Source organism: Neodiprion pinetum, chromosome 5 (genome assembly GCF_021155775.2).
Source record: "Neodiprion pinetum isolate iyNeoPine1 chromosome 5, iyNeoPine1.2, whole genome shotgun sequence".
NCBI lineage: Eukaryota > Metazoa > Arthropoda > Insecta > Hymenoptera > Diprionidae > Neodiprion > Neodiprion pinetum.
In genome coordinates, this window is record NC_060236.1 from 7,904,135 (window position 1) to 8,015,357 (window position 111,223).

Here is a 111,223-nt window from a genome sequence, read left to right on the forward strand (position 1 = left end):
TTAAGGCCAACAGGGTTCGCAAGAGAGGGTGGATGGCGGTGAAAGTCTCGCTTGCAACGGGACGCCAATACAAGGGACGAACGAATCGCGAGCGGCGATGCCTTGGAAATGGGGGGGTGGGCGACGCGCGGCGCCTAGTCGTGGTAGTGGGGAGTGGTGGGGGGATTGACTCGGAGTAGAAGGCTGGGTGCGTTAAGTAGCCCGACTCAACTCAACTTCAGTCCAGTCGAAGCACTCGTTGGATGGTGTCGTCGCCTGGAAAACTTTTAACGCACTAATAGAGCTAATAATCTTTAAACTTTGAGTCTAATACTTCCAAATTTCTCGATTTTTACTTATAATTGTAAAATTTTCGCGTTTAAACATCGTTTACTTTCCTTTGCTATTCGTATATTTGCAGTTATTACGCACTTCGTATTAATATTGAAGAGTTTAAGTTGAGGCGCAACTTTTAAGCGTAATAACCGTTTTTGGGGGGGGGGGGAAAAAAAGAAGAAAGAAAAGACTTTTATATTTCAACGCGACAGAGTAAATATCTTTTTACCATTCGTCTTGAAAATTATCTCTGTATACGTATAATTACATTCAGTACGTACAACGAGCTGTTATTCGTTAGAAATCAAACGCTTAAACAGCAGTAGAATCGTGCCAAAGCTTTCTTCGGTTTTTTATTTTCTTGTAACTTTTTGTATTACATATTATTTGATCTGATTTCACGTCGTTATAAGTTTTCTTTGTTATTATTATTGGATTCATATTTACTCTTAACTTTTTGTATTGCATATTGTTTGATCTGATTTCACGTCAGTATAAGTTTTCTTTGTTATTATTATTGGGTTCATATTTACTCTTAACTTTTTGTATTGCATATTGTTTGATCTGATTTAACGTCGGTATAAGTTTTCTTTGTTATTATTATTGGGTTCATATTTACTCTTAACTTTTTGTATTGCATATTGTTTGATCTGATTTTACGTCGGTATAAGTTTTCTTTGTTATTATTATTGGGTTCATATTTACTCTTAACTTTTTGTATTGCATATTGTTTGATCTGATTTTACGTCGGTATAAGTTTTCTTTGTTATTATTATTGGGTTCATATTTACTCTTAACTTTTTGTATTGCATATTGTTTGATCTGATTTTACGTCGATATAAGTTTTCTTTGTTATTATTATTGGATTCATATTTACTCGTTTGCATTACATATTGTTTGATGTGATTTTGCGTCGGTATAAGTTTTCTTTGTTATTATTATTGCTTCATATACGTACAATTACACCTATATAATATTCAAAATCTTAACACTAAATATAATCGAGAGTGACAACGTGAATTAAAATCGAATACGACTGAGCAGCAACACTCATTCAAGAAATTCGTGTCAGGAGTGTTCTGAGATTTGGTAAGTATTAAAAAGCATTTGTTACACATACCTGTGCATGATATATTTCAATTTTTATACTTGTTGTTGTCGTTGTCGTTATGATTGTTTTTATAAACAATCTTTTTATAAACGACAATCTGTGTTCTCTTGAAAAAAATGTACCGACAACAACACGCGTCTATTTCTCGGCATGTTCTGTAATTGTTCATACCTTAAAAACACGTTGCGATATATGATATACTTACAACGTATATAAGTTATCGCTGTTCGAGGACCGTCGAAAATTCATTCGATACAAATACAACGACGGTTATTTCGCGTTATTTCTATCAACCCCTATCAAACACCGTCAAATATCGAAATACGCCACAGTTTTACCTCACGCGTTTCTTGGCTGACTTACGATTAGTATATGAGTAATAAACATAATATACGTCGCAGCGTAATAAATAAATACCCCGTAAAATTTTGCCAACAGTATCATTATATTTATCGATCTATTTTATTATGACGCGTACACAGAAAGAGAGAGAGAGAGAGAGAACTGCAGCGTTATATAGATTCGTGCAATTTCGAACACATGCGAAACGCTCACACACACAAAAACAGACTCCACAGTGTCAAAAATTGTACGTAGTACACTTCTGTTTGTAAACATCAATCACCGATTAATTTACTTCTCGAAGAAACGCGATTTTTAACACTCACCGTCAAAAGATCAAAAATATCCTACGACGCTGCTTTCGCTGCGCTCTACCCCCCCCCCCCCCCCCCCCCCCCCCCCTCAAAACTCCCATCAGGATCCCAGTGCGCAGAACGCGCGTGCTGCGTTGAGAACGTCTCCTCTCTTGTTTTGTTATGACGCCGATATACGCGACCTGCCCTACGCCTGAAGTGCGTAAAGGCACACACGCCGATGTGGTATATGATTTGAGGATATGATGGCGTACGAATTTTTCTGTTTTTTTTCACACAGTTATTTATCGAATCCCGCGGCTTATGTCGGCATTTACGCTCTTATGAGGTACATGAATACATATATACATGTAATATAGGCATATGTATACACAAAGTCTCGATTATTTACATCTCGATCTGTATATTATACATGTAGGTGTACGTCATATTTTTATTCCGTTCTACTCGTAGACCGTATTGAACTAGGTAACTCGATTATTTATTGATGTGAATGGGTGAAGAAATTTTGAAACTCATCTTATTATGCATTCGGATACTCCTCGATTACACTTGTGTATGTTATATAATAATAGAGAAAATGACTAATGTTTACAAGGTATCGCCGTTTAATCGCATCTCTATTCGTAATTAATGTTATTATGTTTCTCTTATCGCATCCGCGTATTATACCAAAAGTGTATAATTTAGATACCTAACAAATTCTGTTACAATAACTCATACGTATACAAACATATATATGACATAAAAATGATGATTCACCCGCATACTTCAGTAAATATATATAATGTTTGTTTGGTAGAGCCTAGCCTCCGTTTCTTCGATAGCGTCCGGCGTCGTAAAATCACGCGTTTCAAAGAATCAACGATTTTTTTCAACCGCGATATCAATTTCCGTAATCATATTGTAATACTTGTCGTCAATTTTCGATACACGGTATTAATGCATACACGCTTGGTATGCGCAATCTTACCTGTAATTAGTGCTGATTGCCGTTATGATATTATTACAACAAACTGCCATTCTTTATAAAATTTATCAAAGACGGTTTGTTGTACTTGGCCATTCGGTATAGCCATATAATTTATGTGTATTGCACATATCCACCCTCTTGTGCGGGATAAACTTATCGATTGGTGTTTCGGTTTCAGAAATTCGGGGGCGTCCCCTTATATATTCTCATCTCCCCTCGTCGTCTTTCCCTACCGTAGCAACAGCACTTATCGTGAGCTCTCGCTGCACCAGGGTGAATTGTATTCCGGTTACAAAAATAACTTCCGAAGCTTTCTTAGCCCGTACATTATATGCTATATACATATGTGCTTCGGGAACTCCGCGGATGGTCCGTATCATCTATTTTCGCTTCAGAAAAACCAAACCAGTTTCATATATTAATGCGTATACACTACAAGTAATTTATACATTATTGGCACTCATCTCATCTCCAAAATTTAGTTGATAGATGTACACACACCGTATATATATATATATATATATATGAACAATATAATGATTATTCCTCCCGTTCGAATGTTTCGCTTGAATTAAAAATAGTGCAGCTAAAAATCGGCACGGCCGCTGATCGCACGCTTGCGATTCATTTCGGCTGTATTATCATCTCCCAAACTCACCGGTCATTTAGCGGTTTTTCACTTAAAAAAAAAAAAATAAACTATTCAAAAGAAATTCAACATTCAATTTGAGAAACATACGTCAATCTGCTCGAAGATTCTCTGGTTGATAGATTCTCGTTTCTGAAGCAGTTCTTCAAAATACTAGAAAAAAGCGTTATAACTATATTATAAGAAATAACTACGTTCTTTCGCCATCCTCGACACACACACACACACACACACACACACACACACACACACACACACACACACACACACACACACACACACACATCCATTATTTTTCGACGAAAGTGTACGCACTTGGGTCAGTGATTTTGATGCTGATTTTTTTTTCTAAAGTAGGGTAGGAAAGGAGAAGAGCCTGAAAATTTCAGCGCGATACGATCAAATTTGGCCGCTGGAGAATTTTTTTTAAATTAAAAAAAAGTCGATTTTTTAGTCATATTGAAAAATTTGTATCTTAGTTTCTAATTAACTTAGAGACTCGTTCGAAACGGCATTCTTCTCTGTTTACTTTCTATTTTGAAGAAAAAAATGTATTTTCAGTTCAAACTGAAATTTGGGTGGGCGGAGAACTTCCAACTGAGTCACTGTTTTAGCGAAATTTTACCTAGTTTTTGAAAGGCTCTCAAATCTATAGTTTTCAATGTAGAGGGTTGACTAACTGTTGATATTTTTCATTGAGGTCTATTCTGTCTATATCTGCCCTACATTTCATTAATGATGACCAGATAAAAGGGGGAAAAATAACAAATGACATATTATTATTGTCGAAAGACTGAATACAATATCGCACGGTATCGTTTATCATTATTTCATGCTGTTTGCAAGTCTACTGTCTACAATTAATTACGCGTTATCACGTTTGTTGTTCTACGATGACTTTTACTTCTGAACTTTCGATTCATTGCAAAGTAAGCTTCACTGATACGAGTTCGATGGTAAATTCTACGCATTGCCGAACCTTCTATTAATTATTAGACAATTATTGTGATAGGTTGGCTGAGAGAAAAAAAGTAGTCATGTGACTTCTGACCGCGCACATTAATATTGCTTAACCCTTTGAGGGGCAGTGGGAAGTATACTTCCCACCTATGTTATTTTCGTTCTTTCTTTTTTTACCTCTTCGATGTTTCGTGGCTGTAACCTGTACTAAGGCATTTTCAGACTCTTAGGTTCCTAAATAATATAACCATTATGAAAAATTAGGCCAACTGAATTATTTTTTTTTTTTTACTTTTATAAACAATTTAAAAAAATCAATTTCTTCCGAAAAAAATCGGCTATTGCTGAACGAATAGAGCTAGAGCTCTGAAAATTTTGATGAATCTTTTCTATGATCCCTATCATATATATCTTGTGTAAATTTTTTGACACGCCGGTTTTTTCAAAAAAATAATTATGGAATTTTGAATAACCCCAAAACCCAATAACCCAATAATCAAAATTGAAATACCCATGTTTTACGGTGTGCTGATTACGTAAGTAATATAATTTTACATGAGGCAAATGGCGAATACGAACCTGCAATAAAAATTGAACACTTGAACACTTGAATACTTGTAACTAGAGCTATTGTCGCACAGTACTTTGTCTGTTCTTTGCGTTTTTTCGATTTGAGTGGAAAAATGAGAAAGCAAAAACAAATAAGTAACTAGTTTCTACCCACGTCCACGTCGTTAGTTTTGTGTCACGCCGAGAGGGAGAATAAGCGCCATATTTCATTTTTTATCTAGGATTTTGAAAATAATAATCGCTATCTTGCATCCACGATCTTAAACGTTGCAAATTTATCCTCAGATTCGTAATCAGCGACCCCAAAAAACTCTTGTATCACTTTGACTTTGATGATTGGTTTTTTTTTAAATGTGCCCCTCAAAGGGTTAACACGCGTCGCGTCGTATTGGGTAGATAAAGGGAATATTAACTCGTTGCGAAGCGATTTTTCTCGTACAGTATCGCTTAGAACGTTCTACCTTTTTCCGTATGGAAGAAAATGCATTTCTTACTTCAAAATACGGTTATTGATTTTTAAAAGATCTCTTTAGCTTCTCCGAACCCTGCGAGACCCAGGGTTTGGGCCTGTCCCATACCGTAAACCGAGTTTCAATTGTTTCCTTAGCCCTCCAACTTGTCACGAACCTGGGACCCTGGCCTATTCCAGACTGTAAAGCAGGGAGAACGAGTTTTTCGTTCCGGGACCCCGAATTTCTAATTTCACCTTGCATTAATTTACATTCGGAATTATCTTCGTACCCATAAATATACCATCCAGTTGCCATACCCGTAGTATACGCATTTTAGGGCTTTCAGTGTGCAACTAATAACACTATGTTGCCACTGTTTTCACACTCGCTACTATTTACCTCTATTTACATGTCTCTGATAACAAGAAAATGAAAATTTTGCTCTTCGCGTGAACGCGTCGCCCAAAATGTCTGGATGCCACTGTAGGACGAGGTTGATTTTAGTAATGTTATCACAACGAAACATTGGGAAAAAATAATTGATTTCTTAGTTTTACAATCATTTCGAAGAAACTAAGATTCCGAAATATGAGTGTGTTTTGTTTTGTTACGATTTACTAAATTTCAAACAGTCCGAAAATGGCGAAATAACGGTTTTACCCCAGCATGAATCCTTACGATAACGTGAATAACTTCAATATGATTGTGTGGATGACTGGTTTCATTTTAAATCGCCCATCAGGGTCAACACAATAATTTCAAGACTTGTAAAAAAAGAAAAAAGAAAACCTGATTCGTCGGTAAATTTGAAGAGACGCATATTCTGTCATTCTGCTACAAAAAAAAATTCGCAAGGGTGAAACAGAACACTAGACGATGTTGAAGCAATGAAAGGAATACGAAAGATTTACGTCCGAAAAAAAGGAAGTAGTAACGAACCGTACTTTCACTGCAAGAACAAATCAACGTTAGGTTATTCATATAGCTATAACAAGCTGGAACAGCCGCATTCGAAAATCGGTAAATCTCCCGCGGAATAGTTAAGGGCTAATCAAAGGCTAATTAAATGCTTTATTCGGAAATTAAATGCTCCACGTTTTTTTTTAAACCTGTGCTGGTGCCACCTCAGAAACCACGAGATCGACAAGAAATTTTGAAAAACTGTTCCTGCCAGAATTAAAGGCTCGTTAAAGGCTCCAGGAATCCATGTTTAAAAATTATTTTGTTGACCAATCTAGGTGAGAACACCCCCCGAACTCGAAAAATTTCTTTGACGGAACAAGTTACAGGGTTCCTAAAGGCGTCAAAATTACTCTAAAATTAAAGGCTCTTGATACACTGTCCTTGCGTATTAAATGGTCCACCCCAGCACCAGATCTACGATGTTGTCAATAGGGAGCAAGACCTAAGACTGCCGCCCTCTACCACTAACTTAATCTAATTGTCAACTCAGTTTTATTTCTTAAGAACTGGAAATACATTCAGGTATTTCAGAAAAGCAATGACAAAGAGAAGTCAAAGAATGAAACAAATGATTTATTGCGCAAATAAATCACATAATGTTATTGTTACAAAGGGTGAAATTATCCGTCTTACCCACCTTTATAATCATCTAGTAGTCATCATAGATAAAAGAAGTTTGTAAACGTCTTATGGCTTAAAATGAATAAGATTTCTGCGTCAACCAGCATTCTTGCATAAACAGTCTTGTTTCAGACTTTAAACGAATAACACCGCATTTAGCAATAAACATAGTTTTCACAACTATTTCATTTTTCGCTACTTATTTGCCACACAAGCTCAAGTACCCACATTTTATTTCATAATTCCAACGAGAGTTACAATATATTCGAGAAAACAAAAAGGTTGATGACTTGTCGTAGAACTGATATGAAATATTGGAACTTGATTAATTATTTTAAAATCTCATGTGGTATTTATTTTTATTATATAGTATATGCAACAAGATATCGTAGATAAAATATTCTGAGAAATATTCTTTATGCAGCTTGGATGCTACGGTAAATGCTCAGGTGGCAAAGGTTCGAATGAGAAAAACAAATGAAAAATGGCAAGAATATTTGTTGAAGAATGATTTGTAATATTCCGATTGAATAAAATCGAAGTACTCGCTGAAAGTCGATTTCTGTAATTCTTTATTAATGAATTATATCTTTGAGTGATTATCCTCCTGTTACCAGCATGTAAAGAAACTAATTTTTGGAAATTTATTTCTGAAACGCTACGAATGTAATATTATGAATTTGATGCATATGTTTTTAGGTACATCTTGAAGAGTGTCTGTAAAACTTTTCGTAAAAAAATATTGATATTTTCATATAGTGATTTTGACGCCTCTAGGAACGCTGTAACTTATTCCGTCAAAGATTTACAGTGATGTTTCGAGTTCGGGGAGTGTTGTCGCCTAGGGGTGGCTTTCAAAAAATGTTTTAAACATGAATTCCTGGAGCTTTTAATGAGCCTTTAATTCTGGCGTGAATAGTTTTTCGAAATTTCTCTTCGATCCCATAGTTTTCGGCGTAACGGTTCTAGGATTATTTCGAGGTGGCACCGCCACAGGTTTTTTTTAAAAACGTGGAGCAATTAATTCGAAGATAGGGCACCTAATGAGCCATTAATTAGTCCTTAATTATTCCACAGGAGGTTTATCGATTCTCGAATGTGGCGGTTCCAGCTTGATATACATAGCTTACTCATGTTTATTGTTGTAATATTCCAATATTTTGAAGCTGATACAGTCTTATTTTCCATTGGATTTTTCGTACTTGTCATATCCACTTATTTCTTCGTAATACAAGCATTATACAGAAGGAAACAACGTAGCTACATGAAAAAAATAATTTTTAGTAAAAAACATACATCTGAATATGTCGAAAATGCGTGATATTAAAAGACTCATAACTTCTCATAGAAGACCTTACCCGCTAAATAAACTTGTGTGAAAAGTTAGTATACTTTTAAAGGAATATGCGAGAAAAAAAATAAAATTCTAGAAAATCGTAAGTGAATTTTTTGACAATATGTATCACGTTAAATAACTCCGGCAGTTTTCAATCGACCTTCCTTACTTCGAGATCCTCTGAATGAAGCAAACAATACATTTTGGAAAAAAAAAAAAATTACTGGACTCCGTTTATTCATCCAAAAGTTGTGGCATTTTATAAATTTACGGAATGTGTAAAAATGGGTTTTTCACAAAAAATGGGAATAGCTGTACAGAGAGACGACGTTTTTTTAGACCAAATGACTAAATATGAGTCTCCTCTAATTTGTCATTATCATGGATATTTTTTATAAGTTGCTTGAATTTTTCGCCCCGACCTTGATCGGTGATTTTAGATAGAACAGGCCTACACTACTTTTTTGTGACCTCCATATTTATTAATCATAAAAAAATAGATTCTAAGGGTTTGAGATGCCACTATTTTAGTAAATATTTTTTCATGGCAGATGCCACTGACACAACTACTTTTTCAGACTTCGATCGCTGGCAGCCCTGGCATGTAAACTCAAGCAACGTTCCAGTTTTCACGTATCATTCAATTTGCAATCAAATATGAGATTGAAGCTCTTTATTTTAATGTGACGATGCATTTTCAAGAAAATCGTTATTTCCTATAACTTAGGAATTATTTGAAATTCACGATTAGTATACTATCGTACAGCAGAACATAAACATTATTTCCAAGTTTAATTCCTTCAACATAATTCTAAACTTGCAAAATAGGGATATTTTCTTCAGCAATGAATTTAACAGAAATTTTAGAAATAAGAACTTTGTTGTTGGATTTGTTAGAAAACATCTAGCAATTTTGTTGTTTTTCTTCCAGATTCAATTGGGAGTTGAAGTAGCTGATAAATTCGTTGAACAGGACGTGAGGCATAAAATGTCCTCACGAAATAGTTTGAGTCCCACGTGGACATTTCCTTCTCGTAATAGTCCTGGGTGGGTCACCAGGGAGGTCTGTGGCAACTGCAATCAATCGAGTTCCAGGAATGTTCCCCAAGTGGTGGCAAAGTGTCTAGATTGCAAGTACCTTCTTTGCGAACCATGTCTGATGGCTCATCAAAGGGTACAAACTGATTAACACTATCATCTCTATGCTTTTAACATATTTTAGTTGATGCTAAAACACACTGTCCGACTAAAGGGAGAATAAATGTATTAATGAAAACCTTTTTTCTGTCTAAAGGGTCGTCTGACAAGAAATCACAGAATTAAACTAGACACAAGAAGCAATACACCAAGTCCATCTTCAGCTGTTACCTCTTACTCACCCCCACCAACTTCCTTCCTTCCCCCAATTACCTTCTATTGCGATGTTCATCGGGAAATTATAAAATTTTACTGCGAGCCTTGTAAAGTGGTATTATGTGAAGTATGCGTAAACAAGGATCACAGGGGTCATTTTGTGTACCAATTGTGGGGGGCTACTAGAGGTGGTGAATTTACTCCGCTCCATATATTGAATGAAATTTGCAGTGCAATCTCAAACATTCTACGAGGGATTGAACTAGTCGAGGTAATGACTTTTCTTGTTCAATCCCAGCATATATATTAATAAAGTGGATCGGCCGAGTAATTTGATACCACAGTTCTGTATCATAAAAAAATACACAATTCTGATATGTCTTCTTTTTTTTTATTCAGCATACTCACGAAAATATGGAGAGATGGGTGATTCAGACAGACCCTTTTTTGAGGATAAGGATCTCTGAAGGGTTTCCTATACTTTGTGAAGAGCAAGAGAAATTGCTGACTGCAATTCAGAGAATAAAGCTAATGAGAGACGAAAGACTAGAGGTTAGAGCAGAAGCTCTTACGAAAATACTCCTTCGACTATGGGATATTTTTAACAGACTCAGGGAAGCAATCGATCAACACACGACAAATAATCCGAACGAACTTTTGTGTATCAAGGAAACGGGTGCCAAAGAGGTTAGTTCTTTTTTCTTTTTATTTAGCAATATGTACATCGTTATTATGAGAAAATGTAATATTTTAACCACTTGCCAATCACAGGCGATCAATTAAAGGCAGTGAAAATTTGTATATATAAAAGGTGTATATTGCTCTTTCCAATATCTTTGACCATTAGGTAAGATAATAAATGACTAAAATCTACTTATATCTGTGCTCAGGTGCTTCAGATTCGTCAATATCAGAATTCTGTAGTACCCAGGGACGACGACTGGATGTCATTCCTAGATTCAGATTTCAATTTGGTAAATTCATTCGCCTCCGTGGGACCAGTCACTTTTGGAAATCCAGGTCCCATAGGAGATCATCGATCTGTTAGAGGTCGGACAGCGGCAATAGAAACTCCCATGGGCAGTAGTAGGATAGTATCCAACTTCCCACGGCATGTCATACCTCGTGGGAGACCTGTGCTAGGATGCAATCTTATCGTATCTTTGAAAATCAATCGCAGTTTAAATTGTATGGGACTAAAAACAGTTGCTATTTGGGGTTCAGAAGGGAACAAAGATGGAGAGTTATGCAGACCCTGGGGTGTTTGCTGCGACAAGAATGGATATATCATCGTAGCAGACAGATCGAATAATCGTATTCAAATTTTTAAAGAAAATGGTACTTTTGTAAGAAAATTTGGTACCCAGGGCTCTGGTCCGGGTCAATTTGATCGACCCGCCGGTGTAGCTACAGACTCGCAAAGCCACATTGTGGTTGCTGACAAAGATAATCATAGAATTCAAATTCTTACCTTCGAAGGACTATTTCTACATACCTTTGGTGAAAAGGGCTCTAGGCCAGGCCAATTCAATTACCCTTGGGATGTGGCTGTTAATTCTGAAGGCCAAATAGTTGTCTCTGACACACGAAATCATCGTATTCAACTATTCACACACCAAGGTGTATATTTAGGAAAGTTTGGCTTCGAAAATACCACTGGTCCTTCAAAGCACTTTGATTCGCCTCGAGGTGTTGCTTTCTCTCCAGAGGGCAACATAATTGTAACCGACTTCAACAATCACCGGCTAGTCGTTATTCCGCCGAACTTGGGAACCGCAAGGTTCTTAGGTGGGGAAGGTACTGGTTCAAAGCAATTCTTGAGACCACAGGGTGTTGTGGTAGACGACGAAGGGCACATCATAGTTGCAGATTCTAGAAATCACAGGATACAGATATTTGAGCCGTCAGGAGAGTTAATGTGGAGGATAGGAAGTTTGGGTAAAGCACCTGGCGAACTCGATAGACCCGCGGGCATAACATTAACACCCAATGGAGCAATAGTTGTCGTTGACTTCGGTAACAACAGAATTCAAATATTCTAGATTTTAAGAAGCAAAAACCAATAACGTTGCAAAACTGTATAACTCAGAAACTGAGGTCAATCACTTGATACATTTTTAGCAAGAAGTATGTAGCGTGTTATGTGTTTATAGAATCTTTTTTTCGAGTCGAGCTTAGGCATATATACCGGGTGTCTCATTTTAATCTTACATCTAAATTATCTCGAAAAATATTGCTCTGATCAAATTTTGTTTGAAACAAAAGTTTTAGAGTTCAAAGGGGGACGTTAAAAAAAAAATTTTGTTGAAGGTCCCAAATTTACAATAGCGACGCTACGATGGCTGACATGGTTTTTTTTAAGGGAAACCTAACTTTTTTTTATGACAAAACAATGCATTGCATTGAAACTAACAACTTTTGTAAGAAACATTTTTCGATTCAGATTGTGGTTTTCATGTTGGAACTCCATTTTTGACTATTTAGCGCTGTCCGGAAGGTACCATACAAAACCCAAACAAACCTGCCCACAATCATGCAACCTCAGACACGCACACACAGATGCATGCACACTTTTGTTTAGGTTTGTTTGGGTTTTGTATGGTACCTTCCGGACAGCGCTAAATAGTCAAAAATGGAGTTCCAACATGAAAACCGCAATCTGAATCGAAAAATGTTTCTTACAAAAGTTGTTAGTTTCAATGCAATGCATTGTTTTGTCATAAAAAAAAGTTAGGTTTCCCTTTAAAAAAAACCATGTCAGCCATCGTAGCGTCGCTATTGTAAATTTGGGACCTTCAACAAAATTTTTTTTGAACGTCCCCCTTTGAACTCTAAAACTTTTGTTTCAAACAAAATTTGATCAGAGCAATATTTTTCGAGATAATTTAGATGTAAGATTAAAATGGGACACCCGGTATGTATACATGGGGTAAAGCTTAAGAACTGAATTTGCGATATCTAATATACGTAATGAAAGGTAAAAACATACTCAATCTAATTTTGCCATCATCTTATTTGAATTGGAGTAGCGCCTTACAATGGGCAAATGGTGGAAATAAACTTGGAGCTAGAATAAATTTGCGAGTGTTTTCAACAGTAGTCATGCTACAACTAAGAAGCTGCAGTTTAATGGCAGCTTTAAAATGAGTTCACTTTCATCTTATACTAAATAGAGTGAAATCAGGATTAGGTTATATAGTTGAATCCTGAACTCAATTTCAACAAGGTATATTGCAATACATTTGAAGTATTTTATTTGCAAATAATATTGAAAGTATATATTAATTGAGTGAATATAGTATTCAGATAACAGATAACAGATCTGATGGATGATTTTCAATGATTACTTTAGATATTGGGGGGTTATGCATGGTTTTTTTTTTTTTTTTACCAGCCTTTGAAAGCATGTGATGCAATTACAACTTGTTATAATATCATTTTAAATGATGTGCTGATCAAAAGCAGTATTGATAAAACTGCGTATGAAGATTTTTAAATCTTATGGTAGGCTTTACTGTTACTGTGTATTCCTTATAAATTTAACCTGACGAAAGAACTACAAGAACGAAGTCAAATAGAAATTAGACCGTGTCTACCTCAATATAAAAAAGTACCATATAATTCAGACATTTGATGATTTTTCCAAGTTATTTATATGTGTGATAACAATTGCCAGAAATTTTTATTGCTGTTTAACAAGACTTGATGATTACGCGTAATGTCTTATTTTCCAAAAATATAGAATTGGTAGGATACTTTATAATAATAACAGTAATAATAGCAATGGTAATTAATATCTAGCGATGCTTTACCGGAGACTTACTCCACTAGACCACCTAGCCGCCCTGACTCTGTTGTCATTAATTTCTCTCATAACCAGTGAGTTCAAATTTGTTTTCATGTGCCCGATTTGTATGAGTAAGAATTTCTTCTCTGCATGCACGATGTAAGGAGACTGTAGTGTGTAGATGTTTATGTTTACCCTTTTCAATCCTTTGCTTCCGATGAGAAGCCCGTAAGACGGCAATGCCGTCTAATAAATGAGATGCGGGTGTGCAAATCATTAATCTACGAGAGAATTTTGTTGACAACAACAACAACAACAAAATTCTCTCGTAGATTAATGATTGACAACAACAACAACAACAAAATTCTCTCGTAGATTAATGATTTGCACACCCGCATCTCATTTATTAGACGGCATTGCCGTTTTACGGGCTTCTCATCGGAAGCAAAGGATTGAAAAGGGTAAACATAAACATCTACACACTACAGTCTTCTTACATCGTGCATGCAGAGAAGAAATTCTTACTCATACAAATCGGGCACATGAAAACAAATTTGAACTCACTGGTTATGAGAGAAATTAATGACAACAGAGTCAGGGCGGCTAGGTGGTCTAGTGGAGTAAGTCTCCGGTAAAGCATCGCTAGATTCCAGGTTCGATTCCTGGCTCCGTCGTTAATTTTTCAAATTCACCAGTTGTTCAAATTTACATATTCTCGGTAATTAATATCTTTAAATTTAATCAAGTTACAGTCAGTTGAGTGACACAAGATTGACTTAATATTATGAGTGTGCTAATATCATATTTGTGAAACTGTTTTAGTTCAAATTACTTTTAACGTTAGCGTGTTAATGTCACGATTGCAAAATTAGAATCAAATAATCTATCCAACGTTGGCAAAATGCGTAAAAGTAAAAAAAAAAAGTGTATGCTTAATGAATGTGATTATATGTTCAAATTTGAAAAGTAATGACAAAAACAAGTAAAGTGAAGAAAAAAAAGTGTTTATAAATTAAAATGAGAACTGGCTGACTCTAAAGTCCCTGTAGTCGAGGAAATAAAGCAATGGACTGTCGATTTTTTGAGCAGTAAGACGGATTTTAATGCGGTTTTTTGCATTCGCTTCGTAAGAGCGCCTACAAACTTTGTGAACTAAATTGATTAATTAATTTTTTGAAAATGCATTATGGCATTAATAATATGCATTTTGCAAGTGCACTTCCAAGAGACACTAAATAAAAAATTTGCTACTCGGGGGTTTTTGGGGTCGCTGAACACGAATATCGCCACGGCAACCGTCTCCGAGGTACCTGGTGCCCAGGGTGGACAGTATCAACGTCTTCTCCTAGAGTTTTGGCGAAAATTGTGATCGAATTTGTCGAAACTCGTTGCTTGGGGGTTTTTGGGGTCACTGAATACGAATATCGATACGGCAACCGTCTCCGAGGTACCTGGTGCCCAGGGTGGACAGTATCAACGTCTTCTCCTAGAGTTTTGGGGAAAATTGTGATCGAATTTGTGATTGAATTAAGAACAATATACTTTAATTGAGGTAAAAATGATAATACTCAAGATAATTGCAGAAAAAGACGTTGAAACGTTCACCCTGGGCACCACGTACCTCGGAGACGGTTGCCGTATCGATATTCGTATTCAGTGACCCCAAAAACCCCCAAGCAACGAGTTTCGACAAATTCGATCACAATTTTCGCCAAAACTCTAGGAGAAGACGTTGATACTGTCCACCCTGGGCACCAGGTACCTCGGAGACGGTTGCCGTGGCGATATTCGTGTTCAGCGACCCCAAAAACCCCCGAGTAGCAAATTTTTTATTTAGTGTCTCTTGGAAGTGCACTTGCAAAATGCATGTTATTAATGCCTGTAACGCTAAATTCTGTTACCCTCGGATGAGGACTTACCGTTGACACTTTGGCGCAATTCTCTACTTATCCGCAATATCAAACTATAACAAAATAATTACGTTGGGCGCCAGACACGTTAGCGTCGATTTTCAAGCAATAATGCAAATCAATAAAATTAACACAAAACCGCACAAAAGAGATAAATAGAGAACCCGTTGTATGGCTGGCTAGGCACAGGTACGATCGCGTACATCCCGGTAGAGTGGCGGAATTCAAGGCAGCTAACAGTAATTCCAGAATTAAAGAAAATAACAAAATAAAGAATAAACTCCAGTCAAAAGGAAAAATGAACAGGTCAATCGGTCATATATTGTCGAGAAGGTTACATGAGTGAGACAGGCAAATAAGGTGGTATCGACAGCGGTAGTTAATAAAATAAATAATCGTTGTTCACAAAAAGTTCGGTAGAATAGCAGTAAACGGTAGCTTTAGAACGAGAGACGGTAGTTAACAGAGAAAAATGCACGTAGGTCGAGAGATGCGATATAATGCAAGAGTTGACTTAAAACTACACGTCAATGGGCGACGTGATCTTACCCAAGTTGCAAATGACGCTACGAAAATTATTATTCTGTCAATTAGAACGAGAGGACTTTACTGCGATCGGTAGAAAACAACGTAACGATAGTTCGGTAGATGATACGACAAATTTACCATAAATTATAACCAGTGTGAGAGATTGACATTCAGTACAATTTACCAAGTCGGCAAACGGTCGACTAGATAGCCTTCGGTAGCATTATTCATAAACGGTAGATTCGATAATTTATAATCATTACATACTTGAGGAATTAAATAGTGAATGCCTAAACATAACTTTTGAGAGAATACCAAAATACAAAATTATGAGAGAGTGAGAATTTCGGAGAGTTTACAAAATAGAGAAATATACTAAAATACACCGCAATACAAAAGAATGATTCACAGAACTTAATTTAACAAAATAAAGAGAAATAAATAACAGGCAAAAATAATATGAAATTGCCAATAGCAATAAAGAAAAAGTACGGTAATATCTAGGGTTGATTCTACGCTCGCTTGTACTCCAAGGAACTCGATATATGATGTAATAGGCACAAAAATAAATAAAAATATAATAAGCAATGACAGAAATAAAATATAAAGCACACTACTATTACAAAAAGAGTATGGAATAAAATATGAAGCCAATAGGGCTCAAAATACGGTAGAAAGTGCAGAATCAGGCTAATAGAGATTCACAAATAATCAGAAAAATCATAAATACAGAGAAATAATTATTTGGCAGTTACGAGGTCGCTCAGATACGAAAATAATAAATTACTGAAATCATGCAGTCACACGGCGGCTTACTGCAACTTTAAGTCGTGGACCATGATTCACACAAAACTGGCATCACACGATGCAACCAAGAAACAATAAATATAATATTAATGACCGAAATCATGCAGCCACACGGCGGCTTACTGCAACTTTAACCGTGGACCATGATTCACACAAAGTCGATAAATACCATAAGAAAGAATAGAAATTATGAGCAACTTCGTAACGGTACTATTCAAAGGCAGAAGCCTTACCTTGGCGGTTGACTTCAGGCACACAAAACTGACTCTAATTTAAATTATACGTTATATTAGCAAAACTGAGAAGGAAGGGAAAAGGAATGAAAAGAGTTCATAGGATAAATTAATCGGTAGAATGAACGATAGAACGGTAGCGGTAGAAGGAAAGGTATCGGGAGCTTAAATCGGGAGAATGATGCGGAAAGCAAGCTGTCTCTCAGCAGGTCAAGCGTAGAATAGCAGGTCGTAGTTCGTCTCGCCGATCTCGCGCTGTCGTGAGGTGATTCTTCTTCTTTGATTGGTGGGTTGACCCCCACCGCAAATAGACCATCCCCCTGCGGCGAATATTGGTTACTGCGTGGTCATACGTTTTCCAAAATTACCGCTAGATGTGGCGTAATGTGCTGCTCGCGATTTCGTCGTTGACACCAACTCGTACGATTTTGTAGCTGCTTCGGTTTACGGTCTAGGCTGCCTATCATCGGGGACTTCTTTGGCAGAGGCATACACAGGGTGCCTCTCGGCCAAAGTTACCGGGTGCCAAAGTTACTGCTCAAAAAATCGACAGTCGGGCCGTTTTTAGTGCTTTATTTCCTCGACTACTGTATGCACCTAAAAGTGCGTTCGGCAGAAAATTTTTATCTCGGCGCAGAGACTCAGCAAAGCACGAATATTGAAATTACAATAGCAAGAAATCTAGGATCTTAATGTTGATACATGATTAATACTAAACTTTGCAAAATTAACTGTTGTTTTTACTTCAATCATGGCAAGAATTAATGCATCGTCCTGCGAGGCCACGTATGAACGAAAAGAGGGGAACGAGATGGTGTAATTAAATTTGAGTCAAATGTTGATTGAAACAGTCCATATTTATTTAGCTAATGTTATAAACTTTTGTATTGCTTTAACTTACAGTTTATTTCCGAACGTACCTGCTAATGTTGAAACTAATTTTATTTTATAGAATATTTACAATACGTACAAACAGCCTTGCTTGGCTTAAGAAGAGCCCTGGACAGTAGCTTATTTATCCTTTTTTTCCCCTTATTACCTTGGACTATAAAAAAGGTCGAAAGAAAATAAATAAGGTTAAAATTTTTACGTAGCATACATTTTGTGCACCTAAACGGGTTGTTTTTTAATCTGTTTAATGACGGTGTAAATTTTATTGTTTTGTTTCTCCCTCTTCGAGTATGGTGCCACTATATATGTATACTTAAGAATTAATCGGACATGAACTTCAGAAATTTTTAATAATTTTCTTTTTGTTAGGTAGACTATTTATTTTCTCGCATACAGGGAAAGGGATATTATTAGTATTCGTGGAATAGAAAGTAATGGCTCGGGTGGAAATAACGGATTCTATCAGTAATTGGTCGTTTTGTAGTTTAGGTATTTGAAAAGAATGAACTAAGTTGTAATAAATATTGATTGCACACACCAGTAAGACTGATTGAAGACTGATGCAAAGAATTATGTTGATGTTGTCCAAAAAGAGAATCGAAAATATATAACGATATTGATAGTCTACTGCCCTAGAGAATTTCTCTAGGCTAATCTTTTTGATCTGCTTTAGGGGTAATTTCATTTGGTTGAATGTAACTAATCTAGTTTGACTCCAAAAACTATGTCTGTGTATATATTATAATACACGCACATAAATATGTGTACAGTCAAAGTATGACTGTAGAGTGAAAAGTGGTAATTAAAAATATATGTTAAAAGGGTTAAAAGTATGTTCTGAAATGAGTTTGTGCTATCTTTTTCTCAAACTTTGAATACTAACAATACCACCGATTGCTTAATAATTTTATAGCTGTAAACTTGTGTTAAAGATATTTACATTTTGAAACATTAACAATATTTCCAAGCTATGGGAAAAAAGTTTTAGAGAATTTAATGTAGTCTCAGAGGGTAGAGAATAGCATTTTAAATTATTTAAACGATTATACGTAACCTAAGTCAACTATGAGATGATTAAGTATGTTGAGTTTTAGGTGAAAGTTTGATAATATATAATACAGGATGTGCTGTATAAGCGAACTATAATGGTTCTTTCAAAATTTCGTAATTGCAGGATAAAGTTGGGACGAAAATTGTTGATTTGATTACGTTTCTTATAAATACAAGGAAACAACGGTTGCTTCCGAAATGCTGAAAAGGAAGTTAAATTGACTAACAGGAACTATAGAACTCGGTATCCTTGTAATTGGAATTCGGTTTTGGATTTTGGTGTAAAAATAGGATCATTCGGCACAAATCATACTCAATTAGGAAGTACCCAGAATTTAGTACAAAAAAGCAATACCTCAGTCTACTTTCAAAATAATACAAATTTATTCTCTAAACGAGTATTAATGAAGTAGTACTTAATGTTTATCAATCTGTATTTATCTATGCTAAAAGTATAAGATTTTGTTTGAATTTTTACCGTAAAATACGAATATATGCGTGTTTCAATTAATGACATGACTATTGAAATATGTAGTGAAATGAGTGTGTGTGCGTAGAAGTCATAAGTATATCTTAATTTACGTTCGATTCAGAGTTAAGAAAAATTTCATAACACGAGATAATAATATTTATTGGAATAAAAATTATAAATTCGAACTATTAATTTTTGTTCCATTACTTCCAACAATTTTATACAGCTATTGTAACCAATTCAAACTCGAGTCAAACATTGCTTTGGTATGGCAATCGTTATAGTTTTTCCTTCTTTAGAACAGACTTCTCAATGCTGACGTATGAAATTTTATTGACATTTATAATTACCATGTACAAATAATTTATAAAATTAAAAATGGTGTAGTAGATTTTTGCCAATTTTATCTTTCACTCTGTTCTATTTACTTTACTTGACAAAGCAACATGTGCAATAGACATTAAACTATACAGATATGCCATTAAAACTGAACTAATGTTTGTTGGGAATGAACGAAAAATGTAATTTAAGACCACGTGTATCGCAGTTTGAATAAGCTTAAGTTGTAAAAGTCAGTTATTTCTTGATTTGTATTTGTATAATAATAATTGGTATTTTTGCGTGATTGTTTTCCTTTTCGAAATATCAATTTAATATTTTTAATGGATCAATACATGGATGAAGGAATGTACGTTTTGTTGATGGGCACGAATGGAGATTATGAAAGGTTTTACACTTGCCACTTCATCATTCTACAACGATTCGCAAATGCTGTATGTCAAGATATTCCTACAGTATTAGATCAATATACCAACTGAACACAAGTGTACAACACTGAGAATAGGTAAAATCATTGTACAAGACTAATTTAAATGTGGTGTAGAAAAATAGGTTGTAATTGAAAATTTAGATATGATGAAATGGTATATAACGCTATAGTGTATTCTGCATATATTATATAAACAATATAAATGTTTCTTGATTTTTCGCTCCATCATAGTGAAGCTAATCTAGTCAGGGAAAAAAGCGTGAGATGAAACAATGCAAGTTAATTTATTTGCCAAGTACAAACTATATAATTATTGTTGATGAAGCAAGTCTTATAAAAATGAGACTTTTTATTTTATTAATGGTTCTGCTTTAGCGCACAGAAAAAGACACGATTGTAAATCAAGTGAAAGTTGTGATTATTGTAATAAATAATATATATCTTCAAGCAATAATTTCTTGCACGGACAAAACGAAAAGGAATATTTTTATGCTATTTGTCTCGAGTTTGGTATTTGATTTTTAACAATAACAATATATATTCATTCGAATTTTAAACAATTCAGATGAAGCTGTGAGTTACCGATTTATAATATTACTGAAACTTATAACAATAATTTATGCTAATATTAATATGAAACCTAAGATTCGTGGAGAATTTTGATGTCAAGTATATCATCCATATTACGATGTATAAAATATGAAAAATAAAGTTCCTAATTTCTTTGAAATATTGTTTACGACCTTCAAATTACCTATGCTGTATTCTATTTAATATGCTTTATTTAATGTCTGATGAATAAGAATTCTCGATCTCGTATGTAATATATTATAGAGTCTTGGTGATCGGTCAATTAAGAAAACGTATTTTTAGTTAACGTTTCGACCCGGATATGGGCCCTCCTCAGAACGATTTCTTTTTTTAAACTGTCAAAAATAACAAAAAGATTTTTGTAAAATAAATAATAGTACTAGAAGTAATCAGACTTAAATATTGTAGATGTAATACTTTTAAGAGCTATTATATATTGTTGATAGTAAGAACCTTATGATTAATTGAAATAAGGATGTTTTTGAGTGTTATTTACCTTTTGAATTAAGTAAGTGGACTAAGATGTAGTCGAATTCACAATTACAATTGGTGGAAACAGTGTTCTTTTGAGTGACGGTAGACAATGTCAATCTTCAAGTTATTTTATACGTGGGAGTTAATAGTTGGTAGTCATTAATTAAAAAGATTAAAGAACTATGTTTCTTCACAGTCAGTATGTCATTGTGTTAAAAGGTTATTAAAGAAGGTCTTTTTAGCAATGAAATTAATTCACAGGTGTCAATGAAGTGGAGGTAGGCTCTTTATAATTAAGTTCTACATGTCTAACGAAATATTGTTGGTTGAACCAATTGAGTCAACAGGTAAATAACGACTGATGGGAGAAAACAATGTAATCCAGAGTGAAGGTGAACCTATTATAAACAATTATACAGAAAAACAATAAATATTTTGTAAGAAAAGTTATGTAGAAAGGACTGTAAATGGGGACAAAAAAAAAAAAAAAATTTTCGTATGTAGTTAAGGTTAAACAATATTTGTTGTGTGGGCGGAGATTAGAGGTTTGTAAATATTACTTAAATGTTCAACATCTTGTCTAAGATTAACAGAATTGGTATGACCTACAATGTTGCACATTTCTAATAACAGTCTTCTATAATAATTGTGTTCTTCACAAAGGGTGTTTGTGTTGTCGTAATTAAAAGTGTCTTGTTTATCGATACTATGTTTCGTTAGAGCTGTGTGACGTTCTTCAATCTCATGTATGTTGCGTTGGTGTTCCCTAATTCTAGTGTTGAGATGTCGACCAGTTTGACCTATGTAGACTTGATTGCAGTCATTGCATGGTATTTTATACACGACATTAGATCGTTTGCCTATGGGGATCTTGTCTTTGCCTGTATCAAAAACTAGTTGTAAATCTTTTGAATTTTTTCCAACAAACTTGACATTATATTTGGCGAATAAGCGGTTAAGTGACTCAAAGAGGCCGGATACATATGGGATGGGGATATATGTAGTAGCGGGTCTATTGCTATCTTCAGCGGGAGCAGAGTCAATATTATTGTCAGGTATGTTGTTGATGTAGGTACGTCTCTTATTAATTTGTTGGTGTAATAGGCCATGAGGGTAATCATTCCATCTTAGTACATTGTATATGAGCGACAGGTTTTTTTCCTGGAACTCTGTACTAGCTAGTTTGATAGCTCTGTCAACTAGGTTAAAGATGGTGCCTATTTTGAAGGTCAAAGGATGGTGAGAGTTAAAATTCAGGTATCTTTGTGACCAAGGTTTTTTTGTGAAACCAATCTGTCTTGATATTATTATTGTTGTGTATCAACAATACGTCTAAGAAACTGATGGCGTTATTTTCTTCTGTTTCGATAGTAAATTGTAATCTAGGATGGTACCCGTTAAAAATATTAAGAGTGTGATGTATTTTTTCATCTGGAACGGCAGTAAGAATATCATCCACGTATCGAAAATAGAACGGTAAATCAAAACCAAGATCGTTAATGCAAGACGTTTCCAAGTCTTCCATGACGAGGTCTGACAGGATTGGGGAGAGAGGAGATCCCATAGGCAAACCAAACTGTTGTGCATAAGTATCGTTATTAAATTTAAAAATTGCGGAGTCAAAACATATTTTTAAGGCTTTTTCAAGTTCACTAAGGGGAATTGGGATCTTATTTTCCAAAGAAGCCCACCGGTTGTTTATTGCACGCAATGCGAGATCTGTAGGAACGTTGGTAAAGAGTGAAATTACATCCAAAGATATTAACGTGTAATTGTCCGGGATAATCAATGTTTTAATTTTATCAACTAAGAAAAAGCTATCCTTAACTCTCGAGATGGGAGGTGTGATATTGGTGGTGAGCCATGAATTGATAGTTTTGGCTAAGGTATAGGTCGGGCTATTGACAAATGAGACTGTTATTCTTAAAGGGACATCCTCTTTGTGAATTTTTGGAAGCCCATATGCGCGTGGAGGGACACTATTGTACGTAGAAATGCTTCTATGTAGATTTTTGGTTATAAGTTTAGAGGTAAACCAATTAAAAGTGAGCTTATTCACCCTAGTTTGTAGGGAGTTACACAAATCATATCTAGTAATTCTATAAGTACTGGTGTCAGAAAGCTGCTGTCTCATTTTTTTATTATACGTGTCTCTATACATAGCAACCGACGTATTACCTTTGTCAGCTTTTAAAAAAATAACCCTGAAATTATGATTTTAAAATCATCAGATCACTGATCAAAAAATCCGGGAGACCATGAACTTTAAAAAAAATAACCCTGAAATTATGATTTTAAAATCATCAGATCACTGATCAAAAAATCCGAGAGACCATGAATTTTAAAAAAAATAACCCTGAAATTATGATTTTAAAATCATCAGATCACTGATCAAAAAATCCGAGAGACCATGAACTTTAAAAAAAATAACCCTGAAATTATGATTTTAAAATCATCAGATCACTGATCAAAAAATCCGAGAGACCATGAATTTTAAAAAAAATAACCCTGAAATTATGATTTTAAAATCATCAGATCACTGATCAAAAAATCCGAGAGACCATGAATTTTAAAAAAAATAACCCTGAAATTATGATTTTAAAATCATCAGATCACTGATCAAAAAATCCGAGAGACCATGAATTTTAAAAAAAATAACCCTGAAATTATGATTTTAAAATCATCAGATCACTGATCAAAAAATCCGAGAGACCATGAATTTTAAAAAAAATAACCCTGAAATTATGATTTTAAAATCATCAGATCACTGATCAAAAAATCCGGGAGACCATGAACTTTAAAAAAAATAACCCTGAAATTATGATTTTAAAAGCTGACAAAGGTAATACGTCGGTTGCGATGTATAGAGACACGTATAATAAAAAAAATGAGACAGCAGCTTTCTGACACCAGACTTATAGAATTACTAGATATGATTTGTGTAACTCCCTACAAACTAGGGTGAATAAGCTCACTTTTAATTGGTTTACCTCTAAACTTATAACCAAAAATCTACATAGAAGCATTTCTACGTACAATAGTGTCCCTCCACGCGCATATGGGCTTCCAAAAATTCACAAAGAGGATGTCCCTTTAAGAATAACAGTCTCATTTGTCAATAGCCCGACCTATACCTTAGCCAAAACTATCAATTCATGGCTCACCACCAATATCACACCTCCCATCTCGAGAGTTAAGGATAGCTTTTTCTTAGTTGATAAAATTAAAACATTGATTATCCCGGACAATTACACGTTAATATCTTTGGATGTAATTTCACTCTTTACCAACGTTCCTACAGATCTCGCATTGCGTGCAATAAACAACCGGTGGGCTTCTTTGGAAAATAAGATCCCAATTCCCCTTAGTGAACTTGAAAAAGCCTTAAAAATATGTTTTGACTCCGCAATTTTTAAATTTAATAACGATACTTATGCACAACAGTTTGGTTTGCCTATGGGATCTCCTCTCTCCCCAATCCTGTCAGACCTCGTCATGGAAGACTTGGAAACGTCTTGCATTAACGATCTTGGTTTTGATTTACCGTTCTATTTTCGATACGTGGATGATATTCTTACTGCCGTTCCAGATGAAAAAATACATCACACTCTTAATATTTTTAACGGGTACCATCCTAGATTACAATTTACTATCGAAACAGAAGAAAATAACGCCATCAGTTTCTTAGACGTATTGTTGATACACAACAATAATAATATCAAGACAGATTGGTTTCACAAAAAAACCTTGGTCACAAAGATACCTGAATTTTAACTCTCACCATCCTTTGACCTTCAAAATAGGCACCATCTTTAACCTAGTTGACAGAGCTATCAAACTAGCTAGTACAGAGTTCCAGGAAAAAAACCTGTCGCTCATATACAATGTACTAAGATGGAATGATTACCCTCATGGCCTATTACACCAACAAATTAATAAGAGACGTACCTACATCAACAACATACCTGACAATAATATTGACTCTGCTCCCGCTGAAGATAGCAATAGACCCGCTACTACATATATCCCCATCCCATATGTATCCGGCCTCTTTGAGTCACTTAACCGCTTATTCGCCAAATATAATGTCAAGTTTGTTGGAAAAAATTCAAAAGATTTACAACTAGTTTTTGATACAGGCAAAGACAAGATCCCCATAGGCAAACGATCTAATGTCGTGTATAAAATACCATGCAATGACTGCAATCAAGTCTACATAGGTCAAACTGGTCGACATCTCAACACTAGAATTAGGGAACACCAACGCAACATACATGAGATTGAAGAACGTCACACAGCTCTAACGAAACATAGTATCGATAAACAAGACACTTTTAATTACGACAACACAAACACCCTTTGTGAAGAACACAATTATTATAGAAGACTGTTATTAGAAATGTGCAACATTGTAGGTCATACCAATTCTGTTAATCTTAGACAAGATGTTGAACATTTAAGTAATATTTACAAACCTCTAATCTCCGCCCACACAACAAATATTGTTTAACCTTAACTACATACGAAAATTTTTTTTTTTTTTTTGTCCCCATTTACAGTCCTTTCTACATAACTTTTCTTACAAAATATTTATTGTTTTTCTGTATAATTGTTTATAATAGGTTCACCTTCACTCTGGATTACATTGTTTTCTCCCATCAGTCGTTATTTACCTGTTGACTCAATTGGTTCAACCAACAATATTTCGTTAGACATGTAGAACTTAATTATAAAGAGCCTACCTCCACTTCATTGACACCTGTGAATTAATTTCATTGCTAAAAAGACCTTCTTTAATAACCTTTTAACACAATGACATACTGACTGTGAAGAAACATAGTTCTTTAATCTTTTTAATTAATGACTACCAACTATTAACTCCCACGTATAAAATAACTTGAAGATTGACATTGTCTACCGTCACTCAAAAGAACACTGTTTCCACCAATTGTAATTGTGAATTCGACTACATCTTAGTCCACTTACTTAATTCAAAAGGTAAATAACACTCAAAAACATCCTTATTTCAATTAATCATAAGGTTCTTACTATCAACAATATATAATAGCTCTTAAAAGTATTACATCTACAATATTTAAGTCTGATTACTTCTAGTACTATTATTTATTTTACAAAAATCTTTTTGTTATTTTTGACAGTTTAAAAAAAGAAATCGTTCTGAGGAGGGCCCATATCCGGGTCGAAACGTTAACTAAAAATACGTTTTCTTAATTGACCGATCACCAAGACTCTATAATATATTTTATTTAATGTCATTTAACACATGAAATATTCACAATTTAATGACATTAAAGTAGTGTCATGTAAGTATATAAAAGTCATCAAGGTGTTACACGTGAAATATGCAAATTAAAAAAATTCCGAATCCATCTAGTCGTTTCTCAGAAATTGAAAATGTATGCGTTTGATAAGACAATGAAATATTGATAGTGATAAATTGAGAACCCATCCAGCTCGGCATTTCATTTAAAATGTTTGCAAAATATTTTGTTAAAAATATTTTTAGTACAGTTTGAACAGAACATCTTAATTGTGAAAGATATTTCAAGCATTCCAGCTGAACTCGACCTACCTCATCTATTCAGATTCAGTTCACAATTTTTTTCGGAATTCTTTTAGCCCAAAAGAGTACTTCGTATTTTGATTTTTGACTTGAAATGGTCGTAATGAATGCATGACATGAAAAAAAATCGGGTTAAATCAATCAAGACGTTCTTGAAAAATTAATTCTTTTATTTTAGGAGAAAAAAAATCATCCGTTGGAAGGTTCTAGATTTTTACAGCATTTATTTGTCAAACTTCGAACCGAACTGAGTACTTCATTTTAATGAAATTTTATTGTCAGACCTCTCGTTTTTGCGCTACGTCTTCTTCAAAGATGTCATTGAGAAAAAAAAAACTGAATTTCAAAGAACAACCATAACTCTAAACCCTTTGATTTAAAAAACTGAAAAAAATGTAAAGTATTCTTGTGGGCCAACAGAATTCCGAAAAAAGTTGAGAATTGTATCTGAACAACCGAGTTCAAGCGTAGGTCGAGTTCAGTCGGAATGCCCCGCTTACATATTCCAGAATTATCACATTCGAATAAGAGTCTGAAGTATTGTAATTAAAACGTTGTTTGTTCTTCTCCGCGATTGTGTGCCTAAAATATAGAGAAAATAATGAAATATCAAATATTTCAGTTCGCCCATTCGGCTTATTGTTAGGCCAGCTTGGCGCTAACTTCACATCGCGAAATACGATGCTCCAACTATGTTCAACAAACCATTCTACGTTAATTCTATCATCAACTGTCTAAAAAGAGTCACTACGTAACCGAATGGATCTACTACAAATAGCGGTTAAATGGGGGAATCCAAGGGAGAGGAGGCAAAGGAGAGAAGAAGAATAGACGAACATTTTACTTGCACATAATTTGAAAGACCGGAAGTTAACGCCCGGACTGAGCGTGCATACAATCGAAGACTGTGACATCGAATGTCGTAAGTCGTTGTCAACACTCGAGATAGCAGCAGTCTTTCCGTCGTCCATATTGTAACCGTGATCTAACTGCGGAGCTGTATGGAAGCAGCTAACGAATTTATTTGTGAATTAATTGAGAAATTGATAATTTTCACCATTTAATCATGGCTCGTAATTTTCAAAGTTTATTGAGAACTACTTTAAATGTGTTCAACAAGAGTATTACACAAAATATTTGTGTCAGTGGTAAGCACTATTTTCACTACAACCTTAACTTACAATAACGCTGTTAATTTTCCGATAAAAACCGACGATTGAAAAAAAGGTTCATTAATAAATTTTATATTCGCTGAGGAATATAAAATATTTTTATATATGCACTCAAACCCCACATCAAGCTTAAATTTCGTTGTTGTTATCTATTTAACGATCTAGACCTAACTTCCGCCGGTCGAATGCCGGGTTTTCGTTGGGAAATTTTTCTTACTTGTATTTTTTCTGTATACTTACGTTTAAATTTGAAAACGCATTGGTAATTTTATGAATTTGGATTTAAGGTACAAGAACACTGTACGCAGCTACAGTGTTAGGATTGGACAGTTATCAAAAACAACGTGAGAATGTTGAGCAGCAATTTCTTAGCATGAGCGATAAATTCCGTGAGAAAATGTTATCCTTTGTTGATGGGGAGTCGAAGAACATGGTATTCACAGAAGATCTGAAGAATATGTTACATTTAGCAAACGATAATCCGACTGACTTGGAACTGCTTTCGAAAATGTTAATCAAATTTAACAAACAGAATAAGGAATTGAGATTTGGCTCATTTGTATTTGGACCCGTCGTTATGCGTACTTATTATTACTTAGACAAAACCGATGAAGCGTTGGCTGCCTTCAATAATCCTGAATTGGAAGGATTTTTCAATCAAGTAGTCAGCTGTCAGATCCTAATGGATTTGTTGTACAATCATGGAAGATATGCTGAAATCAGACAAGTATTTGATACTATTGAGTCCAAGAACATCCTGGGTACTAGTTTCCCAAAAGATGTTATCGTCTTAGTTTTTGCAGCGTGTTACAAAGAGGTAGGCAACTTTCATAGATGAGTCACTTGCTGTGTTCGATAGTATATTTTTGTCACAGAAGAACTTTGTCTTTTCAGAAAATTTATCCTTCACTAGTTCTACAATCACAGTATCGATGCTCTGCATGTATCATTAACAGGTGTACTTTAATTTTGTTTCAGAACTCTAGCGAGAGTTTCGAGTATGCTTTGAACTGTTATCAAAAATTAAAAATGAGGGGTAACTACTTAGTCCGTAGAGCTGCCACATTCTTTGCAGGACTTGCCTTGAAACAAGGAAGACCCGAAATCACAGCAGAGGTTATGTTTAATGAAAAACAATTCAATTATGTCTCGGTCAGACTCCTCAAGGTTGCAGCTCTGTCGGATCTTGACAGGCTCGACGATGTATTGCCAATACTGAGAAATTCCCTGAGTAATGACCGCATATCTCAGATCAAGCATCTTTACCCGATAGAAGTGGTACGTGATTATTGTATTTCTGATCTACTAGATACTTGACTCATCATTGTATTTATTTATTTAGTTGGATAAAGTGGAGAAAGCCATAGAGAGAGCACAGTTAGACAAGAATGATCCCATGGTGACTGTAGTCAGGCAATTAAAGTCAAACGATCACATCGAAACAAAAGTGAGTAGACTTTAACTCTAGATTAAACCTATCTGATTAATATTCATTATGTTTTTGATAAAAAAATTTCCAATTTGGACGACAAATTGTGTTTAATAATATGTTGTATGTAAATCGTGCTGTTCAAGTCGTCAGATACTCTGATCTGTTAATTATGATTACGAATTTATAGCTAAATATTATTTTTCACATTTAATTGCAGACATTGGATGACGTTCTTTGTACGACAATAATTGGTCGCATTAAGGATCAAGGGCAGTACAAAACTCCTGCAAATTTCAGAACTAGAGCATATAACCCAAGTGAAAGAACACGTAGACCATACAACGAATATCAACGGACTGGTTTGAAAGACCTAGTTTAGAAGTGGAACGGAACTTGGAGCATAAAACATTACAATTCGTGTAATTAGTGACGACATAATATAAAAATCACAATCGAATGTAAACCTTATGCAATACAAGTCGTTAGTAACTCATAGTTTCTCTGTTTAGACCGTTAATACAGATTTATAGGATATCCAACGTACCAAAACTGGTGAAATCTTCCTTTACTTCAGGATATTTCCTTTAGTTGATTGCATACAGAAAAATTAAATTCATCGAATAGTTTTACCAATACACAACTTATCCTGATATTACGATTCGGTCAGCCATAAGACTAGCCTTTCTTTCGTTGTTTGATAACCATTGAGCCATGGGTCTGGTCATTGCAAAACGCCGTCGTATGATGGAAATTAACACCGTCATCCAATGAGCGCTTGGACTAGAATCTTTGAAATTCGATCTGAAATGGAGGGAAAATTTCTACATATAAGGTTTGTTATGTGTAGCAAATATTAGGTATATCAGGACTTCCAACGCCCGGAGTAAAGCAAAATAGTGGCATTAGTATCATCAATTACGAAAAATAGTTGCACAAATAGTGTCACCCCAGGCCATCTACAGTTACCTTTATTGAGAATAATTTATACTTTAAGGATCTAACAGGGTGGTAACAAACCGGTAAAACCGGGAATAGTCAGTGAATTTTGTCTATCGGGAAAAGTTAGGGAATTATGATGGACCATAGGGAAAAAGACACTTTTTTTATAAATCGTTTTCAAACTTCAGTTATGCTTAGTAAATTCAGTTAAGCTAACTTTCGGAAATGGTATCATTCAATTTCTAATTATTTGTGTGAAACGAAGGAATCCAAATTTATATATTCAAGGTGCACAACTTCTGGACCTTTTGGTTGTAAGATTTCCCCAACATTACCTAAGTTTTGTGGGAAAACGTCAGGAAATCCTGAATTATTTGACGGCAAAAATCAGGGAATTTTATTTGAGCAAAATTGTCAACACCCTATCTAACAATAATGTAATAAACCAACCTTTTTAAATTCAGAAATCAAATGAGAAAAATTAAAGTCGTGGTAAAGCGTAAAATATTTTTATAAAAAACTGATTCAATAATCATGAAATACTGAAGAAGTTATATACGATTTGTTCTATGTTAAGCGGGAGACTTTTATGACACGGGACTTAGAATTTTCCATAAATTTTTTTATTTAATCATTCTACGAAACGTGAATTGTTTAAGCAATTTCAAATTTTTTCTTCCAAGTTAATATATTGGAAATTGCACGGGATAAGTTGAACAAAAAGCGGTTATGAATCAAAATTTCAAGTGGGTATATTTGGCTTGAAAGGCCTCAGCTGCGTATGATCTGTGTCATACCATGCCGCAGCACTTTTAAGTCAATCACTGTTTTAAAATAATTGAAGATATAAATATTTTAAAGAGTGTTTTTTCGATTTTTGAATTTTTATGCTAAACTTCAACATTGTTTAACTTCCAAAATATTCAAGTAAAGAAAAGTTGATTTGCAGATTCCATGGCATCAGTGAAACAATTGCAGAAGAATAGGAAACATCGAGGCCAACTTTTCATTTATTTCACATGCAGCTGTCACCGATGCTAGAAGCATGTGATTTTTTACCATGTGATACGACATCTTTTCATTTTTAAAGAAAAAATAATAATTACCGTGGAAGAAGTGCTGCAACCAATGTAGCCCAACTTTCCGCCATATAGGGAAATGAGTATATTGTCTTTTCACTAGATTTCAATCCTTTATCACCCAGGCCTGAAACAAGATGACTAATCGATGAGGTACAGCTCACTTTTGCCACGGTATCTGTACAATTTTTTCGGCCCAAATATAGAGCCTTCTCTGCACTGTTACCAATGATTTTTGGCTCTGACTCAGGCAACAAACGCACCAATGATACCCATGATTCGACATCACCTAGCATTGAAACAAACATCCAACTAACAATCGTTCAAAAATTGTTAAAATTCGATCGCTAGGTATTTACTTACCAGGATGTCTGTGTGCAGCTTTACTCAATACTCTAATAGCAGTTTTACGGTCATCTTGAACAACATGCGCGTAAGCGGAGAGCAAAGTAATATGATTTCTGTGTTCTGGATGATCCTGATATGGCTTCAACTCCTTCAGAACCAAGGCAGTCAAGTTAATGTCTTGATGAAGTAATCCGAGTGCAGCTGCGGCAAGGAGTCCGGAAACGGTTGGCGGTTGAATTCGAATGCATTGGAAAAGTAGAGTCTTTGCATCATCAACGCCTTGAAACATGTAGGCCATAGCTGCCATCGCGCAAAGTACATGCGCCTTATCTGAGCCATCACCTGCTAGCCAATGCAAGGCTGCTTCGTAAGCACCATAAGATTCTTCGTATCTCTCGGCTACTTACAACAAGAAAATTGTTTTAGCAGCACTTAAGAGGAGGTGAAAAGGGGATAATTTTTTTGTAATGGTGACCTATTCAACAGGTAACAGGAAACGATACTAGTTTTTCATTTCAAGTAAGTTACAACCAAAAATTGTAAATACTTCAATAGAAATGGTCACATGCCATGAGATTGCCTACTTTAATTACAAGCTCGAAATAGCATATTCGAGAATTGAGAAAACTGCAGAAAGAACAGACAAACTTTTCCTGTGATCGTATAGATCGAATGATGCATACCTTTGAATAACGAAAGAGCAAGCTGACAGTGGGAATTGAAATCAGCATTTTTTATACCCTGACAAAGTTGAACAGCTTCATCAAATTTATTGAGCTGTACCAAACTGCGCGATAAGTTAACACGCAAGGAGTCTTTCTCATTATCTTTGGTGGCTAATTTTAAAGCCAATGTAAATGCCCTGACTGCAGGGTTATACAATTTTTGGCGCTCTAGTAATAAACCATGAGCATTCAAGGCATAGGGATCATCAGGAACATGTTCTGTAAAAATTTAATTTATAATCTTATTCCATAATTACATAAATTCCTTAGAATAGCTAGTCAATAATAGTAATTGACTTACCGAGGTACCAATTTATCCCGTCCATTGCCACAGATACCGCATGCATATTTTCAATTGTGTATATATAGAGAGGATCTTTTTTTGCTTCGGAGTTTAAAAGAGTTGTTAAAACCCAATGAGTGTAACCCAATGCAGCCTGATTGTGATACCCTAACTGCGTAGTGTGCCTGAACAGATCCATAGCTTCTTTTCTAGTCATTTTCTCAGCAATTAGAGCCTGACCTATCCAACTATTGTTATACCCAGGATCGACTCGTTGAGCTCGTGAAAATGCTTCGTTTGCCCTATAAGGATCGCCTTGAAGTTAAGGGAATAGAAATAGCGAGTTTTTAAAATTGAAATATTTTTTGGTTAACCGGTGTCAAACACGAAAAATATATACCCAAATGTAGATACAGAGTTCCTAAGTTACTCCAAGCTACAGGATTTTGCAATTCCATGTCAATCGCCATCACGTAACAATGCTGTGAAAGGGCGTAATTCTTAATTTCATGTGTCATGCAGATCACACCCAATAGATTCCAATGCATCCAAGAAGATGGTGCTATTTTTATAGCTTGCTTAGCAGCTGCTACAGCTTTATTAGCCACGTCATGACGATCGGAGACTGAATTCATTTTCAACTGTGATAAATAACAGGATGCCAAATCATGCCAAAGTAATGCAGAAACTGGTGATAAACTTAATGCACGGCAGTATGACCTAGAAACAAGGTGATATTATAAATATTTACAAAATCCTTTCATAGTTTAAGACTTCAAATAGCTCTCTGTATTATAAAAATATGTCACATAGATGCCATGAAAACGGTGGTAAAGGCAGAGATTATATTATGAAGACTATTTATCTCACGGAAATTCCAAGTCTCTTTACTTAAAATTAGAAAATTGATTATTACTTTATGGACAATGAGAATATATCAGCTCTTTCAATTGTTACATGCTGTTCTTGAGTTTGAGATTTGACTAGGCCAGCAGTAATTTTCATGAAGCAATACTTCTTTGGTAAAGTTGCTATTTGGTAACAAGCATCACCCAATAGTTTCCAAATGCAAGAAATCCCACTATTTTCTGTGATAGCTGTAGTCAAGTAGTCAGCAGCTAGTTCTGCATTTTCTCTTGATCGACCCAGCAGTTGTTTACAAGCATATTCTTTAGACAAGCCAAGTAATGTTTCTGCTAGTCCTTTTAATGCTGGGATATAGCTCTGTTCAGACAGTAAGACTTGCTCGAAATCTTTTTTGGCTTCTATAAATTGACTCAGTATCTAAAAGAGTATATTGGTTGAAACTGGTGCAAAAATCGTATAGCTCGAAGAATTAACTCGTGATAACTACCAGTTTAATGTTAGCTATTTGTATCATGGGATATAAAGATCCAGGAATCAGTTCCAAGGCACGGTGGTATGATTTGAGTGCTGATGCATGAGCTCCTCTTTCCAAGTATGCATCAGCCAAAATCTCCCAGCAATGGCTGTAGAAAAATAAAATGAACCAGATACTCATATCCGTGATCACAATATTTCTAACTTACTTGTCATTCGGATTGCTCCTTATAACATTACGCAATGAGTTTATTGCCTGCTCAGGTTCTCCCTGGTCTAAATAATGCAAGCCCAATTGAAGCCAAGCCCACTTAGGTCCCCCTCCGTACATTGTTACACGCTGCAGCAACTGCATGTTTGCTTCCTATAGAACATATAAAAACATTCTGTTATACATGCATCTCAATACCTGATACGGTTTCAGAAGAAATTTCAGCCTGCTTTGGTGATGTGTTGTTCATAGGAATATACTTACACTGTTTTTCAAGAGCCTGAAAGCTGTACTAAGACCGATTCCTGCTTCTTCAGAGGCTGGATTGATTTGCAAGGCTTTTTGATAACATTTTCGACACCGTTCCAAGTCTTTGCCATATCGTTGATAGTAGTGACCCAAATAAACCAAGCACTCCCAGTTGTAAGGATCGGCATGAATGCCTTTCAGAAATGCCATTTGGCTGTGATTGTAGTCACCCATTTCCCAATGAATTTTTCCCAGCACCAACCACGCTTCCGAGTTCTCTAAAGCCGAGCCAAGAACATCTGCAGCTTCATCTAATTTTTTTTGGTTTTTTAAGGCAATCGCTTTAAGGACGGTAGCTTCGACTTTTGTTTCCGAGTAATTTTCAAGTTCCTTCAACAAGTCATTTGCCTTTGGATCCTCAAGTTGAACACGCACACGTGCCAATATTAATTTAAATTTGTGCGAAGACGAATCTCTGCTGATTCTCTGGCAAGTGAATATTTACAAATTTTCAATTAATCCCTCATTTGCCGAATACAAAAAGCTGACATTGCTAAAATTTGACTAAGTCAAAACTCACATCTTCAATCATTTCCATAGAAATAGTCGAGTCTTTTGAATTTGCAGTTCGACTTATTGCCTCGAACATAGCAAGTTGTATCTTCAGCTCTATCTTGCATGGAGTGTCAGGTTTTATTAATTGGTTAGCGCGGGCAGCTGCCCTTTCAGCTTCCTCAAAACAATAGAGTTTTAAATTAACTTCCGCTAAAGCCACCCACGGGTGCAACCAGTTTGGTTTAAGAAAAACGACGTGATTTAAAGTGTCCCTTGCCTCAATGAAATTAGCACTTTGGTATAAATTTACTGCTTTAGCCATCGCTGCCATACTTGAATCGGCGTTCAGAACTTGTAGTGTTTCATAAAATGGTGTTATTTCTATACCATTGCATGAACCATTTAAAATACTTTTCTCTGAATACACTCGACAAATCCATTCTGAGAATAAAGAGTGCAATTAAAGTAAAGAAAATTACAGCAGGGGTGAAAAGTTGTAAATAAATTTTATCAATACGAACAGTTCCCTATGCACCTACCCAACGGATATGTGTCATCAGAAAACTCTTTGTGCATACTAGCAGCTTCTGTAAGTAAAGCATCTAATTTTCCGATATTATACAGAATTTTCAAATATTTTCTGTAATATTCTTGCCTATTAGTTACATTGACATCTTTGCACACCTTTGCAAGTGTATCTTCTAACAGAGTAGAATATTCCTTTAAATCTTTTGGATACTGAGTTAAAATCTTCGCCAAGCTAGAACTGATTATTCTTACTCTATCTTCGCTCAACATTTCTCTCTCTTTAAGCTGGTTAAAAGTTGATATAACTTGTGCCAAGGCTGTATCATCTTGTATTTGTAATACAAGATCCACAATTTTGTTGATTGTGGGAGAAAACTTTGCAGAATCGCTAAAAATAATTGAGTAAATAAGTTTTGTTCAATTAACTCTTATCAAACACAAAATTAAGGTAGTTCTGAATTTTGTTCAGATATGAAAAATTGTTAATAAAAATTACCTATCGACCTGCAACAGTTTGCTGTGAGCTGTGATCAGTTCCAGCAGCGCAGAATGGTTACTTGGTTCTCGCTCGTAAAATGCAACTAAACCTTGCCAGGCCAAAGTGTTATTGGGCTGAAGTTCTGCTGCCTTTTTGAGAGCTAACGGAGCTTGAGATCTCAGTTCTTCTACTTCCTGCATAGCGGCCCCAAGCAGGACTAGTGCTACGTAATTCTGTTTATCCTCCTTAAGGATGGTTTTACATCTTTTTATAGCTTCCTTGAATTCTTTTTGCTTGATCAATTCCCGAGCCTCTTTCAATCCCAATTTCATCACTTTCGACATATTGATGTCTGAAAAAATTGGTGAGATTCTGAGCTTGACTAAATAATCATTGTGAACTTGATTAATTGAAAGATTTGTGAATTTCTCACACATTTTCTTAGGCAACTTCAAACAAGGAAAGGTAAAAGAACGGACAATATCTTGTAGAAGCAATTGCAGTAGTGTTTATATTTATGTGATCGGATATCTTTAATTTATTGTGGTACATACCCGCGCTTATTTACAAGAATATTCGAATTTACATAGATGCGGTAGTCTTCAATGAGAATTTTTGCAGTTCTGTTCAACGAGATATTTTATTCCGGTTCCATCATTCTTGTTTAATGACTGATCTGTTTTTGAAACTTGATTTTATATCAAGACATAACCACAAGTCCGCAATTACGTATACTGTAGATTTTCAGTACTGACAGTACGGTCAGTCGATTTCCGAATACGCCCTAAAAAATTGTACGCGTTTTGTCTCCGTTTTTTAGTTCCTCTACGTGGCGCTAGTAGACTTCTGACACGCTCGCTGCCCTTGCTAAGGCTGAACCCGCGTAAGCTTGTCAGACTACTACTAGCGCCACTAGTGGTGGAGATTGGCGGCAGAATCGAGAGACATTTTGCGAACCACTTTTAGCAGCGTGTGTCAGGGGGCTGGTCTTACACACAGGTCGGGGAACTCTGGTGATGGGACTGGGGGTAGGCTGTGCGAGAGAGATGGAAATAGGTTGTTGACCGTCTGTGGTTTTGAAATTCCTTTCCGTCTCTTTCGCACAGCCTGAATCCCTCGATAGCAGCAACACTCGTGGTCACTAGGCGAAACGGCCGGTGCTTCAATAGAGGACACCCCCACCACTGAAATTTTCAGCGAGTTTGAAGACCCGTATATAAGATTGTGCGTCAGAGTCACGGGTCAGAGTGTCAAATTCGTCGGCTGATGAAGATAGAAATTCTCATTGGAGCACCCAAGGCGCGGGGGCAACGGCAGCGGCCTATACTTACCGACTCACTAATGAGCGGCTCGCCAAAGATTCCCCTTAAGAAACAATTATACGGTACGTTGTACGGTATGTATATGTATATGTACGTACATACATACTTAAATTCTCCACAAATTCGGCGATTTTTGGAAATTCGCGAAACATCTAGCGGCTTCCGAAATGCGTTTTTGTTTGTTTATATTTTCTCGAGAACCATGTGAATAATAAAAGCTGGAGAGCAATTAAGAACAATTTCAAAACAATTATTAGGTGTAAAAATTTTTAATAAATTGTAGGGTCGCAGGCCGATGTACACGTCAGTATTCAACCGGCTATCTTGGGCAATCTTCAATCATCCTCTTTGTGGGCAACGTTACAGACAATAATAGTCTGGAGTACAACAGCGCACGCGTGATCAAAAGCATTAGATATATTAACCCTTTGCTCCCTTTATATTTTCCCGCTCTTTCTGATCGAACGACGATCTCGCCAGAAAAAATATCTGGATTACTCCAGGAATATAAGCTCCATGAATACGACCGGTTAAAAAGTTGCGCTACACGTGGACATATAGGTAATTGAATACAAAGCCGGCATCTGTCAACAGTGTCGTTGATGAGCGCTTTTGACCGTTGATACGAATCATAACGCTTTCGAATTTGGGAATTTCGAATGAAAGTACTTTTAATGTCGAATTTTATTACAAAAACCAGTTGCTTTGCGAAACTTCAATGTCGAAAGTATTTCCGTTAGAAATTCTTAAATTTGAAGGCGTTATGATGGAAAAGGTCCGTTTGAACGTCACCCGATAGGACACCAGCATTATTGGGCAACAAAAAAATCGGAAGCTGTATTGGACACGAGATTTATCGGACACAGCCCGATTGGACACTAACTGAGCCTTCAATTAATATTGTAACATATAATGAAGTTTTCAAGTTTCACTGCGCCATTGACGCGATAATGTGATACCTTTCAGTTCTGAAAAAATCGAACGTGTACTAAAATATTAATTTTATTGTATTGATCATATTAATTTCCTTTTCAGATTAACGCACTAGTTTTTTTTTCTAGTACATACAATGAAGAGGATAAGATAATTTATGCTAACGGAATATTGACTTGAATACAATTCTCAGTAGATAATTGTTATTGATTGAAACAATCTTCCCTACGACCATTGAAGCGTTTATGATGTTAGGGTTCAACACCTTATGTTTTCAGTGTATGTTTTTCATTTTTTATTTTGCTATTCGTACCCTTGTCTACTTCACCTAATCAGTACATTTTTGTCTTTTTCAGAAAATTTAATTTCTCTTTTACCTATTTAAGCTAATAATTTTTTTCTTACAGGTTGTTGAAGTTAGTTTTTTCACTACACTGAAAGGAAGAAAGTGTCCAACCCAAGAACACATAGGTATGTTTTATTATTTATTCTCTCTGCCAGTGCATTGATAAATAATGGTGTTCGTTTTCCGAAATTGTTAAATCGGGGCCCACATTATTTGACAAGTACATGCATTTTTTATATCTCTTCATACAATAGATTAATGTTCAGTAACTCCATGTGGTTAGATCCTCATTTGACACAGATTGTATTAATTGTTGCGGATGTTAGAAATTTACTAAAAAATACTAGGTAACCATTAACAATCGATTTTTATTAAAATTTATTGTCCATATTATAGATCGGGTAGAATATTTATTGGTAAATCAAGAAACAGGGTGACGCGGTATGAAGATGTTTTTTAGAATTCCAAAAAACCACTGCAATAGCAATTTACTATGATAAATATACTTTGAATTGTCCACTGTTTTCGTGATGCTAAATACGGATCGGGTACCTACATGCGTATGGAGTCGAAAATTACTTCGAACAGTTTATTTTGGATAAGTGTTATTTCCGTAGTAACGGCTGCGATTATTTATTGCATATCTTTTCTAAAAAGTTTTTTAACATGCTGACCTTTCACGCGATTGCTTGAAGATACCGTATTTTTTCTACATACAACCGTGCACGCTTAACGCTGTAACCTTCAGCTGTTTATATGCCTTTACCTTCAAATGGAGAGCTTACAGAAGCGTTGAAAAAAATATGCGCGATTGCAAACGAAGAAAGAATTTTAGAATGTAGACAATAAGACGAGGGTATTTACAAATAATGGTGGCAACAAATTTTACAAAATTTTAACAAATTTATTCATCGACATGACGTAAAAATGTAGTTATAGATTGAGAAAATTGTTAGCCTATTTCATTGTTCGGTGACCAATTGTAGCACACAGGTAATAAAACTTGGTCATTTCAACGACGCTACAATGGCATTTCTAATCATAAATGATTTATGCATCAGGCCTCAGTAGACGTGTTGAGCTTGGGACATTTATTACACCAGTTAGTAGCTCAAGGTTTAATCAGTTGCATCCTCTTTAGCAACTGCAAACGGCTCTTCGATAGTTTCAGCACCAGAATCAGCTATCTTCACTTCCTTAGATGGTTTGTCACGACTGTCCGTACTCAAGTTCTCGATTTTCCTCACGACATCCTGGACAGCAAAAAGTTGAATCAAACGATATTCACAAATTTTTTCTGTAACCGCATACGATATTCGAAATTTCTGTTACATTGATAGTTCTGAAGTATTTCGAAAATGTAATAACAATATACAAAAAGTTCCTACAACTTTCATTTGATTTTTCACATGGTATTTCATAAAGCGTTGTGTGAGTAAATAATGTGCATTGAATGTTAGTAGTCTTCTGAACAAGTTGATCTAAGAACTTGAAAGTATATAGTCTTGCTAGGTTGATTATTAGATTTGATTGACTATTTCAAACGAGTTTATGGAATGTCTCGCTCATTAAAACAGACTGACCACACTTGTTCTTAATTCTATCAATTGTAATGATGAAAAGTTGATCATTTTGCTAAGAAGCCTTGGCCGTCTACAGTTCATAATATTTCTCCAAGTGGCAAGTCTGAAGGAATCTATTGTATAAAAATTTATAAATAAAGTGATTAAGCTAAGTATGCTATAAAACAGAATAATATGAACTAACCATTCCCTTAATTACTTTTCCAAAAACGACATGTCTTCCATCGAGCCAAGGGGTTTGCTTGACGGTGATGAAGAATTGTGAGCCATTTGTGTCTTTGCCGGCATTGGCCATGGACAACCATCCAGCACCGTAATGCTTGAGCTTGAAGTTTTCATCAGCAAAACGTTCTCCGTAAATACTGCGTCCTGTTTCGGCATCATGTAACAAATGAAAACTGTAAATTTTGAAAAGAAGGTTGGCTATAATTCGAAGCTTTGAAGAATTTACTACGAACCGCCGGTTCCGTCTCCTTTTGTGAAGTCACCACCTTGGATCATGAAGTCACGGATTACCCTGTGGAATTTGCTTCCCTTGTAACCTTCTCCTTCAGGTTTTTTTGCAAGCTCGGCGAAGTTTGCTACGGTCTTTGGAACAGTTTTACCAAACAAACCAATCTCGATTCTTCCAGCTGGTTCACCGCCAATTTCTATGTCAAACCATACCTAAAACAATAGATATTCTTAATTAGCAATCACATAAACCTCAAGTAAAAATAGAATAATAAACAATTATGTGCGTTTCCGCAAGGAAATATTTTTTCACTGCTTCCAACAAAGTTGACGCCCGAAGGATATTATTCCGAAACTTGATGAATTAAAAAAAGAAAGAATATTAAGAGCAAACAATCATTGGGCGTCTCTCTCGTTTTGTCTTTGTCATTATTTTTCTGTGCGGGCATGTGACGATTATAAAGAAAAATATTGAGAGTTGAAAAAAAAAGTGAAGCAATCTATTCGAATCTATTTATTTCGAAGGATCGTATCATCATTGTTATTTGGTAATGCATAGTTGTTGAACTTTTTTCTTTGTATCCCCGTGCCGACATATTTCAACAAACTCGTATCCCTTACCTTATCTGTAACTTTGGGTCCTTTTGGGGTGTCGGCGGTACTCCCAGAACATGAAATCAGCCATACGAGGCCGAAGATTAGTAGGAGTTTCATTATTTATTAATGAGAATAACGAATCGAGATGTAAAGGAATGTCAGGACGGAGCGGCGGAGAACCGGGAGAACCGAGGACGAGGGATACCGACCTAAACTGACAACGGATCTTGACGCAGATCCGACAAAAGCAATAGGTGGTCTGCTCTGATTGGCTGAGCATTTGCCACGTATATTACAGGAGAGAGGTGCCGCTTTGAAACGAAGGCTTCTCTACTCTGGAGAAATATTTTTTAGTCGTGCTGCCGTATTTTCGTCGATATACGTATGTATGTACGTGCATACGTACGTAAATACATACACACGGCAACTGATCACTGTTTTACGATGAGAATGAATAAATATTATGCGTCATTTAACAGTTTAAATCTCAGGCGAAGGTATCGAAGAGAGCAAAAAACATGGTTTACCGTTTCTATTGAAGAAAAAAAAATGTACAAAATGATCAATTTCTATATTACGTCTGAACTATCGACTATATACGACGCTTCATAGTCTAGCAGCTCAACCAACTTATAAATATTTTTGATAGTCAACGCACTGTGTAGTCAAGTCATCTTAAATTCCAAAAACCTTCATATATGAATTACCTTCATGTATTCTCGGCACACAAATGAGTTATTTTTATCCCTGTATTTTCGTAAAGACTTGACTATTTGGAGCAAAAAACGTTCGTAGTATGGTTCCAGTGTGTCTTCTGTTGTTTGACACATATCTTTAGTAAATTTAATCCGATAATGAATTAATAAATTCCGATGTCCATTTTTCAAAGATCAAGTTCGAGGACGAGAGGTAAAGATAATGGCAAAGAAAAGAAACTCTTTTTATGTAACCCTATCCTGATTTACGCGTTTTTCCATGCGTGTTTTCCATAGACAAAGTACCCGTTTCTATGATGGTCGAATGAATCTGCGAATGCACATGCGCAGAGTACTGAAAAGACCACTTCTAAGTCCTCAGAGTTAAAAGTGGTCTTTTCTCTACTGGACGCATGCGCTGTCACGATCAAATCTGACATTACGCGACCCTAACCTCAATTTTGTGCTTCGCGAAAAAACGCATAACATACTTTTGTTATATGAAGAATTTAGTGCAAAAAGGAGGCAACGGTTTTATCACGTCGCGTACTTGCAATATTTATCTTCGGCTTTACCTACGACTTATATTGCAAGCTGACGCTCGGCTCGGAAAGACCGAGTTTGCCTCCTTCGTACACACTATACGATTTCCTCAAACATCTTAGTTGAAGATAAGGAAAAATTTCGGTTATAGAAATGAAAAAGAACAAACACATTTAATTGATCAGCAATTATTTTGTTTTACGATAAGCCGAGCAATACAGAATTCTTCGTGATGACTTTATGTACCTTTTGAAAGTTCGGCGTTTAAATCGTCTGCTAGCAGTAGCGATCGGTTCGGGCGCTAGCGGATACCATAGGCGGATACATGATTCATTGTCAGACGAGTTGATTTCTCGTGTACTGCGCGGTCGTGCGTTTGACCGCGGTGTTGACGAATAATTATCGAAAAAACCTGTGATATTAATTTTCTACATAACCCAACGAGCCGTTCGTGTGAATATTCCGAACCAGTAAAGGTACGTATAGACAAATTCCATAACTCGCGTATAATTTTTTTATCCCTGTGTCTGTCTGGTTATATTCATAGAAACTCAATATCGTGCGTGATGTTGAATGATGATTTTGCACAATTCGTCTAATATTCTGTGCTCCTACTTCGGTGAAATAATAAGTTCAGTTCGGCATTCTTTGTTTTACTCGCTTTTGAAAAATTCTTGCTTTGTTTATGAAAACGACCGTGACGAATCATAACATAACCAAAATCAGTCGTCAAATTTTTACCTCGTAATAACAATTTGCCGGTAACTGTTAGCCGGATTATCATAATCTACGAAAAAATAGAAGTATGGAATGTTATTACTTGACACGATGATTTACGTGTATATACAATTGCTCTTTACAATTGCATCCGACTTTTCTCTTGTCATTAGAGCACTGTCGAAATGGATAACGAAACTGTTGATAACGCTGGCAGTCAAGCTGATTTCATTCAGAATGAGCTCAACTTTGATGTTGACCTGAAAGATCCTTTAACAAAAGCTACGCTTGAAGATCACGAAGAAGATGAATGGATGGATGTACTAGGAGTTGGTCAATTGAAAAAGAAGGTAGTCAAAGCTGGACAGAAAGGAACAAGGCCAAATCGGTCAGATATTTGTAGCATTAATCTGACTGGAAAATTGGAAGATGGAACTGTCGTTGAAAAGTATGAAAAATTCACCATTCAATTGGGAGATGTCGAAGTGATACAGGTATGATACATTGGCAATTATTGAATTAAAGATATATAGAAACTGTTAACAGTCATACAAAAGTGTTTTTATGGCGTACTGGAATAATTCAATAATTTTTCTTTTATGCCAAATAATTTATATATGCATAAAACAGGGACTAGATCTGGTTATTGCATTAATGGATGTTGAAGAAGTTGCTGAAGTTGAAGTTGAAGCTCGGTTTGGTTATGGCGACCTAGGAAGGGAACCAGACATACCTGGTGGTGCTAAACTTTTTTATACTATCGAGTTGCTGTCTGTTGAAATGGAACCAGAAATTGGAACCTTGGGCATTGCTCAAAGGAAAAATATTGGGTAATCAAATGAGTTTGTAGACTTGGAAGCTAATTGACATGGCTTGATTAGGATTTTTGCAATCTTTCTCATTCCATTTTTTCTCTAAATTCATTCCCGTCGCTTTCCAACTTGGAAGAAAAAATCAAATAATATGCACTCTTACCATAAGATTATTCTGTCACTTGTATAAATGGAATGGCAATTCATGTAATCGAATATACTATTATTACTTCATAAAATATTCCACGTTGCATAGGAATAAAAAACGGGAGCGAGGAAATTGGTGGTATTCTCGAGATGAAGCATCGCTTGCAGTTCAATGCTATAGAAGAGCTTTGGATTATTTGGATGAAACTAAAGGCGGGATAAATTATCCCCAGGGTGATCAGGAAGAGTCTATAAGTAACGCAGACCTCCAAGCTTTGCTAGAAGATCGTATGAAAGTTTGTAATAACCTAGCAGCAGCGCAAATGAAAACAGAGGCATATGACGCAGCATTGAAAAGTGTGGAAAATGTCCTGAGATGTCAGCCAAAAAATGTCAAGGCGTTGTTTAGGAAAGGTAAAATTTTACAACATAAAGGGGAACGTGCTGCTGCCTATGCAATTTTGCTACAAGCTGCAAAACTGGATCCCGACTCGAAAGCAATCCAGCAAGAATTGGCTATTTTGAAAGAAAAAACAGCCAAAGATGCCAAACATGAAAAAAATTTGTACAAAAAGATGCTCGGAACAGATAAGCAAAATGGTTCGCCAAACAAAAACACCAATAATCAAAACCCAAAGACTACACCTTCCACTATAGCATGGAGTTTGATTGGAGGGGCTGTTGCTGCTATAGCAGGAGTTATAGTGTACAGGTATAACATTTTCTAAACTTAATACATCATACTCTCAATACATAACGTACATCTCACAATATTTTACTTGCTACAAAGATGGAAGCCGATGGATATCACGAATGAAAATTAGAAAAAATGTTTATGTTGGCCTTGTGTGTGTTACTCTGTACAACATGATTATTTGACTTTTATTGAATTACTTATTTTGAGAAAAAAGTCATTTTTGATGCTTTATAAGAGCCGACAGTGTCCTTGTGACAACAAATCTGATATTCTAACTTATTGAATTTTTGTTCACTTTGTCTATAATACGATATATATTTTGGTGTTTATTCTATAAGAGGTATTGATGTTACCTTAATATATTCTCGGTTTTCTTATGATTGTGGTTTACTTGCATTTATCAGAAAGAGATTTATGATTGATATCGAGAATCATATTAGCGTACCAAAAACGTAGCATTTCTTTTTCAATATTTAAAGACAAATACTTTACATGTAAAGGGATTCAGGGTTAACTCTCTAAAAAAGAAATAATTTTGTAACAAATCAAATTAGTAGCAAAACCGAACATTCCTTGAAACATCATAGATTAACAACAATTATTATAAACGAATTGTAATTAACCTTACTCTGCATGCAATCTGAATAAAACAAAGTGAAAAAAAACTTTTGATACGAGAATTATACATACAAGCGAACTAAACACTGTACGCATTGTATAGTAAACTAAAATCATTATTTTCTTCTACATTGAAAACAATGGCGTGCATTATCTGTGCACATTTGCCCTTGACAAATTTGTTATCTATCGTGTTATGTGATGCTTAAAATAATTGAATCATCATTAATAAAGGAAAATTAGCTGCAGTTGACTAAATGAATTGACAACATTAGTGCGATTGGATTTTTTGGAGATATCACTGCTTGGCGAGAAGAGTCTTGTGCAATTGCGCATATGAAACTGAGTACTCTGTGTTGCTCGAGAAGTTTTCGTTTAAAGTGGAGTTATACTGGACAACTAAACTGTCGTTAAATTCAATGTTATAGACTGACTATTGAGTGATAAAACTAATACAATACTTGTTAAATAATAGGCATCTTAGAATTAAATCAAGTGTGAATATTAATTAACCAAATAAATCATTGATTAAATTTAATCTCTGAGTATTGTACTTGTTACATTATTTTAACAGAGAAGTTTCTGGAATATTGAAGGTAATGAGTATTTGTCTAAGTTCAATGAAAATCTTCACATATAACAGCACCAGTAGTGGGACCCTACCCGGTACTGAGACACTTGGCTATTTCAACGCAATAATAAGTGGAAATTTCAATTGTTTCAATGAACAAAAATTGAAACAATTAAAATTTCCACTCATTATTACAATGAAATAGCAAAGCGTCCCACTACCAAGTAGTGTCCCACTGTTGGTGCCGTTACTTATTCTTTGTACCGTTTCAAAGCAATAAGTTTTTATAGATCAATGCTCGGAAATGCAAAAATGTAGGAAAATCATTGTGCAATTATGTATATATTATTTTTATTTCATATTCAACATTCCACCAATGTAATACACGATTTTAAATAATTTATCAATAAAATTTATATGCATTCATTTTTATATATTACAATATTAATACTGAAGTTTTGTCACTTTCTAAAACTAAATTTTTGCCTCTAGTACCTACATTATTAGGTAACATTATTCAAACTAGAAATTTCTCTTACACGACCTGAAAAAATATAGTCGTGATATCTAGCTAAAAATTCTTTTTTTGCGCAATGTGTTATCATCAAAATATAGATTTTTATTGCAGGGTCAATGTTAGGAGCTCTAGGTATAACGTGCGATTACTTGTCAAGAAATCTAAGATTTTAGAGGTTTAGAAATGGAGAAAAGGGTTGTGTTAAATAATTTTCAATAGCTGGTAGGCTATCCATTTTACTCGAATTTGGGTCTAACAAGAGCGAAGATTCACCAACATTCTCTAAGGGTAATTCGGCATAACTAACTTGATCATAATAATTTTGTTCTGTATTTAAAATACCATTTTGAAATTCTAGATCAGGGTAGCTAGATAGCCCAAGGATCTCGTTACAATTAGCCTCAAATTGGTCAACCAAATCCGTTAATGGCAGTGTATCCGGATTCGTTACTTCGACAGTAACTACTTGACCAGAGTTAACATCGACCAGAGACAATATTTGAGGCACAGAATCAACCTCAGAAATTGTATTTGCCAGTCCTAGGGACATGTCAGTCGATTCTGAGCTTGTAATTGTAGACATGGGAGTAACGTGCGACAATTCCGTAGACAGTTCGGCCATGTCTTTACTTATAAGGAGACGATTCGTTACACTCGCACTAGATTCATCGTAGCTAATCAGTTGACTATCCTTCTTAGATTTAACTCTTTTAGTTTTCGGTTTTTTAGGTTCCTCGGGAATTGGTACCAATCGACCATCTTCAGTTTTCATTAACTTGACCACCTGGTAAATAAATCAAATCATAAGATAAGTTCGATAACAAGTGATTTTTGGTTCACTTACAAGCTTGACAAATATACCCAATCTATTTTATATACATTACCCGCTTTTTCTTTTCTAACGTAATCCTGTGACATGATTCCATGTGCCTTGTTAAATGATGAGATCTTTTGAATGCAGCTCCGCACTGTTCGCAGGTAAAGGGTCTGATTTGTTGGTGAGACATCTTATGTCTGTTGAGCAGGCTGTTCCTTTTGAATGCTTTTCCACATTCTTCGCACACAAATTGTCTTTCCATGTTATGCACATACAGTACGTGATCTTTAAGGATGCTGATCGTAGTGAACGTCTTTCCACAATGTTCGCAAACTATATTTCTCTCTTCTATGTGCAATTGCCTATGCCTTTCCAAGTCGCTTTTATTAGTCGAATGAAACTCGCATCCCTGAGTATCACATGAATATTTCTTTTCATCTCTGTGCACTCTTCTGATGTGCTGATCTAATGCTTTACGCGATGTTAACTGTTTTGTACAAATTGTACAAGTGAATAAAGCTTTTAGAGGTATTTCGGCGTGCATTTTACTGAGGTGCGATGCTGTTTTCAAATGGCGGAGATAGCTATCTTTGGTCATGAAGTTATGCCGGCAATCGTTACAGTAAAACATCCCTGGAAGTCAAATAATTTCAATAAAAACTCACACAGATTTCAATTCTAATTAAAATAAAAGGTCGTATGTAATTTATAGCTTACCAGTTATAGAAGTTTCAGGTTCTTTGGGTACTTTTGCTGAATGTTTTAACCGGTAATGTTCATTGGCTCTTTTCTTAGAGGCAAAACCAGACTCACATCTCGGACATTTATATGTATCATGATTTTTTACATGTATTAGATACTTCTGTTCCATACTAAAAGCCTGAGGACATTTATCACAATGAAATCTTCTCTCCTGACTATGTTTTTCACTATGTTTTAGAGCCTCTAAACTGTTGTCCAATATATCACCGCAGTCTGCACACGTTTGAGCCTTTTCGTAATGATGATTAGCTTTGTGCCGATTTAGTAACAGTCGCTTTGGAAAACCTTTTAAACAGATGTCGCATGTATGAGGGTATTTAGTTATCCGCTCTCCATGTAGCCGAAACAAATGAACGTCCAGATGTTTTTTTCTGGCAAATTTAGCGTCGCAATACGGGCAGTTATTTTTCTGATGACCTTCCAAATGTCGGTCCAAGTGTCTTTTGTACTTAAATGTCATTGGGCATTGTTCACAAGCTTGAGGCAGTAGTTCGACTTTAATTTTATTGTCGCACGACTTGTCTTCATCGTCAATCTTACAGTCATGAGCCGGTTCCTCTGTGTCTGAGCTTTTCTCAATTTCTGAATCCCTGTCAGTGCTATACTCGCTCTTTGATGGTCCTTTGTGACATTCAGTTTCATTATTTTTTTGCGCTTTGATGATGAATTCACCAGAACAAAGTTCGTTGTGTTTATTCAACTCTGAATCATGGATCAAAGTATTCTTTTGAATCTGATCGAGCTTCATAAATGCATCTTCACGTTCACCGCATACTTCAACACATGTTTTACAATTACGTTGTAAATTCTCTATTGAAATTGCTAGAATAGATTCAGAATTTTGGGTATAATCGAGATTGTTCTTGGTTTTATATATTTCATGTCCTAATCTAGGAATAATAACATTATTCTTTTCAAATTTGGATTCAGATTTCAAATATAAATCCCCTTCTTTAACCAGGGCGATATCAAGATTTGCCAAATCATGCTCAGTAAATTTGTCCATGCGATGATCCGATGGGAACATTCCAGGAGAACCGGGAGACAAACGTATTCCCGAATCCTTGCTTTCCAGATCGCTCATGCATTCGTTCAAATAATCAAGCGATACTGTGTGGACATTTTCCAAGGATATTCCATCTATTGATTCGAGCATTGAGTCATCCTAGAACAATTGAACGTGCAACAAAGTTGGTTGTAATGTAAATCACAGATCAGATTTTGTTGAGAGATAGTCCAACAACAAGATTGCAAATTAAAAATACTTATATGCGAGAATGAGGTTGAAATGAAATGTACGAGAATGAAGTTATTGAGTATATATGTATAAAAATGGCGGAGTTATATGAATATTATTATTGGATATTCAGGAATTGAGTGATTTGCAAGTGAGCCTGATTCGAGTGATTATCGAAAATAAATATAATTAATCGCGGAAAATCCCACCTGGTTAGAATACGCCGATAATAAACTAGTAAATTCTTGATGATTTCTATCGGTCATTTTATTTATCGACATAATATTTCTTTGGTAAGTAATTGAAAGAAACGCAAAAGGAAGATAATCCAAAACTATAATGTACAGGATATAAACACTATCCTCGATTATGAACGCGGTATAATGTTACATTCGAATAATAAGTAAACTTTGAAGTAAGTTTAAACAACTTCAAATAATAGTAATAATACACCACACGCATAACTTTCGACTATTTAGAAAGATTATAACAGTTACACAATAAGAATGTCGAAATGTTTAACCTACAAAAATTGATGATTAGTAATTTAACAATAAAAATTAATAATGGTACACTTTAGATCGGAAAAAATAACGGCCCACTGATTTTAATGTGTGACAAAAAAATAGTACAAGGTAATATTTATGCTAAAAAATATAGAAGCTAATCAAATTATTTTGCAATTTTGTTGCTACGCGGTATTAGCTCGGCCATCTTTTATGGCACCACCTGCGCCGTGATGATCAATTTTCTTTCCCGCCAAAATCCACGTCAGCCAAGCTCTCTTAAATATTATTTTTAAACCTCGAATGTCGGCACCGTTTAATTCGTTCACCTTCTCGCAGAAATATTCACCTGAATTCGACTTGAGGTCTATCAATATAACAAACAAGTTCGTATCTTCCTGAGAGTCGTTCGTTTGGTTCGTAAAAACTGGAATACGCGTTTGGAGGTAGATATTAATTCTGATTTCATTTTAGCCCCAATCTTTCATTCTCAACTCCATTAACAAAACACTGTTAAAGACGGTTATTCAAATGGTTTTGTGTGTTTTGTAAGATCGCGTGTTGAACGGTTCCCGTCGATAAAAAAGCTATCGCACATACCTGCGGAGTAGTGGTCGCGAAAATATACCTAGGAGTAAGCACCGAAATGTATAGTTATATTTCAGTGGAAGTAAGGGGAGTAACCATCAGTAACCATTATATTTTGATTACATTTTGCGACTTGAGCAAGCATCACTCAAGTACAACTCTGTATACCCAAAATAATGCAAATGTATAGTCCCTTGGGTTGCGCTTGTGTTATGCATTTATAATTGGTTGTTAATCTCATTTAATTAGTAAATCGAAATTTTTTACCTGCTATCGTACAGAGTTTTTAAACTATCTTTGTTTTTAGGAGTAATGATGTTCAGATAAAATTTGTTAGTATTCATTATTGAACTTTTTCAACTTGTAAAGGTGCTTTAAATAAGGCTGGTTAGATCAGCAATCGGAAGATCATAATTGCTGGAAGAAAAATTTGATCAACATGACTGACGAGGAGGTAAGCTCACATTTCAAAATTCTGGTTTCGAATTATATTATGTGTTCTGCTAAAGTTTACAAGTTCCTTAATTCTTTAATCATCTTTCAAAGGTTGACGAGGAACTAGTTGAATTGAGGAAAGTCAAGGAAAAACTCATTGAGAGGACAATTGACTTAAGGAACGAATTGGACGCCTGGGAAAAGGCAGGAGGCAAAACTCATAACAAAACAGAAAAGTATCAGATATTCATCCCCATACACAAAGTAATATAGAATACATTTTTGCAAATCTTGGCTAGGCGTTACTTTTGAAAGCATTTTTAACTTCCTTCATCATTTTCTGCAAGGTGATCTTGTTATTGAAAATTCAGTGTGTTTTGATTATTGAACTTGTGTATTGTCACTGCTGAACAAAATTTTATTTATACTTTTTTATCTGACACACAGAGATTTCCTACCCGAAGAAAATCAATTTGAAGATTTGTTTAATAAGCATGATCCTGGGAATCATCTGAACAAAAAATGTGTTACTGTATCCAGCTTTGTGTTGGGTTTCAAATTCAACGATGTAGATAAGAAATGGATATCGGATCATAAGTACTTGTACACTGCCAAAGTCAAGTCAAAGGTGTTGGAATTTTTTATGGAGATCACTGTGAATTCACAGGTAATAATGTCACCGGAGCATGTTTTCTTATGCCTGAAATGATTGGCTCACTCCTTTTTTTTCCCCAATCACTACAAAGAATGCGAATGTTTACATGCGATCATCTACCGATTATTGAACTCCTTTTTACAGGACTCAGATAAAAATCTTGAAATTTTGGAGGTCGAGTGCCGCTTCGAAACTGTGAAAAAATGCTATCTTCTTGAAATAGCGCCTTGGATTCAGCGGTTCACTGAAGCTAAAGATACGTCAAATTTATTTGGTGGTAAAATGACACTTCTCAGTTATAAATTAGTCATTGCTTTATTTATCATATTAAAAATTCCCAAATGCCTAAAAATTGATTAAAATTATGTGGTAGATTTTTTTCCAGTTATTATCCAATATCATTTTATAAACATTATGATACAATCTTCATTTGCTAATAGTGGTAGCTTCTATTTATTTTTCTATCTCTGTGCTTTATGCTATCAAAATAAATTTCGAAAATTATTACAACTTTCAGCTGTATCAGATTACACCGAACAAAATATAGTACGCGCAAAAATTCTGAACCAATTAAAAAATCGTGATGTTGTCTCTGTGGAAGAATTTATAGACGACGATGGCGGCATAATGATTTTGTTACACTCAAAGAACAACACCGATTTAATCTACCTGGAAGTAAGGTGGATACTGAGATTCCTTGAAAGTATGTGGTGTATTGACAACTTTTTTATAATCTCACAGATCTCTGCTGGTAAGAATCTAATATTATTCTTGTACTCAGTAATACTTAATTATAAAATTAACTTTGTTCAAAGTTCAGCTGAAACACGAAAAATTTTCATACATTTCTTAGGGGATGATTTTTTAACAACCCACTCCCAACTTCTCAAGAACTTTTGCAAGAATAAAATAAATCAGACTGAACTTGAGGATCTATGGAACAAATTATGCAATGTAGTAGAACAAGATGAAACACCAAGTGAAACAGGCTCGTCGGAAATACCAATATAGTTGTATTAGTTATTCTGATCTTCAACTGTGAATAATCTTTGCAATCGCTCGGTTGGCGACTGATTAATTCTTGCAATAATTATTTTCATAGTCTTTTGTTTCATTCACATCTTGAAAACACTTCTCACATTTTTAAAGACAAGCGAAGATATTGGTTATAATTTTGCAACTTCACAGTTTAAAAATGGTTGTAAGTTGCCAGATTCAGTCTGTCATACACTTTGCACGTTGTAAATTTGTGAGTTTTGAGTTTATGTGTCAAAATATTTGTAACAATATTTTATGGAATACGAAATCAAAATCGTACTTTCCAATTAACAACCTCGCATGGAATCATGCGAGGGAGTGCAGTCGAAGATAACGAGGAGACCGAAGCAAACTCAAAAACTCTTTGGGCTTACGCTCCTTGTCGCTTTAATACCCCAAATCAGTTGGACACTGAATCTTCATCTCTATTATCTACATTCTGCTGTTGCTTTAGTAACGAGGAGAACCGTCAATCTCAGACTGATCGTTTTTCCATAAATTTTGCTGTAGGAGAATCCTCCGTTACATTGTCCCGAGCACTTTTATGCCTTGACAATCCACAGGTACATTAAATACTTACTAAATCTTGTATCAGTCATCGTACGCAATAAATAATAGTTCTCTTGAATAATTCAAGCAATTTTTCGTTTATATGTGGCCTTTATTTCGCTTCCATATTTTTTAAATATTCTTTATCGACAAAAACACTTACAGATACCGAACGATCAAGTCAGTTATCCAATTTCCGAGGACGTTATTCTTGCAGACCATCGTAGCCAAAACGTGTTGCAACATCCATACGTTATTAGAAGTACACAAATGCTGTTCATGGGATACGACTTGACCTCTTTGCAATCAGTCAATCTTCAACAAAGTCTCTCTCCAAATGAAGCGAGAGGAGAGATAGAGTGATTTAACCAAAGAAGATTAGTATAGTAAAGAAGTAAACACAAGCAGTTTTAAATCATCTTTCATTTGTATGAAAAAAATGTCCTCTTGATCACGTCTGTCGGGTGTTAAACATATGTACACAGTTTGGATTCTTCAGTATAATATAACGGATCAATATATAATAATCTCGGGGTATTCAAATTCGGGACTTAGCAATGCAGATAACATGTAAATAGATATTGTACACTATGTGTGTGTTCTATATATACATATATGTATGTATGTATAGAATATATCGTGATGTAAACAATTCGTTATGTACGTTTTATTCAAATCGCGTGTTTATTCGAATTATTCGATGTCAGGAGATGATTACTCTCGTTCCGATTTCGATATTTCTTGTTCTTGTAGAAAAATTATGCACGCAGTGTACCGTAATCCATGATTATATTGACTTTACCGGACTTTTTTTTAAAGCAGTTATCTTTTGAGATTTTAATCTGCTTTAAAAGCTTCGTAATTTATCAAAATAACGGAATATAGTGACGGAATAGTACAATAAAAACACAAAATCACGGACATTCAAATATCGTTTACTCGTTGAATTTTTTATTTGTGATTCTCGAAGAGGAATGTCGTAAACCTAGAATTGAAAGAAATTGATCAGCTCCGACATTTAAATGGGAGTTGCATCCCAATTATGCACTATCAATATAGCATAAAAATCTTAAAAGTTAAATATTGCAGAACTGAACCATGGTTCTACATCCATTGATTATTGATAGAACTTGATCGAAATTAGGAAAATAGAGAAGTCTAGTCATAATAACTTGTTTCGAAGGTGTGTCGGTCTTGACCGAATACATTTCATATTGTTTATGCACGGTCAAGTTGATTACATTTCAAGTACGTCAATGATTTCGCAGATAAGACGGACATTGAATTAAACAGCAATCACTCGACAGCCTTGATGATCGAAATGCTAAAATTGCAATCATACGGTTCTTTACGATCGATAGAAGATTGAATATTTATCACCATATGGCAGAGTCGTTACAGTGTGTTTCATCTCCGTTATTTTTATAGTGGAACTGCACAATTTCAGAGTTCTTGATGAGATTAAAAATCACCGTTTCGCGTGTGATGGTAATAGTAACAATAATAATAGACAATCGGTTTATTACAGAAACATATGATAAAAACGTGAATTTTGTACTCAACTTGATTAATGCGAAAAAATTACTCATCAATTCACTCGTAAGACGGTCTTAGGTACCGATAAAAAAAAACGTTCGAACTTTTCACTTACACGTGGTGCATTGGTGCGTATTCGTATTATTAAAATTCCTTATTATTATAGGTATATCGTACCTTATGCGGGTACTCCAAAGGTATAAGGCAACGGTTCGTATTTATTTTTTTTACACCGTGTTCAAACAGCACATTACAAATGTTCCGTGTAATTTATGAATTGACGTAATCCAAACATCACTTGACGCTCCCTCTGACCCTCAATTGACGCATTTTCCTTGTCCCCGATTTCTTGCGAGGCTCGAATAATTTTTCGAAAAGAAAACAGCGAATACCTGTGACCCCGAAATAGTTGTTGTATGCATCGAAAGTAACTACGATCAGCGTCCAAATTATTACGTCTTATAATTGATAGCCTGCGGAGGCCGCTTCTTAAATATTGTAAGACATCTTGCTCATCAATTAATCAAGGAGAAGATTAACCAGTTGGTATAATTAACACAAATTTCGCACCTCCGGTTGCATGGGCTGTAAAAACTTGTAACGTACACCTCGCGTTTATAAATATCTATGTATATTTACACGTAACCGGAAGCAAACTTAATCACACACCTAATGGATTTCGGCGGTGAATGTTTCAAGTGCCAACGCAATTTGCAGACAAGTGGTTTGGCATGGTGACCTTCACACCCTTTAGCAAATTCATAATTCGATTGCCTCGCTTGCGGTCGACGAATTAATTGGAAACAAATCATATTGTAATAATTTTTTTCTTCATTTTCTTTTGAAAAAGTGAAAAAAAATATCTATTTATGTGTGCACGCGTGAAAATTCCACATCGAGTTTACGAACTCACTGATCAGTTACGCTCATACGCTGCAGGAAAATTATATCCCTTCAAGTTGGCCACTCGCTTCGTTTTCAAAAGGGTGTCAGGGAATTTTCTTTGTTCTTTTTATCCGTTTTTTTTTTTTTTTTTTTTTTATGCACTGTAAAATAACTCTAAGATAGCAATTTTAAAAAATATTATAAAAATGTTTTGAACAGACTTCTGGTCTTAAAGCTTCCTTCGCAATGCCCTTTGGGCTTGTTAAGTATTCTGACAATTTTTCATAACGTAATCGATAAACCTATTCGAATAAATTGACGCTGATATATCCAGCGAAACGAGATACGCCAGGTAGCGATGAATTGTAAGAGTGTGTAGATGCATAAATCAAGGTTTTCATAATGCAAAATCCTCTTAATTCACACCCTTCATGGTTTTGTGAGTATAAAAAACACACATATTGTGTTATATGCTAATCAGATAGATTGCAGAAATTTATGCATTCCTTCGGCCTGCTCACGTCGGAGAACGGGAAATGAAAAAACGGGATAGAAGAAATTGAATCGCCTATCCTTTTGCCTGTAGATATTATACATAATATTTATAACGCTACAGTACATTCATATCGGATTAACCGGATCACCTTGATCAATGTTACTTTAACCCGTTCAGTTAAAAATGAAAATATTAACTCAAAATGCCTTTATTTCAGTAAAAAAAAAAAAAATACTTTTTGGACGATATTGACATGTTTTGGACATGTTTCAGAAATTGAGTCTTTAGCCTTTTTTTTTTTAATTTGAATTTTTCTCTCAGTGTCAAAATAATTCTACAAAGTAAATAACGGCATTGATCGATTTGTCAGATAATTTGACCCCTACTTCGTGTACTTGACAATTATTTATTATGCATTACATCTCTTGTAAAAAAATAAAATCAAAATTGTGTAAACTGTAGTGTAAAAAAAAACGCAAATGGGTTCATTTTGGCAATCTGCTATTCGCTGCTGTCTCAAATTCAACGTATCTGAAGTAGAAACAACGCGTCGCGACCTTGCGGGAACATCGATGAGGTCAGTTGGCGATCGTACGATTCAGCGATTGCCGACTAATTTGCAAGGAGTTGAACAGTTCTGCATCATTCTGTATGAATTTCAAGGTTGGTATCAGTTCGGTCGTTAGCCCTTGCAGGTGGTCAAACGTCCAGTAAATTAATAAGCTGCTGTGCAATACGTAAAGGCCTTGCTCATTGCTATATTGTGTATATTATATGTGCGTGACAGCAATAAATAATGCGAAGCGATCAAGGTTGCAATTCAGGCATTGATACAAACCAACTGGTCATCGTATACGTACCACTAAATGGTCAGGCGAAATAATTAAGATGTTATGTTATTTATTTGCAATGTATTTTCGTTTACACTCTTAGGGGTAACACATACGTTTAAGTATGTATATACACATGACAGTGAAACATAACGCGTACGTAAGTCGTTGAATATTTTTAAATTAAATTTGGCATCGCATCGTAGTTCATAACTGTATTGGTTATTATGACAATCGTATTGTATTATCTTGACAACGAATATAAATATTGTAAATTTAGTATATCTATAAGGTATATATATTTGCATTATAAAATTTTAAATAAATTATATCGTAGTATTTAGGATCATTTAACACAGTGGGATTCGTAACCGTTTTTTTCCGGAATTATTTACCTAATAATTTTAAATAACTTATTGATATAAGAGTACTTGAGGATTTAGGTACACCTGGCTAAGTATTTACATTGGGCAAGATCTTGACAACCTTATTTAGAGGATATCGTAAATAATTCACTACGCACACACACACACACACGCACACGTATAATTGTAATTACCGACGACATCCGTGTCGCGTAACCGTAGCTTATTTATTAAATATTATTTATCAAAGCGTATAATTCACAGTTTTTTGTAATAAATATTATTCACTGACAAGTTTGAGACCTACAGAAAGCATTGCTGGTCGATAAAATTGCTCCAACTAGTTTGAAGCGGAGAATCGCGTACCTTCAATTCTGTCCCGATAAGAAGCAGCTGAGACGGCCTCGAAGGCCAGTAAATATCGACTCCGGAGCTGTTCCTCGGTGTTGGGTTACTGTGAAAATGATTAAATCATTTATTCTGCGATCGTCGACTCACCGAATGAATGTTAAGATCTATGTCACACCGCAGAACGACCTTGACAATTACCCAGTTTTAGCAAAGTTAGTCCACATTCGTAACAAACGCTGGGAAACCGCCGCTTCCGGTGACGCGTTCTCCAGTATCGGGAGTTTCCCGAACAATCCACGTCCCTTGAACAAATAAGTCAGTTCGTCCATGTGCGTTGGCGCTGAAAACGTGTTGTAAGAACCGTGTTAGAATCAGTCGTGAATATACGGATTATAGAGGTATATGGCCTCAAGTTAACGCTTGTGTAATATTTAGTTCAAGGGAACCGATATTGGTAGTCCTGAGTTATTATTTTGGGAAAACGGTAATTTTTTGGGTCAATATCAAAACTCAGTCGGTAAAGTGAACGTTCCATCTCAATTCATTTCAAGAACTTGGTCGATTGTGGTTATATTTGACGAATGAATGTGAACAGTTTAGTCAAATACTTTATATTAAAGCCAGCTCATTTATCTTCTCAACTTGTTTCTGCGGTATGAGAAATTTAGCTTATTAGCTAAATTTTGTGGGTCTAAACGTCACGTTCACTGCTTAAAGTTGATAATCTTACGAGTGAAATAGCTCGTGCTTACGGTATTAATGTCATAAATTATGGGCGGCAATAAGGGTTTGCCAAAACGTTTAATTAGCATACATATTAATCCGCCGTGGTTTCAGTCATTGGAGATAATCTTGTGGTGTGAGAAGAGAATAAAATCCAAATAAAACAAACAGACGTAATCACGGGGAAATAATATACCTATTGTGCGAAAAGCGGGCAAAAGGGACGATTCCTCAGTGAGTATGAAGTTAGCCGCGCGAGCCGATTCTACTAAAAGTTTCGTTAGTCGCGGATAGAAACGTACAGAAAGTGTGCCAAAAATCGTAAAGAAATTGAGAGAATACTGATTCTGTCTCTGATTTCAATACTGTTTTTGGCACAGTTTCCGTAGGTATCTATCTTCGTGGTAACGGAATATTTTCCAGGGGACGACGAGTGCGTATATCATATGAAATCAAAATCGTCGTTGCCTATGAGTTGCACGCGATACGTTTCACGATAGAAATGTAAAATTAGGCAATTTTGGCCACCTGCTGAAAATTAACAAATAGCGAACCATTTCTCCGCTAGTGACGAAATATTTTTCCACAGGTAGAAAAAAAACAGTTTTCGCCTATTAGTGGAAAAATAATTCGCTACATATTTCCCAACGCACGCGTAATTCATTGAAAAATAGCGTGTTGTGTTCATTTTCAGCAGGTGGCCAAAATCGCCTACTTTTACGTTTGACTTGTGAAAAAGACTTTTTCGTCACAATTAGTCATAATAAAACGGATAAATCCCGTTTTACGCCTACGTAGGACGAAAAATATTGTTCGCATCACGGGCATAACACTTTACGCCCTTGATACGAAAATAGCTATTGAAGTAAACCGTATGATGTAAATGACCAATTTCTCACGTTGGCTGTTGTCCCAGAAGAGTCTCACGAAGTTATTCCTCCCGGTATACGAGAAATGGTAAAGGAAGACGTTGGATCCACCCGAATAATGATGTCGAGCCGAGTCTATGATCGGACTTTTGAACTGCCATTCACCTATAACGCTGTCGACAATTTTCGGCGTCGGCTGTTTGAGGATAGGTTTTGTTTTTAAATACGCGACGGTCGTCGGTTCTCTAGGAAGTCCCGCAAGTCTTCTGACAGTTGATTGTAGGACAGAATCGATGAGGCCAACTGTAAAATTTGAAACCTGTTTTAATAAACTCCGGGAGATGTAAAATATCGCAAGAACCATCTTTGTACGATATCAAGTTCCGTACCACCTATTTTTGTGAAAAATTGACCCTCTACAGTGTTGTAACCTGTCAAATAGGGTATCTTCGGACGGGAGTCTTGAAGTCGAATCAAAAGGTTCCTCGGACAGTCATCGAGAAATTTATTTGGCGTTTCCCTCGGTTCAGCGGTTGGCGTGAAAGAGATTCCGATGGGAATTTGTAGAATTGACTGAAATAATCGGTGGTGGTTGATATTGAAATAAGCTCGTAATGTATAACGCAAACTGTACAAAGTCATTGATTGGAATGGAACATACTAAGATCGTATATAAATAATGATTGAAATGTGAACAACTTCATCTCGCCGGCCAGAGACGAGCCAGCGAACTCTTCACGGTCAAGATTGAGAAACCGGCTTACGCATAATTTTTCACTGCACATTACCAGTTGAGAGCAACCTGTTCTTATTATCACGATGTTAAGGCTATTAATCCAATTATAATTATAGAAAGGTGCGGGACTCACCCAATCGGTGAAAATCTGATAGCGAACGATTTCTGCGGGATGGGCTCTCTTGAGACATTCAAGAAGATCGCCGGGCTGCCCTTTGGTTGGACATCTCAAAAGTCTGGCCAAACGGCGGGTCCTGATATTCAGGACATCGGGTCTCGTCCAGGCCCAAGGAGCGAGGGCCGAACCACTCTGAGCAATCGCGCCGAACATGATTTTCCTCGATTCTGGATTCAGTGTATGAAATTCGGCGGAGGCACCACCAGCGCTTTCTCCCATGATAACGATCCGGTTCGGATCCCCGCCAAAGGACCTTGCGTTTTTTTGTATCAGTTTGAGCGCCATCGACTGGTCCTTCATTCCCATGTTCCCCGGAATCTTGTCCTGAAGGTACAGAAATCCCAAGGCTCCGAGTCGGTAATTTATCGTCACAACGATTACGTCCTCATCCATTATTCTGTCCGGACCATAGAGGTAGTCGTCCATGTCCCCGGCACCGATAACCCAAGCCCCACCATGGATGAAGAATATCACCGGCAGGAGTTCGTCGTTGGAGCTTCTTGGCTCGCGGCTTCCGTTCGCCTGGAAGACGGTAGGATATTTTTTTTTTTTTTAATTTTTAAAAAGATGAGACAATCCTGACATTGCACGGTTGTACTCAATCTCATTGTTATTCGTTTCGGGTGTATTATATACATAAATTGCATGTACTTTATACTGAGATAAATAGTACGCGTATCGAGGAGTGGCATCTTTTGTAAATGCAACTATATGTACGTATAACGAGATGGTTTAAAGAAATCTTAAGCAGACTCTCAGGTCTTGTTATATACTGAATTTCTTAATAGAAATTGCAGAATAGTGTTTGAAGAGAACGTGATTGATTATCCCCGCATACCTACGGTTAGATGAAATATACTGTTAGTCAAGCCTCTACGGTCAGTTGACATTGAATATGCGTGAGCGCGTATGAACGACGAAAGCAAACAAATTACAAAGGCATATAAGTTGACCGTTGTGTTTAAGTTTCAAGTTTTGACAAATATTTTTATGTTCTGAGTGGGCGATGAGGAGTGTGCCATGACACATGAGTTTTTCCATGCTTTTCAATATAAATATACTATAAGCTATACGCCAAGAGAAATCTGATAAGTTAATATTTTGTTGAAGACAACCGTCACTGTAATATTGTAATTGATTACACGCATGTGTAACTGCAGAGTTTCCGCAATGTATAAATCATTGAAATGATTTGGTACTTTGAGCCCAACGTTGTATTACCGCACTCGTCGTAATTATAAATTAATTCGTAATCGATTTTGAGTGAACAACGTTTGAAATGTTTAAGAGTGTGAGAGAGAGAGAGAGGTAAAAAAATTGATCCTTTCCTGACAGAATACTTTTGTTTACAATAATTTTTATATTTACTCTTCAAATTACTGATACTATCAAGGCGACGCGATGCTGTACACTCTTTAAACATGGGAAAACTGACGCAACACTTATTAACATATACAATAATTTCCATAATCAAATCTCATTGGAAAGCTAATCGTTCAAACTTTACACGTATTCACGGCACAGCACTGGTATAAACACATTTGGACGCCTCAACTGAAATAACATAGATCATAATATTTTATAATCAATTATTGAAAAAATTATCGACACAAGTTAACGACCCGTTAAGTCGTCGTATATATAAATCGATTCCTCGAAAGATTTTCAACTTGAACTGAACGCTTTCAAGGTAAAATGTCACTTTTCTTTTACGCTCAACATTGATTCTGGACTTACAGGTCAATGTCATTATCCACCTTATAAAACGTTGATCATTAATCTTGGATTATCGAGTTTATTATATTTTTATTCCTCGATATTATCATTCAGTTTAAACAATTGGATTCCTTATCGGAATCAATTATTGATGATTATATTATCGAATCAGACATCCATATAATCGACGAACGGTATAATTGTCAGTGCAATAACGGGAATTGTATCGTGAGCTAAGAACTAAAAGGGCGTAAACCACATGTTCTTCAGATTTCAAAAAAAGCCGCAATCATCGAAAAAATCCCACAAATTGAAAATAACAGCAGGTTTTTACCTTTTTACTCTTAGCCATAGACGCGCACCAGTTTATAGACACATATATACTATCCGCGTACCAACATAACCGGACACAAATGTGAACGTGATAAGACGAAAAATATCAGTTAATCGAGTGAAATTAAATCACGATGCAGTCTTTACAACTCACCTGAGGTACGTAAAGATTCATATAGAGACAGTCCTCGTTGCCAACAATTTTGTTCACCAGATATAGTAGTTGAGGGCATTGAGGTCCGTGGTTAAAAGCGTTCCGAATACCTTGCCAAGGCTTCTTATCTTGCGGTGGCTGAAATTGAGAATTTTCACGTTTCATTTACGTTATAATTATCAACAGAAGTGATATCGTGCCGGGAATGAAAACAACAATTACTTCGAAACGGAGGTTTCCCAGCGGCGATTGCGCGTAAGGTATTCCTTTGTACGCCGCGAATCTTTTACCGCGTGCAGAGGTCAACCATTGACCTCTTACATATCCCAAATTCAAACGAATGACAGGGAAATTTGGCACGCCAGCGTCTGGTACTAAATTTTCCGCGTATTGCGGTATTTCAGGTACATATTGATTAGACCCGATCGTGTCACCGTGATTGAGCATAAATAAAGAGGCTAAGAAAAATAACTTCCCACTTTCAAACATTTTTCAAAACTTGCTTGTCACTATTATTTCGTTAATTAAATTTTACCAGGAATTTTCGACAGTCTCGTTTCCCGCGCAATTGTTGACATTTTTTTTTCTTCAATCTAGTTATGTGTCTTTTTTCTCTTATAGATAGATCGTCTTCGATTTAAACACATGAATTTTCAACGCAACTATGTTGTTTTAGAATGATACATGCTCGGTATGGTTTTGACTGTTTATAATTTGACAATATTTTATTTGCGCACACTGTACGAACCGGTTAACCGCTCGGTGAGTAGTGTCAATTAGTGTTTGCCGTCAGTATTAAATTTCGCAGCTTTTCTCGTAGACAATATCGCTAACAATCGTTTTCAAACTAACCACGTGAAAACTTTTGACAAATGAAAAGGTCACTTGATAAATAATCTTTTCACGACAAAATATATTTATAAATAATGTGTAAGATGCAGGGTTAAGTTTCGCACCGGTTGTAAAACAATGCGTTCATTGTTTAGTAAATAAATAATTCATAAATATCGCGATACGAATTGTTCAGTTGACCGTTTGAACTTTAGCACGGAATTTATACATTCGTTCGTTATTACTCGCGGTGCATTAAGTTTTATATTATAGTTGAAAGAAAATTCTAACTATCAGCGTGAGAAAATATTATCATTGCTGTTTCAAGGTGAAAATATAATTCAAACGGTCTTTCGCGGCTTAGCCTGACGATAGGCAATTCCGAAACCACGTGTTACAGCGGTTGCGGTCATCAGGAGATGGCTGAACCTCCGCTCGGCTGCGACGACTCTTAAGGACTAACAACAAACGGAATAAGCTCGGGAACTTCATTCCATCTCAAGTCCAACAGTTGAAATACAGATCTTCCGCTTCCTTCTGCCTAGCTCTAAGGTCAATTGGTGCAACCATTTTCTCTCACTCTGTTTATCTAGGAAGTAATATTCTTTACCTATGCGAAGATTGATCTTCTGATACCTGTGGTAAAAAAAAAAAATAAAAAAAAACGTCTTATGAATAAGTCTGATAATTATTATCATTAATTCACTCATGGGTATGATCTAATGCAGATTTTTGATTAGTTTTTTTCTTTTTTCTCATATAATACTTACCTCTCTCAATGATTGAGCATAATTATCAATGTACACACGTGCTGCGAAGAAGGCAACCTTCGATAATTCAAATACATCGTGTGCAGATATTTTGATATTATGTATTTTTAATGATTTCCGTCATGAGGAAAGAAAGAGAAAATAAAATGTCAAGCTGATAGATTACGTTACTTTTTTTTTTATCTTTACGTCAATCCGTTATTTGTTTTTCCATTTATTTTTATTTTTATTTCTTCGCATCATAATATAAATATGTAATGATGGCAAATGATATTCAGTTTAAAGACAGACATTGTTTTTGATTCGTTTGATACTTTGTCCTTTCGATCACGGTATTATATACAGTTGGCACGTAATTTGAATACGGGCAAAATAAATTATCATATTGCAATTAACGCTCAGAAAGTAAATAAACGAAAATTCAACATTCTCACAACGTCACGGTCATTTATACCTAATATGTGTATTAGAGTGGTTCGCCGAAAAAAAATAATTTTTTTTTTACAATGCGGGTTCCGCATAAGACTGTTTCTTCTTTTATGACGACGAAAAAATACCCTGTAAATTTGAGCTCGATCGGATAAGATTAAGCGGTCCTGTTTTCGGGTTTTCGTTTTTACATTGTAATAATACGTAAAAAAATGCTCACCTTAGTTCACTGTCAATTTTGCGTGAAAATATATTGACTTAGATGAAAAATAAGATTTTTATATTTCTTCAGTCTCATGTCACAATAATTATCAAAATGTGTAAAACTGAATAAAATATCTAGAGACCTTTTTTGTACTAAACGTTGCTGCCAACAAAACAGGTCTCTTGATATTTATCATTTTCGTTTATATTTTCACGCGAAATCGAGGGTGAGTCAAGGTAAGAATTTTTTGACGTGTTATTTGAATTTAAAAACGAAAACTCGAAAGTGGTATCTCTAAATCTTATCCGATCAAGTTCAAATTTGTAGGGGATGTTTTTTTTTCGTCACAAATAACAGTTTTATGAGTTAGCCACACTGAAAAAAAAATGGTTCATTTTGTTTTGATGAATCATTCTACATGTATACAGGTACATTATACATCTAATATATTTAAAATATTCTTATGTAGTTAGTTATTCGTATAAACTATGCAGAAAGATTCTTTCTACTTGATGCATGTACTTTGCACATGCACTATTAGCACTTTGAAATCAAATCGACGCGCGCGTTTTTGAATCTATGGCAAGGACACTACCCAACTTTGGGGATTTCAATGCCGCCTTACATGATACGACAAAACGCTCTCTTTTCATTAGTATCCTAACGAAAGTGACATTTCTAACGGTAAAGCGTGGTATTTTCAACAGAGATCATGCATGAGCTGCTGCTCACGCTCCGGATTCACACGCTGCAACAAAAATTGAGCGCGAGGCAAATGCGAGTGGGCAATTAAAAATGTTCTAAAAGTCCAACCGCGTAATCTGTCCTTCAACGCGATTACTATAAGATACCTGCAGTTATATTTTTACGAGAAACGTTGATAGCAGCGCGTATGTATGTAATTGTTAATTTCAGCACGACCTTCTGGACTTCTCTATTTTGTAAAAATAAACTTTAGCAAACTGTCGTTTTTGTTTCTTATTCGATATAATTTTTTTGGCACTAATTTTACTTTGCTTTTGATGCCGATGTACAAAGTTAGATAATAAAGAATATTTATATATATATATTCTTTTGAAAAGTTCTCTGTCCTCGAAGTAACTTCACTTTCACGAAACTATTTGAATTATATTAAATTCCTTACCACCGTCTTGTAAATGAACGACCTGTATGTAGTTTAAAAAAAAAAAAACACTGCACTCTAAAAGTTCTGTTTCAGCGGAAACTGCGTATGCTTTGGCATTGGTTTGAAAAAAAAAAAAAATTTACAAAGTGAAATTCTGCTACCCCGGTAACTCAAAACCGCCTGATACGAGAAAATAATTCATCAGAAAATATCATTGATCTATAACAACAATAATAAATGTAACATGTGAGGGTTTATTACTAATTAATACAAAAATGAGTCATCCGGTTTTAATCAACCCTGCATTGTTCTGTAGTATGTAAAATTCTGCTGATGATTCAAGGCTATTTCCAAGTACTACATAATTTAATATTAGAAAAAAAGTTAGACTGAGCATCGTTTATAAAAGAGAAGTACTGCCACTAGATAATTGTACGAGGAAAAAAAAGGTCGAGCCTAACTTTGCTCTTCTATTTTCAACATCCTATAATAATTATTTTGTAACAATTCCGTGGTAATATAATATCAAGTTCATTCCGTTTTTAGACTCAAGTAGTTCGTATCCGATGTACCGTTACTTTGAACTCTGCATACCAAATTTTCGGCCAGAAGTAAAAAAGTGTACTCCACACGATCCACAGGTTTGTAAATGTCACTAGCGCGTATAGTCGTCACTAGGCGTAATTATAATATAATATAATATACAATTATAAGGAATTATTCTGTCAATGCCTGTAGCTGTGTAATCAGTTTATAGGAAGGGCACCAATTTTGCGGGAATTGGTATATCTCGCGTTTTTACAATGAGGAACGAATACAGTTCACAGATAAGTATAAATTCGATCAAAAATGCTACTGACCTCCAAATTCTATTCCTTTCCGTCTGATACGCATGGTGACGTTCGAATAGTTTTGTACAACGAATGATTAAACGTTACTTATAGATATTACAAAACTATATTAATTAGTATGCCGTTTCATCGAAGCCGCGAGGGTCATCAATCTTCACTGTACATCGGTCGTAAATTCTTCCCCTTCTTCGAGAGAACGAGAACCGTTATCATTCGTTGATGGTTCCGATCGTCAAAATCCAGACGTACGAGATGGGAAATTTGAATCACCGAATATGTAACTGAAAGTACGTGCAGATATTTATCACTATATTGAATTTCAGCACATAATATACGGTTTCATTCATTTAAATAGGTACGAATAACGGCGCGACCAGGAGGGTGAGACTGTCGCTTATAGTCTGGAATCGGACGAAATTTTTATAATAATCTTTCGTCATATAGACACTACATTATAGCTACGAGAATATAAGTTTATACAGTGCCGTTATGCCCTTGTTTGGAGTTTTCAACATAGGTATACACTTTCCTTTCTCTCTCTCTCTCTCTGCTTTATTCCAGTATATATTTTACACACATGAAACAACTGCGTCCTGTTATAAATATTATATCATATCGCTTATTTTACACAAGGGCGATCTTCCGCTTTATACTGGTAAGAGTGATGCCGTTTCAATCCAATGTTGAACTTTCATCGAGGGCGCAGATGATTACGAAATTATTAATGGTTGATTCATTCCCAATATATAGGACACGTTGACATGTCTTTTTAGCATTAAAATCATGGTACATAGTCGTAATCGTAACTCGGTCAAGTTCATTATTTCTTTTCGAAAACGTTATTACCACTGCTGGATAAAAAATGTTTCGATAGATCCGTTTAAAATGAAAAAACGAAAAATGCATTCTAAAACATAATTTAAATGGGTAAATGTAAATGGTTACATTTAGAGTATTTAAAATGTTAAAAGCAATATGCCGTTTAAATTTTAAATGAAACCATTTGTTTAATTTAATTTATTACCATTAAATAAACCAAATATTATCCAGCAGTTATTATTAGTTAAAATAAAAAATGAAAACAACCGGTGAACAATTATTATCAGTACAAATCCTCAGGTGTAAAACAATGTGGTGCAATGATTTGTAATCGAAAATTCTTTCTGTATTCATAATACTTTAAATTGTGATACGTGGTTCAATAACCGTTTAGTCATCATTTATGAAAGAACATTCAAATCGATAATCGAACGTCCGCGACTCGCGCGAATATTATTTGAATTTATTCACTTTTTTCACGTGTATTATAGTTTTACTACATATTTTACATTTCAGACTTTAGAACACATTTACTATAACTATGTACACACCTCTCATGTGAATAGACTGATACATATATAGATATTCATGGCATGTTATATACCGCAGTTATATTACCGACTCACGTGCCGCGATATATTTCGGATCGTTCGAAATGAGTTTGCGTGTATGAGTTCAATTTATACCTAAAGTACATTCGTCTTTATCATCAAATCACTGTCATTGAGTTAACTCATTTGGTAAATAGTTAACACGCACAATCCCCAGTGGCGCAATTGGTTAGCGCACGGTACTTATAAGACAGTGTTCGTGAGCAATGCCGGGGTTGTGAGTTCGAGCCTCACCTGGGGAATTATTTTTGTTTAATTTCATTTTTTTTTTTTTTTGTTACACCTTACCCTCTCATTTACGCCAACGAAGTGATATTCTTGAGCGAATTGAATTATTTGCTAATCTTTGGTTAATTAACAATTGAGATCTTTGTATAATTTGATTTTATGTTTCAGTCGGCAGGATTTTTCAGTACAATAATGAATAATGAGGGGTGATAATAGCAAAGATAATAACAAAGATAATGCACTGTGAGGCCAGTAAAATGGATGTAGCATTCGCATCTCCTTTCTTTGATAAAAATCCGAAGAAACAATTAAAGGTACACGATTAATGTTAAAACTAAATCAGGATTATGGTAACAATATCTAGGATTCTGTAGACAAATATTTCATTCATGTACATGTTTATTAGCACAATTTTTATCATCTACAGAATATAAAGTACCTATAATGTAATGTTAAAATTAATCTATTAAGAATCTTTTGCCTCTGTTTCTTGCTTCGCAGATTCAGCAGTAGCAGCAGCAGCAGCAGCAGCTGCGGCCTCGGCATCTGCAGCTTGCCTGTTTCTCCAAGCCAACATATAGGATCTCGGGTGAATCGGGAAGAATCCGCTAAGGCCAAGTAATTCTGCCACAGGTTTTGACATTTGGGCGCCGTTAGCAATCCAGTATTGTATCCTTTCAAAGTTGAGGGAGACCAATTTTTCATTCCTTTCATTTACAACCTCGTCGAAAGTTCCCACTTGCTCGATCGGCGGCGCACGGACCTCTTTGAAGGACTGTAAATAGTAATGTTAAAATTATTGGGTGCGAGACAAGAGACAGGTGAAGATTAAGAATTTGTCGAATGAAAAGTACAAAGTTTTTTCACCAAAATTCATCAGCCCGCCGATGAAACGAGCCTTGACCTTTTGGTATGACGAAGCGATGGATATTGTGCAAAGATTTATAAACTCCTTAATAATCAGGTTAACCTATCAAACATCGTTCTCACCTCCATAACAACGATGTGGAAGAAAGGTCTGTTTGTACAGCCGTATCGTGCGAGTCTGATAACTTTTTTTGCATTCTCAGCAGTTACTATTCCAGTTCCGGAAGCGGGGTGCCATGGCATCTTCGGCATTTTGATGCTGTTATTTGCAGGTTTGTAAAAACTCTATCAACTATCCAACGTAACCTGACGTATCCTCTCTAACCTCGCGCGAGGTGATGTTTGATCCGCAAAGAGGTTAAGTTCAAACTTAAGATACCTAGTTCAAGCCAAACAAACGTTGCGTAACGTGTATCGAATCTAAACGCCGGCAATATCCGCAATTACGTAATTTCAAATGCCGTAAGAATTTCGTCGTAAGAATTTAAAGCTTGTATTGTATAAAAAACTTCCTCCGTAGCCGCGAACAAAAGTTCGGGCATCGATACGTCTATGCTTTTTCGAGCGTTTTCCGATTTTTTTTTTGTCCATGGAATTTTACGATTTCCGTCGACTTTTCAGTGCAGTGGAATTCCTATGTTTCGTTGTAGCATTACTGCTAATTACCAAAGAATTGTTGAAATTCCATCGTTTTAAAAAATATATGCATACCGGTGTCCGTCGATATTTGTCACCGCGATTCAGGCATGCCCACGATTAATAGAAAATATAACGGCAGTTACGACGATTTGGATATATTGCCTAGCAATCGCAGAATTTTGAAACGGTTCGAAAATATTGAATTTCGAATTTGCAAATTGTTACCTGTTGTTGCCGTTGACGCCGCCACGCGGCGCGCGCATCGATGTTTCGACGGTCGCGTCGCCGGGGGGTTAATGAGCTTTGAAGGGGGGAGCCTGGGGTCACGTGACCGAGCTGCGTTTTGAGCGCACTAACCAGGTACGGTAAAAATCGTTGTTTTTTCGTGATATTCGCCCGCCGCCTACGAGAATTAAGACAATTTGTGATATTATAAAGGTAGGGAACGTAGAAACGTGAAAGTTGTGCATTTCACGGGTGTATTTCTCCCCTTTTTTCGACGGTTTTTTCATCAGGTCTTCGGGTATTGATGGTCGAGCAAGATGATGGGTTGACAAGCCTTGTCTGGGAAATGGCGTCTCTCGTCCACATGGTTGGATAAAATTGCCACTTATTTCTATCAATTCGGCACGTATATCGTAACGGATCCTTCCGAGGGCCCTTTCTACACGATGGTATCGATTTTTTTAAACATTTTTTTCCAACCCCCGTACCAACAACAGTAAATCGTGCAAGTTTCTTTTGTGTGCATCCGGGGATCGCCCCAGCGTTGCCACACGTCAAAAAATCTCGTTTTTCACTTCACCATTTTCCATGAAAATTATTAACACCTATAGACTTGAATTTCACATTTCAAGACACTTGATAAACGCATTTCAGTTCATCGTGCGTTTCGTACTTTTAAACCTCCCAGGATACTCAGCTTCGTTGTAGCCGTAGAGTCAACCGCCTCTATCTGGACACAGTAATCTATACACTCTCAACTTCCATCTTTTTAGATATACTTCATTCATTGAGGTAAAACAACCAATCGAATTTGCTATAACTATACCGTTTCATATTTCGTTTCTAGATAAATCGTCAAGTCTGAGCTTGACATGTATACAGATCAACCAGTGTGTCGGTGGGTCTTAAGATTTAGAATATCGTCTCTCAATAGCTGAATTATTAGCAATGTAAACATGGCACGTCACACTTGCAGTAATGTGAGCATGTTTGCTATCTTTCAACGCCTTTACATAGGCGTTATGATATTATCGATAAATTTTAAACACCAGACATTACTGCTCGTCAGACGTGTTGTAGGGTTCTTTTTACGCAGGAAATACCTCTGAATCATAACATTATAATTAGCGGAACGAGATAACAAAGCATCATTAACGTAACCAGTCGTTCATTTGCAAGGTGTCTTAACAACCTGAGGAACGTGAAAATCTCAGAGGTTTCGATTTCGCAGGGAGCTCTTGAGACTTCCATAAAACCGTATCAGAAAAGTTTGAATTTTCAAACAAAATTAAACCACACACATCTGTAAACACTGCTTGTAGAATTTTGGTACAGACTAATAATTTTTGGTGAAATAGTACACGTATCAATGCCTCAATACTATCATGACATATAATAAATCTGCACCATATCATTTCAGTCTAACAAAATTTGAGCCTGAAATTTTTTAGCGATACATTTTTCTTGTGCTCTCCAATTTCCTTTAACTAATTTTCTTCACCATAGTTAGTTGGAAACAATTTTTGGGTTTCTAGCTCAGAATTTGAATATCTAAATATCTGTTCAAATATATTGTCGTTAGTTCATAATTGAAATGTGGTGCTAAGTGTGGATGAAATTGATCAAAAGGGAGAATAAATGAATTACGATACAAGTTTTTACTTTTGTAATAAGGAAATTTTTTATCCAAATAACCCAAAATTCTAAATTTTCCAGCCATCGGATGTCCAGTATTTTGAATCAGCATTTTTTTTTAAATTCCAGGACGACATTGAACTACAAGTTTCAATTTATTTGCAATAATGAAATTGATTTGTGTAATTAAATTTTGATTAATGTTAAGGAAACATTAGATATGTATTACATCGCCTTTCATTAATATAAATTATGTTCTTGTGGTTTCAGATTGTAAATAGTGACTGTACATAGTGTGATAGGTGAGTGACATAGGTGAACGAGGTTTTAGTTGGCAATGAGTGCAAGCAACAAATCGTCGGTGCCCTCCGGCGGGAGAGGTGCCAATAAGAACAAGTCATCACAGCAACACAGCAAGTCTGACCATCATTACTCTAAGTCCACAGACACAGCTAAACACGACAAAGCACAGGTACATGGAATAAATATCATATATATTCTTATGAAACATTAGTGAAACATGAGTTTCAGTAATAACTTTCAATCATATTTTCACTATTTCCTAATGTTAAATAGCTACCTAGGTAACATTTACTATTCAGCAGATAGTTGCTGAATCGTAGTGTTAGCAGCAACTTGAGTTTTCAATCCAAATTATTGATCGGAATTTCAGGTACATAATCATAGATCGATGCGCAATATGCACACGTCTATAGATGAGTTATAATTATAATATAACTTGGTGAATATGTTCTTCTGAAAAAAAATATTTCACCGTTAACTGCAGTCCTTATCTCCTGTAAAGTTTATTACTCGTTGCACAGGATGAATTGCTCAAATCGCTAACAGCTTCAACTACTCTTTTATGTATTGAGTTTGCACAATGATTTTGAAAATTGTCTAAACCCAGTTTTCAAATGGCGTTTTATTTAAATTTTCTTGTTGCAGCCTAATACGGACCAGATGCGACACGCACAAATCATTGACACTCGGATGGCTGGTGGGGAGGATCCGACTCTAAAAGAGCGCATAAAGCAAGTCATGGACATGACGCGCCGTTCTGAGGACGAAGTGGTGCTAGCTTTGCATGATTGTGACGGCGACTTAGATAGTGCCGTGAATAATCTGCTTGAGGGTGTCACGCAGGAATGGGAAGTAAAAAAGAAGAAGACCCGCCAACCGGGAGGCTCAAAGCAGAATGCTGATCAATCAGGTGGTCAGGACGATGGTGGGGATTGGGAAGAGAGACGTAACCAACGGGGCGGTGGGCCTCCACGTTTGCGAGGACGCGGAGCAAACCATGACAATCGTGGCTGTAAGAATTACCCATTATTTCAAATTGACAAATGAGAATACCATTAAATTGTTTAATCATTAATGATTTTCTTGCTTGCACAGGGCGTGGACGAGAAAATAAAGAGAATGAACGAAACATGGAAGATGGTAGCCGTGAGGGTGGGTATAGCGGAAACAGACGTGGCAGAGGTGCACCTGGTCGGTCAGGGCGAGGTGGTCGAGGAGGTGGCAGGGGTCTTGGACCCCGTACTTTTGCCAATCGAGGTGATAATGGCTCAGGTGCAACAGGGCACAGCTTTAGTCGACCAATTGACACTTGGACTGGCAGTGAAGAACAGCAACAAACAGTTCAGGAGCCCAAGATGGGTAAGATTTTATTTAAAATATCATATATTTAGCAATTTCAATATGAATCAATGAAGCCTTAATCAACCATAAGAAAATTTTAGCCCTGTAAGTGTCCAACATTCTGTGAAAATCTGGTTATATTCTTGAATTTATTACTTCGTTGAAAAATCTTTCAGAAATATACTGGAATTTTACATTTTTCTTGACAATTCCTTAAATTTTTTGGAACGATTCTTATTCATTGAAACAAAATAAAGTATCAGTATCATTTAATTGAAACTTTCTCAACTTCCATCTACTATAAGTGATTATCAAAAAACGTGTCTTCGAAAACTATGCCCTTAGCGTTGAGAAATATTTGGAATTTTTCACGTCACTTTAACTGAAGACTGCGTAGTAAGAATAAGTTTTCATGCACATAGATGCCTGGAATAATCTCGAACCCACTGAAGATTGGGATAACGAAGAATATACCGGCTCTCTAGCAGATACAAAAGTTTTTACTCCAAGTGGTGGTTTGGCTGAAGCTACGCCTGGCGCAGAAGATCCTAAGCACCAAGAAGTTCAACCTCTACAGTCAACTCAATCTGTTAAACTGTCCCCATTGCAACAAGATGTAAGAGACACAAACTTTAGGAAACTATCTTTTAATATGGAATCCGCTGCTGTAGGTTTCATTTATTAATGGGGAATTTTTTATCAGGAAATGCCCAAGTTGTCAGATACTCCTATCCAGCAACATCAGCAGCAGTTACAGCAGCAGCAACAATCCATGGTCTCTCAGCAACAGCAACAATCCATGGTCTCTCAGCAACAGCAGCAGACGCAGTCGATGTTGAATATGCCAACTATGCAACTACCTCAACAACCTCACGTCTCGACTGGAGGAGTTCTTACAGCTGCCCAGAGTCAATATTTTACACAGCTGACTCAACAAACAAGTGAAAACTTGAAGGCAGCCAATCAAGGCGCGTTCTCATCAACGATGAACAGTCAGGTAAAATTTATGATCTATTCAGTAATTGACAACATTGCGTTTTAATGAACAATCGAAAAATTTATTTGCGCATATTTATCAATTCTTGATCAATTTGTTTGTGTTTTCCAGCCCCAGAGGCAACCAAAGCAGCGACCCCGAGTACCTCCTCCTTCAAAGATCCCGGCCACCGCAGTTGAGATGCCTGGCGATGCTGTGAACAGTGGTATTGGATTTCTCGACGTGCAGTTTGGAGCATTGGACTTTGGAACCGATGCCGGATCTTTGGAAGGCTCTGCGAACGAGAAATACAATGCTGCGAATTCAGCCACGCCTGGGATAGACGTAACTCCATTGACAAATGTCACCAACCCTTCAAATGCTCCAAATACTCTGGATATCGAGACGAGCCAGACAAATACTAATCAGTATAACGCTACATCGCAAATGGTGAGTGTATACATGTAACAAACAGTTTAATGTATGTTTTTCCAAATTAACCATGTCAGATTTACATGTATTGCGCATGCATCCTCAGCAAAAGAGAGAGAGAGAGCTAATTTGCTGCTTTGATAACTTCCCTGTGACCTGTTGTAACCTTGTTTCCCTGTCCCTGATTTCAGTTGTCAAGCAATGATAGCTTGCCAGTGTCTAGTGACCACTCTCTAAGTTCGCAAAGCGGTTTTGTCGCTCGTAGTGGCAATAGTGCTCCTTCTCTGGATATTACCAAGCAGGACTTCTCCTCCCAGGTATCTCCAGGGAACACACCTGGATATGGAACAACTGCTGCCTATCAGTCTCAGAAGACAGCTTATCAGCCTTCCAATGCGACACCAAACAGCTACAATGCATACTCAACTAGTACGCAATCGACCCAATCATCATTCCCTGCACAATCTGCTAGTAACAGTAGCAGTTACTCAGCTACAGCAGCAGTCACCCAGGTCTCTGGTTACAACACGTCATCCTCTTATTCCCAAAATAATGCCTCCACTTTCAATCAAACTTCCCCAGCTGCTGTCGCATCTGCGGCATCGACCTATAGCCAAAATACAACTAATCAGGTAACTATATTAATACTCGGGTAGATTTAGAGTGGTTTTATTGCTGTGAATTTGGAATTTGTTGAATTTCTTTTTCTATTTTAATTCACATTCCTGCATTCATCTGTCGTAATATTTTTCCAGGCGTGCCTAGTAATGTAACGATGTTTTCTGTTTTTTTTTTTTTACTTTAGGTATTTCAGCCAGCAAGTGGTTACGTACCTGCAACAACGTCTCAGTATCAGTCGCAATCTGTAGCCACTAATACTGCGGCTAACAGTAACTCAGGTTACCAAGCAACCGGCTATCAAGGCTCCTCTTCATTCCAATCTACCCCACAGGCTTATCAAAATTCTGGAGCTAACTTTACGTCACCAATGACTCAAGCATCTAGCGGCTATCAAAGTGCAACACAATCGGTAATTGTCGCTAAAACATCTAAAATATTACTTTATGCAATTGCAAGCATAATTCATATCCTTTTCTTTCATTGCAATTAATTCGTGAGAACTAATGCTCATAAATGACGATTTAGTTATTGTTCCAGTTGAAAAATCATCCAAAATTTGAAAAGATTTTGACATGCCGTTGTGCAAGTTTACTTTTATTTCTGTCCTTGCTGTTAATAGGTTTACGCCAGTGCGTATAGTAGTTATGGTACCCAACCACAGACCGGGGCTCACAATCATAAGCTCAACAGTGGTACAAATAAGGATTCGCAATACGATGGCAGTGCGACAACGTCCAGTAATTCACTCGCCACGACAAGTGCACCAGCTCTGGGTCTTCCGACTACAGCAAATAGTTCGCAAGCAAAAGCAACTAGTTCAAATGGTAACTTTGCCACACCTGATTTACGCAAATTGGTTCAGACCTCGAGTAAGATTTAGTTTTCCAATAATGCGAAATCGAATGGAATTTTGTGACAGCTGTACCAAAGAGCACGTCAAGTGGAGTCGTGACTGGCAGTGGCAGTGGGGCTGGCAGCATGACGGGTGGTAGTGCTGCTGGAAGCATGGCACCAATTCTCAGTCATCAGTATATCATGGGCCAAGGTGTTCCGTATGCAGCGTTCCAGCAGCCAATGTACAGCTACGAAGATTTGCAGCTCATGCAGCAGAGAATACCACATATGGTCAGTGTTGAATGCAAATTTCTACCTTCTTTTTAGTATACAGGCAAATTGTACTTTTTCTCTATTTTTCTTAGTTGTCAACCTGTCCCGATATTGTCATTTCTATATCCATACCATTTTGACACTCTCGTTAATGGTTTTTACATACTTCAAATAATTTATCTAAACCTACAATCGATTATATGTCTATTATCTTACTATTAATATTCGCGGTGTCTATGCGAGACTGTGATCCTTGACTTCGATCTTCAAAAGTTGAAATTTCGTAATTCAGATTTGCTTGATCCGATTATTTCTTATAGTAATTCACCTAAATACTTTACGGGGTTTTGAGTACAGTGTCAACATTACGAAATCAGAGAATAATACCTATCATGAATGTTTGGTAAATTAGTGACTTACATAAATATAATACAGAATCTCATGATTTACATGCCAATATATTAAAAATACTCCACTCATCGTGCATATTAAATTACAAGTTTGAGCATTTCACATGTAAAACTACATAGAAACGCTAGGAAGTATATAATTGGTGCGGAATAAAAGTTTCTGTCATTCAAATATCACTGGTCTCTCGTCGAATATCGGAAGGTTTGGTATCGTACGATCATTTGGAAAAGGAATTAAGTTGCCCCGTGATACTTATTTGTTTTGGAATAATGCTAGACAGTTTATAATACAAGGATTTACAGCACGCTTGCAATGTTGGAATTTCATTCAAAGTGCTGAATTCACAGCTTCGCATAGATACTTCTAGTATTTATTGAATCTATGTCAATGCGTGTAGAATAAAAAACAGTATAACAGGTATTGTGCTCAAAACCCCTTAATACGAATGATTGTTCTATGAAACTTGCGACTATTTTTACTTTAGAGATGTGCCAGAAGGACAAAAACCATTGCTTTTAATGTTGCAATTGCTGAATGTTATAATTTTTGTACCTACTGCTTTCTATTAAGAACTGAGGGTTTATTCAATACTAGATAAATTACGGATAATGATTATACTTATTAAAATTATTGAAGAATGACAATAATTACTATTAACTTGGTGCTTGGTAGTTGCTCGCTCGTATTTTTATTTGGTAAAAATTATTTGGTATATATCTTAATGTGGCATCACGAAGTTTATTATTCTAGTTTCTGGGGGCTGACTTAAGTAATGATAATCAAATATTTAATCTCGAACCTGCGGTATTATAAAGAGTGAATTGAAAAACTGTATCATCAATATACAGGGTGATTTATTGGTTGCTGAACATAAATGCAGAAAGAAGGTCTCACTTGTTCAAGGATAATGTATCCAGCAACCAACAAATGACACCGTATGATTGATATGCACTGGGCGAGGTGAAAAAAATAATTAATCGATGGTAGATTGAATTTTTGTTTATATTCCATTGCCCATTAATTTGATCAGTATTGTCATTTTGTAGTACCGCTATGCTTAAATTGTGAATATTTTTTCAAGTAATCTGATCTTTGTATATCTAGGTGAACCATCAATTTCGAAATAAATCGATGGCAATATTTTTTAATCTTAAATTTTACAGTTTTGTACAGTTTAAGAAGCAATTTTTTTCCACATTAACTTCAAGCCAATGTGTTTCATTTCATTTCATTTCATTTCATTTCATTTCAAACCACTGCCTGGCGATTGATTCATTAATTTTTTACTTAATTCCAGTGTTCAATTTTTAAGCCTATGATTAATTACTTTGAATTTTAATTCTTCGATGCAATGCCAATTTATCGACCCTATTCTTTGGCAGAACCATGGCATGGCTCAACTGTCAAATAGTACTTATCCATCCAGTAGAGCCCAAACTATTAGTAGAACGATGGCTAGACATCATCATTGGTCCTAATTTAGTTGGCATAAACCCTAGTTTTAGTTAGTCTCCTTGTATCTGGAGTACACAGTGTATGCATGTAGTTTTGTGTTTGGCCTCCCTGACTAACGTGCAGCCCACTACTGGTTACTATGACGCGGCTCTGGGCTATCAGACGACTGGTCCAGCAACGAGTCTTGGAGGAGGGCGCGGGGACGCCTTGACTGGTGTCCAAGGTGTTCAGGGTGTTCAGGGCGTACAAGGGGCCTATACCAGTATTAGTGACGCCAGGTTTGCCAGAAATGATAGCAACGCGTCGCCAGTTCCCTCAACTATGTCTCAACAGGTAAGTTTTCATCATACTCTAACCGAATTATGTATTCAGTTATCACTTCTTCACTCTTCTGGTACTGAACTTGAATATTTACATTTCAAGACTGCTACGCAGCATCAGCAACCGATGATGAACCCAACGTTACCACCTGGATACGCATATTTTGCATACGGTGGTGGCATGATGCCTGGAAGTTTTCAATATGGAACGCCCGCCATTTACCCAGTGAGTGTTGTGAACTCGTTTTGTATGGGTTTTTATCATTCTTGCGATATAATTACCTAAATACCTCTGATAGAATAGCGTTTTGTGCATTTTTAACATACGATTTTCCTCGATTGTAGCAGATTGCTGCAGCTGGAAATGCAGGCACAAATAGCGGCGCATATAGTGCAAAACCAGGTAGCTATGGGTCTGGTTACGGTGGTGGCGCTAGTTATGATGCTTTGGCAAGCGCTGGACCAGCTGGCGAGTATAAAGGTGCCAGCACCGGTTATACAGGTACACAGACTGGCAAGACTGGGACGTCCACTGGAAATAACAACTCCGGAGGATCTTCCGCAACTGAAATCAGTGCAACGATGTATGGAAAGAGTCATGTTGCACTGAACAAGGTTAACGTAAGTCTACGTGGAAAGATGATAATTCACGAACCGTACCTTGTTTTAAGGCGTTAGGAGAATAAGTTGTTTGTTTTTTCAGTCATATGATAAGCAGACGTTCCATTCGGCCACTCCCCCCCCATTTGGGTTAGCTGGAAGTCAGAGTGCCGCTTTACCAGGTGGTTACGGAGCTCCGCATTTGTTTATTCCCACAATGCCACATCAGCTGCATCAGCCCTTACATCAAGATAGTGGCAGTACCACGGGACAGCGTTCTAATGCAAGTTCCCAGAACAAGGCTCAAGCTAAGCCAGGAGGTTACAGTCCAAGCTACTGGGCTGGTGGTAACTAACCTTAATCAGACGTAATACAGTTAGCATAAAAAAGGAAAGATTGTTCAATTCACGTCGTCACAGATTTAGATAAGCTTTAACGATCTACATGAAAGGAAAAAAAACCAGGTCTAGACCAGATTTTATATATACAGGATATAGACGATTAAATAACTGGATTGTAATAAGACTTGGAAAATAAAAACTCGAACGAATTATATGAATTGGGGGATAAAAAAACAAACATAATAAAATAAAAATATAAAAACTTTCCAAGGAATGGAAGAATTAGACAATTCGTTTTGTCTCATTAGTGAGAGTTAATTTATAGACGAATTTTTTTATACATAATTACAAAGTAAGATGTATAAATATATATCAAGTGCTGTAGGCTATGAAACGTCCTAAAATCAAGAACCTGTGTTTGAACATTTCAGGTACGCTGAGATATATTATCATATAAACTTAGTGAAGATCAAAAATTCGTACATCTGTTGAAAAAAAAATATATATATATATATATATATGTAAACATACGTACACACACGTCGTATTCACTTAAATATTATAAAAACAAACTGCATTTATAACTAAGTAAATAATCAATTTAAGTAAAAGGAAAATTGAAAGAAAATTATAAAACTCCTAAAAATCACAGCTTGTTTTCTACAAATCCCCATGATTTTTTCATATCGATAATTAGGAAATGTTTATATATGTATGCATACAAATTTTAACACGAATACACAATTTTTCACTTAATATTATAAACGCTACCGAAGAGAAAAACAGGGAGATAGTAGGCGAATAAAATAATATACTTCTCTTTTCTTGGAGTGAACTTGAATATATATAAAGATTTTATAAGACATAAGCTGTATAAATATTATTAGAGATTACCGTCTGTAAAACGTGTTACGAATGATACTAAAGATCGATAAACAAACATAACGATAACTCACCATATTAGTATGATATATATATATATATATATATATATATATACATACATATATATATATATATATATATATATATATATATATATATATATATATATATATATATATATGCATGTATGTATAGTATAGTATATATATATATATATCAGGACAATTGTTTAGTTCTTCCATTCGGCGTTACGACACCACGATTTTTCAACAAGTCACTAAATGGCAATGACATGGTCACTGCCCCTTATGATTTCTTAGAATTCCCGATAAGTTCAACCCAACATCCTCGTACGCGGTTGTGAAGGTGTTACTTATAAAGTTATAGATCTTATGTAATTTACAACATGAATTTGGTTCAATGGGTTTTCAAATCGCTTTTGACAAAATGAGAAAAACATTTTTAAAATACTAATTTAATAAAAATATCTGACTTCATAAACTAGTGCAATTGGCAATTTTTTTGCGTTCAGAGCCAAAGGTGATAATATAAAATCAATAAAACTGACCTACGCACTTTACTGTCTTAACCGTTAACTCGCATTCTTAAGCAATCAAGGCTGAATTCTATAATTTGATGCACCCAATGAAACGAAACAAATGTTTACAAATATCATTTCGCCTAGGATTTCACAATTTCATCACCACTAACGTCAGTTTTCTTTTCCCGTTAATTCCTCATTTAATCATCAGTATTCGAAGTATACTTGTCGAATATTATATAAAATTATTATTTGCGTCATTCTCAGTGCAACGTTCTTCAGAACTATTTTTCATTTTTACCAGCATTATGCTGCAAGCAAAAGTAGATATACTCTAAAGTTATCCGATTCTTAGAATTTCTCAATTTATCTTGATAATTCTAGTTGGCTATTAAGACGCCTGATTAAAGTGTTTTTAAAACGCAATAACCAAATATGGTCTGAGTAAAATTGCTAATAAGGTATTGTTACTGTAGATTATGATTGTGTGTATTTAATCATGAGAAAAAATTGAAGATACAAAACGGTAGAGGATGGTGAACATTTATTTTGCCCAAGCAGCAAATTTCTACATAATTACTTTACATGCACATATTTAATTTAAACAAACAATCATATTTCTTGTTATGTATTTTATTCGATTTTTTTCTGTTCTTACGTTTACGTTCTATTGAATCTACAACACAGCTGGTCTATTGTATTCATTATCGGTCCCTTTATCACGAGTCACTTGACCAAACATTTAGACTTACCCTAGCAACAAAAAAACAACAATAAAATTAAACATCAAATTTATGCACAAATAAGGGACATATCTTGTAGATCTGTTGGGGATAATGATTTGGTGTGTACATACATACATGCATACATACATTACGACATCGGATTCTTATTGCTATACGAATGCCACTGTATATGTATGTAATTGAGTATGATCCATAGTTTAAGCGATGTCCTCTCATTGAAAAACGTGAACCACGTTTGTTTGTCAAATTAAAAAAGTGTTACTATTCTTTTTTTCATACGCTCTTAAATTCTTTAACGATTCTCGGTCAAGTCACCGGATATTTTTCCGTTTATTGAACCATTAACTTTTCTCTTTTTTTCATCATGAAACGTATATAACTAGCTTTGAAACGGACGAGTAAACGTTTTATTTAATCTTAGCGTCGTTGTACTATAGTTGAATAAAAATCATCTTGTACTATTGCAATACATACTGTGGTTTCTAAAATTCTAAAAACATTACTTTTCTTTTCTTTTTTTCTGTTTCTATTTTTTTCCTTTTGTTTATAGAGTCATAATATTAATTTTCATCTAAAATCGATCAAAGGAAATGTCATTTCTTGCAGAGACAGGAATACAAGAAATAATTTTAACATTACACATATATAAATATACATAGACTGAAAATCTATCATGGGTGCTACAAAATTCGGACGTACTCGCGTAATGTCGATTGGGTGTTTTTTTTTTTCCAATTCTTTGTGTTTTTTCTGTCCCACGTTAAATCGCAAATCCCTGCCCGAAAATTCTCTTCAAATGATGTTCAACGTTTACAAAACATATATATACACACACACACATACATATATATACATATGTATACATGTATATCTAATGATTCAAAGTAACGAAACATCATTGATACAAAGTAAATAAAAATCATTGTAAGTAATTTTTCGTATTCATGTATACATACATAAATATATACTACGCAGACCGCAAGTACGGCAGATAAGAAAATGAACGTGACTTGGATACCTGTACCTATACATATAAAATACACACGCAGAGCGTGAAAGAACGATAGGTAGAAAGTGAGAGTGGCAAATTAATAGCGTGCGGTAGGTAGAGGTAGAGAGAAGCAAGCAGTTGCAGAAATCGCTGGGGATCCAATACAGACCGTGTACTAAAAAGTACCCGAGAAGATGACAGACACACCTTATATTTTGATTTTAGGATATTTAAGTTTATTTTCATTCGTCGTATATAAATATGGTGATGACGATGATCTTAGGACGAAGTATATTAAGTGTAAACGTACGAGAAAAGAAAGAAAAGAAATTAATGAGAAATTAAAATTTCAAAAAAAATAAAATAAAATAAAAATAAAATAAACGACAGAGTAACGGGAAAACAAATGATATGACAAGAAGAGGCAAGAGTAAAAAGCGTTCGTTCTCATAATAATTATTATACCTTGATAATTTTTGTATTTTTGTCAAACGTTAAACTGGATATGATGATCGAAAATGCAAAATGCATTGCGCCACTACTGCTAACTACATACTATAATTATTAATAATAGCTACTACTGTGTATAAATATGGATATCTAAGAATAAATGTATTAAAACTACCATATACCTGAAATCGGTTGGGTTTTCATTAAACGCGTATCGTTATATTATATACATATACATTATCCATCCGTCCAGCCGACTGCTCAATGAAATTCTTTTTAATGTACTGATTTCGATTATACTTTATATTTTATGTATATATCATAAAAATTTTAATCATCATTTGAATAGGAACGTCATTATATGGATTAGACATAGATAATGTTACAAATTACTTGTTACAGTAATAATTATTCAGCTAATGAGTTGAACTAGTTATTATACATAAATTAACGAACAACAAAAAAAAAAGAAAGAAAAAAATGAGAGACAAGAGAAGAGAAAAAAATACACCATTTCGTGTTACCTCTAGCTGATTATTCATTCGTATTTACATAAATCAAGTGTAGCTTGAAATGAACGTATAGCAATAATACATGATAATTGAAAATATATGATAAGGTAGAAAAATAAAAAAGCCCACTTATATAAAATACAAAATAAACCAACGTAGATCTAGAAGGATTTGTGTCATATCCTAATCTATCGTTCTGGGTGAAAGAAAAAGTGGGATGACAAAACTAAATTATCATCAACGGTTTTTTGGTCGAACAACTTAATAATAGGGAGTAAATTGTATAACTCGCTCTTGATAAACTCGCGTGTATGTATGTATGTGCGTAACTACGTCGACTGGTATATGCGACCTACATATGCCGAGCGCGGCGATTAGTTCATATTATAATTTCAAATAGCGGATTGTTGTTTCTGCGCGTCATAAGTGGGCCGAAGTTTCAGTCTGTTTCAGGTCCTTGCGCTCAAGTTTTTTTTTAATATACATAACTAAAATTACGTCATTATTTTGGCAATGAACGATCTATGTGTGTATTCCTATACATATACTTTACAAAGTGAATACAACGTGTGTGTGTGTGTGTGTACATTAACTTTCAAACTTGCGGGATTTGTCTGGAATACCGCCGAATACACTTTGCACGTAGCGGTCCTCCGTCAAGTTTTCCTTTTTAATATAAGCCTCGCTCGAAATGAAAAGTGATCCGCGTAGTTTTATAGTAATTCATCGAACCCCCTTGTGATTTCATTTGTAGGTAGAAACGCTCGTGGTTTTTCCTGAAAAAATTTCTGATCTTACAATTGCATTACTCCCAAGATTTTATACCGCGGTTAAGGATCTCTGGTAAAGTTGGCTCCAAGGAGGGATGGGGGATGCCCCGCGGCGATGTCCCTCGAGCAAAGCTAAGATCCCTGACCCAGTATATTATTATATTATTATGCCGCCGACCGCCCCTTCCAATTCATATCGAAACGGATCTGGCACTGTTACATCCCTTCCACTCTTGAACCGTCTACAAAGTCCGGTGAGAATAGCATTCGTCTGCATAAACCATTCTTTTGGCAAAACCCATTTTACCCGTAATGGTACGTACACGAGTATATTTTTAATCACGGGAACCCGGCACATCGCAAAACGCCATCCAGAGGCAGAGAATAACTTTCCAAGTAGCACAAAATCATCTGGAACTGACTTAATGACGTCTAAAAAAGTGCGGAAATTTAATGAGAAAAAATATACGTATAAGCAGTCAAGAATATCAATGCGACGTTCGTGGACTTTTAGGCGTCATTAATTTTCAGATGATCTTCTACGTGGATTACTGAAGAGTACAATTTCGTGTTTAATGGTAAAGCTCGCTCTTTGGCGTATTTTTTTCTTAATATTAGCTGCATAGTTGCGAAGTAGAAGATTCACAGGCTGCATTAAGTTTTGTGTGAATTTATTTTCTGAGCATCAAGCCTCAAACAACACCCTCATCCCACCGTGAAATCGCACTCGTTTGTCAAAGAGTTTTAAAAACCGTTCAGAAAATTAATTACGCAAATGGTAATTGGCTTCCGACTTTGATACCGATAATCTATTGGCGGTTTTTACACGGATTTAGGTTTCTCTGATTCGTGATCGAAGTACAGAGTTTGAATTTACAGTTTTTACTAACAATAAGAGCCAAGCGTAATTATGTCCAAGTTTTGCGCCGTGCAAACCGCCTTAGATTGTTCCCGTATTTAATAAAAGCTCTTTACTTTGCGGGTTGGAACGATTGTGGGTATTTGATGATCGGGAAAGCTCGCCAAGTCGCTATTAGCATCAGTTTTCTCTAGAGGGAAACTCAAGTTTGACACTATTTTCCTTCTTTTTCCATTCCTTATCGTAGCCATAAATTAATAACGAGTCATAACCGGAAGATAAAAATTATAATCAGATGCACCAAGGTCGCGAAAAGAAAGTACCGAATCGACTCGGTATCGGGCGGCAGTTGGTAAATATTAAAAACAGCCAATTCGCATATAAATTTTGTCACATTCTGTGGGGAAACAGTTTACCGAGGGGCATCGATCCTGCTCGAGGTTTTTACCAGATTTTTACATGCATGGCTACGTCTTCCTGGCATTTAAATAATGTGAAATTTAAATAATCACATGTAGAATCGATGCTGAATTTCGTCATACATGTATCTTACACGTTTCCTAATAATTAATCTCAAATGACTGGATGCATAGATGTTACTAACTTTAGCTTATATTTATATGTATTCAGATTATATACGTAAACTTTGTGTATTTATCAAGGTGTGTGTGTTTGTGTTTATATGATAATTTGCATACGTTATGCTGTAATAATTAAACAGTTGATCTTATAACATTTTAAAGATTATATCGGTATTACAAGTTAACCTCGATCGCGGATTCTACCGATAAGCAGCTGTTCTGTATACGTCACATACATCACAGTCTAAAGTCGTGGATCTATCCTTAGGACATAGAATCGAATCATTATCTACTTTAAGGAGATAGGCATACATGTACTTTCGTTGTTGTGTGCGCGGTGCTTGACGTAAAAGGTGCGATGACTGGTATTGGTATTGTTATACCGAGTATTGGGCCTCTGGCCTGTAATATGGTCATGGTCATCGCGGCGGATCACCCCAGGGCCTTACTTCGGGCCTTAAGGACTGACTCAACGAAAGCAGTGTCGCTCAATTTTCGAAACCCGGTAAAAACTCATTGAGAAACGAATTTCTTAAAACTAGAGGGTGATTTTCGGCATCCGAAATATTCTAGGCTGAATAGTTCAATTTATTTTCAGCTCGATTTCGCTTTTGTTATTGGTTCGAAACTGGGGAAATTGTACTCAGTATGCATTGAGTGCAATCAGTGAAAAACGCTAAAACACCGCGTTAAGATCCGACTTTTTTTTACTCGAGGGCGATTTTCTACCCTCATAATCTGTTGTATCAAAAAGTCCAGTCAATCTTCATCACCAACTCCGTATCTAACTAATTGATATCGGAACTATTAGCTTACGAGTACTCTTTTCTCTCATCTCATGGATAGCGCAAACTAAGATGGATAGCGGTGCGAAAACAGGAAATTGAAGTTAAGGTTGTCGGGTAAGGTGACAAAGTTTTTAAAAAAATTGACCATCGCATGATACTGAACAAGGTCAAGACGGTACGAGGATATTAAAAAAGCAAGAAGTAAAAAGTAAAATGCAAACATAAATAAATGAGTAAAAAAAAAAAAAAACCCATACCAACAAGACAAAAATAAAAGTAAAAATCGAGTGATAAGTTGAAAATAAAATTGAATTGATCGTTTGGCGAGTTACCCTGAGCCATGACCCAGATTCGTTCCTGTCTCTTGCGGCTCGCAAGCTGGAAATTGCCTCGGGGATTACCGGTAGTATAACGTACATGTCTTATGCGTTCGACGTGAATAATATATTAAGATTTTTACTGACGAAGGTTTGAATGTGTTTGGAAAAAAAGTGTCTAATTACGAATTAACCAATCCCCGTATATGCTATAAAAATTTTCTATCGCATTCGATGATAATTTGTTCAAATTTCCGGTCTATTTTCACTGCGCGCAAGTTTATCGTGAATGTTCGGTTGCGTCAATGCAGGCGCTTTTTGCGCGCTCAATAAATCATGGAAAGGCCGCTTGGACATCATTCGGTAGGACACCAACATTATTGGACGCCAAAAAAAAAAAATGGAAGTAGTATTGGACGCAGAAATTTATCCGTGTCCGATCGGACTCTTTACAATCGTTTCGATCCTCAGGGTCCAATGGTTATGTCGAATAAATCTTAATATTGCATATGAATATTTGTTTGTTTTATTCTCGACAAGGGTAGAATTTCTACTATTGAGAGTGGTACACTGGGACTGGTAAAAGCTAGTTATTTCATATATTTCATGTATCTCTGTATGCATGTCCTTCTCCTCAACGTTATAAATGGGGACTAAAAATCGCTGACCGCCAACCGGATATCGCTGCATCGGCGCGCTAATCATAACACGTAATATTTTCTAGAAATTAATATGCAACGCGCATAAAATGTATCAACCGATACAGTTATTTCTCAATTTTCGCAATAAGCGCAACAATTTAATGTATCGAGGTGTTGTCATTGACACACGTAAAGCAATTGAATGTTTCCGTTTCATTAGTCATTTCCAAGAATCTGACATATGGAAATCCAGTCTTTAGATCATATCTCATATCGCATGCTCGTTTAATTATCACATTTTACACAATACGAGAAGGCAAGCATACACGCACGTGTTTGCGTAGACAAATCACATTTTTGTTTTCGATAACGTACGTAGATTTTTGGTGTGCGTAGAACTCAGCCCGGGGCTGGAGATCAGATAACGACCCTTCAATCTATACATATGACGTGATTTAATTTCAATATTAATTTCGGCTTCGTTTTGTTCGTGTGAATGTCCATCTCGCTGTCAGAAATGGTTTGGAGCTACACGGTAGACGGAGAGCCTTGAAAGTCATTTTGTGAACGCTGCAACCGTAGGCGTCAGAACTTGAGAAGTTCTTCCTACACGCGTATAGTGTGCGCATTGAGTACACATAAGTAATAAGAATGAGAGTCTGCGGCCAGCCAGCCTTACGGCGAATTTGCGAAGGTTGTATATATACCTGTGTCATTGGCTTATTGAACTGTTCTCAACTAATCCCGTCACCGATTATAATTTTGATAACACCCGGTGCTTTGGGCCCGTTCGAAGGATGTTTGTTGAACGATGAAGGAGACAGAACGGTGGGAGAGACAAGTTTGACAAATTGGTTAAATATATAACTATAAAATAAATTTGTTATCGCAAACAACGACTTAAGAATGCTCAAAACAGTAAACCATTTTGCATTTATGTTCCACGATTGAATTATATATTATTGGAAACATTTTTATTTGATATTAGATCCCTCGCTATAAAACAATATTATAAATCTTTATTCCTATATCCATAAGTTTATTGTTTTGGACAAAGAAAAATATTTTTCTCGCAATATCAAGAGCCGTGTTAACGTTAACATTTATGCGGAATAACGACGGTAAGGACAATAAAATGCAGAACGGTTGGAATTGCCTGTATTTATTAGCTTATAAGCACATTGAGCCTTGACTTCTTCGATTATTAACCGATAGAAATCTCGCCGGTGATTGTGTATCCACAAGCCATTTTGTAATAATTATTGTATTCATAAAGATTGCTAAGCGTCGTCACTGACCCGCTCAATTGCGGTGCAAAATTGCGGTGCAACGATCACGTTATTATGAAACTGATGCATGGCGTTCTAGCGAAAGTCTACCCACCTGTGGAGTTATTACACCTTATGCACAATTTATTGATGATATCTGCAGCTTGTTATCCCACAATAATGCTCCCTTGTTGTAATGTTACGCTAATTACACTCAATCATAGGCACGTATACGAATGTATGCTCGCGTGTTTCCGCCTGTATTGCAGAAGTTGTAACCAACGATGCGTGATGGTTAAGTGCGAGGTCAGGTAGCGTTGACATTCCTTGGAACTATCTCGATCTCGACAACTTCTGACTTCATCAGCTGTCTAAAATCCCGGTAAACAGAATCAAATGTCTTGTTTCAAGTGTTTACGTTAATAGAGGTAAGAAAAAAAAAAAAATATCGAACCTCGTGTAACATATCGAAGGAACGAAAGAACAAAACGTTGTCTTATTTAAAAAAAAAAATCAAAAAACAAAAACAGTTCCATAGTTTGTAGTTACTTGTTAGGTATTCCTAACCAATGTCAAATTGATTACGTACCTACTAATATACCTAGGCCATGATAATATTTTGCATTTATTTCATTCGACATGCCCTTCGAGAATATATACTGCTCCAGAATGATATATAGTTGCATGCATACCGTATTCGTTGATGTTTATACCCGTAACGTTTGTCCATAGAGGTACAGCATTAATTTATAGATCAACATATTACGTATACGTTGATCATTTTATATTATACTTGTTGCGTTGCGTTAAGTAAAAAGCATTGGTTTGTAAATTGAAAGCTGCAATTATCAATCCCCAAGGTGGTACGCAACAGCTTGTAATTAATTATGTCTATTACTTGCACATCAGCTGTACTTCTGATATAATAGTTCGCTTCTTAAGATCGCTGACACGTTTTCTTTCGACACCAGTTTGTAAATAATAGTACGATTTTTACATTATAATTCTTCATCTACGTGTTTGGTATAAATACTACATATGGTATAAATTTCATAAGCAGCTGGAACTGTTTAATTAAGGTTTGATAATTACGGTGTAAACGCGTATTATTTGAACATTTTGTGCGTGCTTGCGTGCCTTTCGTGACTAATTGCGTGGTATATGCCTGTAATGTATCTACAAGCCAACTCTTCCCTTCCGAATCGGATCAAGAACGTACGAGCGGATCGTTACAGTGAACAGTCTGACATGAGTAATTGTTTACCTTTATAGAAATTGTTAACACATCGGAATCGCACGGGCATACGAGCATCGGCAGGTGGTTTGTTCGTGCATAAAACAACTTTCTTGGAACAGTGATTTCATTTACAGCGTATATCGTAGTGTTGTGATATCGGGCCATCAGAGAACATGTCAGTGTTCCGCTCAAAGATACATTTACCTCTGTAGCTATTGCAGCCTCCAAGGTTGAGCCTCCTAATTTTACGGTTACACAATCTACTTGTTCAATAGACCCCGCGGAGTTACGTGCAAATGGTAATCTTCGTCTTCGTGATTTCTTCTCATTAAATATCGTTCGCACTATTCTTCAGTAACGCGGTTTCTCAAGAAGTCAGACTCTCACGAAGAGCTCGTCGAGACTTCATTGTTATGTACTAAATTGTGCATTAATCTATACAATAACCTGATTGAAAAGACACCCAAAAATATGCATACGCCGTTATGGATTTTATAAACACACATCTTTTTAACCTCGTTCATTGTCAGATCTTTTCTCAGGAAGTCCTATAGGCGTATACATGTATGTGTATAGGCTTCGTATACAACTACTCATAAATTAATAGAGATTCTCATGCAAAGTTTATTATAGTACATTACTTCTTGATAATCGCCGCCTTGACTGGGATGAGGTTTTGGCCTCTTTTGCAAGACACGCGGGTCTCTCCGTATTTAGCTTATATTTAATTGTAGAAAAAAGATAACACGAAAGGTTTTGTCGTTACCAATTTCTAAATAATACAAGTTGCGTGAGACTTGATTATTGACAAAAGGTAGATACCTTAAAACTATTACTTTGTACTTCGATTGTAGGTCAGTGTACCTGTAAATGGGATGACGCAATATCCAATATTTACGAACTAGACTGTGATGACATGTTCCCGTTGCATAATTGACACCGAAGCCCCTCATAGATAAAAACGAGGCAACGCACGCACCTCGTGCTTCAATACGTTTACGTAAAAGTTAAACCAATTTGTCAGCAGGGCGGCTCGTTTTCCTCCAGCAGTAAAATGTAAGGTGATCGAGGTCTGCAGGGTGTGGGTGGCGTGAAAAAGATGCAAGTTCTACGTCAGAGAGTGACACACTAAAGTTCGAAATGGATTAGGCGATAACACTGATCTCTTAATGATGTCGCGTGCCTCGGGCATTTTCCAAACTGCAGTTCTAATCAGTCGTGGCTAAAGTACAGAAGGAAAATTTCTCTCACACTAATTACGTTGAATTTTTATAATTTATGAACGATCATGGACGACCCGTATAATTTATCTGTGATTAAATTTTCCACTAAATTGTCGCAGAAGGTGATAATACGACGACGATGGTGAAATAATTCTCAAACTGAAACAAATGTTCAGATAATTCTCGACGGTGAGCCGGACAACCTGCAGAACTGAAATAAACTCATTGCCAGCTCTCAAACGTCGTTTGCACGACAATGAAATATATTTGGGAAAGTATTAGAAAAACTTAAAAATTACCATAGTATTAAAGTCAGCCGCTGCCTAACGGTGGGAATATTTTTATTGGATCGTGATCAGAGAATGCTCGAGAGAACCCCTTCTCCGATCTTGGTACCGGCCGCACTTGACCCATATCTTATTATTCGTTCAGCGTCCGGATGTGTTATAACTCTTAATACCGGCAGACGAGGTTGTGGTGTTTATGTATGTACCTTTCAAACGATAAGCCTTAAGCCATAAAAACGGCGGCTGCGACCGAAGAGTGTTGAGCCAAGTTAAAGCATTGTGCCGCAGATCGGTCGCCGGATAAACCGGACGTCCTTTCGTTTATTTCCTTTCTGTGTGAGTGTATAGCTTCCGCAAAAATCGCCAACCACGGGAAGGGGTCATACTTGACCGGTATACGAGAAGGTCACGACCTCATCGAGGTCTTTAAAGGTTCGCCGGCAGGCCGATCACTCATAGCTGACGAATGTCGCTCACGCGCAGGCGCATAAACCCAGCAACGCTGCATGTCCGACAGAAGCGAAAGTATTTAAAGGAGGGAGCGAGCCTTGCAGAAGGCTACTAGTTTGTGAACAGGCATAAGCTCAGTGTGGTCCGCTCTGGTGCCTGAAAGAGCATCCAGAGAGCTTCAAGATCGGCTCTTAAAAAGCTCTTTAGGAAATCATCCTCTCCCCGCAGCAATTGCCGAACAATTGAATTTACACGAGTTGTTCAGTTTCAGTGGAACTTAGTGCCGCACATTTCACGTCTGTCTGGGCTGTGCATAAAAGTGCCATATACCTTAGCCGTTAACTAAGAAAATCGTTGTTTTTTTTTGTTGTTGGTTAGTTTTGCTCTTCTTTCGTTTATTATATATATTTTTTTTGTTTTTTTATTGGAGAGGAAATTTCTTGCCAGTATTAAATTTAATCTCACAGCCAATATATTACAAACGGTGAGAAATGAATATTTTTTTATCGCAATAAGGATAACAATAGATGCGGGCTTAACCGAGACTGATGAATCTATAATCTTTGAAAATTTTGAAAATTCATTTCTCAAGACAAATGGGAATAATTTTCTAGTTCTTATTGTAGACGATGAGTCGTGCGGAACGCGGTGCTAACTGACGCACAGAAAGCTCAAATATATATTCGAAAGGTAAATATTGGCGAACGGAAAGAGTTTTGTTACCATCGTTGAGTATTTCGAGGTATAAAAATATTTATTATAATGGAGGAAGTAATCGAAGTGCAAGTTGAAAAAAACGACCAAGTTGGCAGCTTGACGTTTTCTCCACCACCGATGAAGAAGTCCGATACCAAGGACAGCATTTCCTCGATCGACAGCGACGTCAGTTTGTCGTTCGATCGGAGAGGATCGAAAGGAGAGGAGGCGGATTTTTCGGACAGCGGAAGCTCCGACTGCGACCGGAAGACTTCAACGAGCAGTAAGAAGCAAAAAACCAGTGACCAGGACTCAGGAGCAGATTGTTTGGAAGACGTCGTGCCCAGCGAGTTGGACGTTCCGGTAGTCGCGAAGTCTAAACCCAGTCCAAAAGATACCGAAGAAGATTTCTCACCACCTAGCGACGATTTGGCTGACAAAATATGCGCTCAGGTAGAGTTTTACTTCTCGGATGAGAATATAGTGAAGGACGCCTTCCTGCTGAAGCACGTTAAACGAAACAAGGAGGGATTCGTTTCCCTGAAACTCATCTCCAGCTTCAAGCGAGTGAAACACCTTAGCAGAGACTGGAGAGTCGTTGGCGCGGCTTTGGCCAGGTCAAAAAAATTAGAGGTCAATGAACTTGGGACAAAGCTGAGAAGGCTGGACCCTCTGCCAGTCTACGACCAGACGACACCGTCCAGGACGATATTGGCGGCCAGATTACCGGTCGATAAACTGTCGGTGGAAAGCGTAGCTGAGATATTTGGTTCCTGCGGGGAAATAGCGTTGATCAGAGTGCTCAGACCGGGACATCCGGCACCCGCGGAAGTCAGGCAGGCCATTTCCAAAAGGCAAGAATTGGCAACGAGCGAGGAATGCGCGTTGGTCGAATTCACGGACTCGGCATCGGCCAGAACTGCTCAGCAAATGAGTCTCGGGGATATGAGAGTTTACGAACTTCAGCAGTCGGCGGAAAAGAAGCGGAAACAACAGCCTGGCAAGAAAAACGCTGTCACGAGAATCTCTAGGGAAGAGATTTACAATTCTTCAAGCTGTGCGAGCGGCTCTGAGGCCGAAGACGGCAGGTCGAGACACAGACGACCGGTTCATGGACATCCAATTTATCCCATGGCTGTTTATCCTGGGCAACCGTACCAAGGTACCGTTTGTTTACTGAGGAATAAATGTCATTTCACGGTTTTCAATTCTAGAAAGTAGACCTGACCTATAGACAAAATCAAATATTCCCCGTTTCCTGCGATCACATATTATATTATTGTAATTGTATAAATAGCACATGATCTCAACTAATACTATTTAATTTTGATTACAATTAGACTTTTGTACAATGGAATAAACTTACACAATTTTAATATTTAATAGCTGAAGCTGTAACTAGATTATTTATCATTGCTATAAACTTGATGAGTTAAAGAAGCACGTTATAGGTATAACAGTTTTAAAGGTTTGATCTCAGGACTGTCGACTGTTGACGTTGTGTAAAAATTAATTGACTACCGATGTTACATTGTCGAAACGTGTGATATTAAAGAACGAATAAAAATTGTCTACATCGCTTTTCAGGTCCTCCTTCGCCAGAGTCTTGGTTGTCAAGAAGATTATCCGCTTGTTCGATGTCCGGTTCAGACACCGGCTACATCCTGCGTCGTCTCTCTTCCTGTTCGGGTTCAGGATCGGACAGCAGTAGTTTTGGACGAAGATACTCGAGCTGTTCATCCAGTTCGGAAGCCGGCTACCATCATCAGATTTACGCGCCTGCGACAGCCGGTTACTTTCCTCAAAATCGACGTTTCTCCTGCTGTTCCGGTTCGGGATCAGACTGTGCGACCGGATTCAACCCTTCCAGGAGAGGTTCCTCCGACTGTGGGCCATTTTTGCGAAGGCTATCCGCCTGCAGCCGAGATTCTGGCTTTGACAATGGAGCGCGAAGACTGTCAGCCTGCTCTTCCGGATCCGATGCCTCTTTCGGCAGATCCAGAAGCAATAGTGGCGGTGCCGGAGTAAACCATCTTCCCGATAATATTACCAGAATGCCTTCCGGCCCCGACGGTACTCGAGGCTTTGGCAGACCGCCGCGGATGAATATGATGATGAATCCCATGACCCCCCTAATGGCAGCCCCCATCGGGCCGTGTTAAATTTTTTTCATTAATTCCTGTTACACGATCCATGTTATTTTATATTGTTGTTGCGCATATAGCAGACGTTGTTTCCAACAATTGAAAGAGAATTTATCACGTGGAACCCCGATTGTCAGAATAGAATTTAAGAAGTCAGTAGATTTTCACCGCATATTTACTGTTTAGTATTATCGTGTAAGTACCTACGTTTAACACCGGCATCGTGTAATTTATTTTGCTCTTATTATTTCAGCAAAATTTTCTTCTTTTTGTTGCGTTTTTTTTTTATTTTTTATTTATTTTTATTTATTCTTTTGTTACTTAATATGTATATTAGATATTAATTAATTATAATCGTACTATAAGTCAGATACGCTGTTTTCGTGATGTTATTCTCGCGCAATAATGTAATATTTGGTTCAGCGAATTGTGTAAGGATCTGTTTATGTACATAGTATATACGCGTGGCATTTGCATGTGTATTTGTATACCCGTATAGTTTCTTTAGTGAAAAGGAAATGGGTAATAAAATGATGTTTGAATAATATTCCGCTATTCTAATACGGTATTTAATTATTTCACTGGTGAGTCACGTCTTAATGTACAATATATATCATATCGCCCGCCTCCGTGACTTTAGTACATATTTCGGGTAGGTTACGACTGCCTGCGTCTAACTATTATTAGGAAGAAATACACCTGGTACTTTCAAATTCGGAACGATGCAATATCCTTCCAGAACTAATATTCTTGTTAATCAGATTATTATCGTGTAGTTCACAATGCAGGGAAAATATTACGTGTATCTTACATTCAGTAATCCGATTAGTAAAAAGCGCAGTTACGCAATGTATAGGTATAGTCCCCTCATTTCATTTTGCGTATAATATTTTCCCTGCATTTTGGTCGGAACTTGATTTGTTCATTTGATTTACCAATTGCAGTAGCTAGCTATTCTTTAGATTGGCTGGAAACTCTAAGGTTTTTGGAATCGTGCATTTTCATCTGAACTTAGGTAGATAATCAAGTTATAGTGTCTACGTGCAGTTAGTAACTGTCAAAGAACACTTCAAAGAAATGGTATAACCCAATTCGTGTCCACACTTGGAGGTAATCTTTACTATGATGTCGAAGCATAGCTAATCGAGTTAACAGTGTCGACCTTCCGTTAATTATTACAGTTGAATACATCGGCAGCAACTTCACACAGATGAACCTGAAAACGTTGTAGTTATAAATTGTTCCTTGCATTTGCATTATTTTCAGAAAATAAATTCATAATGCAAATGAATCTCATAGACTTGCGTGCTATGAATGAAAAATAAAATGTGTAGAGCAAGTAGGATACCAAAAGAAACAACAATACGTGGCAGTACAAAACGCCCTAGAATAGGCAACCTGACGTACAAACACTGCACAATCAGTATTTTTTGCTTCGAATTCTTCTCGACGCGTAATGGTGCTGACATTACATATTGGACAAATGCATTACAAGAACGGTGGTTAAACGTATGTATAATTCATGTGTATGAATAAATGTGCAAGGAACAAATTACTAGTTGAGAAATAGGTTGTATCAGTTAATAGCGACAGACTGCGTCGGGTTTGTGAAGCATGTCAAATCGGTTTGCGCCAGTAGCGTTTACCAATCGATATTCACAGCGAGATGGGGATAGCTGCTATGTTCGCGAGCTACGTGGATCGGGATTGGAAGCCAACTTCGGACAGCGGCGTACTATACCGAAGAAATTTTAATATTTAGGTTAAATGGTGTTTACATATCGGCTCCACTGTGAAATGCTAGTGTTTAGATTGACGTTGAGTGAAATGTGAGGTCTGCACGCAAGTCGGTGGCAGTCGGAAAATCATGTTTTTTCCGATAGGATGGCCAAGGGTATTGAACATACCTGAAACCGAGAAAATACGCGCTGTCGTTTGCAACAGGGATAAAATATTGTTCGCAATTCTAACGGATGACGTGGTTGCCATCTGGTATTGTAAGGTATGTAATTTCATATTTAGAAACAAAATCTACCTGTTGAAAATTTATCCGAACTCTTAGCTGTAACAGTTGAACCAACTTTCGTGTTATTCTATTTTCAAGTGTTATAACCTTCTGTTATCAACCCCTATTCTCTTTACTCTTATTTGTGACATTTATTTTCCAATGTTGTTGTCAATTCCCGTGGTTGGAAATCATCATTGACAATGCTAGTGCTTGCGCCTTGAAACATTTGCTCAATTCATCAATGCTCTTTCTACTTGCCTCGCGAAAAATTATTTGATTGTTGTACTTAATTATTGTTATATCGATATGATCAAATGTTGTCTGACAACATTTTGTGATCCATCATAAAAATATATGCAAATTGCAATCCTTGTTTGTAACATTTCAGCCATGTGTGCCAATTGTGTTTGTAAGGCGTCCACAAGATTCTATAATAAAATACGGGGAGAATATATTAGTCCAATGGCGTCCAGATTCAAGTATGCTGGTCATCGGGGTGAGTTATTTACCTGTAGTAGGAAAAATTGTTAATTATTTGATAAACTTTGTCGGTATTTTTGAGTTGAAAGATGTGTGTTAATATTCCACATGAGAATATAATCTGGATTTAGAGATGTGATACTTATTTACTACCATTATTTTTTGCAGACATCGGACAGCTACCTTTTATTTTATCGGTTGACAGAGTACAGAGTCGAGGGAAGAGGACTTTATGAGCAGAAAGACTCGCCTGTTAGTAGTTTAAGACGTGACAGTGCCGAATTATTCATCAAGGAGGTGATCCCACCAATTGTTTTGACTCTGGTAGGTACAATCTAAAATGAAAAACCATAACTGTGAGGAATATATTGCAAGGAAAACAATTTGAAACTTTGGGCAAAAAGCCTTTGCTTTCTCATATTTTTTAATGTTGGCAACAAAACTTTGTATCTAATTTGATTATCATCTTCTCACATATTTCCGTATCTTCTTGCTGCCAACTGTTGGATTGTTGAATAAGTACAAAAATTTACTGCATATCCAAAACATATATTGTGTTGTAGGAAAAGTCGGTATGGGTTGATGGTGGAATCAGTTCATTAGTCTGCATCAGGGATGAATTAATGTTAGCAACACAGACGAGTCACGTAATTCGCTACAAGTGGGATGGAAGTGTGAATCGTGATTATTCTCTCGATTTGCGTAGAATTCCATTTAGTGTCGACCAACAAGTGTCCACGTTAGCTGTGCCCATTACTGAAAATAATGTCTATGTTTCGGATATTGAATATTCGCCTTTAGTCGGAGGTTTCGCCGTCACACTAAGCAATGGAAAAGCGGCATTTCTCACTGCTCAGTCGTTGAAATTTGATCCCAACGTAAGTCAGCATTTCTGTAAATATTCCTAAGATTGGTTATAATTCTTTGCAGTCGTTTCACACTTAGAAACGCCCTGTAAACCTTTTAGAAGATACAACTTTCTTTCCTTTTATGTATAACATAAAGTTAATATTCCAGCAAGTCCAGGGCATATGGGCCAGAGATTTGGATGACGCGACTTGTGCTGCTGTTAATCATAAATATCGGCTTATTGCTGTTGGTAGACAAAAGTTAGTATATCCTATTCTCAATGAAAGACTGCAGTTACCAGTTTATTTTATGAACTTCCTCCCAAGTACCTATTTTTATTAAATTAATCTTTTACTTGTAGTTCTCAAGGTGTGGTGTACTACGTCGATGAAACTACTGGTGGCTTGGAGGTTTCCCACACTCTAAGCCTTTTGTCTAAAGATTATCCCGGCACACCAGGATCTGTCAAGTGTTTAAAATGGACTCCAGATGGTTGTGCAATTGCTTTAGCCTGGGAAGGAGGTGGATTAGCAATATGGAGTACATTCGGCGCACTGTTACTTTGCACTTTGAAATGGGATTACGGATTGAGAGTAGACTTAATGAGAGACAATCCACTACACATCCATGCAGTGGTAACGATGTTACACAAACTCATTTTCATTTTTCTGAAACAAATTCAGTTGCGGTTTTATAGCATTCATTCGCACACATGCCTTCTTTATTTAAAAGTGATCAATCTTTATTACTGATATTCAGGAATGGTCGGCAGAAGGTTACCAATTATGGATGCTTCAAGAGTCACCTGAGCCAACATTGTCTGAAGAAACTGGTGACCAAAATTTTAGTCGAAAACGGTTCCTTGTTCAGTTGGATTTTGTAAAGAGTCCTTTAACCGTAAATCCATGCATGGTAAGTAGAATGACCCAAAACTTCACCCATGAAAGTAAATTTCAGTGATTAACTTGTAATTCCCTAAATTTTCGTTTTCTGCAAATGACTCTCATATTTCTCGTCCTTATTTATTTTCCATGGAATATTTTAGAAAATATTCAGTGTCAGTTGTGTTTCAGAGTCACCATGGGCATTTATATCTGCAAGGTGAGGATCGTTTGTATTTAAATTTAGGTGGCGGAGGGGTATCGACGAGTAGCAGTGTACTGTATCCCTCAAACGAATCACCGTTAGATATTTCAAATCAGGCACTTGCCGGGTGTAAACAGTGGCTAGTTGTTCCCATACCAAGTGCGTACAGTGGCTCGAACTGGCCGATTCGGGTGTGTATCTTAACAGAAACTCCTCAATAATTCTACAAAGTTTTGGCATAATGTTTACTTCCTGTCTCACGATTTCCAGTATACTGCCATAGATGAAAAAGGGCTTAGTATAGCAGTAGCCGGTCGTGCGGGCTTGGCACATTATTCTTTACCACCCAGAAAGTGGAAACTTTTTGGTAACGAAACACAGGAGCGTGATTTCATTGTCACTGGAGGCTTGTTATGGTATCGAGGTCATCTAATTGCCGGAAGTTACTCATTGCTGGAGGATAAAGATGAGATCAGAATCTATCCCAGAGACACGCGATTAGATAATAGTTATGCAAAAAACATCAAAATGCCTGCTCAGGTTTTATTGCTGAACACATTAAAAGAAAGATTACTCACGTTTTGTGCCAATGGACAAGTCAGTATTTACGATATGGTGCTAGAAGGTGATGAAGGTGAGTTATCAAGTCTGCAACTCCACTCATTTTATCAAGAGAATGAAACTTACAATACTGACTTATTTCTATTCACAGGTACAAGTGGTATAGAGCTTACAAGAATACAGACTGTAGATATTAGCGGTCTATGTGTTCATCCAGCGTGCGTTGTGAGCGCTACGTTAACTACGATTCGAGCGGAAACAGCTGGTAGTCATCCGCATCCTGAAAGTCTATTACTAAATGTCTCTGGACGATTACTGATGGTTCAGCGCGATCACTGCAATGATAATTCTGAAGTGGTAAGACTAAAGTAACTTATTATAATACTAGGATATTACCTCGTGGTTCTGGTTTAAATTTGCTGTTTAAGATTTAATTTTGCTGTTTAATCACTAATAAGTTCAGTCATCGAGTCTAGCTTCAATATTTGACTCAGTTTATTTTCAGCTGTACGCTTGTAGTGCGCCAACAGTACTTGCTTCATGTGTTGAAAATGTTTGGGTTCCTTGGAGATCACGACGAGATAAACCTCATTTGACCGAAGCATTGTGGCTGTTCTGTGGAGCTCATGGTATGAGAGTTTGGCTTCCTCTATTTCCAAGGAATCACCAAGAGAAGGCACACACATTTATGAGTAAAAGAATAATGTTGCTTTTTCATTTGAGAATATATCCAATGGCTATACTTTTTGAAGATGCAATTTTACTTGGGGCTGAAAATGATACTGTTTTATACACATCGGATACAAACTCACCGTTCTCTCTGCCTTTCAGTGTATTGGAGTTAACGGTAATTGTTGATTTTATAGTTAATTTACCATACGCATGAAACATTATCTTGTTATAATTTTGATCTCTAAACTGTGCTGTCTTTTTCTAGAGTCAAGTCTACTTACATCAGATACTACGTCAATTAATTTGTCGGAATTTGGGGTACCATGCATGGGAGATTGCGCGGTCGTGTTCAGCTCTACCATATTTTCCTCATTCCTTAGAACTTCTGTTACACGAGGTTTTAGAAGAAGAAGCCACCAGCAAGGAACCAATTCCTGATGCTCAATTACCCTCCATTGTTGAATTTATACGTGAATTTCCTGGTGTCTGGGCTCGTGCAGTTGTTCAATGTGCCAGAAAAACGGAAATAGCACTTTGGCCGTATCTGTTCTCCGTAGCTGGACCACCTAAGAAATTACTTCAAGACTGTCTCCAAAGACAACAGCTTGATACTGCTGCTAGTTATTTGATAATTCTACAAAATTTGGAACCCTCCTCAGTGAGCAGGCAACATGCAACTCTTTTACTTGATGCTGCTTTAGAACAGGGAAGGTGGGAACTCTCCAAAGATTTAGTACGATTCCTCAGAGCGATTGGTGAGTGATGAGCTGGAAATTTAGTTTAAGACAAGATTCACTGCAATCTAATTAATCTTTGATATTAAGTAATAGCAATTGTTATCTTTAATTAACGAGTAAAATTAAAACCAGATCCGAACGACGTGGAATCGCCCCGTACATCATGGGGCGGGACAGGCAAACTTGGCGGACCACCGCAAACTCCTTCTGTATCTCCTCATGAAGAAGATCTGTCATTTGTCTTGGGTACTATGCAAGTATCGAGGAGTAGAAGTTACAGCACTACTACAACTCCTAAAGTTCAGATTGAAACAACGACTAAGGATGTAGCCCCATCTTCCGTTTTGGAGAAGACCAGAAATGTAGTAATGAGGCGAAAGAAGTCTGTCCCAACTGCCAAGTCTGAGAAAACTGAAAATAAGTAAGTAGTCTGTAACAGTTACTTATAACTACAAAACTATTGAGATGTAAACATATATTTGTGAAATCTATGAGCATTATTATCCTTGTGTTCTTTTGTTCAATTGACAGAGAGGGATCAGCAGAAGAATTTTTTATTGACGTTATTCTGCAGCGACATGCAAGGCGATTATTAACTGCCAGACGACTTGCAGATCTAGGAAGATTTGCTGCACGACTTGATTTTCATCTAGTTACCTGGTTTGCACGCGAACGTGACCGAGCTGCCAAAATTGATGACTATATTAGTGCCCTGAAGACAGTTCATGAAGATTTTGGATTCCCTTATCCTGTGCTGTCGTTACCAATGTTACAGAAAATCAGGCGTGCTAGTATCACTTCTTTGAGATCGATGAGATCTATTAGTATAGAACATCCCGATGAAAATGAATTAAAACCGAACTTTGCTGTTGATTTACCTGACAGTGGATACACTAGTTTACCAGGAGGCAGGCCTCCATATACAAGTTTAATATCTCCTGTTGCTAGTTTGGAATCACAGTTTCCAGCCGTCGAAGCGAAACTTGCACCGCACATGTTGCAAGGTAACTAATTGGTTTTTACATGAGAGTTTGTTAACATCGGATGATGCTTATCACTTTTCTAGTATCAACAGGTGAATTTACTTTCTCATTTTTAGATGAAAGCAGTGTTTTAAGCGATTCCAGTACAGTTTGGAGGGAGGACGTTGAATCAATTGTAGGAAATGGTATTGGTCCAGTTTGCTGGGAGGCAGAGCCAGTCGAACCAACTGACATACATGTCTCTGCATCCTGTGGTTCTACGAGTCGTGGAGAGGTACAGTTGAGATACCTTCTGCAGCTCTTTTTGGAAGGCGGCTGTTTGGGCTGGGCTACTGTATTGGCTACCGTTCTCAGAGATTCACCAGCTATGGCGAGAATTGTTAGAGCTGCAAATGCTCCATCGCAGACTTTAGATTCAGTCATAAATTTACGTGACGGGCTGATAGCACTAACAAGGTGGTCAAATACTGAATGGTGAGCTGATATAAATTAATTAGTTACATGAGAAACTTTTGTCTACTCAGGTTAGGTTAGGTCATTTAAAAAAAATATTTGAAGCAAATTAGAGTGTCTGAACAATTTAAACAAACTAAAAAATCGTGACGTATGCAATAATTGTCTTTTTAGCTTGGGATACAAACCATTCATGCTTGGCATTCAAGTACACCTGACTATGTTGAATCGCTTAATATCAACAAAGCAGCAACCGGAACAGGAGCAAATTCCAGAAAGTCCATCTCCAAGCCCTGCCCCTTCGTCAGGTAGTAATCCCCGCGGAACAATTTCACGATCGAGACATTCCTCAATTAGTCATACATCAACAACTGCACCGCTAGAAGAGGAGACATCCCACGATTCCTCATTAACTATGGAAGCTGATTTGCGTGGAAGCCTTAACAACGTTAATGTAGTGGAAAGCAATAATATTCAATCAGGGTGCATCATCTCTTAGTGTGTGAAACATAATTTTCTATATGTGTAGTGTTACACGTGAAATTAATTGTTAAAACGATTCGCCATCCGATTACAACCTGTTTGTTACCGTTTTATTGTTAGATTACAGGTTAGACAATGGGAATCAGTTGAGAATGGATATGCTTGCGTGCGATGTATTCAGAAATGTAGATGATTTACGTTATACACAAACCCGTAGATAAAATATGTCTGATAGAAGATAAAAGTTGACTGATCAGTCACGAAATGGTAACACTGTTGACTGTATTTGAAACGTCCGTAATGATGTACGTGCATCAGTAATATTCCCCCATAATCAAAAATCGCACTTTTATGTATGTATTGTGCACTTAATGATCGTTGATAATTACTCGTTAGTAGAAGCATTTTTCGACTAGATAACATTTTTGTAATTGGTGAGGGTTTGAATATTCTTTCCAAGCAGCACGATAGCAATAGCAAATTACTCAAGTATATGAACTACTTGACAGCTCAATGATATTTCAATTTGAAATTATCAAGTTATCACTTCTTTGCCAAAGCTCAACGGAATCAGTCTGTGTTAGGCAACGAAAGCAAGTTGAAATGTGCAATTAATCTTCACTGATATCTAGCGTGGAATGAGAGAAGAAATACGGAGATATGTTCAGTCGTATTCTTCTATCGTATTGTTTGACTCTCTTACTTTTCAATTGGTAATTTAGAGTCGAAATGTTATTATACTAATAGGATAATACTCGTTAATATTAGACCCTCTTAACTTTGTGGATTGCGTGGTGAGAAACAGATTTGCTATTCTTGCGAAATAATGCTATTTTTATTGACAATTTGTACGCTCCCAGTGAAAATAGTCTTGCTTTGCGAGTGGTAATTTCGATCTGCTTGTCAAAGATAGTAGCAGATCTATAATGTAAGATTTATTCTGATTTTTTATCACTTATGATGTATGATATTATTAATAACAATTCATTACTTTTATCTCTACGAATGAATCTTATTATGAGAGTAAGAAAGGTGGTACAACTTTTTCTTGTGGCAAATCAAAACTGGCGTCACAAAATTGCTAGTGAGCAATCTGCTTGACAGAATTGCTGGAGTTCAGTACTGAAATAATTTGAAAGTTCCGCACTTCATTGAAGGACTGTAAAAAAACTGGAAATAGAATGTATAATAAATTATTCAATCTGTAGTGATGCAACGATACAGGAATCAGTCTAATAGCAATCTTTCAAATATTCGATATTCGTACATAAGTATAGCCTGTTCAAAACGATGACAGGCAGAAGTAGGAGGATTAGCAAATGATATTCACATCTGTGGTTTTTACACAGTACAGGTGAAGGTAACGATGTCAATAACTGGAGTTCAAGTATCTCGTGCATAACGAAGTGAGAAGAGTCCATTCAGTTCGAGAAGGCTAAAAATAATTAGAAGTCAATAAGTTACCTTTATACATATATATTGTAAAATATTATTTCGTAAATATATATTATATTTTCTCATAATTTTATTCTGTTACTCTGAGCATAACTGTGACGAACTTTACGGTCTGTATTATATAAGTGGATTTCGCTAAGTATTGTAGGTATCCTTAACATTCCCCTTAACAAGATGGAAAAAATGATTGAATCCGAAAATTGGACAGATTTACCGCTTTACTTATTCGCTCTAAGATTTCAGGACCGTGGGGTTTGGCTACCACCCCTAAAACAATCCGGGCAGCCGGGGGGGGGGGGGGGGGGGGGGACTAAAGGCCCAAGGGGCATTCGGGTCCGGCAGTCGACCCTAGGATTCAACCGACAAACGCCAGTCGATGGAAGTCCCGTTCGTTCCTTAGGGGTGAGTGTACAGACTATATTGGTGTTTTCAAGGGTAAGTGAATGCAGTTTTTTTTTTTGTAATTTCATAATTTTTTATTCTTCATGGCTATAATAAATGTTTCTGTATCGATTTTGTCAGTGGAGGCAGCAAAACTACGGAGAATTTTTGACCTCAAGCCGCCTGTATTTTTGGCGTATAATTCGGTAATTTTTACATATTATTCTAGCGTCTCGCACCTTTTCTAGGTGGTGGCAGTAATTTTTTGCCATAACTGCGCACCATAAATTTTGTCATTGTCCTTAATTATTATTATTATTTAATAATTTGTGTATTTCCTACAATAAATACTCATTTTGTGTGACTTTCAACTTTTAGGCCATGTAGTGGACACCTAAGAAGTAACCCTGAATTTTATTCGATTTTTTGAAAGCCTAGAAAACTTTAAAAATGCGACTGTTTCAAAGACCCAGAGCACACGTATACTTCGACTTCTTACATGCGGGCGATTCAATAGTTCTTCCTCGTCATTTCCTCGCGAGTGCAAAAACTACAATGTGATTCGTATATAACCTGAATTGATGCATAATTAATTATATCTAAACAGCACCGTGGTGAACAACTATGGACGAAAGGCAACTAGATGCTGATTGCACGTTAATCAGAGCGTGTGTGGTGTAAATTGGATCGGTTATTGGAGAAATAATTTTTTTTTGCGGGAGAGCATACATCTCATCTGCAGTGAGTCTCATTCGGAAACGGACACGTGCAAGTTTTCCTACAACTGAGGAACAGATACCTGAGATAGGGAGCAATTATTTATCGGAAAATCCAACACCACAACGAAGTTCATACCCTGCAACACCACTAAAGTCCGATTTCGTGAGGCATATTACTATGCCGATAAAATACGTACATCATCGTACATCATACATCATACATCGTACATCATCATACACCATACATAGTATCGAAACCAAAGTTTGGATGTTCGGATGTTCGCGGGATGTTCAGAAAGTGACGTCACTCAAGATTTTTTTTCTCTTGACGTCATCTATCTACAGTAATCAGCTAGCCGAATTCCTCAGTCTGGAAATAACCGCACAGTTGAGCGGACGGATGAAAATCGCGCTCCGCAGATTTCGAGTACCGGGTTCTCTACCTCCTGGATCCTGCACTCCGCGTCGGCTTCCTGGTGCAACTCGAGTTCCAGGACGAACGCTCCGTAGTTTCTGCGCTCCAGGTCCGCTACCTGGTGAAACTCGACTTCCAGAACAAACGCTCCGTGGTTTCTGCGCTCCAGGTCCACTACCTGGTGAAACTCGACTTCCAGGACAAACGCTGCGTAGTTTCTATGTTCCAGGTCCGCTACCTGGTGAAACTCGACTTCCGGGACAAACACTCCGTGGTTCCTGCGCTCTAGGTCTGCTACTTGGTAAAACTCGACTTCCAGGACAAGCGCTCCGTGGTTCCTGCGCTCCAGGTCTGCTACCTGGTGATACTCGACTTCCAGGACAAGCGCTCCGTAGTTCTGCCTGTCCAGGTCCTTGACCTGGTGACTTTTGACATTCAGGACTAATTATCCGTAGTTCTCCAGTTTTTCGTAGCGCTCCGTGGTTCCTGCGCTCAAGGTCCGCTACCTGGAGAAACTCGAGTTCCAGAACAGGCGATCCGTAGTTTCTGTGCTCCAGGTCCACGACCTGGTGAAACTCGACGTCAGGGACAAGCGCTCCGTAGTTTCTGCGCTCCAGGTTCGCTACCTGGTGAAACTCGACTTCCAGGACAAACGCTCCGTGATTTCTGCGCTCCTGGTCCACTACTGGGAGAAACTCGACTTCCAGGACAAGCACTCCGTAGTTCTCCAGTTTTTCGTAGCACTCCATGGTTCCTGCGCTCAAGGTCCACTACCTGGTGGAGCTCGACTTCCAGGACAAGCGCTTCGTGGTTCCTGCGCTCGACGTCCACTACCTGGTGAAACTCGACTTCCAGGACAAGCGCTCTGTAGTTTCTATGCTCCAGGTCCGCTACCTGGTGAAACTCGACTTCCAGAACAAGCGTTCCGTAGTTCTGGTTTTCCAGGTCCTTGACCCGGTGACTTCAATTTTGACCCTCCGGACTAATTTTCAAGTTTACAAGTTTGATTATTGAAAACGTCGTGTTCTGTGCTAGCAATCCAATATGCATGCTTCAGATAACATTTTGAATCAGAAAAAGAAACGAACGACCAGGATCAACAAATTGCAATTGGTGAGTGGTTGGCACTGTATACATACAGGAATACATGACAATAACTTCGTTCAATTGGAGATAGAATTGCTGTGCCTAGTATTTCAAATCTGTCAGCACTTAGCTGATTGTTCTGTGGTATTTTTTGACGAAATTAATTGTCATAAAATCACAATACGTTAAACTTACATGCATGTGTAAACGTGATTTGTAGCATTATATAGAAAAAATCTGAATGGCAGATGCGGCTTGCGTCACATGTACAAAGGCAGTGTTCATTCTGTATACTGTGAAGCGAATACCAGAATTTTTAGGAAATCATCGTGCCCCAGTCTCCCCTACAATTATGTCATTTGGTAAAACACTGACAACGAGTCAGCGAGCGCACGAGCGCAAAACCAGTTACACTAGGCATCCGAACCCGAGCGAGCTTTACAGAGCGAGTGTTTTAAAACTAGTTATTTTTAATTCGCGTATCATTGTATTATCGATGTACCAAAATGACCCAAAAAACCGTGATATCCTATTATTTGTCGAGCTCAAACGTGAAAGGTAACGATTTTTACCAAGAAATTTCTGAACGAAAATGAATGTGATTTAAAGTTGTTTTATGAGTTATTTAGTTCATCGATGATGAAAATATACGTCAATTCAAAGTTTTTATGTGTTCTTATACTGAAAATATTTATTACTATTCAAGGTATAATGCAAAGTGGTTGGCGGTGGTTGGAGGTGGTCAGAGGTGGACGAAAAGGACAAGAATTTGTGCTCGGTGAGTTTAGCATGTTTATAATATTTAATTGCAATTGTAATTATATTTTATCTAAAATTTATTAAACTTGTCACGTTTACAATAGATGATTTCAATTCATTTTTCGCGCAAGCCCAACTTCAGTGGCTATCATTGCGATAGTGAAATTCCTATAAGTTTTTATAATTTTCTCATAATCTTCTTGGTGAAATGTGTCAATACAAAAGTTATAATAATCCTTACACAATATTTTTGATGTGTTCTAATAGTTAAAATATTTATTAGTGTTCGATGTATAACCCGAGGTGGTCAGTGATGGTCGTTGGAGGTGGTTGGCGGTAGTTGGAGGTGGTCGGAGGTGGTTAGAGGTGGTTACGGGTGATCGTGCGGGACGAGGAGGAAGACAAGGAGGAGAAGGACGAGGATTTATGCATGGTGAGTTTTTTATTTTTATAACATTTTTATAATATTTGGTAGCAAGGTTGATTATATTTTATCTGAAATTTTTTAAACTTGTCATGTTTACAATAAATCATTTAAATTTTTCTTCGTTCAAGCACAAATTCAGTAGCTATAAATGCGCTGATAAAATTTATTATTTTATTAATTTGATAAATAATTATATAAATCCTCACACAATATTTTTGACGTGTTCTTATACTGAAAATATTTATTACTATTCAAGGTATAACCCGAAATGGTCAGCGGTGGTCGCTGGAGGTGGTCGAAGGCGGTAAGAAGTGTTTGCGGCTGATCGAGGGCGACGAGAAGGACGGAGGTCGTCAAAGGTGATTGAAGGTAGTGCGATGGTGGTGAGGTGTTGGGGTGGTGTGGTCATGGGTTGTTGGGGTGTTGGGGTAGTGGAGTGATGGGGTGCTGGGGTAAAGCTGTGGTGGGGTGGTGATGGGGGCAACCCTACCCCCTACCCCCTACCCTCTACCCTACCCTACCCTACCCTACCCTACCCTACCCCTACTACTACTACTCTTACTTCTACTGCTCCTACTTCTACGTTAACTCCAACTCCTACTCCAACTCCCACTACTCCAACTTCTTCATCTACTGCTACTCCTACTATAACTCCTGCTCCTACTCCTACTTCTGATCCTACTCCTACTCCTACTCCTGATCCCACTCCTATTCTTACTCCTAATTCTGAATATTAATGTTATGAAATATATAGACTGCATGTCAAATTAAATCCCATATCAAAACGAACAATTCTTTTATTGTCATATTATAGCCGATTATTGTGAAAAATCTAGTATGTTTCCTAGAAAATTATAAAATTTATGGTATGCATCATGTATTGATCATAAATAAATCATAAATATCGCTCGCCATTTCTCTCCTGTTGGTCCCACGCTCATTTCGCTGCGTTTTCTGAGTTCCTGAGGGTCCAATTGGTCGGGAAAGGGTCATACTAATCAATTCTGAGACGGAAGATTTTTCGGTCAAAAAAAAAGGAAGGTTAACCCCTTTGTATTTTTGGCGAAAATTTTCGCGATTTTGAAAGGTGCTGGAATAGATTCTTTCTGGCACTAGTCCGACGTAATTTCGCGACAGAAATCGTTTGGGCGCAGTCCCAATAGGCTGCGATCAACGGATCAAAAGTTACAGCCAAAAAACGAGAACCTGTGTTTTCGACGTTTTTCAGCTGGTGCTTTTTCGCTCGACATTTCTCTCCTGTTGGTCCCACGATCTTTTCGCTGCGTTTCCTGAGTTCCTAGGGGTCCAATTGGTCGGGTAAGGGTCGTCCAAATCAATTCCGAGACGGAAGATTTTTCGGTCAAAAAAAAAGGAAGGTTAACCCCTTTGTATTTTTGGCGAAAATTTTCGCGATTTTGAAAAGTGCTGGAATAAATTGTTTCTGGCACTAGTCCGACGTAATTTCGCGAGAGAAATCGATTGGGCGCAGTCCCAACAAGCTGCGATTAACGGATCAAGAGTTACAGCCAAAAAACGAGAACCTGAGTTTTCGACGTTTTTCAGCTGGTGCTTTTTCGCTCGCCATTTCTCTCCTGTTGGTCTCACGCTCTTTTCGCTGCATTTTCTGAGTTCCTGGGGGTCCAATTGGTCGGGTGAGGGTCATACAAATCAATTCCGAGACGGAAGATTTTTTGGTCAAAAAAAAAGGAAGGTTAACCCCTTTGTATTTTTGGCGAAAATTTTCGCGATTTTGAAAAGTGCTGGAATAAATTGTTTCTGGCACTAGTCCGACGTAATTTTGCTAGAGAAATCGATTGGGTGCTGTCACAACAAGCTGCGATTAACGGATCAAGAGTTACAGCCAAAAAACGAGAACCTGAGTTTTCGACGTTTTTCAGCTGGTGCTTTTTCGCTCGCCATTTCTCTCCTGTTGGTCTCACGCTCTTTTCGCTGCATTTTCTGAGTTCCTGGGGGTCCAATTGGTCGGGTGAGGGTCATACAAATCAATTCCGAGACGGAAGATTTTTCGGTCAAAAAAAAAGGAAGGTTAACCCCTTTGTATTTTTGGCGAAAATTTTCGCGATTTTGAAAAGTGCTGGAATAAATTGTTTCTGGCACTAGTCCGACGTAATTTTGCGACAGAAATCGTTTGGGCGCAGTCCCAATAGGCTGCGATCAACGGATCAACAGTTACAGCCAAAAAACGAGAACTTGAGTTTTCGACGTTTTTCAGATAGTGCTTTTTCGCTCGCCATTTCTCTCCTGTTGGTCCCACGCTCTTTTCGCTGCGTTTCCTGAGTTCCTAGGGGTCCAATTGGTCGGGTAAGGGTCGTCCAAATCAATTCCGAGACGGAAGATTTTTCGGTCAAAAAAAAAGGAAGGTTAACCCCTTTGTATTTTTGGCGAAAATTTTCGGGATTTTGAAAAGTGATGGA

General features: G+C 36.7%; 12 protein-coding genes, 4 long non-coding RNA genes and 1 other non-coding gene across 34 annotated transcripts; 10 read left to right on the forward strand and 7 right to left on the reverse strand.

Moving 5' to 3' along the window:
• Positions 1-231: 231 nt before the first annotated feature.
• wech (tripartite motif containing 71 protein wech) lies at positions 232-21,136 on the forward strand. Its single transcript, XM_046626155.2, has 5 exons — positions 232-1,404; positions 9,538-9,780; positions 9,901-10,230; positions 10,359-10,646; positions 10,850-21,136. Exons 2-5 carry the CDS (start codon positions 9,595-9,597, stop codon positions 11,999-12,001), a joined length of 1,956 nt encoding a protein of 651 aa, XP_046482111.1. The 5' UTR covers positions 232-1,404; positions 9,538-9,594; the 3' UTR covers positions 12,002-21,136.
• LOC124219047 (uncharacterized) lies at positions 10,648-17,361 on the reverse strand. The gene is made up of 3 exons (XR_006883309.2): positions 17,225-17,361; positions 11,455-11,831; positions 10,648-11,093 (listed from the first exon to the last, which is right to left on the reverse strand). It is a non-coding gene; the product is annotated as an uncharacterized lncRNA (long non-coding RNA).
• LOC138191051 (uncharacterized) lies at positions 20,635-22,499 on the reverse strand. Its single transcript, XR_011177289.1, has 2 exons — positions 21,494-22,499; positions 20,635-21,332 (listed from the first exon to the last, which is right to left on the reverse strand). It is a non-coding gene; the product is annotated as an uncharacterized lncRNA (long non-coding RNA).
• Positions 22,500-26,120: 3,621 nt separating this feature from the next.
• LOC124220405 (uncharacterized) lies at positions 26,121-27,971 on the forward strand. The gene is made up of 3 exons (XR_006883590.2): positions 26,121-26,469; positions 26,631-26,795; positions 27,678-27,971. It is a non-coding gene; the product is annotated as an uncharacterized lncRNA (long non-coding RNA).
• A 19-nt stretch (positions 27,972-27,990) lies between these two features.
• On the forward strand, positions 27,991-30,154 carry LOC124220401 (pentatricopeptide repeat-containing protein 2, mitochondrial). Its single transcript, XM_046629223.2, has 5 exons — positions 27,991-28,203; positions 28,515-29,044; positions 29,206-29,505; positions 29,570-29,674; positions 29,877-30,154. Exons 1-5 carry the CDS (start codon positions 28,122-28,124, stop codon positions 30,036-30,038), a joined length of 1,179 nt encoding a protein of 392 aa, XP_046485179.1. The 5' UTR covers positions 27,991-28,121; the 3' UTR covers positions 30,039-30,154.
• LOC124220399 (superkiller complex protein 3) lies at positions 28,893-37,553 on the reverse strand. Of its 4 annotated transcripts, none has more exons than XM_046629215.2 (15): positions 37,353-37,550; positions 36,950-37,179; positions 36,414-36,747; positions 35,929-36,305; positions 35,415-35,830; positions 34,850-35,320; positions 34,584-34,738; positions 34,388-34,523; positions 33,950-34,317; positions 33,434-33,753; positions 33,052-33,348; positions 32,709-32,969; positions 32,041-32,424; positions 31,705-31,966; positions 28,893-30,460 (listed from the first exon to the last, which is right to left on the reverse strand). In XM_046629215.2, the coding sequence occupies exons 3-15, from the start codon at positions 36,737-36,739 to the stop codon at positions 30,301-30,303; spliced, it is 3,933 nt and encodes a 1,310-aa protein (XP_046485171.1). In that variant the 5' UTR covers positions 36,740-36,747; positions 36,950-37,179; positions 37,353-37,550; the 3' UTR covers positions 28,893-30,300. The 4 variants fall into 4 exon arrangements, with proteins under 4 accessions (XP_046485171.1, XP_046485173.1, XP_046485174.1 ...); XM_069136525.1 differs by lacking the exon at positions 28,893-30,460 and adding an exon at positions 31,144-31,635 and having other exon boundaries at positions 37,353-37,553; XM_046629217.2 differs by lacking the exons at positions 33,950-34,317; positions 34,388-34,523.
• Positions 37,309-40,201, forward strand: LOC124220406 (uncharacterized). Of its 2 annotated transcripts, none has more exons than XR_006883592.2 (4): positions 37,309-37,791; positions 38,001-38,278; positions 38,779-38,929; positions 39,058-40,201. It is a non-coding gene; the product is annotated as an uncharacterized lncRNA (long non-coding RNA). The 2 variants fall into 2 exon arrangements; XR_006883591.2 differs by having other exon boundaries at positions 37,310-37,779.
• Ppib (peptidylprolyl isomerase B (cyclophilin B)) lies at positions 39,880-41,868 on the reverse strand. The gene is made up of 4 exons (XM_046629231.2): positions 41,654-41,868; positions 41,038-41,245; positions 40,764-40,948; positions 39,880-40,249 (listed from the first exon to the last, which is right to left on the reverse strand). Exons 1-4 carry the CDS (start codon positions 41,744-41,746, stop codon positions 40,115-40,117), a joined length of 621 nt encoding a protein of 206 aa, XP_046485187.1. The 5' UTR covers positions 41,747-41,868; the 3' UTR covers positions 39,880-40,114.
• Positions 41,869-42,776: 908 nt separating this feature from the next.
• Positions 42,777-46,396, forward strand: LOC124220402 (peptidyl-prolyl cis-trans isomerase FKBP8). Of its 2 annotated transcripts, none has more exons than XM_046629224.2 (5): positions 42,777-43,343; positions 43,758-44,078; positions 44,215-44,414; positions 44,653-45,255; positions 46,093-46,396. In XM_046629224.2, exons 2-5 carry the CDS (start codon positions 43,770-43,772, stop codon positions 46,109-46,111), a joined length of 1,131 nt encoding a protein of 376 aa, XP_046485180.1. In that variant the 5' UTR covers positions 42,777-43,343; positions 43,758-43,769; the 3' UTR covers positions 46,112-46,396. The 2 variants fall into 2 exon arrangements, with proteins under 2 accessions (XP_046485180.1, XP_046485181.1); XM_046629225.1 differs by lacking the exon at positions 42,777-43,343 and adding an exon at positions 43,383-43,670.
• A 376-nt stretch (positions 46,397-46,772) lies between these two features.
• LOC124220400 (zinc finger protein 493) lies at positions 46,773-53,841 on the reverse strand. Of its 3 annotated transcripts, none has more exons than XM_046629221.2 (4): positions 53,697-53,841; positions 48,481-49,690; positions 47,831-48,396; positions 46,773-47,730 (listed from the first exon to the last, which is right to left on the reverse strand). In XM_046629221.2, exons 2-4 carry the CDS (start codon positions 49,679-49,681, stop codon positions 47,116-47,118), a joined length of 2,382 nt encoding a protein of 793 aa, XP_046485177.1. In that variant the 5' UTR covers positions 49,682-49,690; positions 53,697-53,841; the 3' UTR covers positions 46,773-47,115. The 3 variants fall into 3 exon arrangements, with proteins under 3 accessions (XP_046485177.1, XP_046485178.1, XP_046485176.1); XM_046629222.2 differs by lacking the exon at positions 53,697-53,841 and adding an exon at positions 50,618-50,765; XM_046629220.2 differs by lacking the exon at positions 53,697-53,841 and adding an exon at positions 49,972-50,104.
• LOC124220403 (uncharacterized) lies at positions 49,872-54,090 on the forward strand. 6 transcript variants are annotated; one of them, XM_046629227.2, is made up of 7 exons: positions 49,872-50,055; positions 51,226-51,310; positions 51,403-51,527; positions 51,739-51,958; positions 52,091-52,223; positions 52,464-52,697; positions 52,800-53,615. In XM_046629227.2, the coding sequence occupies exons 2-7, from the start codon at positions 51,296-51,298 to the stop codon at positions 52,955-52,957; spliced, it is 885 nt and encodes a 294-aa protein (XP_046485183.1). In that variant the 5' UTR covers positions 49,872-50,055; positions 51,226-51,295; the 3' UTR covers positions 52,958-53,615. The 6 variants fall into 6 exon arrangements, 5 of the variants coding, with proteins under 5 accessions (XP_046485183.1, XP_068992627.1, XP_046485185.1 ...); XM_069136526.1 differs by lacking the exon at positions 49,872-50,055 and adding an exon at positions 50,074-50,177; XM_046629229.2 differs by lacking the exon at positions 49,872-50,055 and adding an exon at positions 50,608-50,714.
• A 3,255-nt stretch (positions 54,091-57,345) lies between these two features.
• LOC124218487 (juvenile hormone esterase-like) lies at positions 57,346-64,014 on the reverse strand. The gene is made up of 7 exons (XM_046625007.2): positions 62,928-64,014; positions 62,706-62,843; positions 60,458-61,024; positions 59,978-60,161; positions 59,619-59,891; positions 58,195-58,336; positions 57,346-58,099 (listed from the first exon to the last, which is right to left on the reverse strand). The coding sequence occupies exons 1-7, from the start codon at positions 63,192-63,194 to the stop codon at positions 57,949-57,951; spliced, it is 1,722 nt and encodes a 573-aa protein (XP_046480963.1). The 5' UTR covers positions 63,195-64,014; the 3' UTR covers positions 57,346-57,948.
• A 4,483-nt stretch (positions 64,015-68,497) lies between these two features.
• Positions 68,498-68,589, forward strand: TRNAI-UAU (transfer RNA isoleucine (anticodon UAU)). The gene is given in 2 exon segments: positions 68,498-68,535; positions 68,554-68,589. It is a non-coding gene; the product is annotated as a tRNA-Ile (tRNA).
• A 367-nt stretch (positions 68,590-68,956) lies between these two features.
• On the reverse strand, positions 68,957-70,295 carry mRpS16 (mitochondrial ribosomal protein S16). The gene is made up of 2 exons (XM_046625008.2): positions 69,566-70,295; positions 68,957-69,350 (listed from the first exon to the last, which is right to left on the reverse strand). Exons 1-2 carry the CDS (start codon positions 69,692-69,694, stop codon positions 69,042-69,044), a joined length of 438 nt encoding a protein of 145 aa, XP_046480964.1. The 5' UTR covers positions 69,695-70,295; the 3' UTR covers positions 68,957-69,041.
• Positions 70,296-70,370: 75 nt separating this feature from the next.
• lig (ubiquitin-associated protein-like lingerer) lies at positions 70,371-83,082 on the forward strand. 6 transcript variants are annotated; one of them, XM_069135903.1, is made up of 16 exons: positions 70,434-70,519; positions 70,597-70,755; positions 72,212-72,413; positions 72,890-73,256; positions 73,340-73,603; positions 74,008-74,201; positions 74,289-74,582; positions 74,694-75,011; positions 75,185-75,625; positions 75,799-76,023; positions 76,234-76,438; positions 76,534-76,739; positions 78,711-78,920; positions 79,011-79,133; positions 79,253-79,528; positions 79,611-83,082. In XM_069135903.1, exons 3-16 carry the CDS (start codon positions 72,279-72,281, stop codon positions 79,860-79,862), a joined length of 3,510 nt encoding a protein of 1,169 aa, XP_068992004.1. In that variant the 5' UTR covers positions 70,434-70,519; positions 70,597-70,755; positions 72,212-72,278; the 3' UTR covers positions 79,863-83,082. The 6 variants fall into 6 exon arrangements, with proteins under 6 accessions (XP_046480958.1, XP_046480959.1, XP_046480960.1 ...); XM_046625002.2 differs by lacking the exon at positions 70,597-70,755 and having other exon boundaries at positions 70,371-70,441; XM_046625003.2 differs by lacking the exon at positions 70,597-70,755 and having other exon boundaries at positions 70,371-70,441; positions 79,256-79,528.
• Positions 83,083-92,043: 8,961 nt separating this feature from the next.
• On the forward strand, positions 92,044-95,781 carry Achl (La ribonucleoprotein translational regulator Achilles). Its single transcript, XM_046626829.2, has 2 exons — positions 92,044-94,252; positions 94,678-95,781. Exons 1-2 carry the CDS (start codon positions 93,157-93,159, stop codon positions 95,250-95,252), a joined length of 1,671 nt encoding a protein of 556 aa, XP_046482785.1. The 5' UTR covers positions 92,044-93,156; the 3' UTR covers positions 95,253-95,781.
• Positions 95,782-96,932: 1,151 nt separating this feature from the next.
• On the forward strand, positions 96,933-105,069 carry Rich (guanine nucleotide exchange factor subunit Rich). Its single transcript, XM_046626346.2, has 16 exons — positions 96,933-97,236; positions 97,631-97,738; positions 97,891-98,046; positions 98,286-98,600; positions 98,740-98,831; positions 98,933-99,206; positions 99,331-99,483; positions 99,645-99,848; positions 99,928-100,291; positions 100,370-100,575; positions 100,724-101,065; positions 101,156-101,645; positions 101,760-102,048; positions 102,159-102,631; positions 102,727-103,084; positions 103,238-105,069. The coding sequence occupies exons 1-16, from the start codon at positions 97,102-97,104 to the stop codon at positions 103,560-103,562; spliced, it is 4,284 nt and encodes a 1,427-aa protein (XP_046482302.1). The 5' UTR covers positions 96,933-97,101; the 3' UTR covers positions 103,563-105,069.
• Positions 105,070-111,223: the final 6,154 nt, after the last annotated feature.

Bases quoted from the DNA above. Each gene is read 5' to 3' on its own strand.
- wech (XM_046626155.2), top strand. From the start codon at position 9,595: ATGTCCTCACGAAATAGTTTGAGTCCCACGTGGACATTTCCTTCTCGT. The intron at 9,781-9,900 runs GTACAAACTGAT...TTCTGTCTAAAG, and splicing joins GTCTGATGGCTCATCAAAGG to GGTCGTCTGACAAGAAATCA. The intron at 10,231-10,358 runs GTAATGACTTTT...TTTTTTATTCAG, and splicing joins GAGGGATTGAACTAGTCGAG to CATACTCACGAAAATATGGA.
- LOC124220402 (XM_046629224.2), top strand. From the start codon at position 43,770: ATGGATAACGAAACTGTTGATAACGCTGGCAGTCAAGCTGATTTCATT. The intron at 44,079-44,214 runs GTATGATACATT...TGCATAAAACAG, and splicing joins GAGATGTCGAAGTGATACAG to GGACTAGATCTGGTTATTGC. The intron at 44,415-44,652 runs GTAATCAAATGA...CACGTTGCATAG, and splicing joins GCTCAAAGGAAAAATATTGG to GAATAAAAAACGGGAGCGAG.
- mRpS16 (XM_046625008.2), bottom strand. From the start codon at position 69,694: ATGCCGAAGATGCCATGGCACCCCGCTTCCGGAACTGGAATAGTAACT. The intron at 69,351-69,565 runs GTGAGAACGATG...TACTATTTACAG, and splicing joins TCCACATCGTTGTTATGGAG to TCCTTCAAAGAGGTCCGTGC.
- LOC124220400 (XM_046629220.2), bottom strand. From the start codon at position 50,043: ATGTCGATAAATAAAATGACCGATAGAAATCATCAAGAATTTACTAGT. The intron at 49,691-49,971 runs GTGGGATTTTCC...CAATTGTTCTAG, and splicing joins TATCGGCGTATTCTAACCAG to GATGACTCAATGCTCGAATC. The intron at 47,731-47,830 runs GTAATGTATATA...TTTATTTACCAG, and splicing joins CGTTAGAAAAGAAAAAGCGG to GTGGTCAAGTTAATGAAAAC.
- LOC124220399 (XM_046629215.2), bottom strand. From the start codon at position 36,739: ATGTCGAAAGTGATGAAATTGGGATTGAAAGAGGCTCGGGAATTGATC. The intron at 34,739-34,849 runs GTAAGTATATTC...TATGTTCTATAG, and splicing joins TCAGGCTCTTGAAAAACAGT to GAAGCAAACATGCAGTTGCT. The intron at 30,461-31,704 runs GTAATTATTATT...CCTCCATTTCAG, and splicing joins GTTGCAGCACTTCTTCCACG to ATCGAATTTCAAAGATTCTA.
- Achl (XM_046626829.2), top strand. From the start codon at position 93,157: ATGGAGGAAGTAATCGAAGTGCAAGTTGAAAAAAACGACCAAGTTGGC. The intron at 94,253-94,677 runs GTACCGTTTGTT...ATCGCTTTTCAG, and splicing joins TCCTGGGCAACCGTACCAAG to GTCCTCCTTCGCCAGAGTCT.
- LOC124220401 (XM_046629223.2), top strand. From the start codon at position 28,122: ATGGCTCGTAATTTTCAAAGTTTATTGAGAACTACTTTAAATGTGTTC. The intron at 29,506-29,569 runs GTACGTGATTAT...TTATTTATTTAG, and splicing joins ATCTTTACCCGATAGAAGTG to TTGGATAAAGTGGAGAAAGC. The intron at 29,675-29,876 runs GTGAGTAGACTT...ATTTAATTGCAG, and splicing joins ACGATCACATCGAAACAAAA to ACATTGGATGACGTTCTTTG.
- lig (XM_046625002.2), top strand. From the start codon at position 72,279: ATGAGTGCAAGCAACAAATCGTCGGTGCCCTCCGGCGGGAGAGGTGCC. The intron at 74,202-74,288 runs GTAAGAGACACA...ATTTTTTATCAG, and splicing joins TGTCCCCATTGCAACAAGAT to GAAATGCCCAAGTTGTCAGA. The intron at 76,439-76,533 runs GTAACTTTGCCA...ATTTTGTGACAG, and splicing joins AAAAGCAACTAGTTCAAATG to CTGTACCAAAGAGCACGTCA.
- LOC124220403 (XM_046629227.2), top strand. The intron at 51,959-52,090 runs GTAATAATGTCA...TCCTTTTTACAG, and splicing joins AGATCACTGTGAATTCACAG to GACTCAGATAAAAATCTTGA. The intron at 52,698-52,799 runs GTAAGAATCTAA...TACATTTCTTAG, and splicing joins AATCTCACAGATCTCTGCTG to GGGATGATTTTTTAACAACC.
- Rich (XM_046626346.2), top strand. From the start codon at position 97,102: ATGTTTTTTCCGATAGGATGGCCAAGGGTATTGAACATACCTGAAACC. The intron at 98,047-98,285 runs GTAGGTACAATC...ATTGTGTTGTAG, and splicing joins CACCAATTGTTTTGACTCTG to GAAAAGTCGGTATGGGTTGA. The intron at 103,085-103,237 runs GTGAGCTGATAT...TTGTCTTTTTAG, and splicing joins AGGTGGTCAAATACTGAATG to CTTGGGATACAAACCATTCA.
- LOC124218487 (XM_046625007.2), bottom strand. From the start codon at position 63,194: ATGTTTGAAAGTGGGAAGTTATTTTTCTTAGCCTCTTTATTTATGCTC. The intron at 61,025-62,705 runs GTGAGTTGTAAA...ACCGTCTTCCAG, and splicing joins TGAATCTTTACGTACCTCAG to GCGAACGGAAGCCGCGAGCC. The intron at 60,162-60,457 runs GTGAGTCCCGCA...CGATTATTTCAG, and splicing joins ATCAGATTTTCACCGATTGG to TCAATTCTACAAATTCCCAT.
- Ppib (XM_046629231.2), bottom strand. From the start codon at position 41,746: ATGAAACTCCTACTAATCTTCGGCCTCGTATGGCTGATTTCATGTTCT. The intron at 40,949-41,037 runs GTTCGTAGTAAA...ATGCCGAAACAG, and splicing joins AAAAGGAGACGGAACCGGCG to GACGCAGTATTTACGGAGAA. The intron at 40,250-40,763 runs GTTAGTTCATAT...TTTGCTGTCCAG, and splicing joins GAAAAGTAATTAAGGGAATG to GATGTCGTGAGGAAAATCGA.